Here is a 144,179-nt window from a genome sequence, read left to right as displayed (position 1 = left end):
GGGTTTAAAGGGTACAGCCTCTAACTTGGACCCTATTATTTTTCATCCTTCGTGACAAGTCAGGGTACATTGCCTGCATTGGCAGGTTGAAAGGAGGATTCTGGTCCTTGATAGCAGAACTATGTGGGGTTTTAGGCTTTTTTCTGCCTAAATGCACATAAGATTGTGCCTTGAGGCTGCAGCTGTCCTATGCCACCATTGAACAGAAAGGGTCGTACTTCTGCATAGACATACCTAGGATTGTGCTGTAAAAACATGTTGTCATGTGCAGAAATGAATGGTGGCAAGCAGGGAAGGGCTGCATGCATCACATTTTGGCAAACCTTCCAGAAAATAGTCTTGGCAAAGACGAGAGTGGAAACTGGAGAATGCAAGTACTCTCTTGAGCCACCAGATAACGTCTGTGGAAATGACAGGAGGATTAATTAACAGTGTGAGCACTTTTTTACGTCAGCACCGACACAACAGGGGATTCTCTTCCAGTCACGCAGACATGTTCTGTCAGTAGGCTTGGCCATAGTCAGTAGCACTGCGGTGCACATGAATTGGGCTAGAGACCGCTAAAAGGCCCAGATGGCCGCTAGCTCACTTAAAGCTTCCCAGGTAAGAAAAAGGTCTTGAACCATCTGTCTGCTAAACAGATTTCCAAACATGATATAAGGCCTTTCAGACCTCATCGCACTCACCCTCCTTAAGTCTGGAAACAACTCTGAATTTGTTTGATTGCCCTAAATAAAATATTTAAGGGCTGCTTCTGCCCTTGTGTTGTTTATGCATGCATCTTAAGATTCATATCCAGCTCCAGGCAAGCAGCATTTCCATAGGTTTAACTGGGTAAGAATAGTTAAGAAACCTGCAGGTAACATTTTCCACAAAGGTTCAGTGCTAGAAAAGTGTGCAACCTGTTGGTTTTTGACTGTTAAAAATGAGAAGGAGGAAGATTATGCGAGCTGCCTTGGGTTCTTTGCAGAGAAAAAGACAGGCTATAAAAATAATGCATCAATAAAACAGGGGCTGTTAAAGTTATAGGAGTCCTAAAAGGAAAAAAAATAGGCAGCAGCAATGAAATGTATCTTGTCGGTGATGGGGAGATGAAGGCTATGGTCTTAAAGACGCTTCCCCTGGAGCATACTTCATGGATTTACTGCTGAGTAAACATACACATGCGGTTAGCTTGCAATCCTATACATCAGACTTTCCCAATCTGATGACCTCCAAATCATTTGGACTTCAATTCTCATTGGCCCCAGCTGATCAGAAATATGGGGAATTGTAGTCCAAATACTGGGAGCTGTAGTCCAAAACATCTGGAGCACACCAGGCTGGGGAAGGCGGTTATACACCCCTCCCTAAGAAAAAGTCCTGCTCAACGCGGTGAGGCTCACTTCTGAATAGATGTGCGTATGATTGCACCATCAAGCTGCTACTCGGAATGGTCCACCTGTGACATTACTGACTGATTGAGCTGCACATGCTCACCTTAGCAGTTTAATCCATGTCGGCTTTTCAGGGGCACAAGTGAAGGGAGAAACAAGAGAAATTACCTAACAGCAAAGCTAAGAGCCAATCTGGGGTATTTTGTGAATGTGGGATGAGTGCATTTATCTAGCATTTGGCATCTCATGAAGCAATCAGTGCAAAGCTCATTGTTTTCCCGATCTCCCATTCACCTTGCCTTTGATTCGCATTCCCCTTTATGCAATCGGCTAACCTTTGAACTAGGTTTGCTTCACTCTAGGTCAAAGCAACCCATATCGGTTTTGGTGCCATTGCACCATGCCCTGTGGGCATCGGGTCACCCCAGGAGCTGCTCACCAAACGGAATTGGTGGGACTGGCCTGATGCAGACTGGAATTTGCAGGCAGCCCTGCTCATGAATGGCAGCATTGGATTCTGCCCTCAGCCACGGTTTAAATTCATCTCATAAGCTCCCCTTATGGCCCCACATAAGGCCCTGGATAGCTGACTAGTAACTAAGTTTCCCTTTAATAAATTATGGGGAAGGGGGCAGAATCATACTTGAAATGTCACATGGGAGGACAGGGGGCTTGTCTTCCCTTCCCCAGTGAGAAAGGCAGAAGCCCACCTGGAGTGAGACAAGAGTACCTAAGAGAGAAGCACCGGGATGAAGGAGTTGTTCCAGTTGCACCGAGTGAAGATGTTTGAGCAATTCACACAGATTTAAACCTTCAAAATACATCATCAAAACCATATAAACATACAACACAGGAAGAGTTTTGCAGAACTAAAACCAATGTTGACTAATCCACAAATATCTCAAGACTTGATAAAAATGTCCTCGTCTGCTGCCAAATGCTGGAGAGAAGAGAGCTGTCGTAACCTGGCACCAGAAGCTAACAATGCTGATGCCAGGCGGGTCTTGTCAGACAGACGGTTCCATAACTGGGAGGCCATGACCGAGAAGGCCTTCTCCCTCACTCCTTTGGAGGAGGCACTTGGAGGAGGGCCTTCAGTGATGCACAGGTAGGTTTGTGCTGCAAGAGATGCTCCATCATGAGCCACGCATTGCCAAAAGAAGAGGGAACGCGTACCGAAATAGGACAAATGATGACACCAATATGCATAATAGTTGCATATAGATACACATTTAGAAATAACAACAATAATTTAAATAGAAATCCAGTGTATCTCACCTATGAAGAAGCCCGGCCAGGTGACTTGCGCCTGCTCAGCTTGCTGTCCAGGTGCTTACTATGGGTGGGCAACTTCAAGGTCCAGCACCCCCTTCTCGGGGATCCTTATTTCTAAACTGGTAATGAACTCAACAGTGTTTCCAACAGAGGACACAACCAAGTAGAGGACTGTCCCCTGACAGTCTTCCAAATGGAGGGCTGTCCTCCCTAAATTGATATACCTGGCCACCCAAAGCCACAGCATAAGAAATCTATCCAGACTTGGCTTTGACAAAACCTGGCTTGCATTGGAGTGCAAAATATACACAGCTGCCTGCCCTTCCATCACACGCTCCGAGATAGCCAGATTTTAGCTCGCCTGCCTTTGAGTCCCAAGTCTGCCAGGTGTCCCTGGTGCCGCTTTAGTGCAGCAGCCTTGCTTTTGCCGGCTGTCAATGCAGCATGGCTCTTTGTGACTCTCTTAGTGATGCGCGATGCTGCTGCTCCTGCATTCTCGGCACAAGGCATCGCACAGTTGTCCCTAGCAACTAAGCGGCAGTGGAGTGCTTTGTTTGTAACTACACTTGAATCTGAAAATCAGTGCTATTTATTCCATCTGGAAGAGTGCAGTCCAATTTGCACAGGGCACTGCATGTCTCCATGCAAGTCTTCACAGGCATCTTGTGCAGAGAGGCTCCTTGTTGGCTGCAGAAAGTCTCCCCAGCCACTGCAACAGTGCAGAGCGAGCACTGGTCAAGGTCACTGGTTCTTATGAGATCATGGCAGCCTTTCAGAAAACCAAAGGGGGCAGAGCCCCACTGGTTCCCTGCCACCCTGGTCAAAAAGGAAGCAAGAACAAAGAGACATCAGCAACCAGCACCAGCAGCATTGCCAGATTCACATCCTAGGGGGCCTCCCTTTACAAGTTTTGAAGCAGTGCTAGAAGCAGTGTGGCCATTTGTGGATAACAAGTGCATATACTCATTTTTGTACATATTCTCTGGAACATCCCCTCTGGTTACCAATTATGCTTTCAGGTGCAATTCAAGGTAAGGGTGCTTCACTGAGTGGATTGGGTCCAGGATACCTGAAAGATTGCCTCTTCCCATACTTTCCAGCCCACTCCCTAAGATGAGGACAAGAGATTTTTTTCCAGTGTCCCACCAAGGGTACAAGCATGGTTGTTGGTGAGACAGGGCCTTCTTAGGGGCTGCACCAGTAGTATGGAACCTCTCACCTGTGAAAGGTTCCTCATTTTTGGATTCTTGATGAAGATGGTCCTATTCTGGCTGGGTAGTGCCTGCAGAATCTTTGCTTTGTTTAAAGGTTGTTTTATCTTTAGTTTCTTCCCCTGAATTTTCCAAAGCTCACCAGTGCCTCCTCTTTGCAGCAAGGAAATGCCTGAGAGATTTCCCTCTCTGGATGGGTAGGGCAGTAAGGCATGCTTTGGAGGCCCCCCTCTCTGCCCTTTCTCTTCCCTCTCTCTATGGTAATGCTTTGGAGGCCTTCCTTCCTCCCCCCCCCCCCCCGCTTCCCCCAGTGTTGATAATTTTCTGCAGTAATTTTTTAAAATTAATAGGCTTTATGGCAGTTTGTTCCTAAATACAGGTTGTTCGTAACACAGACATTCATAACCCAGGGACTGCTTGTACACAGAAAAATAATTTGAAATGATCAACAAGAGAAATCCCAGAGCCAGCAAAAGCTTTGTCATATGTCTTCAAATGCCTGAGAGCAGAATGAGGTCTTAACCTCATTGAAGGTCATTGAAAGAATGACCATGTTGGCACCAGGTGAACCTCACTGGAGACCATGCTACATGACTGGGGTGGGAGAGGGGCTGGGAACCTTTAAATGGCTCAGAAGCATCCCCCATGATCTGCAGCTCTGGGCACACCAAATGCCGTTCCCCAAGGGGGTGCCAGTTCTCCAAGGTGCCTCTTTGTCCTCCCCTCCATCAGCTCCAATGTAGAGTTGGGCTCCAGGCAGAAAAATGCTGGAAATCACTTCTGGCAGTGTTGTCAATGTATATGTCTCAGACTTTGTTTTTAATACCTGTCACTTCTCACCCCACATTTGTCCTCGAAAGGGAAGAATCATGTCCAGCATAATTGAATTTATTATTGCAATTGTTCTCACAGGCCTGCAGTTGCCACAACATTACAAGCCACCCAATCAGCAAGTTTGTGTATCCTCATGTCACTTTGGATGGGAAGGAATGCAGACTGCTGGATCCAGCTCATTTGCAAAAAGGCAAACAAGAAAAGAAAAACTCGCTTTCATTTCAGCTCAGCTTGGTCTAGTCTTTGTAAATTTCCAAGCACCTGGAAGGTTTCTGTTTCTTGGAACAGATAGCTCATCGGCACTCAGACTTCCTTGTTCTCTTCAGAAAACGACAGACTGATTACCAGTCCTCCAACTAGAGGTTTCCTTTGCTCAGCGTTCCTAGTTTGTAAAAATGCCTACGGCCAGCAGCAGATGATACTGTGTAAGGTGACTCTGTGTGGCAGAGTTGAAGGTGATAGGACAGAGCAGTGCTTCAGGACCCAGAAGTGGCTCACAAGCCCTGCCACTGGCGAGCTGCCATAGTGCTGGTTTCTGGGGAGAATGGACTCGAGCCCTTTTCTTCCTTTGGTGCATTGGAAGTAGGTTTGGGGTTAAGAAAAGATTGTGAAGAGACAGAAGTGGATCAATTCACCATTAATTCTCTTCTCCCTGAGCCTTCTCCTCCCTGAGTTTGTCCAATCCCCTGAGCACGTTGCTGGCCATCACTACATCATGAAGAAGCAAATTCCACAGTTTAATTATGCTCTATGTGATGAAGTGTTTCCTTTTCCTGACCTGAATCTCCCACCATTTGGCTTTCTGGGATGAGTCCAGGTTCTGGAATTTTGAGACACTACAATGGCTTCCCCTAACCTGGTGCATTCCCTTTTTAAACTTTTATTTGCAGTTTGAAAAAGCAAAACAAAAAGGGATGGAGGGAACGACAAACAATAACAGCAACAATATATCCAGTTGTCACTACTCCAAGTGGCCAGCTAGCTGGGCTAATGGAAGCTGAAGTCCAAATCCATCATCTGGACAATACCATCCATGTTGGGGAAGGTCTCTCCACGCACTGCCTTAGTACATAATAGTATATAGCTGACAAGAAAAGCTGTCAAAAAGCACATGGCAATGGCACTTTTGAGCTATTATGAGACAGAAACCCCAACTGGTACAAATTATAGCAGACTGAACTAACAAACTAAGGAAATTATCAGGGATCTATAAAGAATATAGTATTTGGGACTTTTTAGCTTAGAAAAGGGAGGAGCAAAACAGAGGAGTATAGGGAGGCATTCCCCCACCCAATTTTTGCTATAATACTAGAACCTGAAGATATCCAGTGAAACTAAATGCTGGAAGATTCAGGACAAAAAAAGCATCTTTCAGTGCAGCACATGGTTAAACAATGGAATTTGCTCCCACAAGAAACAGTGATGGCCACCAAAATGGGCAGTTCTATGTCTTGCAGATTGTCAGGTGCCATTCCTTCCACTGGCTGCTTATTGGCAGAAATGGATTTTACGCAAATATATTTGGAGTTGTGCATATTTACACCTCCAAAAATGCACAAATACCCCAAATAGAAAAAGAAACACTGACATGTGTATATTCACACTTTAGCCTGTGAGAGAAAGGCATGTCTTTGGTCAGTTTTTTTTTTTTGGTCAGTAATTTCTTCAATATCGCTACAGGTTCAGTGGAGTTTACCTCCAAGTGTATACACAACAAAATACAGTCTCCAGTATTTAAAAAATTGACTTTGGTCTGCTACCTAAGCAAGTTTCTACACAGAAATAAATACCAGCGTCCATTTGGTTTCATAGCTCTTTAGGTGAAAAAAAGTCCATGCTGGAAGAAAGGGCAGAGACTGACCCCCAGATGTTTTAGCTGTCAATTCCCAGCATTCCTGACTGCTTTCCATGCTGGTAGGAGCTTCTGGGAGCTGAAGTTCCAAGGCAATCTGCCTTCTGCTGCCAGCCAGTTAATATTCTTAACTAAAAAACCACAGAATTGTTCTGCATAGGAAAGGCCAGATTGGCTGCTGTGCCAGGAGGAAACCTGAGCACAAACTATTTGGCCTGCATGAAGGCCATTACTGAACTAAAGGGACAAATTATACAAATCACCCAACTTGGCACCTTGGATCTGGTAGTATAGTTATCTCTGTGAGTAAGACAAGTGTAAACTATATTTATCGTGACTAGTATTTGTCCTAAACTTGTAGCTTAAGGGTTTGGATTGTGGTTGGAGTGCTGAACTGAGATTCTGGAGAATGAGGGTCTCATCCCTGCTTGGCCATGAAGCGAATGGGGTGACTTTGGATCAGTCACAGGCTCTCAGCCAAACCTACTTCATGGGGTTATTGCAAGGATAAAATAGAGAGAAAGGCAGCCTGTAAGTCACCTTGGGTCCTTGCAAGAGGAAAAAAGGTGGAGCATAAATTTAAGAACAATGCTAAATTAGCTAAATTAATGTTATTATTATTTGGGGCAGCAAACAGTATGAAGGAGATATGATGACAGCCAAAAATTTTGTTTTCATTTTGAAACTAGTAGGATGGAAAATGTAACTTCTGCACTTCTGAGAACAAGTGAGGCTGGATTGCTGGAAACCATACTTCCAGCTGAGATACGAAAGTACATTTCACCTTCTTATTCCTTTTCCAAGTAACCAAGTATCAGAAGAAAAGTGTACATCCAGATCCAAATTGCAAATATCAGGCAAAAGTGGCTCAAGAGGGAGGGTTTTGCTACAAGCATAAACAACTCAAGCGGCTGGGGATTGCCCACACGGTTCTATGAAAAGTCAAAGGCGCCAAAGTGCAGGAGCTCACAGAGAAGCAAGCTGCTTTCATCTGTACCCATCTAGCTCACAAGAGACTCAGAACAACCTTTCATGCTTCTTGTGTGGCACCACCTTCACCAGAGGCAGCAACCGGAGTGATTAGCTCCCATTTCTTACTTTGAGAGCAAGTGCACTTGGAGCAGGAAGGCTAACACCCCATGCTGATTTCCTCGTCTCACGCTGCTCCTTTTCCCTGAAACCTTTGTGAGCAGCAGGCAGGGTTAGCCCAACAGGATTTCAGGTTCAGTAAACCTAGCTTAAAGTCCATTGAGGCATGGCGCTGTTGGAAAATAGCACTGTAAAGCGTTGGTTTCTTGCGCGTGTAACTGTCTCCTGCCTTTCGCGCTGCTGTTCCCCGGCAACTGATATTCAGAGAGGGATGCAACCTTTGCTCCTGGATTATGGCCTTCATCACAAACCATATGAGAGCCAGTGGCTCCAATGTCGGCGTGCTGCAGTCTGAACTTTTAAGAATAAATTCTTAATGCTGAGGCTACTTCTGAGAATGGGTTCAAGGCCCATGCATGGCTCCTACAAAGTTCATGCCAAAGGTCAAAGTGGATGCATTGCCCTACTGACATGGGAGCCAGCAGCTTCCACCTCTGACACCCCAGTCTGGCCCTCCTGGGTCCTCCAGATGACTGCAGGCCCCGCCACTGGCCCCACTCCCTTTCCCCCAATGGCCTTGTTGCATGTTCCCCCCACACCCATTCCAAAAAGTTGAAGTGCCCTTCCTACAGCTCACATGGACACTAAGGGCGTTAAACCACTGGCATGGTTTTGCATTGCGGCGTCTCCCCCTTATCCTTGGCCTTGCCCACCACTGGTATGCAGCTCCTAAGAGCTGTTTCAAAACTGAATCTGGTCCACATGCGGAGAGCGGGTGCCCATCCTGAGAGCTGCTCCCAGGTTGAATTTGATCCTTGGATCATAAGAGCACCAGCACTCCTGTCCTGAACTGAAATCCCCAGAGGTCATGCTAATTTCCTTTACAACTGATTTTCCCATGCTGGTGCTGTCTAGGTGTGCTGGACTTCTATCATCCCCAACCAGAATGGACATTTCTGTGTTGTACGCTTCAGTAACAAGTGTTTTATACTTTACTTTTTTATAGAGATTTATTAATTCCAATATAACAGGGAAGAAGCACTCAGCATTGCTGAATTCCTCTGTTGCTTCTGACTGCCATCCTCTCCCAGACTGGTCCATCCTTTAATACTCAATTTATATTCAGCTGTGCGGTTGGTATAGGATGATGGCATCGCTCAACCTTTGCTGCAGCTTCAGAGCCAATTTTCTGCCATTCACCACGACGCTTTAGATCCTGCTTTTGTCACTCAACTCCAATCCACTTCTATTTCAGTGGGTTTGGGGGCCACACAAATACATGCCTCTTAAGCACACTTACTTACAAGGAAGCCCACTGATCTTAATGAGATTTGCTTCTGAAATTGGAGGATAAGGAAAACTGAAAATGTGTAACTGTTTTGTCTCAAGAGGGACTTGAAATGTGCTTAACAAATATTACTCATTGTTCTGACAAGCAAGTTTCCCCCTGAAGTCTGCCACGATCCATCAATAGCATGGATCAGAAAGCTGCAAGCGGGGGCGGTGGGGGGGAGCAACCCTGTACTGCTGTAATGATACCCCTCAAAGCTCAGTGTGGTGTATACAGCAGCACTTTCCTTTGTAATGGCATCTCATAAGGGAAATGATTCCCACTGAACTCTGCCAATAAATGTTTCTAGCGCTCTCAAGAAGGAGAAATGCTGTATAGCTATTTGTAGGCTTAACGAAATATGATAGATATTTCATAGAAATAATTAGATGTCATTGGGAGTGAGAGCATGATTGATTTAAAATAGAAAGGTTGTTTGTTTTTAGAAACAGCAGCAGAGAGCAGATATCTGGTAGAGAAACTCTTATTCAAGTAAGGGTTTCTGGCCAACAGTCTGAGATTATCCTGCAGTCTGCCCTAGCCTTTCCGGTCCATATTTTCTGCTTCTTCTCTGGATTCATTGGTTTGCCTCTTCCATCCGTCTCTCCCTACTGTTTTCATGTCAAATTAGATAGATATATTATTTTGCTTGTTCCCTTAACATCTAGTGGTGCCATTAGGGCAGAACTGTGGGCAAAATTCAAGGCCACCTTCTCATCAGAGGGCCCCCAGGCACCACAGAAAAAATACAGATTACTTGCTAAAGGATGCCATTGGCCTGATTTCAGGTGGATTGATGCAGAGGTCGGGTGACCACTTGCGAATCACCAAACCAAGAGGACTGGCAACACCAAAGCAGAAGTGAAAAGGGGACACTTGTAATCCATGGATTACAGTAACGTTCTGGGATGGCTAGTTAACAGCAACAAGCTCCCCTTGTCTGGGCTCACTCAGCAGGATAAGCCATGATGATCACACAGCATGGCTTGAATAGTCACGGTAGTGGCCGCCATGCACTCCAAACCACTGTGGCTTGTTTAAACTACATGGCCGGCCCATGTGCAAATCTTCTATGCGGGCTTGTCGTCTCCCTGGGGTATAGTTCACTGAATGGTAAAGAACCTGACATAGTCAGAAGAGAGGTTTTATTTGATGGCGTTGTTAGCTCAGGAGAACGAGACTGGGAGAACAAAACACGTACACATGACTTCTGTATCTTTGTGTGTGCTTTTGGAAACCAGGCCCAAGAGAAACTGGAACCCTTTAGAAGGGGAAGTATAGAGTGGCTGTAGAAATTCTATTGCTGTGAGACAGCAGTAGAAATCTTTTCCAGGCCTTTTGTTCTCTTCTTTTTAATCAGCTGCCAACACTGGGAAATAGAAGTGGGCCCAAGCAGGCTTTCAGATTTCCTTAACTAGTTGTCACTCCACTCACTGAGATGACTATACATTTGGAAGGAGTTGTAAGACTCCCTCATGGTTCACTCTATGCAGCATGACTAATGGCAGGTCCATCTTCCCCACTGCCCAATTGGTATGTCACCAAAAGGACTGTGTCTGTAGCCCAGGCATGCAGCAGGGAGCCAACAGGAGCTGACTCTTCCAGGGCCTTGCTGTCACCAAGCTGAAGAAGATGCAAGAAACAGAGAAGGAACAGTGTTTGGGGGCTCCTCTGAGCTCCTCCACAACAGCAGGAAGGCCTCTTATAAATTATGAACAATTACCACTAGAACTGGCCTCTCCCTCCCAAGCTAGTTGAAAATAAATCACAACTCTTTTCTTTTACAGTGGAAAGACCTTCTGCATCTAGTGATGTATAGCAGCAGAGAGCTGATACTGAGGTTCCAGCTGAGCTAGAAAAGAGAGGAAGGCAGCAGCCAACAGGGAATATCTGTCTGCCAGTGCCAAATGAATCACAGCAATAAGTCCATCATCCGATCTCTGCTTTGCTGTGAATGCTCTTCCGAAACCACTTCCCAGACAGTCTCTTTGCTGAAGCACCACCATTACAGACAACTGCTTATCCTGCAGAACTGCTGCTTCACATGGCCTAAAAGCTCCCTTTAGTAAAGCAGAGATTGTGTGTGTGTGTGTGAGAGAGAGAATATCTAGGTAAAAGCTTTCTGATTGTTCCTATAAGTGGTGCTTGCTTAGCAATGGGGCTCTTCCCAGTATTATAATGGCCATGAGACGGTTGCACAGGAGTATGTAGTTCTGAGTTTCACACATTATGCAGGTGTAAAGTTGGGTTTACTGCTAACTGCACACTCAACAGGGAGGTGCAGAGAGCTCACAGATAACCGAAGTGGTCACAGATTGGGCAAGTTTGCATGCCACATTACACCACCCTGTAGAGAAGGTACTACAGGGATTAGTTGCTTCCTAAATAGCCCACATCACCCCAGACATCCAACTGGGTCACTGCAGCTTGCAAAGGGTATTTTTTCCCTTTGTCCCCCACTTGATCTCAGCATGTATCCCAGGCACCTTTGCAGCTCCTTATCTCCCCAAAATCTACCTCAACACACTTTCTGAAGCTGGTCTGTTGCTACCTCTCCCCGCTCCCACACCAGATCGCCAGAAATAATTTTCTGAGCCTTTATGAAATGGTAATGCATTCTCAAACTTTTCCTTTCATCTGCGATCTTTCACAGCTGCATAGCAGTGCAAGACTGCCTGAAGCTATTTAGCCTAGTGTAACAATAACCCGCTCTTGTCAGTGTCCTTGTCAATTTCGGCCTTCACTTTAGGCACTTGCCTGCTTCATGGACTGCTCAAGTTATTACACCACTGGAAAAGTCCCTTCACTGGCAGCCACAAGCCACTTAAGGCTCTCCCTGCACTTCATGAATGCTGTTCCCTCCGCTGGTCGCTGTTCGTTGCTGTCAGGTGCACGTATGGGTTGCAGAGCCGTGGCAGGGATTGGTAAGGATGGGCACACGTCCAGGCAGAGTGGTGATGGAGAATGGTAAAGAGAGGTGCATTCCAAGAATAGCAAGAAAGGTGCAGTGGTAAATATACACACATTTCATGGCAGAGAAGCAAGCTGCATAACAGCAGTCTTTCAGATGTGCACGCGTGCACAAAACCGATACTAATAAAGGTTAAGAGTTAATTTGGGGTGCTCTCTGATGTTCTTTCTTGTAATTTTTGGAGCACATGGTAGAGGCCATGAGAAGGGTGAGAAAGGACAATAAGGGCACTTGTGTGAATAGGAGTGGCAGGGATGTTTGCTGATCTTGTTGGGTGACTCACTAGCCATTCCCAACAGCCCACAGTGAAATCACCCTACTGGGTTCAGATGTCAAAACAACCCACCCTGGAAACAAACAACCATAAAGAATCTAGCCACTAGCTGTGTGTCCTTAGTGAGACAAAAGAACCTCCTGCTTCAGTTATCATGACAAGCTACCCTGAGACCACCCAGCATGATGTATACTGTTGTGTGAACCAGGTTATTGACTGGCTTTGTAGGGCCACTGGGAGGTTCACATGGCAGGACATTGGCAACCAACCCACCCTGTGCATAACCTAGGCAGTGTGGGCTGTTCTTGGACAGTCACTTTTACCATATATGATTCTTGCCTCTTGGTCCTCCAGGCAGTACCCTAGGGGCCTAAAGGGTACAACCCTGCCTGCTCTAACCACAACCCTGGTTTTGTTCAACTGTTTTTTCCTAGAAGCTCTATGCTTCTGCCTTTGACAGCCACTCCCCGAATGACCAAACCGCACTTTGGCATGGTCATCACTATCTTGTTATCCCTTTGAGAAGAGCAGCACAAATGTACACAACTTCTATTATTTTTATTTTGTTTTTTGTTAAAAAATATAGTCAAATTTTCCTTTAAAAATTAAGCAATACCATTGGGAGGGGATGCCTCATAGACTGCAAACTGCTAAATGGCCCACAGACCTCCCAAAATTGTTTACTCCTGTCTCAGAGGCACAGCAATGTGGGAGGGTTCATTTTACTGGGGCCTGGAAATCTAAAGGAACTCAGCAACACCAATACCTTGAAGCGGGGAGGGGAATGAGGCAAACCCATAGATCCTGCTTGATGATATTGAGTAGGATGGCCACTTATTGTTGCCTCCTGCCCAAAAGAAGAAATGCATCAGCAAAAGAGAAGGTCTAGCAGAAGAGTAAGTTGCATAAAAATTGCATTTGCTAATTTATATGTTTTGGTGTATATTTAGAGATAATTATTATAACGTGAGTAGAGATACTGTACATCGTGCCATAATAGGGGAGGTGACCTTGTGGGTCTCCCTGTTCAGTCTGCCATTCAGGTGCTGACTGTTGACTGACAACATTTGGCACACCTCTTTACCTTTAAACAGGGCAGACTGGGGGCTCCAGTGTCTGGAAGCTAGTCCGAACTTGAAAGGCACTGTCCATGGTGCTGAACACAAGGCCCAAAATAGGTTCAGCACCATGGGCAGCCTCCTGCATTGTCAGACTAAAGCTCAGAGAAGATACACCACCGCACTGACATTGGAGCTGGCAGCCACTGTCGGCTTGGACAGGACAGCCAGCACTTGCTCAAAACTGTGGGAGTTCTGCCATGAAGCATTAAAGGCACAATCCTCTGCATCCTTAGCAGTAATGGTTCAAGTCCTTTACTCCAAGTCTTAAGTCCAGTCTCAAGTCCAAGTTGAGTCTCAAGTCATTGCAAGACATTTCAAGTCGAGTCTCAGCCCTCAAGTCTCAAGAGCCAACTTTAACAGAAAAAAGGGAGGCGGTGGGGTGGGGGGTGAGAGAGTTGTAATCCCCTGATGTTCCCATCTGCCCTGCTCTCAGTGATGCACTGAAGTCCTTTACTTCCACCATGATTTATTTAAACAAACAAAATCCCTATCTTGCCCCCACCCCCTTGAATCTCCCTCCCTCCCACTGCCTATGCTGTCTTTGTGCCTCCCCTTCCAGGATATCATGTCCCATGGTAAGCCCTGGAGCGACCTGGTCATAAAATAGGTAGAAATCTTGAGTCGATCACTCACTTGTTGCTCCTGAGTCAAGTTCAAGTCAAGTCACAGGCATGACTCAAGTCGAATCTGGAAGTGAATCGCTCAACCCAAGTCTCCAATAATGATGTTAAGACAGAAAAACTTCTTGCAATTCCTAACATCCCCCAGCTGGATGCTGGGAGTTGTAGGATTTTTTTTCTATCTAAACACATATGGGATCATACCCTTATAATATCATATTCTCCACCCCTGACTCCACTGCAAAATTTCTCATCTTTTCCCTTTAGGAATCTGGAGATAAACATGAAACAGTTTCCGCACCATCCAAATAAATTGCATCTATGTTGTGCTCTCAGGAATGAGCTAAAGTGTTATAAGACATGACTAGGTAGTGGAAAGCTTCTATTTTCCAAGAGAAGGCAGTCCTCATAAAAGAAATCTTATTGGCTCCTCTGAGTCTCTGGTGTTCACAGAGTGACAAAAGCCCCAGGGCCAGCTGCAGGTAAAATACCAGAAAATAGGCCAGTGTACATGGATCTAATTGCTCCAACAAAACTAAAAATACAACCTTGGGGAAATGCCTTAGCAAGCTTTCCAGCTCAAGAGAATGCTGATTCAGGAAAAAGTGGTGGTGGGGAATTGGATAAATGAGAAAGCAAAGTCAATTTGCTTAACTCTTCTTAACAGCCATCTTTAATTTATAGACACTGAGGTTGCTATACAGATTATTAAAAGTAAACCCACAAAAACAGAGATGGAGGATCAGGGAAAGCCCTCCTGACAACACAATCTTCTTATGAACCTGCTGCAGACAGAAGTAGAAGCAATATTGGGTTGGATGAACCTAGGTAACCCTCGTTTTCTTCCTTGTTCCCCACCCCACTACTTACGCCAAACAGCTCAGAGCAACTTTTTTGCTCACAAGAACCCTGTGCATCAATTCAGTAATTTCCCTGAGTAAAGAGATTCAGTAATTTCTCTGAGGTTACCTAGAAAACTTCATAAGGGAACACAGATTTGAACCTTGGTTTTCCACATGTCTACTTACAGAGATTAGCCCTCATGTTGGAAATAGACAAGCTTCTCTATTAGAGAACCTGCGGAGTCTACCTGTTCAGGCTTCCAGCCAGTCATACCTTCTTCATTCTCTACACTCCATTCTAATCCCCACTTTTCATTCCTCCCACACCAAAAATGTTCAGCATTCTATGACCATTGGCCATGTTTAGTCCTCACTGGACAGTCCCCCTTCCTTAAGATTTCCTCAAACCATGCAGACAACTTCTTGATTTTCAGTGTTCCCACATTGGTTCCAGTCCTATCACCAGCATTCACAACCCGAGTTCATAATTAGCTCATTGATGGTGACCTATAACAGCAGGGGGTTGGACCCGATGACCTTCATGGCCCCTTCCAAATCTATTGTTCTATAATTCTATGAAACCTTTAAGATCCCCTGGACCAAATGTATGGCAGTAAACTTTGGCAAAATCAAAAAAGACTCCACTGAGTTCTTGGATATCAGCTCATCTGTTTAGGGACAAAAAGTGGCATCCGGAATGGCTGTCCATAACCCTCCAGACTACTGGACTATCAGCATCCAGTAGGCAATTCAATCCACTATCACACAGCATTTATATCCCACCGTTTTTCCCCTTGAGGGGAACCCAAAGTGGCTTACATTGCTCCATTTTATTCTCACAGCAACAATAGGTAGGTTGGGCTGAGAGTGAGTGACTGCCCAGTCAATGAGAGCTTCACTGGCCAAGTGAGGCCTAGAACCCAGGTCTCCCAGATTCATGGTTCAGCACTGGCTTTTAATCGCCTTTGCACTCCCCTTACTCTGCAAAATATTTAGACAGCCAGTTCTGACCATCTGAATGTTTTTCCCTTCCTTGTGAGGAAGAAAGGCTGAAAAACCCTATAAGTTGGGATACCATAAGACTGCATCCTATATCAATGATACACAGCATGTCTTACCAACTGAAAAACATCAAATTGCAACAATTTGAACAGGAAGAGAAAACACATAAAACAAAAATACTAAACAGAAAGGCTGCAATGCTCTAAACATTATCTGTTTTTAGAACTTGCTTTAGTATGAGTGAGGAGGAAGGGTAAGTCCCAGAATCTCCTTGGGGAAGACATTCCAAAATTGTTGACTGGAAAACCCCTGTGCTTCTTTACATAATCAGGGTTTCCCCCTAATAAATGAAAATAATTTTAATAGATAAAGCACAGTAGCAAATTATTAGCAAGAGTAATTTAACAGTCATTTGAAGCATTTCTCATTCAATCATTGCACTTACCATTCAACTACAAGAAAAATAACTTAATAATTTAACTACAAGAAGTTTAACTACTGCTCATCACATTACAACTCTTCAGAAGTATTATTTTCCCTAACTAAGTAATCTGGATGTTCTTTAGTGGAGAGGCAGTTTCTGGTAAAAATCTCTCTCTCTCTCTCTCTCTCTCTCTCTCTCTCTCACTCACTCACCGGGGGCAGGGGAGTGAAATCAGTGTGCTTAAAAAAATAAATTTATTTTGGAAGTGGTAATAACCAATCCTACAGTTGTCTTTGTTAAATTTGACTTTTCCATGGGATTCTTCTTTAGGTTATCTGATAAAGCACCATGTACATCACTGAGACCCTTTTCATAATATCTTTGAATAACCAATATGTATCTAACAAATTAGCACACTGAGATTTTTTAAAAAGTAAAGGTGTGATAATTATGATTAAATAAAACCATCTGGCAGGATTCCTACAAAATGTTTTCTATTAACTCTAGTTTTGTACGCCCTGCAAAATAAAAACCATCACTGCCTTTGGGAAAAGCATTGGGAATCAGATGCATAGTAGGCCAGGGAGTGGCAGAGTGTGTGTCGTTTATGCTTTTTAGTAACAGTGAAAATGCCAACATTTCTCTGAAATTACAGCAAACTCTTTGCACAAATTGCAGCTGTCCTGTCCAATTATCGTCAATCAGAGGAAAATTAACAGAGAAACAAATAAAGCAAAAACGCCATACCACCCTTCTGGCACTACACTATCCCTGCTTTGAATGGTTTGTATTTCCAGCTGAGCAATGAAAGAAGCACCTTGATCCTTCCACTCTGACTCACCCGGATTGTGTCAAGATCTCCCGTCACTGACAACAGAAGCTTCAAAGTTCTGGGTCACCTTTTGCCAGATTCAGGGCAGCAATAATGACCTACAAGGTAGAATATGTGCACTGAAAATTTCCAAAGAATGAATCCAGCATATTTAGCAGGCTGCAAACATAATCATGCAATTGTTCTATCGAAGCAGGAGACTTGCACAGATGTTCAGTGCTATTAAACAGGAAGACACAAAAAGAAGCATTTGGATACAATGAAAGACTAGCATGTACCCGGCACTGAGAAAAACACCAACAGGACTGAAAGATAAAGAGCATACTTTGCCTTCTCTTTCCAGTCCAGCCTGACAATGCAGGCGCCAAGGGACTAAAACAGCCACACATCCTGCAGGCTTTGATGAGCAATAGTTGCCTCTACATGGCCAGAAAGGATGTTGTTGAACAGAGAAAAAGTGTGGCTTAGAAACATAGAAGTAGAGCGAGTCAGAAGGGGCCTCCCAGGCCATCTGGTCTGACCCCCGGCTCCAGCTGGCTCCGCTCACGACATGCCCACCATGTGGACGACCAGCCTATCCTTGAACACCCACAACGATGGGGTCTCAACCACCTCCCAGGGAAGCCCATTCCACCCCCTCAGGGTCCTGACTGTCAGGAAGTGCTTCCTGGCATCCAAATGGAGCCTTGGCTCCCTGGGCTTTGCTCCCTTGGAGCACGTCCTGCCTTCCTCTGCGGGGGAGAGCAGGTCTCCCCTGGCTTCTTAGACTCCGTTCAAGCCACCAACATGCGCCAAATGGTTAAAGTATGTTGTGGCTTCACACCCATGTCCAGATTAGCCGCATCAGCAAAGCTCCTCCTCTCTTTGAATATCTTGCCATTTGGTCAACCTGAAGACATGAGCAATGGAATGAATTTATCCTGGGCCTTTTTGCAAATCTTTGCTGTTCAGAGAGATGCGGCGGCTAGAGCATAATTTCTCTGCCCTTGGAGACGGGAAGACCAGCAATTTCCACCTTCTCTTATCACCCTCTCAAGAAGGAAGGGGAGGAGAAGGAAGCAAGAGCCTTATTATCCATACCTACCCATCTGCCACACCTGCGTATACCATGGACTGCTCCAGCTCTTGAATTCTCTCCCCAGGGCCTGCTCTTCCCCTAGGCACAGTGTGGCTGCTATCCCAGAGAACTGATTTGGGGATGTAATGGCAAAGCAGCACACAGATCATTTTTAAAAAATATTTTATCACTGTGTTTTTCCTGTCAGAGTTTATTCAGGGTGTAAGGGGTGGTTTTCTGCCTCAATTGCCTTGAGTACTCTGTATCCTGACTTAGGAAGTGGGATGCCCTTTGCTGCTCCAGCTCATACAGTGAAATGTCTTGGACCAGCCCTGTCTCTCCCCAGTACAAACCATTCAGAACTGGAGTTATGGATCTAGCCTTCACTGGGAGTTTCAAACTATAGCTCCAGTGTTTAGGAAGGCCTTGGCTGTCAGCTAATTAATACCCACCAGAAAAAAAATGTTCTAGGTGGGTGCAATGCTCCTTCTTTTTCTTGCTTTCCCTTTACAAAATTTATTTGCCACTTTATATCCCAGTATTGAGATTTTGGAGTAGTACACAATCAAAAGTAGAAAAAAACCACATTAAAACAAAATCAATAAAAGCAAGGCTGGCTAGTTCAAAGAAGGCTTCCTGCAATAAAGGTGCTTCCAGGTTGGCACCTGCTTAACCTCCACAGACAGGGAATTCCAAAGAAATGGGGCCGCCAACCTGAAACTGGATTCCAGCAGGGTCTTTGCCCCATGCTGAATCACCAGGACATTTTACCCAGTGACCTTACTGACTGGGCAGACTGGGAAAAGGAAAGTGTGCCTGAGAAAAGGCTCGTTTGTTTCAGGGGAAACATTTTCATCCATTTTTAATTTTTATATACATATCCTCAAAGAATAACAGCAAATTCTAACAAATCCCATATGATTTCTGGTTCTTTTAAACAGGACCATTACTAAAGAGCCTTAGATTTTAATAGCTTAACAGGAAATAATATTTCCTAAACATTTCTTGTTCTTAGACTTTAAAACCTAATAATTTCATCTAAGGACAAAGTCTGCTATCTATCTTTGAATAACCTGTTTAGCTGACATGGACACAGGCTTGTGAACTTCCAGTGAAAAGCAACTTCATTCTAAAATCAGCACACACTTAAACCTTTTTGTGTTAAGATGATTTCACAGCTGATATTATCAACGGTCTCATAAAATAAGGCTCACAGTTTTAATTATCTCATTATTACTAAGCAGTCCTAAAAATGGAAACTTACAAAACAAAGATGGAATATGCCCCTTTCAGGCTAGATAAGTATGATCAATTCTGAATTATGCCTTTAAGAAAAATCACTCCCTTCTCCAAATTTGCTAATTAAATCAACATTTTAAGATTTTTCTAGAAATCTGTTTATCTGGTTTTTTAATATTTATACCATACACAATAATAAGTGAAAGCCTGAAGTAAGCTTTGACCTGGGTGGGGTTGACACCAGAGCTCCTTCTGTTTGTCAGAGAGCATTTATACTTTTATAGTTATGCAAACAGCTTTTGCCACTGTAGGGGCAACTGTAATGAATATGGAGCAATTCCTACTGTGTTGAAAATGTGATCTTGGGTTACACACAGATGCAATTGAAGGAGGAGGAGCAGGCGGAAAACAGATGTGCTCAGAGTGTTAAAAAGAAAAGTTGCTGCTCCTGCCCCATCAAGTGAAGAATTTGATTTTTTTTACTATTTTTACTAAAAGGGAGGAAAAAATGACAGGTGCTCCTGCCCCCTCACCAAAAAAAAGGAGGGGGGGAAGGGACAAGAGGGGGAGACCCATGGGAGGTGGTGAGATGCCATCTCACCACCTCCCATGGGTTAACCCCATCAGGATCAGTACCCTCATTCCCTTCATCCAGAACCAATTCGCAAAAGTGAATGCAGCCCTCTCCTATGCTGACTTTCCAAAGAGTAAGTGCTAGTAAACATGTCTACGCAGAGTTTTTTTGAGTCGCTGTTCCTTGATATGAAAGGACAACTGAGACAGTTGAACACACTCCAAGACAGGGGGACCGGCGTTTATTCTCCAGTCCACTGGGTAAGTCAGAAAGAGAGAAGTCATGCGGAGCAGTAAGGAAGGTGGGAGCCGACTGGGCTTCTCTCCTTCTCAGAGAAGCTGCTGTGAGTTTGTTTTTGAGGAGCCATGACACTTGGGCCTTCCCTTCAGTACAATTACTACTTCTTATTTTGTAGCTTCAAATTAGTTATCATTAAGCATGCTCAGCTGTTTGTCACTTGGCATACTCTAACAAGGCATCTGGTGCCTCTGAATACCAGTCCTTGGGGAATAACACTGGAGAAGGCCTTTGCTCTCATGGCCTGGTGAAGGGTGATCCATGGCATCTGGTGACCACCATGAAGTGAAGGATCCTGGATAGGCCTTTGGCCTCACCTAGCAAGGCACTTGGTTCCTAGGCTCCGACCTTTTCAGTTGCTGATGCTTATGCATTGTTTAACATACCTTATGATGAACTTTTGAGGTTATATTCTGATTTCTGTCATAATTGCATCACTTGGAGAACTGTTCTGGGAAATTTGCAGTCAAAGAATGGGATATACAACCTTCAAAGAATAAAATAAAATTCAATCTTCCATTTTAGCACTTTGGATAATAGACATAATTACTCTCCTGGAAAATGGGGCAATGGTTTCCCTCTTCAGGGCTGCAAAGATGCTTAATTGCTTGCCTTTGTCAGTCTCCTTACCAATGGCAGGAATGAATACTTAGACCCATAGGGAAGATTTAAATTGCCTTGAACGCAGCATTGGTGAGATCACCCAGTCCCACTGCAGTTTACATACCACAGCATGGTCCTCACTGCCAACTACAAGCTTTTAGAACATATGCAGGGTGTTTTATGGATTCTGAGTCACATGACATAGCAACTGACCAGGTGATGACAAAATAAAGGGAACACAATGAAAAAGAATGTGAGAGATCTGCAGAGGAGAATTAATAGGGCTGATTACAAGAGATTAACATAAAGATCACTGAGGCACAGGGATTATTGTGGGTCTTGGCATGCAAATGAGGGTGACTGCAATACTGCTAGAAAAACCTGTCTGGCTGCCATTTCAGCTTTGTTTGGTGTTAGCCCAAGAATAGCCAGGGGTTAACTTTCCTTGGGAGCCCCATTCTGCAAAGGCTTTTCCAGCCAAAGGTAGTAGCTATCTCTCAAAGGAACAGCTTGAAAATAACACTAAACAGAAGCCTGCCTTGGAATTATGGTACTCTCTGAGAAAGAGGCAGAGAGATGTTGCAGCTTTGATTATATAAAACAAAGGCACATATAAGCAACCTTTTCCCACCAGGATTTATTTGAATTTCCCCAACACCGAAACATGCATCTACATGTGTGATAATCTCCCAGTCACTTTGGCTGAGGCCTTCAGGAAGATGTACCTGAACCCATCTGGAGGGCCCAAGTTGGGAGAGTCTGTTTTCAATGATCCTGAACTCTCTTGGACTCAACTGCAGCTCCAGTTAAACTCCAGATAGTATAATTCATGGTTTGTAAAGTATTATTGTTCAAATAACTGATGGATATTTTATCACTTCTGGGATACAGCCTGCAGGCAAGTTAATGAGTTGTTTCCTATAGAAAGGCCTCTAATTTTGCCAACTCATTTCCTGCTGTTCTTGTATAATTTCTGTATCTTCTCCCCCTGCTCTCTGAAGATGTTACAAAAGGCGTCATTTCTCTTGAATTTGGCAAAAGATACAGGACAGCTGCTAAAACAAAATGAACCCCCTCTTTAAAGACTGGCTGGGGAATGCTGGGAGCGTAGGACTTCATTCTGCCTAAATATGTGTGGAATTGTGCCTTTGGTGAATAACGGTAAGATGTTCTGGTTCCCTGGGTTTGTAAAATCAGCAGGAGAGTTTCAGTCCTGAGTCCATTAGCCCTGGCTTAGCACAACCCCAAGCAAGGGTTTGCTCAGAAGTAAGCTGTGCAAGTGAACTCACTCATTTATTTATTTAAAGCATTGGTATGCCATCCTTTATATAAATATCTCAGGACGGCTTAGAAGTGTGAGTGGCAATTTAGCACAGGGGAAGGAGATTATTAGGGAAACCACCAGGATGCAGGACTTGCATCTCTAAGTCTGATCATTATTCCATGCTCAACAATCGAAAGTAGCAACAAGTGCTAACATTGCAATGCCACCTGCCATCCCCACAGTATGCTTGGCAACCGCTTGCTGCCCATTCACCAGGCAGATGCTCGTTGCTGCATTAGATTCGTATGGAAAGTACCAATCAACACACGGTTGGGGAAGGAACATCATCACAGGTCACAGAAAGCTGCCTCATATTGAGTCAATCCTTGACCTCTCTAGCCGAGTATTGTCAGCACTGACTGGCAGTGGCTCCACATGATTCCAGGCAGGGGGTTTTCCAGACATATCTGCAGACATGGAGGTCAGAACCCAGACCTTTTGTTTGCAAAGCTTGCGCTGGAGTGGAACCCAACACAAACCATGCACACGTGCCCTAGGGTTTGGAAGAGCTGCCGCATATCAGCCTCATGTGGATGCCCGCTTGTGTAAAGCTATTAGCAACAAACTAAACAGGGAAAGGATTTAATTCCCACTGTGATGCCAAAGCGGCACAAAGATGACGCTTAGAAGACTGTGCTTGAGAGAGATGCATGGATACCTCTGGACTTAGAACAATAAGAGTTTTTCAAAGGTGCCCCAGAGCTTTTGTTTATTTAATTATTTCTACACAGCCCAATAGCCAAAGTTCTGTGGACAGTTTATAAAAGATTAAAACCTTGAAAATATAATATACAGCAAAACATAAGACAGATATAATTTACATGGAAAAGCAATTATGAACAATAATAGAAATCCAACTACAAACTGCCCAGAAAGCTTCAGCTGTGCAGTGGTATAGAAATGAAATAACAGTAAAGAGTGCCTTATCACACGCTGTAAAATACCTTGGAGAAGAGGAACGACTTAACTTGGCACTGAAAGTATGTCAATGTTGGTGCCAGAAGGATTTCATTGGGGGGGGGGGGTGTTCAATGATTGAGGGTCAAGGAAAAGGTCCTCCCCTCCCTTGACGTTATCCTCTGAGCTTCACTCAGAGGAGGCACCTGGAGGAGAGCCTGAGACGAGGAACATAGCGCACAGGTAGGGCCAGACTGGGAGAGGTGTTCCATCAGGCACCTCATTCTGGAAATGCTTCAGCATTTGATAGAACAAATCCTTGGATCAGCTGGTTAACAATTAACTGGGAAATGAGACTATTTTTGCAAAGACCCAACCCTTCTATCCAAAGAAAACAATCCTGCTGCTACTGTTATTACCCTTAGATGTCCTTGGCCCAAACAGAAACAATCATTTTTCAGAGTTTCTACAAAAGAGCTCTATGAGGAATTGGGGTGGGAGATGAGGAAACTGTTTTTGGTATGGTTCATGGGTCTTAACTGCCTACTCAAGACTAAGCCAGCTCAAAAATTTTGCATTACACAGAATAGAGCATGTAGTGGTTGGGCAAATTGTAGCTAAGCTCAGGGCAAGCGGGAAATACTATGCAAAGAATCTGGTGGCAGAAAGGTTCCTTGCAAGCCCTGGCTCCATTACATAAGAATATAAGAGCACAAGAAAGGGCATGCTGGATTAGGCCAGTGGTCCAGCATGCCGCTCACACAGTTGCCAGTCAGTGTACACAAGATCCCCTAGGAAGGATGGGCAAAGAAGTTCCACCAACCCCAGCTCCTCAGCAAAGGGCCTATGCAGGCATACCGCCTTTGATAACAGAGGCAATGCATAATCTGTAAGGCTACTGATTGACAGCCTTCTCCTCCATGAATTGCCCAATCCCCTTTCAAAGGGGTGGTCATCCCACCTCCTGCAAATGCCATAGTTTAACTATACATTGTGTGAAGAAGTCCTGAACCCCACACCAATCAGCTTCATGAGATGACCCTGGGTTCTGGCACCATGGGAGAAAGGAAAAAATGCCTCCCTTTCCACTTTCTCCACACCATGCATCATTTTAAACCCTTCCATCATTCTCTCTACATCACCATTCAGGAGCCACCAAAAAGCCATGCCAGAATTGTGAAAGTTGCTAAGGTAATAGACTCCGGACCCAATGCCCAAGAAGCACAGTGCAGCTTCAAAATGACAAGGGGCAGAGAAGAAATTCACAGGTGGGTTTCTTCTGGGATGGCATTGGAGGCCCACTGGCAATCCCATCTTGCTATCCACCAGTTAGTTACAGCAGGTAGAGCAGGGATGAATGTTTCCCCCAAGGCAATGAACCTGAGCAGAGCATCCTTCCTTTCCCAACCTGATTGCCAATATTCTTGTTACACACTGACAGAGAGATCGTGCCATCTTCTGCCTTGAAGAATGGGACATTCTACAGCAGGTGCCCAACTGCTCTTGGAGGGATAGATTCTGGCTACTTTCCAACATTCTGAGTTCAGAGGGCTCCATCCCCTTTCTGCACACACAGTTCTGGAGAAGTTTGTCATATACTTCAGTGCAAGCATGAGCAGACTTCGGCTGTGCTGGATCTACTCTGTTGCTTTTACCAGAGCCCAGAAATCCGCTCACCATAGCCTGGTGAAAAGACAAACCCTTAGAATTAAAGTATTCTGAGTCTGGACTTTGTTCTGAGCACCAGAACAAATGGGGTCCACAGTTGTCTTGAGGTGGGATCTTTTTCTTGTTTCTATGGTTAAACAGCTGGGAGTTAGGAATCCTTGCTGAATCACTACAGATCACCCAGATCCAAATCAGATCCAGATCTAAATTCTTCCTAAACTTGCTTTAGCAGAAGGGTTATAAAACAATAAGAAATGAATGTTTAGTATACAAGAGGTTCTCTGATTGTTCCTTGGCATCTCTCTATTTGAAAGATCTCAGATACCAGGTACAGGAAATAGGGCTGTGTGTTATTCTGCTTTTTGGCAAGGTAGTCCATAATACATTAAGCAGGCTATTGATCTGAATCAGCATCAGATAATTCTTGCAGTTTTTAAAAGAAAAGACCACACTCCATCTGGTCCATCTTTCTGCCCATACACTGTCCACCCCGCTGCCTCAAGGGGAAATCAACAAATAGAACATGAGCGCAAGAGCACCTTCCCAACCATGTTCCCCAGCAACTGGTGTACATAAGCAAAGTGCCTCTGATATTGGAGGTAACATAGCCATCAAGACTAGGAGCCATTGATAGGCTCCTCCTCCATGACTTTGTCCAAACCCATTTAAATCTGTCCAAATTAGTCAGCATCACTACATCTCATGGAAGTGAGAATTATGCAGGCTGTTTCCTAAACAATAAACAATTGCATTCTTACAGACACAGAACAGTAGAGGGCAGCTCCACCATGCTGAAACCGAAAGAAGCGGTGCTGATGGAACTGCAGCTGTTTGCAGCAGATCCAGGTACCTGTTAATCTGTCCACTTTGTAGCTCTTTGTTATTCTCATTAAAATCAACCAGACTAAATGAATCTTATTGCTGGTACTGAGCAGATCAAGCACTATTAGCAATCAACATCTGACACCCACCTTTTACATAGATAAAAAATAGCATGGGCATGCAATCAGAAGAGCTATAAAAAACAACAAACCCCTTATGATTTGTACCATCAGTCCAATCTATTTTGCCACCTGAGACAGAGTACCAAATCTCCCCATGCCCCTCTGGTAGGACCGGCACCTTTAAAAAGTGCTGCTGAACCATTCAGATGCAGAACGCCACCTTCATGTTCCAGAACTCACTGGATTCTGCATATAATCCCATTGTATGTAAACCTGGCCAGCCTTGCTGCCATGCAGTGGAGTTAGAGTAGCCATGTGTCCACTTTTAGAGAGGTCAGTCCTCCATCGGAAGAGATACCAGAGGACTGTCCTCTAACTGGAAGACATTTGAAAGGCTGTTCAGTCCAAGTCCAGGATAAAGATCAAGATAAATAAAGAGCTACCTAAAGGAACAGCTGGGCCTTGAAGTTGCCTCTCAGCAATGAGCATGTGAACAGCAGACGGGACAAGCACATAAGTCACCTGGTCACAGTTGTCATGCTGAGGTGGGGTATAATGCATTTCTGTTGAAATTATAATACTTATTTCTAAAAGTGCTTCTCTACTCAAACATTAGGATATGCAGATTTTATTTTTGGAAAGCTCCACTTCTCTCAAGGCATTCCCCCACTGGATGAGTCTGTATAGTGCAGCCCAACTGAAAGGAAAATTTCATTTTCCATAAATGAAAAGGCTGAGCAAAACTTACCATGCATAAACACTTGAATGCATTATGTTTGAACTGTCCCCTTCATGCATTTTGTATTATATTCAAATCGCTTTTCTAGAAAGGTTTAAGATATTTAAAAAGAGAACAGTTTTGAATAAAAAACAGATTAAAAAAATTTAATCAACCATCAGAATTTTTGAATGGTGTGTATTTAGATGCTTTCATCACCCTCATCTTAGCTAGTTTCTAAAATAACAAGACAACTCTTTATGAACTACTACCCAGTTAAAGCAGTTGGCCCAAAGTGGTACACAATCCTTCATAATACTGCAGACAAGCAGCAGCAGCCCAGGAGCATCAGTGAAGGCATTTCTTGCAGACAGATGTAAATTCTGATGCATGCCTCTCTCCAAGCTCCAGACCATGCATAAAGTACCTTGTTAACGGATGCCTGAGGCTGTGTGTTCAAGCAAGGAGGACCTTGCCTGCCCTTTTGCTCTGTCAATGCTATAAAGTAGTCTGACTTGTGTTTTGCCACCACAGAGGTCTTTCATGGCACGGTGAACACTTGAGGTGAACACTCTCTTCCCCCACATGTCCCCCTTACAGCCCTAAAAGCATTTCAGCCTGTTAGACAGGGGGTAGCATTCATGGCTGTACCATTCAGCCACACTGGTGTACCGGGGTGGTCATGCTTTTGAATGCTTTCCCATATACAACTCCCTGCATGCAATAGACTGAAATATCAGGGGGAAATGTTTAACACAGAGCTCTCTCTGATGCACTCTCTCCTATGCAACGAGGCCTCTCAAAAACATGGCCCTTTCTCATCTCTGGCCAGAAGTAGCAAATGCTACAATTCTGCCATGTAAGGGTCGGGGGACCTGTGGCTCAGCAGAGATGGAGGCAGGTAGTAGCACAGCAAGAGAAGGGAGCTTTGTAACTCCCTGAAATTGCAACTTTTGGCACTTGACAGTTTACCTGAAAGGACTGTAGCCCTCAATGGAAAAAAGTCTCCTCAGCCCCATGGTAATTGAAGGCACGATCCTATGCCAGTTTAGACAGAAAAAAGACCTATAAGTCCCAGCATGCCCCAGCCAACATGGTAGGAATTGTAGGCCTTTTTATGTCTATAGTACACAGGATTGTGCCAGGTACTAGAATTAGGGATGAAAGTTATAAATTGCAAGCATTCGCAGATTATTTGGTCTTCATAACGGAGGAACCCTTTGTAACAATGCCTAAACTTTTACAACAGATTGAAGAATATGGTGAGGTTACGGGAATGAAAATAAATAGAGAAAAAACGAAACTGTTAGTTAAAAACTTTACATCAGACCAAAAAGAAAGACTCCAGGAACAAGTAGATTTGCAGATTGTTAAAAAGATTAAATATTTGAGAATCTATCTTACAGCCAAATGTACTACTATGAAAGAAGATAATTATGATAAACTATTGAAGGATGTTAAAGATGATTTGGAAAAATGGGCCAATTTACAATTATCGTTGATGGGAAGAATAGCACTGGTTAAAATGAATATATTACCTAAACTTTTGTTTTTGTTCCAAATGATTCCCGTAAAAATTGATAAAAAATTCTTTGATGACCTAAATTTTCAAAATTCGAGATTTATCTGGAGAAAAAAGAAACCAAGGATTAAATTAAAAATGCTTCAGGAAGCTAAAAAGAATGGAGGTTTTGGCCTTCCTGATTGGATGTTGTATTATCAAGCATCTGTTTTAACCTGGCTAAAAGAATGGATAACTTTGCGAAATAAGAGAATCTTGTATCTTGAAGGTCATGACTTGCAGATGGGTTGGCACGCTTATATGTGGTACGAGAAAGCTAAGTCACATGGGTCTTTTCTGAGTCATTTTATCAGAAGATCATTAATGTCGGTGTGGGAAAAGCTAAAGTTAAAAATGTATAATAAACTACCAAGATGGCTTTCACCTATGGAAGCTTTTGTATATCCAAATGTATTGAATTTTGAAGGGATTATAAGATATGACGATATTTTGGATAAGGACGGTGGCCTGAAACTAGATCAAGAAATACAAGAACAGGGGCTTAATATCTCCTGGTGGTGTAAGGTGCAGATGCAATCGAGATATGGTAAAGATCACAGAGCACGGGGGTTTTACAGAGACTTAACAGCGTTTGATCAAGTGATGCTTAAAACAGATGAGAAAATGATTAAAAGATTATATGATTTTTTACTTGATAGGAAAATGGAAGGGGAACAGGTTAAGGAAACTATGATAACATGGGCACAAAACTTTGGATATAATGTTGAACTAGAAAAGTGGCAAAAACTATGGGAGAGAAATATTAAGGTAACATTAGCAACTTTATATAAAGAAAATTTATATAAAATGTTCTATAAATGGTATTTGTTGCCAAGTCGATTAGCTAAGATGTTTCCAAATCTGTCAAATAGATGTTGGAAATGTAAACATAAAGTGGGTACTTTTTATCATATGTGGTGGACTTGTGATAATGCAAAAAAAGTATTGGCTTAAAATACATAAATGGCTGGAGGAAATACTACAAAAACCCTTTGCTTTTAAACCTGAAGTTTTCTTGTTAGGCATCATACCAGAAGACATTAATAGACAGGAAATGTATTTGATGTTACACTTAATCACAGCGGTGAGGATTGCATTTGCTCAATGTTGGAAAAGTGAGGAGCTACCCACTGCTGAATTGATTTTAAGAAAGATCTTGGACTGCACAGAAATGGATAGATTGACTTTATCATTGAAGGAGAAAGAAGACACTGACTTCTATCAAACTTGGGATTTCTTTTATAATTGGCTGGAGAAACGGGACTTGGCGTAAATTTAGATATGTTTTCAAGTTATTATATACTGATTTAAATATGACTATAGAATGTTAAAAAAAATATGTAGTAGGGAGTTGACCCAGTAAATCCGATGTATGTAATGATTAATGTTTTTAGTATTAGTTTAAAAATTTTAATATTTTTTTTAAAAAAAGGATTGTGCCTCAGGTTATTTATTCGAGAAGGACTGTAGCTGAGTAGCAGGACTCATGCATGCTTTGTATGCAGAAGGGCCCCGGTTTAGTCCTGCATCTCCAAGGAAACTGTGAAAAGCCATCGCTGTTTTGACTACACTGGGCTGGATGACCCCGTGGGCTGACCTGGTACAAGGGGGCTCATCCCTGGCATGATGCTTATGCCACTGCTGCTTTTGCTAATCCGCTTATTCAGTTGCTTTGTTATTGGATACCTTTAAAAAAGAAAAGAAAAGAAAAAACCAGGAGTTTTCATGTAATACAGCAGGGACACTGAAAAATACTTCACTTCTGGCAACCAATAAGTCCTATTATTTCCCTATACTATGGTACTAAGCCTGTCTAAAAGCCCAGAACACACATTTACTTGTTCTGTCTCCCCTTCCAGCACAGAATCGGCCATATCAAGTCTATATGGGTAAAGTGATGTATTTGTTTGATTAGAAATCAAGGACCATTAAGCCAATCCTACCCTACATTTCAGGTAAGTTCAGCTCATAGCAATGGAGCTTTCTGTCCGAAAATTAAATTTGGAACAGGGCATTTTGCACTGGATGCACCCACTTGGAAAATCACTGGCAAACCAGCTAGTATATCATTAAACCAGCTCTTGCAATTAAATATGTAGATGAGGAATGTTCCAGCAGTTAAGTCTGATAATCCCAAACCATCTTGCTCAGCAAATATGTTTGTTGAATTCAAAATGAATATCAGTTTTCTAAATAATGTGTGTCCAGATTCCTGCTTTTTCTGAATCTGTGCAATGTTCCCTGTGGCTAATGCAGACATAAGTTTGGATCCAAATTTAAGCCTGTGCAACATACTGGCTCAAGTATCTGTCTCCAGCATGCCTAGGGAAGCCCTTCCAGCCTCCTGACAATGCCATGCACAACTGGGGAACCCTCTGTGAGCTGAGCCCTTCCTTCCATTGAGCAGTGTTCTGTCCTGCCTCTGAGCCTCTCTCATTCTCTTGAGTCCAAAGACCCACCATGAGGGCAACAGGGAGCTAGCACTTTGCAAAACAACCCAGGAAATGAGCCAAAAACTCGTATTCAGACAGGACTGCTCAGTGGAGTTTTCTTCTGCAAGCTATGTCGACTTGCCCCATTCAGCTTGCTTCCATTTGTGCTTGGCTTCCCATTGAGTTCACAGTGGTTCCTGTGAACAGGTGCACTGGGTATTTCTCATGGAAGGCAGATCTTGGAGCCAACCATAGTATTCCAAGTGTTTCTGTATGTATACAAGTATTTTATTTCAACCTCGAATCTCCAAGAGATATACCAAATTACAACATTTCTTCAGTCAACTCAGGATATTCAAAATCAGCTGAACCCCCAAGTACTAAAGATACTGCATCTCATCTCAAAATTAAGGTTTAAGATAAAGAAAACTGAACAGGGAGTTGTGTAAGAAGTTGCCTGCATTACAATTTAAATAAACTTGGAGTTGATTGCTTCAGGTTCTGGACCACTCTTGTGTAAATAATGCAACACAGTTTAGGTGGTCTGGACAGCTTATAGGTAAATCACAGCTGGAGTGAAGGTGCTGCTGATAAGTGTGATGAGCAGGCCTTCTGGGCAAGCCAAATCTGCATGTTCCTGCCACTGTCTGCTTTACATAGTAAAAACCTGAATCATCATGACAACCCAGGAGAGTGTGTGAAGAGCACCAACTACAATACCAGCAGGAAAAGGAAAACCGTAGGAGAGAAGAAAGACATCCTGAATATCTGTGGCACCAGTTGTGTTCTTTTGTTTTATAACATGGCTCTTGAATGTTTGGCACCTGGGTGACATGCAGAAGTTCAGCATCATTCCTTCCATCAGCAAAAAAATACGGGAAGAAGGGCAAGGTTGGCATGTCCCTGTTACAGGATCCAAGCACATTGTTGCCCCTACTGCAGGAGAGGGTAGCCTCTGGCCATACGCTGGGGCCCAATCCAGCCTGCAGGGGACTGAGCAGCCTCTGCTGGGCCGTTCCATGTTCTTCCCAAGCCTATTCTCCTCCCAAAAGGGGTCCAAAGAAGAATCTTTTCTCTCTTATCAGAGATCATGCATAAGTGGAGGATTCCCTTGCTGCCGTTCTAAATCAAAAGCAAACCCTTGTTTCCTCTCATTTTCACCATCACTTTTCAGACTACACAAACACATGCTGTGTCCAAATTGGTTCCCTTTAAGCACCGGAGTTTCCCTCTGTGCTGGTCTGTGGGCTAAAATCTGGGGTGGGGGGAAAAGTAGGGGGCAACTTACCTCGACTCCTCAAGAAAAAATAGCAAAATGTTTTTGCTTAACTTTTTTTTAATCATACTGCAATTTATGTGCATTCAAGACAATTTGCTGGGCAACTTCAGCAATTGTTATGGTCCTTGCCCAAATACCAAAAAAAAAAAAAAAAAAAGTGAAAAAAATCAAGATGACTAATAGAAAATCAAGAAAGAGCTATAACAGGAAAATTTCTATCATAGACTTGGAAAGGGTCATTTAGGCCATCAAGCATAACCTCCTGCTGAGTGCAGGAATTGAGTTTTAAAGCATTCCTGACAGATGGCTGTCCAGTCTTTGCTTGAATACCTCTAGCAGCAGGGAGCCCATGGTCTCTCTAGGCAGTTGGAGCCATTTTTTTAAACTGATCTGATCATTAGGAAGTTTTTCCTAATGCTCAACTAAAATCTGTTTCCTGTAACTTAAACCTGTTATTTCATGTCCTACAGTCTTCGATGACAAAGAACGAAGGCCCTCTTCTGTTTGACAGCCCTTCAGGTTCTTGAAAAATGCCATCATATCCTCCCTAAGTCTTCTCTTCTCCAATTTACACATACTCAGTTCCTCAAGTCTTTCCCTGGAGGACCTGGTTTCTAGTCCTCTGATCATCTTCATCGTCTGTGACATTGGAACTATGCTTCTACAGCTACAACCTCAAACTGCAGTTGCCTTTTTTTTTTTTTTTTTTGTACCTCACACTGCCATTGTAAAATATATGTTCAGTTTGTGATTAACTGCAAGTCCAAGATACATTTCACACACCCTATGGCCAAGACAGGTATCCTTTTTATATATGTGCATTGTACTGCATTTCCCTAAATGAATAATGTAACATCTGTCTCTGCTAAATTTTATTCCATCATTTTCTGTCCAGCTTTCTTGTTTCTGACTTCTAAGGTTTTAGCTGTTCCACCCAATGTTGTGACCCCTGCAAATAAGCATTCATCCACCCCTACCTCTTCAACACCTCTTCTTTTTCTGATTTCCTGTTACAGAATCCTACTTATCAGGACTCTAAAAGCTTCTCTGCACAAGGCATTTATTGTGCTTTCGAGATCCTTCTCTCAGAAATCCTCATCCTCCAGAACCTCTCCTGTGCTTTATAGCCTTTTTCATGGGCTTTTTAGAGCAAGGAAAGTCTGGTGTTAAATTTAAATTGCAACAAACTGAAATAAAAGCCTTGTGAAAAATTACAAATGTGCTACAGTGTAGTAATACCACAGCAGCCCCTTGTGCTTGGTCAGTCATATATATATATAAAAGCACAGACATACAAACCCCAGGTAAAGCCCCATGTGAAGGACTCATTTTTCTTCCCTCAATGAAAACAGAAAAGAAGCCTTGTAAAGGAGTGGGTTAAATCCCTGCTGTAGAGAAGCCTGAGTGTATTAAAATCAGCTTTCCTTCAGTCCAGGGAATTTCCAAAAGCTTTTGGGTGGTGCTTCATCAACAGATTCACTTGCTGTTCAAAATGCTGTTGAAAACAGTATCATTTTGCATTTCTTGCAGTTCATTCCAACAAAGTCAACAGGTGTCAATGCTGCTTTGATAGCCAGATCCTTCTGCCCCAGCAGTAATGTTTCAGCTTTGAGAATCCCTGTTTTCAATAAGAAAGGAAAATCAAAGACCCCTGAGCCAACCGAGCAATCCAATATCTAGATTTTAGATGACAAATTTTTTCACAAGGGGAAGGGCAGATTAATTTGAATGTGGAAACAATGGGTTATTCCTCTGGATATATAACTAACTGAATTCAAGCGTGCAATCCAAGTATCTTATCCTCACAACAACAGCCCTGTGAGGTAGGCTGGACTGGGAGTCTGTGGCTGACCCAAAGTCACCCATTTGGTTCCATGGCTGAGTGGGGACGAGAACCCAGGTTTCCTGATTCCCAGCCTCATGCCCTTCATCACTACTGGTTCTACCATACTAGCTCTATATCTGAGAGACATGCCTGCTATTTAAAAAAAATAGATACAAATATTCACATAAGTCAACTGCCCAGGTACAGCCTCAATGGAAAGTACAGTTAGCAAAAATGGCAGATGCCACTGTGTTTCCACAGAATAAAGAAATGGTAAAGAAAGCCTTTCTTGTTGGTCTTCTAAGTTTTCTGTAACAGATGGAATTATTTCTTTATTATTTATGGGGACCAGATAAAATTTAGGAGGCAGCTGCCTGGCTACAGGGCCCCCTCTGCAATCTTCCAATTAGTGCAAAACCAGATTTTAGCTTACCTCTCAGAAAATGATTAACGAAAAAATGAATCAAGTCAGCCCACAAGAGTTAGAGGAAGGAAGGGAAGACCATATAGAATGTTTCAACTCCTAATCTCCAGCTCAGTCATCTTTGGGTTTGTCAAGTAGCCAAGAAAAAATAAATGGCCCTACCCATGCCTGCAACTTTAACAGCAATTTCTTATGTCAAAACCAGCAGGTAATACTTATCTCCATGCTGTGAAATCCTCCATCACCCACAAAATGTTTGAACGGCAACCTGCTGCTAAAGGCACAGGAAAAGCCAGGAAAAAGAATATAAATTGGCAACCTCTGTCATTACCTGAGCAGCATTAGCGGCACAAATAGTGGAAGCCTCAGTCCCAAAGGGTGAGAGAACAGCCACTGCACACAAACATTTATGAGATCATCAGAACTGCACAGAAACCTGCCTGTTGCCTCACTCATTAATAACTAGGACAGTGCACTTAAATTCAGGTACTTTCCCAGCATTCAGACACCTTTCCTGTGATTAAAGACTTAGAGTGCTTTTCTATCACCCCCACCCAGAATACATGCAAGTCTCTGCACTATACAGGCAGATGTATAGCCTTTGCAGGATTCACTGCCACCATGCTTCATACCCTGTTTTTTTATTAAGTGACTGTCTTCAAGACGTGCCAAGGAGACTGGGACATTGGTAGGAACTGGCATAAGTCCTTGGCCCCAGCCTCCTGCCCCCCAGCTTGCTTCCTTTTCTTCCAAGGAGCATTCGTAGCCCTGGGGAGGCTGCTGGCAAGGTCCTTTCCATGCCAACTCAAAGGGAACAAGGCCTTTGGAATCCCAGATCCAAGACTGCAAGATGTCAGAGCTAGGATTTCAAATCATCCTATGCCCTCCCTCAGACAACATCAGAAGGCCATAGGATTGTGCCCTTAATATAGGTTTCTGAAGAAATTTGCAGTGGGTTCAAATGAATTCAGATGTCCATGAATCTGACCTGTGGATTTCACACAGAGCCCACTTTTTCAAAATCATGAGGATTCTGCAGACTTTCTGACCAGTTTTTGGCTTTGTTTTAGTTTTGCAGAGGGGTTGCACTAATTCACATTAGTGCCGATTTGCATTAACTAATGCACATTAGCAGATTGCTCAAGTTTTGCAGAGGGGTTGCACTAATTCACATTAGTGCCGATTTGCATTAACTAATGCACATTAGCAGATTGTTCAAGTACACAGTAGTGCAAATTATCAGTATTAATTATTAGTAACGTAACATTCTGGTTAAAAAATATCCAATTATGTCAATGGAACAAATGACCCTGACAATCTGTGAAACATGAATGGAACAGATTTTTTTAAAACTGTGTACATTCCTAGACAATGGAAGAAATTCAGAATTTCAAGACCTGACCACTTTCCTATTACAGCATCGCGGTCTCTGCTTGTGACATAAAACAGAACTGAGTTGCTGTACATCTTGGCTACTCTCAGAGGCTGCTGCAGCACCTGGCAAGTCTGGCCTTGGGATAAATGCCTCCAGTTCTCTCAGCATCTGGAATTGGACTATTTTCCAAGCCTTCCTCCTCCAAGTCCAGATTAGCACGTCAAGAGTAGCTGTCCCCTTACTCCCAACACCACCTGGGTCCCATGGCCTATTGTGGGGCTGTGCCTTGTTTGTTAACCAGCCCAACAGGCCACCCTCACCAGTTCTGAACAACACAAGAAGCCACAAGGGGCAAGTGGGAGTGAATGGACAGTCTGGCCCCTGCCTGTGCCACAATCCACTGTGGCTTAGTGATGACATGACTTGGATTATTTCCCTCCTCACAGAAATACCAAAATAGGAATGAATGTTCAAGACACTGAACAAGAGACAAATCCCAGTGTCAATACATGGAGAAGCTTTGCATGATCACAGAGTGGGGGGAAGCAAAGGTGGCTCACTTTCCCTCTGAGATCAGGCAAACCCACCCACATTGTGCAGGTCAAAACACTGAAATGTTCCCCAAAGACGCAGCCACCCAGGAGCCCTCCTTCAGCGAGCAGACTTGGTTGCTCTCTCGTGACCAAGCCACTGTGCCCACGTCCTGAAGGGATCATTGCTGTCCCATTACAAAGAACCCTAGCACATTCAGTGCAGCACAAATTATACTGGTTTATTCAAGAGTGTCCATGGCAGACCAGTGTATGCTCCAATGGCTCCCCTGCTCAAGCATGAGCTGCCTCCCCCACCCCAGCTGCAAGGCTCACCCCAGCACGTCCATCTTCAGACTGAGCTGGCGAGAGTTAAAAGAGACACACGTCCTGCAGGGCTGGCCCAAGACATTCTGCCACCTGAGGCAAAGACAAAATAGCACCTCCTCCCATGAATGGAATTGTTCTGGACAGGCAGATGAATCTGCCTTTGACTCTCATGACAAGACAATGTTGTCCACTGAACCTCGAGGCCCAAACATCCAAAAGACACAAAGTTGGGGAACAGCTGCAGTATATGACAGTTAGAAGGCAGCTGGGAAAGTTTTTCCCATTGCATTTCTATTTCAGGAAAATATTGCAAGAATAGAAATTGTTCCTGTCCAGGGGCTGCACAAAATAATGGGCAAACCGAGCAGTGCTGCTTAAAGAAGCTATCAGGTAAACAGGGTGTGGCACACCATAACAAGGGGCCCATGAAGATCTGCCTTTAAATCAAATACTTCCATGTTTCCAAGGATTTTATATCAATACCAGTTAGCATGCATATTAACTTACATGTTTGACCTGCAGTAGTACATTTCTTTTGCTACCAATGTGTGTGCAGGTTGCTATGAAAAGGACTGTTGCTACTGTCGCTCATTTTCCCTGTGCATCCTGCTGTTTTTCATAGTCTCTCCTGCCATATTTGGAACACAGCTTAATTTGCTTCAGCTTTGTCAGCTCCAGACAGTTTGACTATTATTTTGATGGAAAAGAAGCTTATAAATGTTTTAAGAAATGGTGACAGCAGGGAACCTAATGGAATTAATGCCTGCAATTGGACACACTGCCAGCAATGGATAATAAGACTGGCAGTCAAATTAATATGCCTATCCCCTCCCCATGCCTTGAAGTCCTTAGAGTCCTAAAGAAACAACTGCCATTTTCCTTCTGTTTCTGATGCTCGAGCTGGGAATGTCGTCACCTCAGTGCAGCCAAAAGATCTCCTCTCACATACCTGTGGCAGGCTTGGGAGAAACCAAATTTGCAAAAGTACAAAACATCTTTAGGTAAAATAACCCTAAGGGAGGGAGCTGCCAGTAACAGTCCAGTGAGTGTGCCTGGTGCCCACAGAAAGAGAAGTGCTGTATCAGACTAGAGAGGGAAGTGGGCACTGGAATCCTCATGCTCTGGCTGCAAACACCCAAAGTCTTGGTTTGAAGATAAAGATGAAATGGAGTTCTACTTGGAAGGGCCTCAAGCCAGCAAGGGTAGTCTAGCAGAGCACTAACCTCAGCAGCAACCTCAGCTGGGTCTCATCAAGAGGAGGCTATGAAGTTCTGGGAAGCAGCAGGAGGAAGGCAGGCAGGGAAGAGGGACTGGATGGAGGAGAGAGAGGTGCTAGATGCCAAGGCAGAAGGGAAAGGACTGTCTCACTTCAGCCTCCCACCAGAGTTTCCTTTGGTGAAGAGCCCAGAACTTCCCTGCAGGAAGTGACAGAAGGACCTGTGCTTAGCATTTTTCATGGTAGTGGATGATAAGCTTCAGGTGTAGCTAGACCTAGGGAGCCACATGTGTAGGAGCAGGTAATTCTTGTTGCAGGGAGTTAATGAAGAAGTGCCACTGGAAGGGCAGGTACTTGAAGAGCGAGTGTTGGTCATTCTGGCTATTTAAAAGGCAGAATAGGAGGAAGGTACAAATCCTTGCCCTTATCAGGGCTCTTCAACCTGATTAGATTGTAACCAGAGGCGAAGATTTACACATAGAGACACCTTTCACCTACCTTCAGAGTCTTGTGGGTATGGAGGGTATGGAAGTGGGGGTTCAATGTATCTATTCCTGAGGATGGGCATTTAGCCTCAAAAGTGCAATCCAATCAGGGCTCAGTCAAGACATCCTTTGAACACAACTCATGTGCACAATTGAATCATCATCCTGCATTCTTCGTCCTCGGGATCCCAAGATGATGCACACAATTTCAAAACCAGACAAATCCAACGTAAAAACCACACAAATACACACTGAAACACTGTTGGGGAGCATAGGTGGAAGAGTGCTGTTGAAAATATCCTTACTTGTGGGATTCCCCCAAGCAACAGGTTGGCCACATGTAAACAGAATGCCGTTCTAGATGGACCTTTGCTCTGATCCAGTGGGGTTCTTCTTGTAATCTTAAATTAGAGAACAACACTGCTCCTAACACTACTGTTAGCTGCTGACACTTGCATAAGGAAGCTACCTTACCTTGAATTGGACCACTGGTCCTTCTAGCCCAATACTGTCAACATTGCCTGGTAGAGGATCTCCTGGGTCTCAGGCAAGATTCCTTCCTGGACTATGTGGAATTTCCAGGACTGAAGCAGGGATATTCTTCATGTAAATCAGGTGTTCTATGGACTTAGCTGTGGCCCTTCCACTGATGGCCAAATGCTGAGCTGGTAGAGCAAAGAAGACTGTTTGGGCATAGAAGTGTAGGATATGACTCTTCAGTCCTTCCCTACATTAAAAACAAGCATTTCCTGAGAATCAAGAGCTACTACAGCAGGGCAAATGGTTCTAGATAGTCCATTCTCTTATCTTTGCTTTTTGTTTCACAGGGAATTAGCCCTTATTTATTCTGCTGCGTGCACATAGAGGTGAGAGAGAAAATGCATTTCCCATTCTGTTGGGAAATTGCTTGCAAAAATGTGCAGCCTAGGTGAAATTGTGTAGAAAAATGCAAGTACAGCGGTACCTTGGCTCATGAACTTAATCTGTTCCTTGACTCTGTTCAAGTCAAATTTCCCCATAAGGTTCAATGTAAATGAGGTTAATTTGTTCTGTAACTATTTTTAAAATCAGAAAAATGTGAAGCAAAGTGACAACAACAAAGATCGCCGCCATCTCCCCCCCACCACCCCAAGGATAAGCGTGGCCATCTCCCCACTCCCCCCACAGCATGACCGAAATCGTGCCTGTCATCCCTGCAGGCACCCGTCATCCCGGCGCGCTGGGGGGTGGGGGGGGGAGAGACGGGCGTGATCGCAGGTGCACTGGGGGAGGCAGAGATGAGCGCAGATGGTGCACTGGGGGCAGGGAGATGGCCACGATCGCAGTTCTGTTCATGCAGGGAAGGTGTGCCTGATCAGAGGCGCGCTCCTGCAGGAAAGGCAGGCAGAATCTCAGCCATCTCCCCCGCGGCTCTGCTTTGCTGCTCCCGTCTTTCCTGCAGCCATGCGCCTCTGATCACAGACGCCTTCCCTGCACGAATGGAACTGCGATCGTGGCCATCTCCCCACTTGGGGGGTGGGGATGGCTGCGATCTTGGTCGCCACCCAAAGCGGTGTTCACAACCCAAGTAAAAATTTTTCAGTAATTTTTGTTCGTGACCCGATTTGTTCGTGAGCTAAGGCGTTTGTGAGCCGAGATACCACTGCATTAGGAAAAGCATGGGTTTTCCCACTTTATTTTTAAAATCCCAAAGTTTGGAATGAATCAAACATGCTATTGGAAAAATAAGACACAGAAAATGTTTTAATAATTTATTTAATAAATAAATAAATAAATAAATAAATAAATAATAAAAATGCAACACTGACACTCATCAATCCCAGTAAGTACATAGTAGCAACTACGTATAAAAAAAATGTTTCATTTTCTAGTTATACTAAAGAAGCCATTGCTAAACAGGCCATCCTGCAATCTGCAGCCCAGTACGTCTTAGTCAGCTCTAGAAAATGAAGAGCATAAAACTGCAAGGCCCGAGCCTCATTTCAGAAGGAGCCGAGATAATTAGAGTAAATAGATATTCACATATGGCTTTCAGCAGCACACACATAACATCAGAAAGAGCCAAGTGGTGGGGCCATATGCTGTTAATGTGCTAATCTCCATAGCACTGAATTAGCACATAATGCAAATAGATTCTTCAAAGACCCCTCTAGAGGGCTGCATGTGGCAACATGGATTTAACAAATGACTCAAAATGTGAATTTAAAGGGACAGGACTGTAGGCTTTCATTGTTACTTAGGAACATAGGCTGATCTGAAACACCAGAGCGGATCCAGAGATGGCCGCCAATTATAGACCATGGTCAACATCCCATTTCTGGGCAAGGTGTTGGAGCAGGTGATGGCAAGACAACTCCAGGCACTCTTGGAGGAAACTGATTATCCAGACCCATTTCAGTCTGGTTTCAGACCCGGTTACGGTACTGAGTCTGCCTTGGTCACCCTGTATGACCTGTGCAGGGAGAGGGATGGGGGGTGCATTCCTGTTGATTCTCCTGGACCTCTCAGTAGCTTTCGATACCATCGACCATGGTATCCTTCTGGATAGGCTAAGGGGGCTGGGAGCAGAAGGCACTGCTTGGCAGTGGTTCCGCTGCTACCTTGCCGGCCGATTCCAGAAGGTGGTGCTGGGGGACTTTGGCTCTGCACCATGGCAACTTTCCAGGGATCTATTGGAGCAGGGCTCCATTTTGTCCCCCTTGCTATTTAACATCTACATGAAATCACTGGGAGAGGTCATCAGGAGGTTTGGATACTGTATTTGGGGTTTTAATGTCTGTAAACTACGCAGAGAGCCCTCTGGGCTGTTGGGGTGATATATAAATGCAATAAATAAGTAAGTAAATAAGTAAGTTTACCAAGGGACCTTTAAGACTAAGGACAGTATCCCACATTGCCTATGTGCTAGCAAGATGCATTGCTAACATGGTAGAAAGAGAGCAGATCCTGCAGCAGTTGAAAATGTGCCAAAATGCTCCTTTCCAGAATGGCCAAGTCAGTGGAACTTGCAGAAGGGAAATACACTGACCCGCCCCATTTAAAATATGGGTGCTTTCATTTATTTCCAGGGTTTCATTTGAAAGCACTAGTTATATTCATGACAGTCCCATGAACAACATCAGAAACAAGAGGAAAGCAGTGCCAACACTGAATACTGTCCTGACTCATTTATTAAGTTTTACTTTTGTAGTGTAGAGCCTACATGTTTTCTTGGAAGCTATCTCCTACTTAAGAAGCAGTAATGGAGACATTTCTGTGTTGATGCAGCTTTGTATGCTCAAAATATGTAAGCAGTAGCAGAGGAGAAAGTCTTATTTATTGGGAAATAAGCGTTTAACAACAAAATATGGTTCAGAGAGGCACCAGGTCCTTCAGCTCAGTTCTGCTAAGCTCTAAAAGTAAATGTTCAAGTATTCACCATCAGAGCAACATTAATAAGCGACTGAATGTTCAGAGAAACCCTTTGGATCATGGCCTAAAGAGCAATATGACATATGGCCAAGAACTGCATGGGTGCAGCCAAAGATCAGTTGGTGACTTCTGCCTCAGAATCCCCACTGCCAAAGAGGCAAGCTGTTGTCCAGGATGAAAAATGGATCTTCCTTGGAAGCAGAAGCTACTGCACCTGCCCATTCTTTAAGAGCATTAAATGAAGTCCTCTCTGAGTACCATCAGTAAGAGAAGTACATTTTATGTGTACCAAGGAGAAGGCCTTTCTTTCATGATGCTCTGTCTCTCAAATATCCTTCCCAAGGAAGTTCAAATGGTTCCAACATTACAATTTTTTCAGCCCCTGCTGAAGACATTTTGATTGTATTTGTCAATGCAGCTTCCAATTCTCAATCGTTACTGTAGCTGTGATCATTACTTCTATTGGTTTTATTTACAATTTTGGATTGTGTCACACAAATGCAGATGACTCTGTGGCAGAGCAGTAACAATATCCTTGCTAGTTGTATAGAGGTAGAGAGATGGGGAAAAGAACAAAACTGTCCATCCATGGGCCCTTATGGGGCAGAACTTGGAAACTGAAGGATCTTGCGGTAACAGGAAGGAAATTTCCCCAAACTCCTACTTCTCAACTGAAGAATCCTTCAGTTGATCAGTTTCTCTTACCTGTTAAGAGAAGTCCTAGGGGTTAAGGGAAAGGTTTTCAGAGCTCTGTTGGGACTTTCACAGGAAAGGTACCTGCTGCTCCCGAGTGGCAGTAACCCCCCACCAAAAAAGGGGACCCCTCAGAGATTTAAAATGCTTCCACTTCTGCAAGGAAGTATCTTTGTGCTAATGGGACATAAATAAAATTATAAACTCAATTTTTGTGCACACATTTCTGGACACACAAAGAATAAAAATACTAGGCAGACCCTCCAAGGTGCCACCATGGCACTTTGAAGAGGGAGCTGCCTGAACTGGGGTATCTGATTGTCAAACCAGGTATCCCAATTTCCCCCAAACCCCCAAAATGTAAAAAACAGCCATGCCAAGCTGAAAATGACTTGACTTTGCTACTGCTCATTTCTCCTGCAGTATTCCCATGGATACCACCTAGAGGGCCAAGGGGGAAGTAGCAGGGGAAGGAGCCTGTTCATCTGCAGAGTTCATTCTGGGTGCTTCATGAGACAACCAATGCATCGTGGCAGATCAGCCCAGGTTGCTGGGGCACATGGACCCACCCATATTGTTAGTGTCCTGTATTTGAAGCAGACAAATCACAATAAATAAAGGTCTGCAAGAATACATCTTCTCCCCTTTACTCTCTAAATCAAAGACCACATACTGCTGACTGGCACCCATGTGTACATTATTGCATTGTTGTTCTCAGCCTGGATTTTGCAGCATTGCTTGGATGGCCTTCGTGTCACTTAGCTTGCATGCGTTATATTTACAAACCTTTCCTGGAGTTGCTATAGTTTCCATTTCATTCAACCCATTTGGAGTACAGCTCATTTCCTCTCATCTCCATTGTTGCAGTGACCCCTTCTTCACCAAGATCTAATGAGGAATCTCTTCAGCTACATTCAGAGCATAGACTATTACCTGCACACCCAGGTTTAGGCAAAATGCTAGCTCTCCCATGGGCCAATAGATCTGTGGTCTCATCCACAATTAGAAAATAAAAGACAGCAATTTCAGACAAGCTGAGTTCACAAAGACAACACTTCAGTCTATTCTGTTACACAGAAAACAGATCTGTTTTTATGAGGCATATTTCTTTGTGGCTTGAAATAAGACATGATGTGGGAGATTGGTCATCCCATTTTCTATATTTTTAAGCAGTCGAGAGGAAGGGAGTGCTAATAACTAATTAGCTTGGAGCAGTAGCACCAGCGGGGAGTTAACCCCTTCCCCATTTTTTCCTAACTAGAATAATTTTTTCAATTGAAATCACTCCCAAAGTTGCTATTAACACTGTAAAACTGTTTCATCCCTGCTGTAGGACAAATATTAGTTTAGGGAGTGGGATTTAGAACTCCTTTCCCAAAATTATCACGGGCCCAATCAAATTGGAGCTCCTTGCAACAACTTTGGGTTTATAAACAGAATTAAAAACTTGGGAGTTCTGATAAGGGATCTCCATTTCACAAGATTACGAGCTCAGTTTTCTTACTTTCTGCAAGCATGCTGTGGGTGAGTTTGCACCACACAACCAACATTTCTTGCAATAAGCCATATTAGGTTGGTTCTTGTGTAAAGAATCCACAATGTGGCAGATGATCTGGCTAGCCATGGGTAGTTCACTTTCTCCCTCCATCCGAGTTACCCCACAGATATACCAAGATAGGGATATAGCAGAACTAATCTGTCTCCTCCCTGCCATTTTTGTGAGCCTTTTTCATCTTCTTGTGGCTTTTTTGTTCCCTTTATGCTCCCCCTCCCTTTAAAAAAAAAAAAAAAGAATGTGATCCTTAGCTGAACATCGTTTTTGTGCTTTGTTTTGACAGCTCCTGACAGACTCTTCAAAGTGGCAAAGCAGCAACTTGGAGGGACTGTCCATGGCTGGTTTAATTCTTTGGGAGCCATTATGTGCGCTAATATTTGTGAACATTTAAAATATTTTTAAATTATTTAATATTTTCCCATGTTATTTCTAGAGACATATGTAGGCATGAATACATATGGCCTTGTGATAAAGGCACACAGAGACCTGTCAAAAAGCCTTAATCAGGGAAGATCCTCCCACCCCGTTTTTGTGAGCAGAGAAGACAAATGCGGCTGCTGATTCTTCAGAATGAGGAAATGTGGCAAAGAGCAAGAGGCACAGAACAGCATTCCTTGCAAAACATCTTTGCGCTGTGCTGACTGGGGTGACGGCAAATGTAGTTCAACACATGTGGGTAGTGCCAGGTTCAGGGAGACTGCACTGTATTATTATATTTGCAAGCTAAAATGTTGATTTGGATGCAACTTTTTAACCAGAGAAACTAGAGAAAGAAGGGAGGCTGGTGATGCCTATGTCAGTGGGGCTCCTCATCTACTGCAGCCGTTTTGAACTTTACAGGAACTATCCATGATGGTGAATTCTACACCCCAAATAGGTTCACCAACATGGAGAACTTCTATAAAGTTGGATCAAAAAGCTGCAATGGATGAGGAGCCCCACTGACCTAAGAGTCAACAGCCTCCCCTGGATAAAAGACTGCCAAGTCCAAGGTGAAGATGTACTGTTATGAGAAGACTATTGTCTACTAATATATAAAATATATCGCATTACACCCACACACAGATACTGATATGTTGGAAATGCACGGCATATCTGATAATATTTGTGGGCACAAATTCTCAGCAGAATGATCAATAAGGTTAAACACACTGTGTTTCTATTTGCATGTTTCTCCAATTTCTCAAGTATGAAAATGGATACTGCCACGACTCACACAACTGTGTGTGAAAACAGCAGTGGGTCCTAAGGTAGTTTCCCATGAGGGTCTTTACATTCTTTGAACTCTGATGCCTCAAACAAAGGGAGACAGTGAAAGGAACCAGCTGAGATGCTGCTGGCAGAACTGAAAAGCTCTGTGGAGGTGCCATGTTTCCAGAACATCACAGTCAGCCCAGCCACTGCAGGGGCTCCACAGAATCCCATGACCTGTACAGAGGACAAAAACCACCAGATAAATGAAAAGTGAGTCATGATGGGGATATTTATTGTGGCTTTCTTTTATTCAAGGTAAAGCTGCCTTTTGTTGGAAAAGAACACAATGTACGATTCACAGTCTTGACACAAAATGCCTTTTTCTACATAAAAACACCAGTTAACACACCAATAAAGAAAACCAAAGACAAACCGCTACAAACATAACCCACGTGGTTGGCCATGTATGGTACAACACGACCCTGTTGCGAAAATGCCAGTAGCGCTCTTCCTCTATTGAACCAGGTCACATTGGCAGCACTGGACATGCTCTGCTGGGAAGCTGGTTACCATAACAAATAGACAGACACATGAAACTCTCGCAAAGCCAATGCCTGGCTGAGCTATTTGCCTGATCTGCAAGATCAGGGAGCGGGAAATGAGACATGGTGGATTATTTCTTCCTCCACACATGCCAGTCATATGTCAGGGGAATTAGCATAATTACTTGTTGCTGTAGTTAAACAAGCCACCCAAAATTCTGCAACAGCCCATGGGTTGGAAGTGGCTTCTTTCCAATAACAACAAGCCAACCTTGGCCAGATTTGCACAAAATGACAAACTGCGCTGCTGAGACTAAATAACTTAATCTCCTGGCATGAGTAGAGGAAAAATAAATCACTGCCTCTTATTTCCTACTCTGTGATTGTGCAAACCCACTATGTGTCAGTTGCTTGGCAATTAAGATAAAAAATTTCTATTCCTAGAAAGTTTTCCCTAGAACCAAGGCTTCTCCAGCCCGGAACCCAAGATGGCCATCTGAGTTAGGAATGTTCAAACATGCAGTCCAGTCTATCAGGAATGCACCAAGCTGGGGAAAGCTGCAAGAACTGATTTAGTTTGAGGGGGAGGATACTTCTAGGAAGAGGTACCAGTTAATTTGATATGAAACTTTTGGGACTGTACCATCCACACAGACCATGGTAGTCCTTAGTCTAGGAAGACTGAGAAAGCTTTGTACATGGATCAGCACTGCCTCCATGCAGCTTGCCAGCATGAAGAGTAATAAGCTGGCCTGCACAACATTTAAAAGCATCCCCTAACACCATAAAGAATAGCCTTTCTGAGGCACAAATTATTTTAGGTGACTAGCTCCCAAATGAAAGGGTGACTTGGAAATGCTTCCTGGTCATTTAAGGAGTTCCTTGACAAAAAACCCTTGAGGTATGATTTATCTCTGACATGCATGGGATGAGATTCTTTTTCAAGAGGAATCCTTCCTTAGAATACCAACTATGTAACTTTTCTAGAGCCAGAAGAAGAATCTGGCCAGAATTCTGATCATTCAAATCTTCCCCAAATAAATAAATAAAGTAACTTGGATAACTATTTCCCACATGTGTACACAAACAGGATCACTTCAGGAAGTGAACTATACATTAAGTCTGAACAGGCCCAAAGAACAAGTCACTGTTTGCAACACTTGTAATGTATGCTGACTATCAGACTCAAAATAGATGAGTCCTAATTTTACAAACTGGAGGAAACTGCAAATATGTGAAATAAGCACCAAGAATATTTAAAAAGAGGGTGGGGAATGCCTGGATTTTGAGGACAACCAATCTGTGCCTTCAGGTTTGGGCTCCACTGTATTCACTGTGTCCACTTTCATATCCTACACTGCAACAAAGTATAATTAGCATTATAAAACCACAAATTAGAAAGGGGTTAATCTAAGCATAAGCAGTTGGATGAAATGTTGCAAGATGTGCACTATTTAGCACTGCACCAGCATGTTAAACCACTGAAACCTCTGGAGTTTACATGGCCTTAGTGCAGCTGGAGTATTGCAGGAACAGAGATAAATCAGTTGATTTTACACCAGTGTTAAACAGAAAAGAGCAAAACTGGACCTGAGTTTTCGAACATCAAAGATCTTTGCTACTGTCTGCTCTACATTTCATGCAGCGACTAAGTGTGCTGCATTGGCACTGGTGCTGGCTCTAATAAACACATCAAGTGTCGAAAGGGAAATGCCCATTTCTACACAATTGGAAACAAAAAGATCTCAAAATCTGCAATGGGCCACAGGCACACATTGCATCTGAAGAAACAAGTGTCTCTTTTCCACACTTTTTGTGATCATCATCATTCCAGCAAATACCATGGTAGCCATGGCAACATGACTGCAGTGTAACGCAATCCTCAGTATTTTCACCCTGGATCATATGGATGAGCTCTTTAAATTAGGGAGGGGCAGAAACAACAACTGACAACTTCACTCCTACATTCAAGGAGGTCGGGATCTAGCAAAACATACAATATGGCTGGACATCTATGCACAACTGTATCTGACAGGCAAATAAAAGCCATGAAACACTAGGATTAGCTGTCACTGTTAAAGTGCAGACAACCAAAACTGCATGGGGTTTCCCTTGCTATGTTTAGTTCTTAGTATTTTTCCATGAAATATCATATCATTGTGTTTTGTCCCCATTAAAGTGCAAATAAAATTAAAAGGGTCTTGTCCATAGGAAAAATTCAAGCCTTAAAATATTCCTAAGTCCTTGTAATATTGTATAATTGATACTAAAATCACTTGAATAGATGTCTCTGAGGTTAAGCAGATCCAAATTCTGACATCCATTTCTCATATTTCTCCAGATCTGCAGCTGAAACAGACTTGGAAATTTTTTTCAGGGCCAGGTCAAAGTCTCCCTTGGTAACAGGCATCTGCAGCTCTTCCTTAGATAGTGCTCGGATCTCATCTGGTGATAAGCCATTAATGCGCCGCCTCATTGCCATCAAAGAGGCATCCCTAAAAAACAAGAAAATGCACAAGAACCTTTTATTAATGAGTGAGTGGATCAGTCTATTTAAGGTCTACGTCATTTTCTCAAGTGTTTAATCCCATTCCATCCTGTTTTCTGAGCATGTTTCTTTTTAAAACCACATAAAATTTGAATTTATTTCACCTAAAATACATCTTAATGTATGCATTTCCTGCCAACATAGGTATTTTGTTTGTGTTTTTGAGCCAAGAATCAGAGAATCCACAATCTACAATGGACAACTGAATTCCAAGCCACTTATTAATCTAAGAAGTATGAATTAGACTGGTGACAGATCTAATGAAATTTTCTAGCACCTCTAATTACAAATACCATGGGCTAGAAACTATGGATTCTGACTAGCTCTGTATGTTGCAAGTTTTGGGTAGTTATACAAACAACATGTTCCTCTCTTCTATCTCAGTGTTCTACTTACCAAAGTTAGCTTCCATATCTCTAATAATGGACCCTTGCCCGTCTTAGTTAATAAATAATTCCAAGCACGGGATTGGGATCTGGATCTTGGAAGTGGTTAACGCTTCTCTGAGGGAGGGTCGGGTGCCTGCCCCTTTAAAGGAGGCGGTAATACGACCGGTCCTGAAGAAAGCGTCACTGGATCCAGAGATGGCCACTAATTATAGACCAGTGGCCAACATCATGTTTCTGGGCAAGGTGTTAGAGCAGGTGGTGGCGGGACAACTCCAAGCTCTCTTGGATGAAACTGATTATCTGGACCCATTTCAGCCCGGCTTCAGACCCGGGTACGGTATTGAATCTGCCTTGGTCACCCTGTACGATGACCTGTGCAGGGAGAAGGACAGGGGGAGTGCGTTCCTGTTGGTTCTTCTGGACCTCTCAGTGGCTTTCGATACCATCGACCATGGTATCCTTCTGGATAGGCTAGCGGGATTGGGGGTCGGAGGCACTGCTTTGCAGTGGATCCACTCCTATCTCAATGGCCGACTCCAGAAGGTGGTGCAGGGGGACTATGGCTCTGCACCATGGCAGCTATGCCGTGGAGTACCACAGGCGTCCATTTTGTCCCCTTTACTGTTTAACATCTACATGAAACTGCTGGGAGAGGTCATCAGGCGGTGTGGGCTGCGGAATCATCAGTACGCTGATGATACCCAGCTCTACCTCTCGTTTTCCACCAATCCAGGTGAGGCAGTGGCTGTACTGAACCGGTGCCTGGCCGAGGTAATGGGCTAGATGAGGGCCAATAAACTGAAGCTCAAGCCAGACAAGACGGAGGTCCTGTTGGTTGGCCGATCAGGCTTCGGAGAGGGTGAATTGAACATAGTCCTGAATGGGGTTGCACTCCCTCTTAGGGACAAGTTCCGCAGCCTGGGAGTGCTCCTCGACCCGGAGCTTTCATTGGAAGCTCAGGTGACAGCAGTGGCGAGGAGCGCTTTCCTTCAGCTTCGGCTGATCCATCAGCTGCACCCCTACCTGGAGTACGACTGCCTGGCGACAGTGACACACGCGCTGGTGACTTCCTGCCTTGACTTCTGTAACACGCTCTACGTGGGGCTACCCTTGAAGACGGTCCGGATACTTCAGTTGGTTCAAATTAGAGCTGCCAGGCTGCTGACGGGGACTGGGCGTTATGTTCACATGACTCCAGTCCTCCATCAGCTTCACTGGCTTCCCATTGAAGTCCGTGCCCAATTCAAGGTGTTGGTGATGACCTATAAAGCCCTAAACGGTTTGGGTCCTGGTAACCTGAAGGAGCGCTTACATCCATATACACCCACCCGCCCCTTGAGATCTGCGGGAGAGGCCCTTCTCCGGGAACCCTTCGTGAAAGAAATTAGGAGGGTAGGTACTCGGAGGAGGGCTTTCTCTGTGGTGGCGCCCAATCTATGGAATGCGCTCCCCAGAGAGGTCTGCCTGGCGCCATCGTTATTTGTTTTTCGGCGCCAGGCGAAGACCTTTTTATTTAAACATCATTTTAATTGTTAATATTATTTGCTTATTTTATCTGGCCAGGGCAACTTATTTTATATTGTTAATTTGTTGTATATTTGAATGTTTTATATTTTATATTTAATTTTTAATGTTTTATATTTAATTTTATGTTGTGAGCCGCCTCGAGGCTTCGGCGAATGGGGCGGCATAGAAATGTTTTAAATAAATAAATAAATAAATAAATAACCCCAGTAATGTAGTAAGAAAAGGGCACTTTGCCTCTGAAATCAACTAAAGCACCTGGTCAATGTGGATAATTAAACCTCTAAACCTCTAAAAATTGCATTACAATGTTGAATGGAGATGAGCCAGTCCTTCCACTCATGAACTAAAATGCTGCTGAACTATGACAGTCTCTTCAGTCTTTGGACCCTCCCTCCTCTATGCTATGCAAAAAGACCACAACCAGATTTGAAAGTCTAATTCAATATACATGCCTGGATTACAGAGTGAAGAAGCAGACTTCTGCACTTTCCCCAAGGTTCCATATCTTCTCCTGCAGCTATTTTAAGTTACTGAAGACATGTAATAAAATTGGTCAAGGGGGATGCAGGGTGGAAGGACCTTTGCTAAGCCCATTAACTGCAACAAAATAACTGAAGTGTCAGATTTCTCTGTAAGTTAGTACTGCAGTTTGCCTCTCCCAGAATGGTTCTAGGACTGAGATACTGCCACTACCAATTGCCACTTGCAGATATGAACTTTCCTTTCTCCAAAAGGAAGCAGTTGCCACAGCCTGACTGCAATTCCACAAGACAGATTTGCCAAAATGGAAGGTGCTGTGCTTGATTAGCAACCTCCTGACCTGCTCTTTAAACATATCCTGGCCAAACAGGATGAGCAGCTCAGGTCATCATCAAAAACCAGGTTCCATGTACTTATTCTGTCAGAGGTACAGGAAGTAGCCAAGGAATGATGAGGCCCTTTCATGAATTGCACACAGGCCTCAAAGGTGGCTCCCTAGGGAGTCATGACTGGCTTTGTTTATATTTCAGAAGGCATGACAAGACTATTCTGTTCCACCAAACAGCTATTTTAATCCTTCCTGTATATTGTTTGCTAGTTCTGCTCTTTTTACATATTTATTCCCATTGAAATAAGCACTTCTCCAATGTGTTTTATCTGCCAATTTGTTGATCTTGGCAATTTTGAAGACTTCTGCAATTCATAGTGTCAAAACAAACTTGAAGTACCAACCTAAACAATTCCAGCCTCAGTCAAACAACTGTTTATTAATTTTGCCACCACCTTATTTGCAATTTTCAGAAGTAGGTTGTCAAAATGCTAGTTTTCCATCTGTTGTTCTAAAGACAGCCTGTGTAAATTGAAAACAATTACTTATCCAATAATCCACAAACAATTAAAGGTTATTTTAATTAACCTTTAAGTTGAATTTGAAATTAATTTGAAATTAAGCCGAAAGGTTAAAATTAAGTTTTAATTTCAAATGTAATTACCTAACGGGGGGAGGGGTTGCATTTCCAATTGTTTGAATTCAGCATGTTTGCCACTACCAAACTTCCCCTGAAATTACCAGCAAACAAGAATGCTGAATATGCTTTAGGTCTCACTGTCAATTCACACAGAGCAATGCTAGCACTCAAGAGGTGTGACCAGCATCCTGTGTAAACAGCATATGCCCTAGCACAGTTCCCAATCTCTTTTGCAACATTCAGGGATTCTACTACAAACTGGTTGGTTCCGTGGCAGTTAATTTTATATGGACAGGATTTCTTGAAAAAGGAGTTTAAAAAACATTGATATAAAGCAAAAGATTCAAAGTTCAGCAATGTTCTGGAATAAGCATTAAGCGCAGGTTGTCAAATAAATCACTTTTCCTTGGCTTGCAAATATAAGAAATAGGATACCTGCAAACATTAGTGATATCAGCACCAGAGTAGCCTTCTATCTTCTCAGCGATTTCTTCCAGGCTGATGTCAGGATCCAGTTCTACTTCTCGAAGATTAATCTTAAGCAGCTCTGCTCTGCCTTTTGCTGCAAAAACAGTCATTTTATTACAGCAGGCTTGAAAACATTTAAGCATTCTGTACAACATTTAACTTTGTTTTTTTTTTACAGGAAAAAAATTGCCCAGAAAAAAATACTGGGCAAAAAGGCCTGCAAGCAATTTTGATGTTAAGTGCTGAAGAAAATTGTGTACATGTTTTAACAAAAAGATTAAATCTCTGGTTTGGATCTAATTGTATCATGCATACATGTGGAAGGGAGGGAGGGAATGACTGATCCCTGACCTCAACCCTCTGCCCAAACCATAAACACTTTCACCATTTGGATCAAATGGCATTGATTCTTCAAAATCTACTTTTCCTGCGGTCTTTGACTTCCCTTTTTAATCTTGATACCCAGCTGCACTTAGACTTTATCTACATGTAATGACATTTGTCCTCTGCTATTTTAACCCATTGTCTATGTTTGATTGCATGCATAAACTGACAGTATTGTATAAACAGCAACAACAGAAATTGCATGGGCTTTTTCTGTTATTACAGTGTGCCTTTGGCAAATCAAAGCATACTGGTCTAGCAACATTCCATGCATATGTTATAGTTTGTGTTCTGTGGTGTGTTAGCATTTATGACATATTAGTCTCCAGAAACACAGGCTAGTCACTCTGAATACTCTGAAGATTCGGTGTGCATGTCCCGCTTTCGATGTTGCCCAAAGCAGCATAAGTACAAGTGTGTATGGGTTTTTCCAACAGTGCTTCCAAGGGTCCTATGGGGGACGGTGGGGAAAGAGGGATGCACAGACACGTTGGCAAGATGTACATTTTGCATTGCACAGGCAAAGTCAGAAACAGCCAAAGGTGATGGAGAGAACAATCCTATGATTCATGGAAAGCATCCTCGGATGGGGGACTCTGGAATCTAATCCACTCCCTCACTGTTGCTGTGAAAAGAAATGCAGCACCTGTATTACAAGGCTGCAAAAGCAGACTCAAATGAACTTGAGAAGCCCTGAGAGAAAACAGGGCAGCATGCAAAAAGAGAAGGAAGTGGAGAGGCCAGATTATCAAGAATCCCATGGCATCTCCACTCCCACCAGAAAGCTTCTGCTAAGCAGGCTCAGACACCCATCCAGAGGGTGGAAGGGGTCTAGAGGACAGGAAGGAGAAAATCCTGTGCTCCCACCCTGCCAGCACCAGCCTGACAGGGCATCAGATACTCAGAAGCCTCTGAAATCAAAGGCTTCCACTCAATCGAGGCTCAAGTCCGTAGGATTGTGCCCTAAACATCAGAGATATTTTTCACTCCAGTTATTAATTCAAGCAATATGTAGCACAAACACAAACCTAAATCAGTCAGAATAGACAATCATATTACATATCCTTGTCTTCCATGTTCTCTTTTGCATTTTTCAGCAAGTCAAAGTTCAGATAAGTAGCACAATATTTTCAAGCCATTTAAGTCCCACAAAAAGGAAAAAAAATACAACTCAGGTTCCCCATTATAAGCTGAAATTATGTATTACATATTATATGGAGTTGCCACTCAGAATGAAATCTCTGCCTCAGCCTCTTAATATTTAGGATCACTGATCATGTATCTTGATGACAAATCTTGGGATTCCTCCACAAGAAAAAGGCAAACAATGTTGTGGAAGTAGAGAAACTCACATAATGTAATTATGTGGTAAATGATCCAAAAAATAATGGGGGAAGAAAGAAGAACTTGAAACTGAGATAGCATTATCACCAGCAGCACACTCTGTGAGGAAATGTCTCTGAGTTTGCAAGCTGCAAGGCCCAGGCTATATGGTTATGAAGGTCCTGCCCTCACAATGCAGCCACACTGCAGTTTTGTTCTGTTATCTTAAGGGAAGATAAAGGGAAGGAGGCACTGCACTGTCAAGAGACAGCACAGCTATACAAACCTATAAAACAATAAAGACACTTGAGATTCATAGCATATCTGACTGACAGCCAGGAAAGACAATCTATGAAGATGCATCCTCATGCAGGGGAACAATCAGCAAACTACCATTTCAAGGGCTGAAAATGTAGCTGTAAAGGTCAGGCAGGAGTTGATTTACAACATGGAAACGCCTGGAAGTGAACATTCATGGATCTGCTTTTCCGCATTCATTGACAAGAGCAGGCAAGTGCCTGACAATATTTCTTTCAAAATGTCTAAAGCCTGCCTTTGGGTGCTGATTCAAGGATTGCCTGTTAAACATTCAAAATAAATTCCAAGCTCATTAAGTGAACTTGGATTCAAAAACCACAATCTCCTTCTTTGGGACTGCAAAGATATTCTGGAGCTTTTTCATTCTGCAATATCAAGCATTTACAAAAAATGAAAAAACAGGCAAGTTATTAACCCCTGAAAATGCAATGTTCGTAACAGACATAGCAATGGATTCTTTAATGGTCCCCTAGGGATGCTTCAGTTAATGAGTGTGAGGAAAGCACACTTAGTGGAAAATGGTTATAGCACTCCCACCTGTTGGCAATGGGATATAAATCCTTTTCTCCAGCCTCCTCCGCAAAGCCTCATCGATGTCCCAGGGAAAATTTGTAGCAGCCAGCACCATCACCATTCGTGAAGGGTCATCATTTTCAAGAGCTCCACCTACTCCTACATGGAAAGAGGACAAAGGTGCATGCCTGGGTATATCAGTTTTGTCCATTTTTAACTGTATACTTTACATGCAATTTAAAAAGGCTTACTTACTGCCTCTTATGAGCAGAAAGGAAGGTAATGTGATGTAGTGTTTAGGGGACTGGACTGGGACTCAGATGATCCTAATTATAGTCTCCATGTGGCCATGAAGCTCAGGCAGCACATATATGTAATACTAACAATACAAATTAAAATAAAATAAAGGACAGGTTGCTAAAATAAAGGACTGTGATTCTCCTAAAGGTCATCTCAAACTTGTACGTGTGGGCTAAATGCCTGTGCCAACAAAGGTCCAGTTGTTGGAACATTCAAGAACCAAAATTATAGACAGGAGTTACACCCTACTCTGCACGTGTTCCAGGTGTGGCTCCCACTTGCCTCTCTCTTCTGAGTCTAACAAAGTAGAGGAACAAAGAAGGCAAGGCATTTACGCAGAGAAGAGCATGGGTTGTGAATTCACACGTGACCAACCAAGGAACCAGTTGCAGTTAAGCAACCTGAATTTTTCTTAAAAAGTCTGTGACTCACACATATGGATAACCAAAAAGTAGCACACTTACTGGAAGAGAAAAATGTCCCTCCTTGAGGGACACTGACCAGTGCTACCCCTAGCTTAAGCCAGGTGACTACATCTGTACCCCTTCCCCATGCTCAGAACTCATTAAAATATGTGCTGACACAAACCTGGACCGTTCAAAACGTGAGCATCTATGATGTTTTACAACTGCCTGCACACATTCTCTGATCCTATTCTATAAATAATTTACAAAGTAGAAAAAGACACTCCAATGTAGATATGAAAAACCAATTACCATCCATCTGCACAAGCAGCTCAGACTTGACTCGGCGGCTTGCCTCATGTTCATCAGAGGTACCTCTGCGGCTACAGATAGAGTCTATTTCGTCAATAAAAATGGTTGTAGGTGCATAAAATCTGGCCTTGAAACAAAGACAACACCAACTTGTACTAATATAACCATTTAAGAGATTCCATGGCAAGCAAGATCTCACAGTGTTACAGCCACATTTGACAGAGATGATGAGCTGTCAAATTTACCTTATGATAACCCCTTAGAAGCATTATCTGTATACCTCCTGCTAAATCAAAGTCGATTTGGGATGATCTTTTGGGGAACTTACTGCATTGCGAAAAATGATATGTCAAATTAAAGCACAAAGTACATTCATAGCAGAAAAACAGTGATTTGTCCATTTATCCCCAAATCATGTATTAATTGAAAAAATGAGGGAGGCTGAAATAAACACAGGCAAGCAGTTTTTGTAGTTATAGGCTGAGAACACTCTGGCTTTAGTGGGTTGAACTGAGTGTTCCCTAGACATTGACTCAGCCACTAAGATGTTATGGTGTTAACACTGAGAGTGCCCAACAGTTTTAAAAGGCTGTCAGGCACACAAAATACAGAGATTGATAGCACAGAGGCTTTCAGTAGCACTGCTGCAGCACAGGTCAGCTGTTAGATTACGTATGCATATGCTGCGTATGGCAGTGACCTGCAAGTGGTGTGAAAGAGAGGGATAGATACAGGGAGCATAGACACAGAACAACATGTGCAAAAAACAGTCCATATGCATGAACGTTTACAGATCACCACCAGTTAACATTATTTTGATTTATAAAACATCATTGCAGTTCTATGCTTGTGTTTGTAACACAAAATTTATCCATTGTCAGAGGCATGCATAAATGTTGCAAACCATGTATCAAAAAGATGGGGTAAGACTTCTGACCCATTTGCACCCTTGTCCTTAAGGAACAGTAGATAAAAGCCAACAGTGTTGTCCTCACTCTAGGGTGAGAAGCAGGAAGGAAGGGAGCTGCCAGTGCATCAAAACCTACTGAAATATAATCATTCTCTCTTAAATCAGCTCCCCCTGTAAAATGAGTGCTAAAGCATCCCACCTCATAGGGCTTATGTGAAAATAAGTCTATAAAACACTTGGTAAAACACTTTGATTGTAAGCACCACAGAAAATGAAGGAGGAAATTTTAAAAAGTGAAACTGAAAGGAGACTTCCAAAAATTTCAAAGGAACAGACGAATGAAAGGTTAAGAAATATCAGGTCTTGACTCAAAAGAGTACGCATTTAAGACAGCAATGAGAGTAAGTAGGGTGTCCAAGAAAGCCACACCTTAAATTCCCCAAAAGATTAGTTAATCATGCCAGAAAGCAGTCTTTCTCAACATAAATCTGTAGTTATTACAGGCACTGTGGAGAACAATGATCTTGCTGGTAAAACATGACTGGCCATCAGTGGTGCAGGGAGGTGATTTGAGACTCTGGATTTTCTCTCTAAGGACTCTCCATCCTTTGCTTTGAGATCAGAGGAATGGAGACGTGCAGCAGGTCAAGCACTAGAAGCTGGGACTTCAAGAGAACCAACTGAAGGCCAAACTGGGCAAAGTCTCCTGGGATAGGTTACTGGAAGGCAAGTGAGTTGAGGAGGGGTGGATGGCACTCAAAAGGGAGGTTTTGGAGGCCCAAGCCTTGACAATACCTCTAGTTAGTAAGGTGGGGAGGCGAAGGAGAGCGCTGCCATGGATGCGAAAGGAGGTGGTTAGAGGGATTAGACGAAAGAGTACTTAGAGAGTTGGCAGGGGTTCTCTCATGCCCGCAGGCCTCCATTTTTGAGACCTCATGGAGAACAGGTGAAGTTCCAGTGGACTGGAGGGCGGCATCAGTGGTCCCAATTTTCAAAAAGGGTAGTAGAAAGGACATGGGGAATTATAGACTGGTTAGCCTTACATCCATTGTAGGAAAAACAATGGAAAGGCTCATAATAGAGAGAGATCTAGTGATGCTAGATAGGGAAGGGAGGCTGACAGCTACACAACACGGCTTCCGCAAAAACAGGTCCTGCCAGACAAACCTTGTGGAATTCTATGACAAGGTTTTGAGATGGCTAGATGGAGGGGATGCAGTGGATGTGGTATACCTGGATTTCAGCAAGGCCTTTGACAAAGTGCCCCATGATATCCTGGTGGAGAAACTGAGGAGTTTTGGGATACACCAAAGCACTGTCCGGTGGATTAGGGCATGGTTGACTGACTGAAAGCAGAAGGTAACCATTAAAGGGGAATCATCGGGATGGCGGCCAGTGACAAGCGGGGTCCCTCAGGGCTCTGTCCTGGGGCTGATTCTGTTTAAACTTTTCATCAATGACATCGAAGAATGGGTGAACAGTCTGCTGATCAAATTCGCAGACGATATTAAAACTGGGGCAGTGGCCACAACTGAGCAGCAGGTACTCCAGATCCAAAAGGATCTGGACAGACTATGGAAGTGGGCAGGAGACAAAAGGACGGCACTCAATGTGGATAAGTGCAAGGTCTTGCACTTGGGGCATAGGAATAGGTGTCATAAGTACAGGTTAGGGGACAAGTGGCTGGAGAGCAGCACTTGTGAAAGGGACCTTCAGGTGCTGGTTGACTACAGGCTAAACATGAGTCAGCTGTGTGATGCGGTGTTTAAGAGGGCAAATGCCACCCTTTGCTGCATAGCCAGAAGTGTGGCTTCTAGATTGAGAGAGGTATACTACCACTCTATATAACTCTGGTGCGCCCACAACTGGAGTATTGTGTTCAGTTTTGGGCCCCTCATTACAGGAAGGATATAGTCAGGTTAGAATCAGTGCAGCATAGGGCCACAAGGTTGGTGGCCGGTTTGCAGGGGATGCCATATGAGGTGAGACTGAGGGAACTGGGTTTCTTCAGCCTGGTGAAGAGGAGACTCAGAGGGGATCTGTTGATGACATATAGGTATGTGAGGGGATGTCACATGGAGGTGGGTAGAGACCTGCTCTCCCCTGCAGAGGAAGGCAGGACATGCTCCAACGGAGCAAAGCTCAGGGAACCAAGGTTCCATTTAGATGCCAGGAAGCATTTCCTGACAGTTAGGACCATGAGGGTATGGAACGGGCTTCCACGGGAGGTGGTTGAGGCCCCATCAGTGAGGGTGTTCAAAGATAGGCTGGACATGCACATGGTGGGCATGTCATGAGCGGAGCCGGCTGGAGCTGGAGGTCAGAGTAGATGGCCCAGGAGGTCCCTTCTGACTTGCTCTGTTTCTCTGTTTCTATTTCATTTATTTCATTTTTATACTACTCAGAAGCATGAAGGCTCTTGGAAGGAGCCTTCCAAGGGGAGGTAATGGCCCAGGGGAACTCTTTAGATGGTGATGTGCATCACTCCACTTGTTTCAAAATGTGGGAGGGCAGCCTTGCTGTCCTTGGGGACACACCTGTTCATTCTGCAGAGCAGGGTCCAGAAGGTGTGCTGCTACGTCCTGCCCTGATGGCATCACTTCTGACAGTTGTTGCTGGGAATCCGCAGCCCGGCAACTGACACAAGAAAGCTGATAATAATAACTCTAGAACTATTTATGCTTTTACTAGGAGAATGTTGACTAATGAGTAAGTTGGTTCATGGACAATGTGCCAGAAGGGCTCAGATGCTTGCTGCATAACAAGACAGGAAGAATTGAACATCAACAATACATACCATTTCAAACAACAAGCGGACTAACTTTTCAGATTCACCACGGTATTTTGAGGTCAGAGTGGAGGAAGACACATTAAAGAAGGTTGTTCCGCATTCTGTGGCTACAGCCTTTGCTAACATGGTTTTACCAGTCCCAGGAGGGCCAACCATTAGAACTCCCTGAAATTAAATGCAGACAATTAAATAAAAAAAGAACAGGTCTGGTGCAAGCATGTAACAGTAATAAAATCAAATTAAATGAATTGGTTTAAGCATAGCCTAGGCCAATTATACAATATGTGTAGGAGTATATGTCACTTTTGATTCATAAAGGCCTTTCTTGATTTCACTAAGGCAAAGTGCGCTGATAGTAAACATCAGAAAGGTAAGGTAAGATAAAATAAAGAGGAGACTTCTACTGACTATTACAGAAACAGGGTGAGTATCAGTACAGCATTTTTGCATTCCACCACCATCATAACAAGTTAATTTGCCATTCTGTGAAGAAAAAAAAAAAACCTTCTTGCATGAGTGTGTGCCATGAGTGACTTGCCCAAGCAATTCCAAGATAGGTGACCCCTTCTGAAGTGCAAAAGCCCTTCCCGCTTTAAGAATTAAGAGCTCAAATAGCCATCTAGTATGAATTAGCTCACTGATCAATCAGGATGTTCTAACTCCTTGAACCATGTGTAGCTGATACACATACCATTATCTGCAGAATTTAATTACTGGCAAATGCTGGGGAAAACAGTGTTCCTTCTTTGAATCCTATGCATGGAAACAAAAGGCCCACACAATATTTTCAGTTACTTTTCCTACAGCTACTACCTAATCACAGTTGAGATATAAAGAAAGTGCAAAAGGATATTTTTGACATGTTACAGAAAATCCAAGTTGTTCCAAGTGATTCTTTTGGCAGGATAGCAAGACACTGAGTTTCACAAGTATTTCTTGATGGATAGAGTGGCTTGCAACATACATGCTACAATAATAACAACATCAACTGAAGCTAAGATGAGATGTCAAGTATTGTTCACGTTCTGAAGGTTAAGGTTAGGGTTAGGATGGCCAAAACTGAAAGCATTTTTAATAATATTCCCAAGAGCTACTAAAAAATGGCCTCCTACATGTCACTACATTCTTCTATTCCAAGGATGCAGAATATACTCGGCCGAAGACCAAATTCCATTTCAAAAAAACCTCTCGGGGTAGACATGGCCAAAACAAAAAGGGTGGGTCCAAAATACGAGACATACCAATGTATTTTAACTTAACATTCTTACTGCCTTAGGAGAGCCATTCCAAACTTTTAGAAAAGGAAAAAGTGGCACAAAGGCTGGGAAGTCACCAAATGATTGGCAGATGAAAAGAAAGGCTTGAGGCCCGGAAAAGTCCTTCTAGGGAATCCTGAAGTGTTAGACTGGAACCCCCAGAGAGACAGATCTTGCCCCTGGGCCTGAGGCTCTGCACCCCTCTGACTTTCTAAGAATCAAACCCAGCTTCACTTCTCTACTTAGTAAGAGCCTCTTAAAGCCATTAACCCTGCCCCTAGCCAAGTCTGCTCCATGAACCTTGGCCTCACAAGCAACTGCTTCTACTTTCATCTGCTAACATGGCTGGCCATCTTACAAGTATGTCCCACAACCTGCCTATTGGACCCTTGTCCATCTTGACTACTTAACAACGCCAAGCATGGGATAGGGACCTCGATCCCGGAGGTTGTCAATGCCTCTCTGAGGGATGGCAGGGTATCTGCCCCTTTAAAGGAGGCGGTAGTCCGATCAGTCCTAAAGAAGGCATCCCTGGATCCAGAGACGGCCACCAATTATAGACCAGTGGCCAACATCCCGTTCTTGGGCAAGGTGTTGGAGCGGGTGGTGGCGGGACAACTCCAAGCACTCTTGGATGAAACTGATTATCTGGACCCATTTCAGTCCGGCTTCAGACCCGGGTATGGTACTGAATCTGCCTTGGTCGCCCTGTATGATGACCTGTGCAGGGAGAGAGACAGGGGGAGTGCGTCCCTGTTGGTCCTCCTTGACCTCTCAGCGTCTTTCAATACCATCGACCATGGTATCCTTCTGGATAGGCTAGTGGGACTGGGGGTGGAGGCACTGCTTTGCAGTGGTTCCGCTCCTATCTCAATGGCCGACTCCAGAAGGTGGTGCTGGGGGATTATGGCTCTGCACCCATGACAGATATACCATGGAGTTCCGCAGGGTTCCATCTTGTTCCCCTTGCTATTTAACATCTACATGAAATCGCTGGGAGACGTCATTAGGAGGTGTGGGCTGCGGAATCATCAGTACGCTGATGATACCCAGCTCTACCTCTCGTTTTCAACCAATCCAGGTGAGGCAGTGGCTGTCCTGAACCGGTGCCTGGCTGAGGTAATGGGCTGGATGAGGGCCAATAAACTGAAGCTCAATCCAGACAAGGCAGAGGTCTTGTTGGTAGGCGGCTCAGGCTTCGGGGAAGGGGACTTTGATCTTGTCCTGAATGGGGTTGCACTCCCTCTTAAGGACAAGGTCTGCAGCTTGGGAGTGCTCCTTGATCCAGAGCTGTCGCTGGAAGCTCAAGTAACGGCAGTGGCGAGGAGCACTTTCTTTCAGCTTCGGCTGATTCATCAGCTGCATCCCTATCTGGAAAATGACTGCCTGGCTACTGTGACACACACATTGGTAACTTCCTGACTAGACTTCTGTAACACGCTCTATGTGGGGCTGCCCTTGAAGACAGTCCGGATACTTCAATTGGTGCAAAACAGAGCTGCCAGGTTGCTGACGGGGACTGGGCGTTGTGCTCACATAACTCCAGTCCTCCATCAGCTACACTGGCTCCCCATTGAAGTCCGGGCCCAATTCAAGGTGTTGGTTATCACCTATAAAGCCCTTAATGGCTTGGGTCCTGGTTACCTGAAGGAGCGCTTACGTCCATACTTGCCCTCCCACCCCTTGCGACAGGCAGCAGAGGCCCTTCTCCGGGAGCCCTCTGTGAAAGACATTAGGAGGGTGAGCACCCGGAGGAGGGCTTTCTCTACAGTGGCACCCAACCTACGGAATGCGCTCCCCAGAGAGGTTATTTGCTTCCCCAGAGAGCATTGTTATTTGCTTTTCGGTGCCAGGCCAAGACCTTTTTATCGAAATGTCATTTTAATTGTTGATTTTATTTATTGATTTTAACAACTTCGGCCAGGATGTTTCCAACTGTATTTTATTGTACTAGTGATATTTATTTATTTGTAAGCCGCCCCGAGGCTTAGGTGAATGGGGCGGCATATAAGTCTGCTAAATAAATAAATAAATAAATATTCGCCCCAACAGCTGGCTGGGACACTGGGAAGGGGTTTGGAAGTTGGGAAGAAGGTCAACCTTCGTCCCAAGATGCAGAGGCATGTGTGACGGGATATAAAAGTTTTAAATAAATAAATAAACCTTATTTACATGAGTTTCTATTCTTCCCTCATTTGTACTTCTTCTCTCATCTGGATAAACTTCTGATGACACTCAGACCTGTTCAAGTGCCACACACAACTCATGGTGAAGCACAGTTTGGCCATCTGTGGTATGGAGTGGACTCTTTCTATGAAATATGAGATTTCTTCAACACACACAGTATTATTTTAAGGACATGCTTGCTACCATTCTATCTCAAGCATTCTGCTGTCATGGCATAGCCTTCATCTCCCTACAAACATAAGATCAGATTACAGGCAAATCGGAACTTTCTAAAGAAACACTGTACATTCAGGGTAATCCAATTAGTACTGCACATTACAATGGACCTTATACAATTAATATATTACATAAAATGCCTTCACAATGAAAGAACCAGTTAAAAGCTATCCACATTGGAAATTAAATGCTGTCTGTTCCTGGGGGGGGAAATTACTTAGAAAGAATGACATGGAGAAGACTTATAAAAACAAATCAACCGAGAATGCAATTATTCAAAAATGGTTCTCTCCCAATTCTTTGGGCATAATGGACTCACTGTGTCTAGATTTTCCATTAACTCATACTACTTCTGTAACTATTTATGGACTTTTTCAACACAGGCTCCAATGTACATTTATGGGTAATGAAATCAGATGTGTTCATATTGTTTCTACACAGTTTGCATTTAAATGGTACTTCCAAGGTTGCAGAAGTTTTCCTAAAATCTAAGGTAAAATTTATATAAGATAAATGTGCTTGGCTTCTGTAAGACTGTTCAATAGTTTGCCCCAGATAAGTGAGCACAGGCCCACAAATACAGATTTTTAACAGTTTCTATACTACACTCATCAATGCTTACACAAAAGCAATGTAAGCATCCCCCAAATTCAAGAAATACACCATAGCAACAAATACAATGAATGCATTTCAAAGCCAGGAGCACTGGTAACAAATTTAGTGTCAAGAGGGCTTCTTCTAAAAGAAATCGACAACTGAGAAGGCTCTCTCTGGTCATGTCAATTCATTTCTGATGGTTGAGGCATGTAGAGAAGTTCCTCTGATTATCAAAATATACACACATGCAATCAAGCATTCCTTCAGGAATCTGAGGCCAAAGCCATGCACAGTTTTAAATGTCAGTGCCTCATATTAACAATTGTACTCACAAATGAACATATCCACTGACCAACCTATAGAATGTAGCATCTAAATGAGAACAGATGCAAGTAATTTTATTCTCCAAATGTCTATTTAATGTTTTACAACTTGTTAAGAATGCCGGTAGTTTCTTGTGGGTCAAGCTGGAGAAAGCCTAGAACCACTTACACAGCAGGGTGGGACAATGCCTCAAGGATGCAATGGCGATGAGAATGTATGATTTCATCACCACTATTATCAACATAGAGTTGGTTAAACAATATGCTCTTAACTTTGGAACAACCTCCCTGCTGTGGCCTGCTTGGTGCCAAATTTGTCATCTTTTTGGCACCAGGTAAAAACAGCCCTCTTTGCAGAGACCTTTAAAGACCTCCCTGCTCATTCAGGGCCTGACACGGTTAGCCAGGTGCCTTTCTTTCACTCTTGGCTGCATTTTTATTATCTTTCATGGTCTGTTAATGTTCTTCTATGTTGTTTTAAATTAATTTTAATTCTTAATATTTTTATCTAATGTATTTTATTGTTTTTATACTTTGTTGTAAACTGCCCAGAGAGCTTCGGGTATGGGAGGTATAGGAATGTAACAAATAACAACAACTGTGCCCTTCTAATCCCATCAGCCCACAAGGCTGAACTATTTTCATAGGTTTATCACCTTTCCAGAGGAAAGAGGCCAACATAAGTTTGAACCTTATATCATGATGTGATATGACTATGACAAGAGAGTTAAAGAAAACTTTCCCACAATCAGCTTGTTAGTTTGCTGCTCTGGACTAAATGTCAAGCTGGGGTAATGATGAAATTAAGCAGCTCATGGTTGCTGTGCAGCCATAAATTCTAAACCTGCCCTAGATAAGGTAGCTTTAGCATGGACATTGAGGTCCTCCAGAATATCCAGTCTGGAAATTCCCAGTACCAAATCCAAGATCCTGTGTTATGTCTGGTAGAGAGACAATACAGTGGTTAACACACCAACTGAATCCCCCATTTATTCCTAGTCAGGCCTGACTTCAGGTATTGGGATTCTGTGGATAAACTGTTCTCAATGGGCAATCCACAACAGTCCCAAGAGATCTTCTTCCTCCTACCTTTCCCACCGCTACTTATCAAATGGGAAACTGCCTGCCTCCTGCCTGCCTGCCTGCCTATGGTGTTGCCAAGCTGCACTCCAAGCCCATAAGACACATTTCCTCACTAGCACCTTCACCAGAATACTAGACCAGCCTGACATATACCAGGGCTGGGGCAAGCATCAGTCATGGCAAAAGAAGCAACTTAGTATGCCATCTGGGCCCAGCCAAAGCCCCAACTCCCACCACCATGCAACTGTGCCACTACACCAATGTGCAGGTACCCCAACGAACTATCATTTGCAAAAGCTTATTTCAAGATGTCTTCACACCTGTTCCCAGCATCCAACAACAGGGACAAACACTCAGAACAGTGCTCAACTAGGCAGAATTCTCAAGAGGGAAACTAAATTCTTACAGACCTCACTGTTGCCCTTCCTGAACCCACTCCATAAACAGAAGTTTGAGAACCCAGGGTGCTCAAGACTACTTGTTACTTTTGCTGCAACAGGTTAACACAACTACTCTTCTGAAATTTAAAACATTTCTGCACCTTACTTCATCCAATCAGGCTCCAGTACAGTATACAATATACCTATACAGATTACAGTGTAACAAAAAAGAAACATTACTAAGATAGCTTTATGTTTAGATAAACTTGCATAATCATACAAAAACATTATATACATCTTTAAGTGTTTTAAGTAAATAAATTGTTTCAACTTGGTGTCTAATGTGCTAATTTATTATTTATCACATTTCTCTACTGCCTAATAACAAAAACTATCCAGATGGTAAAGCAGTCATCAGGTGGTCTGACTTCAGGAAGGTATTCCAAAACATTGGTCCCTGCATAAGGCTGCACAAAATACCCATGAAGTTAAATCAGATTATTTGAGAATGAACTGGGACAAGACACATGACAGCCATGATTTTGTCTACCAGTATTTTAATTTTAATATAAAATCTATAGGGTCAATGTCCAATCTTTAAATCCCTGCTTCCAAAATAAATACAAACACTGGGAGATCCAATGCTGGAATGCTCATATCTCATTTGTCTTGGCCCTTAGGAATCATACTGATATGGGAATCCAGGTACCACTCTGCAATGTATTCCACACAGTTCAAGCAGGTCTATTTTTCAGAGCTGAGCAGTTTCATAAAGTGAATTTGTGCAACACCTGCCTACTTCTCTAAAAATGTCAACTCCAGGATCAATGGCTAGTTAAAATTCTTCACACGCAATATGTCCTTTCCACTTGGTTCTGTCAACCTAGCTTTGTCAAATCTAGGAATTTTCCACTCACACGCTCAAGTGCACTGCAGGAGGGCCGGCATTTTGATAGAATCACAGCAGGGTTATTTCTTGCTGTTGTAACGATCACTACTAAAACAGTGGGAAGTGTAACTGGAGTCTGGCCCTCCTTGGCTCACAGAACACATCAAAGGAAGTGAAACTGGAAACTCTCTGATGTCCACACAGACACAGCTAGCCATGGCTTCGCTCTCCTGGGAGGAGGCCTGTCTTCCATACCAAGTGCCTACTTTGTAAATAAAAACAGTTGCCTTGAGCAGAGTTCTCAGGAGAGCCCTGAGGATTCAAAAATGGAGCTGGCTCATTCAGCTAGTACTCTCAGCGTCTGATACACAAAGCGTATTTCTGCTGTTACAATAATGAAAGATGATAGTGACATGTCAAGAGGAGGGAAAACGTATTGTTACATTCTCTTTTCTGTTCTAAGGTTTATTGTTTATTAGATGGCCTACATTTACTTTTATAGTCCCTTGAAACTTGCCATATCCCATCACCAATAACTCCATTAACAACATAGAAGGCAGAAAAAATGTCTCATCGGGGTCTATTCACACAATTCCACACCAGTGTATAGGCTGGAATAGGTGGTTGAAGCCACAAACAGTGTATCAGTATCGTAGTTCTGGCTAAAAATTGGATCAGCTACAAACCAAGAAGTTGATAGTACATAGATGAGCTTGGAGCGGGGGACCATCACTTGCTCAACAACTTTTGCCAAAAATTAGAAGTTACAAGTCAACAGCTGCCCTTGAAATCCATGGCCAATGTACAATTCTTGAGTGAGTCTATCAAGATTTGTGGCTTTCTGGCAACATATTTCCCTGATTAAGTCATTAAGAATACTATGGCCCAGACTTTCACCAACTAAAATAGGTACAGTTTGGACTCACAGGTAGCTAATATCATATCCTCAACAATGCCCCTACTGAAAGAGCAAAGCTGATCCCAATAAAACCAACAGAGACTCAAATATCCCAACATTTTGATGTGTCCTAAATAGGGACTTCATGATAAAAACATATGTGAGCAATTTTCACTGCAAAGATGTTGCAAATGTATCCTCAGTGGACTATCTATGTTATCTTGTCATCTGAGAGATGGCATATGAGGGTTTACAAGGCCATTCACTGCCTTGAACAGTTCCATTAGATGATACTTTGCTAGACAAATAGCAATGAAGAAGAATTTCTCTGCAAGGAAATACTGCCATGATATGAAACCTATCCTATGGACACCTTATCAGCTGATAATTACAGTAATATTGGCATGGAAAATGATAGCTCCTGCCACATGACTTTGGGGTCCTTATATTACTGGAGTGGTATAAGAAAGCAAACTGGCCAAAACAGAAATCAAATTGACTATGTAACTGGAAGAAAGAGAAAGGAAAAGCTGTACGCTCACTGCCAAAACTAGATTAGGAACAGATTGTGGTAATGACTATAACTCTTAATATCAAAAACCATAGTCAAGCTAAAAAAAGTTCACCTACCGAAGCATAATGCCAAAATACAACTTAAATGACATTCCAGAGGAATTTTAAAGTCCACATAAAGAATAGATTTGCATTACTGAACTCAATTGACCATGAGCCAGAAAAACTGTGAACTGAAACCAGACATATTATTAAGGAAGAATGCCAAAAGACAATTCCTGTAGCAACAAGAAAGAAAAAGACAGGCAGAAAGCAGAGCAACAAACGACAGATATAAGCTTGGAATTCTGAATGCAACTTTTCAGCCACTATAACATAGAGACAAAAAGAACTATTACAATAACCAATGCCAAGAAATAGAAGAACAAGGGAGAAAACAAGAGAACTCTTCCAGAAGATCCAAGAAATCAAAGGGAAATTGAAACCTAGATTAAGAATGCTAAAAGACAAACAGGAGGACATGCTATCTCACCAGGAAAAAAAATAAAAGGAAGGTAGAAACAATATATGAAAGAACTATACAGAAGAGAAAAAAAAAGATGACATATTCCTTCAAAGAGAAATCCTATGAAGGGCCTGCAATATTAGAAAGTGAAGTGAAAGCTGCTTTGAAAGTGCTTCAAATGAATAAAACTTTCAGAGTAGATGGGATAACAATAGAACTACTCCAAGCTGTAGAGAAGAAATAAATCCAAATCCTAAAAAGAATATACTAAGGAATAAAGAAAACAAAACAATGATACACAGACTGGAAATGTTCAATAGACATTCCAGGCCCGAAGAAAGGAGATGCTGACAAACGCAGCAATTACAAATTCATTAGTGCAATGAACTTGTAATTGCAAAGTGTTGCATGGTGTTGTAACAAAGAATTTTATTCTAAGAAATGCCTAACATTCAAACCAGATTTCAAACCGGAAGAGGCACTCAAAGTCGTATCACAAATATACCATGGAGCACCAAAGAATTTCAGAAGATCAGTGCATGCTTCACAGACCAAAGCACATCCTTTGACTGTGTAGATATTCATTTATTTATTTATTTATTTATTCATTTATAGACTGCCTATAATTGCCAAGGCCTTCCTAGGTGCCTTACAATACATAGAACATATTAACAAAATAAAACACATTAAAACCTATTAAAACACAATGAAACATCTATGAAAATGAGATTATAAGGGCCACAGCATTCCGGCTAAGTGTTAAAAAAAATTCCTAAAAAGGCATGTCTTTGCCTGGCACTGAAAGGAACATAAAGATGGTGTCAGGCGAATTTCCCTAGGGAGGGAGTTCCAAAGATGAGGAGCAGCAGGGGAAAAGGCCCTTCACCTAGTTGCCACCCCTCTCATGTCCCTGAGGGGTACTTCTCATAGAAGGGCCTCCTGAGCTGAACTGAGGGGGTGGGTAGGAATATATTGGTACAGACAGTCCTTTAGCTATCAAGAAGCAATGGAATGTCCTGAAAGAAATGGATATGCCTCAGCACTTGATTGTCCTGTTTTCTGGACACAAAGCTACTTTTAGGGAAGAATAAGGAGAAACAAAATGGTTTCCTCAGTGCTAGCATGTTAGATAACAGTGCATTTTATCTTCCTATCTGTTCTATTTGTACACAGAATTTATCATCAGAAAAACTGGATTAGGATCAGAGGAATGGGTGAAAATTGGCAGCAGACACATCAGTAATTTAAGATATGCAGATGTTACCATAATACTGGTAAAAGCAGCAAGAATTGAAATGAATCCTGATGACAGTGAAAGAGGAGAGCACAAAAGCAGGACTGCAGATGAGCAATAAGAAAACCAAAATCATGACGACAGAAAAACTTGACAACTTTACCATCAACAATGAAAACACTGACACTGTGAAAGGTTTTACTTATCTTGGCTCAGTCATTAATTCAAATAGAGACTGCAGTCAAGAAATTAGAAGAAAACTAATAGGAGTCTTCACCAGAAACTAAGGCCAAGATCATCCACACAATTCCAGATAACTATGTATGGGTATGAATGCTGCACAGTGAAAAAACTACTAGAAGAAACTTGATGCATTCAAAACAAAGTGCTAAACGAGAGCTTTGTGAATACCTTGGACTGATATCAAAATGAACAAATGGGTCCTTAATCAAAAAAAAAAAAAGCCAGAACTTTTGCTAGAAGTGAACATAAGAAAACTGAAACTTTGTACTTGGGCTTATCATGAGAAGACAACTTGACAGCAGTTAACAACTAGAGAGAACATTTGCATACCCTGCTTTTGCCATTCTTGGAGGTTTGCTTTAATCTTTAAAACTCCGAACTGTTTGCTCTTCAGCAACTCCTTCTGCTGAAAGGCACTCAGGACTGAACAGTTTGAGAATTTGGAACAAAACACTGAGGAAATGTATGAGTATCTGATTAAATTTGTAAAAGATAATAGTATTTGTACAGACTGATGGTTTAAATAGTATATAACCACATTAAGCACTGGAACCATTTCTCTACTATTTTAATCCCTTGAGAGAGTTGTTTTTAATTTTTATTTTGTTATGTATTTTCAATGTTGATTAATAATAGACTAGTTACTGAGTTAATGATTAGGAAATTGACTCTGTCCTAATTCTGTTTCAAGCTTTTTATTTAGTAGTAATTAAAAAGATTCTTACTAGATAGACAAGGATACAGCACTGGGGATATTATCCTCCCAACAAAGCAAGTAATACATATTAATGCACAGAATTCCTTCTCAGGCTCTGTTCTTGACTTGTCTTTGGATCATAAATGACTTTGTCTCGAGTTGAAACAGAGAGAACTATCAATACCATCAGAAATTGCCTCCACTGAAAGTGTTAATTGGCTGGTGCAATGGGGAAAAAATAAAAGAATATTAGATGCATTTATGAATAAAAAGATTGATAAATGTATGCAGCACCCAAAAAATGCTAGCCCTTCTAGGAGGAAGATAAATTAATAGATAATGCTAATACTATAATTAAAGAACTGGATTTTGTTAAAGCTTTTCTTTTGGAATGTAATGGACTACTAACTGTAATTGCAAAATTCAGGGAGGGGGAATGATAAAACCCACATCTGACAATAAAGCAACTGCTCAAAATTGACCTCCATCTCATTTTACAAGAATACACAAAGGATCTAAGAAAGCTCAAAAACCTTTAAAAAAAAGTTAATGACTCAAACAAAAGTAAAAGCATCAAGAGTATAAAAAAATTGGAACTTATTACAAAAACACAAAGGAATTTTAAGAAAATTCTGAAGTTATTAGATGAGAAAACAAAGAAAGTAAAGGAAGTACCAAAACTGGATGAAGAGTTGTTGTACCCTGAAAAGCAGAATGTCAGGATCTGAAATCTGGCATTGGTAAACCTCTCTTTGCCAAAGTTGTTGTGAAACCAATGGTGAGAGCATTTATCAATATAATTTATTGATGGGTTATATAAGTTATTCTATTTAGCCTTTAAATCTGTCAAATAATTATAGTATGGCTGTTTTTGCATTTGGACTCTGCCTTATCAATTATGTGCATTTCAAACAGTCCTACATAATAAATAAGATGATAACTCTATGAGGTTATGAAAGCAGATGATCATCCTAAGCACATACTCCTATCTTGACAAGGAAAGAAAACACATCAAGAATCAGATAATTTCAGTTTATCCAATAACAAGATTCTTTATTTTAAAACCAACTTACAGCATCAAATTTAACATGCTTCCCTATATTTGTAAACAGCCATTGCAGGATGATATATCTAAATACACATTATAGTATGTATAAGTACATCTTTGTGTCTATAATAATGCACGCTGATGACTAGTTAACGAGAGTACTCACCTTCCAGGGTCGCCTGATCCCTTTGAAAAAATCCGGCATCCACATTGGAAGAACAACTGCTTCCCTTAACAATTTTTTAGCTTCTTCCAAATCAGCTATGTCATCCCTATCAAAGATCAACTCAGATTTAGAAGGTTCATATACACAAAATATCTTGCATTTTTAAAATATGAAAGTAACATCTTTCATTTTACTTATAAAATACAGTGACGGTATCCCCCTATGTAGCATACTAGTATAAACCATTGTTCTGAAAAATGACCTCCCATGTGAAAGGTATGGTGCAAAAATGACTGTCTCCTGAAGATGATTATTCAGACAATTCTTTTAAATGCTCTTGAGCACAGCAGCACACGCAAACAGCAGAACTGTTTGCACATACTATTTAAAAGTCAGAATCTTGCTTTGTGATCTCAAAACACCAAAAACTCTGATAATGACAGAATAGGAACGAGGCAACTCTAGCTCCCTGAAATACATGCGCATCATCTTCGTCATGGAAACCAGCAAAATGGAGAAGATAGCGGTTCTGAAGATTGGATAGAATTAGACTGGTGGTATTGTTTACAGGGACAAGAGGGGCGAACTGTAAAGCTGGAGCACATCCAGACCACCTTAAAGGCTAGTGGCATCACTGATCACATTTCTGGAGATAAGATCCTAAAAGAACCTGTATGGCCAATCCATTCTTCTTAGCATGATCCCATTATAATGCATGCCACAGAGCAGGGTAAAATGGCATTATAGAATATATTGATTTATGTTAGGAAAGAGCTTTTTGTGCCTTGGCCATCTGCTACTGGCCCTAGATAAGCCATAATGGCATTGGGGTCTGCAGAACGTATCTTTACAGGCCTCAGATTTACTCTGGCAGGAAGAACAATTTGAGAACTAAAGATACTTCAGAAACATTTATCTGAGATATTCCCAACTCCTTCCTTATCCCAAACTTCCTATGGGATACCTAAGCAACTTCCAGAATTTGATGGCAATTCTTACACTGTGATGGTTACCAGATGCAAATTGCTGAAAAGGCTTAGATGCTGTAGTAGCTCCACATGGTGGCTGTAACATGCCATTGCATGGGCAGTTCCACATCAGTGCTGCTTATTCTCCATTTAATGGAAGCATGTCACTGTGGGGTGGTTCTCATGGGCGCCCCACAGAACCGCTACCATGCTGACCTATCGCCAAAGAGACACCTTCATGAAACAGCTTTAACCCAGAACTCAATTTTCAATCTCTTGTGGAAGTGGTTGATTTTACAAGACAACATTTAATAATTCATTAAATATTTCATAGAGCTTCACAGCATCACAATCTTATCTACCAACAAAGAAAAGTTATCCTGTTGGATCATTAGGATGCAAATATAAAATTCATCTGTACGTGCATTTCTTGTTGCCTTTTTAAGAGAGTAACCACACAAACTTCTCTAATTCTTCTTGCTGATAAAGACCATTCTAATCTGAGCTTAGCTCGGGCCAGAGTTCACTAAGGTTCAGCCTTGGAACTTACCCTGAACATCAAGGATCATATCTATTAAGTGTCAATCCTTGTACTTTTCTGGTAGGAATGTGACTTTCAGCATATCCTGAGTGCTGAAAGTAATCCTAGATGTGAAAGAAATGGTGGGGATATTGCGTAATGAAGAAAATGCATTCTCAGTAGGAGCTCCAGAAAGGTAGCAGTGTTCATTGTTTTGTGTACTAGGGCTCTACTCCACAAAAGCTCAAAAGAAAAGGCTTTAAGCTACCAGAGGCCCCTCTGTTGGTTTTCCTTAATACAACTCTCCTTACTACTAAACAACCACAACTAATCTCAACATGTCAAAGTTTATGAGAGGTGTCTCCCAAACAGCAATAAACTCCTAATATCTCTCATTTTACAAAATAAGCACTGTACCAATGAATACTTAGATTCCTTGACACGATGTCTCTTTCCAGAGCCTCAACCAAATCTTTGTCATAACCTGCTCCATCAAATTTCTGAATTTCACCATCACCAGCACCATCTTGGTGGATCTTCTTTCCCTAGATCAAAGTGTTGGAATAAATATTTTTTGAAAAAAATGGCACAGAAATTAGATGAAAGTTAAAACAGTTCTGGAACTACAATTCTTTTCATTCTATTGAAAATTTTACTGAGCTTTGCTGTCTTTGTTAACATTGGACAGCTTAAGACATGAGAACAATGGGCTCATAAAGGCAGAGGAGATATATGGAAAATAAGTATATTTAAAGGCCACTAGTATGAACAAATTAAAGAGAAAAAAACTGATTCCATTCAATATATTTATTTAAACCCTGAGAACTGTAGTTCTGGGATGGGGGAACTGTGATCAAATTGCAATTAGCAGGATTTCCCTTCCTCAGCACATTTTATTTTACAGAAAAATATGAACACTTGAGCAGGAGAACATATAATGCAAACAAAAATTAAATAAACATGTTTGAAAACAGAGCATTTTCAAGAAATTCTACAACTGGCAACATTGCTGCAGATTGGAAAGGTTTATGTAGAAGTTGTTTTCCAACAAGGGAAGGATGAGATAAGAGCGAAGATCCACCTGAGACTTCTTTTGTTTGTTTTAAAAAGGGCTAAATACAATAAAACAGGCAAGTGACTATTCCTTTAATGAACAATCTATCTGTATTTTTAAAGCATTTCAACATGACATAACCACTTCAGGAGATGGGGCAATGCTTCATATTGAGGCTCAGGGGAGGAAAGGTTTTTGATTTTGGCAAATACTTTGAAAATACCTTAAAATTGGTTTGCTCATGCCAGGTATGCCAGAACATGATACAAGAGGAAAGCTTCCAGAACACTGAAAGTCTGACATCTGCACAGGCCCTACCCATATCAACAAGGATTCCAGCAGTGTGATGAAACACACAACAGATGCAGAAACTGGGAAACAATTGCCTCCTACTTCCCACTGGCAATCAGTCATTATCAGCCCCTAATGAATGCTCTAAGAGCAATTACTCTGAAATTATGAAGTTTAGGAGGTACAAACATGTTCAGTGCAACTGCCTAAGGATCCCCATGTAATCTGTCCTCAGTTTCCCAAACGCACAGGGAGTTACGAGTTTAAATAATACTTACAATTCAGTGGGCATTTAAGCAAAAGCTGCTTACTTGAAGCACTCCAGTATCCACTCATAATACTCAGTTGAGCCATGCAGCCTTTGATCCAAACTAAAGGGAATGGACAGTCTGCTTGCCCTGCTAGCCTGAGGGACCTCGCCCTGCAGACCATCAAGGCACAACCCCAGGTCAGTCAGTGGCAGAGACTGACCTGGCGGAGTGCCAGCAGAGCAAGGGAGGAGCAGCAGAGCAGTGGCAAGCCAGCAGTGTCCATCTGTGGGCGGCTACTCCAAGGCAGCCCCTCCCATCATGCTGGCCTATTTCCCTGGAGATCTTCCACCCTGGGCAGCTGCCAGTCTTCCTGTCCAGCTAGCCAGAGGACTCTCGGCACGTGGACCATCGAGACACAGCATCAGATCAGTTGGTGGCAGAGACTTGGGGTGTTGGCCAATTGGGTGGGTGGTTTGTAGTTGTAGGCTGCATGATGATAATGAATTGTCTAGCTTTAATTTTTGTATTGCTGTTTTAGAAATTTTATAAATTATGTAAATTGTTGTTTATTACCTCATGTAGCATTTTGAACGCTTGTACTTTGTTTTATGTTGTATTTTATTAGTGTATACTGCACTTAGGTATTCTCCAAACTACCCTGAAAGCCTTTTATGGCTAACTGACAGTATAGAAATTTAATTTAATAATAATACTAATAATAATTTTATAGAGGTTATCACTATGATAATGATCTCTTCATTTTGTTTATAAACCAACACTGGTCACAGTGTGCCTCCTATTACTTTTAGGGAACTAGCTATATTAAAGTGCATGACACAGAGGCAGTAATATTAGATGCTGTAACAAATGCTTCAGGGAAGACTTTTACAGATAGTTTTCCATGACACTGGAAAACAGTTGCAGGTGTTCCTTTTGGCCAAGCTAGACAAAATTAAGAAGAAGCGGTTTGCTCTCTAATGTACTTCTATGAACCTGAGTAGTTCAACAGAAGCAGCAAATGAAAAAGAGAATAGACATAGCTTGGAGACCAGGAAGTCTACAAAACTAAGAGCCAAAGGACAGGTAAACAGGAGGATATTTAAGTTAGAAAGTATGGTGCCATTTATTCCTAAGCTTCTTTAGAAGCACCATGTGTCCTTTTTGTGCCCTTCCAACCCCCCTTCTTAAAATATGACTGATGAAGCTAATAATCTCCATTCAATCTTTCTTTTGCATTAGTTGCCCACCCCTGCCACTGAAAACTCATTTAAACCAGGAAGTTGCTGTCAAAGGGATTTTGAACCTCAGAGGACAAGAAAAAAGGAGAGGCACTTCAGGCTGTATGAGGGCTGCAGGAACCCTTCAATTCTGGACTCCTGCTTCTTGCAAAGCTCACCTCTCCACTGTGCCCAGCAGCATTCCAAAGGGATGGAGGTAATGACTGGACTCAGCTGCAAGGTTTGTTAACCACTCTGGCTAGGTTCAGACAACACAAGCCACCCATCACTTATAAGCAAACCCAAAGGAGGTCTGGGGTGGCTTGTGGCCCACACACAACATAGTCGCTGTACCCACAATTGCTTGTCATGGTGTCTGAACTCTGACAACCAAGCCTAAATTAGCTGAGATGAGTTGACTAGCAAATCCCTTCTTGCCACTCTTGCCATGAGGCTACTGGTCAAGGGTCAGTGCCAGGCACCCCAAACAACAAGATCTCATCTCCTCACAACCAACATTAGTTCCCATTGTGGAGCACATTTTGTGCTTTGTCCCAAACCTTTAGGTGCTCTAGAGTTTACAAAAGTATACTCCATCTCCTTTTTCAAGAGAAATATGAGCTCTGAAAACTAACGGTCAAAAAACTGGGTCCCTTCTAAAAGCAGGTTTTGAACAACCCAGGGTTTTAAATGCTAGTTGTCAGAACTCATTTTCCCCTTAGAAAAAGTACCTAGAGACTGGTAAGAAAATGAATAATATACAGCCTAATGGGAACTAAAGGAGTGCAGGGAAAATGAGGACTTTGTTCTGAAGTGGTTTAAATACCCCCCCACCCCAATCCTCTTTTTTATAACTAAGATCACTTTGTTCTTGAAATCTCACCTTCTGACAGCTGTCAGCACAAGGTCCACACTTTCCTGAGGTTAATGGGAGGACACAGCATGTCCAAAAATGTTTGTAGGTACCTAGGATACCAGGGAATGACAAGCTCTACCACTGAGGAAAAATACTGTTTGTAGAGCATGCAGCAATGTAAAAATTGGACGCTACATTCTCTCCAGCAAACTACAAAGAAGTAAATGAGAGAAACAGCAGGGTGATTCTGCTAGCCTCCCTCATGAAAGGTCCTCCTCCCTGTCACCAGCAGCAGCCATTCAAGCAAGGCTGAACAGAGAGAGATGCAAGGCGAAGTGAGCCCATTCCACCAGCCCGCTTGAAATACTTACTTTTTCCTCTTCCACTCCCATTCCCTTTTCCTTGTATGTCATGCCATTTTGGAGTATAAGCCTCCAGTAGGGACTGTCTTATTTCACTGACTGTATGTAAGGAGCCTTTGGGGGATACGAATATTTTAAATGAATGAATGATACGTATTTTACATATGAGGAGCTTGGTCACCAGACTAACTAATCTTTCCCTTGGTAATTCTCTGGGTCCACATGTGGATTACAAGAGTTACTAACCGGGGTGGTGGGAAAAACAACCCACAGGGTAGGAAAGTGCCATCTGTTGTAGAAAAAACTTGGGAGGTTGCAATGGCCCTTGCCCTCTTATAGAACTATTGTAACATTATTTTCTTTTTTTAAACTATCAAATATTTTAAAACATTTTAGTAACAATAATAAACTTCACAAAGAGCTTGGATTTGAACTTAGATTGCCTTAGCACAACTGCAACACAACCCACTGTTACACACCACCAGAAATAGACATGTACAATCCTTTTCTTCCTCTTTTTAAACTATTTATCAAATCTTTAAACAAATAAGCAGGTTGCTTACCTGTAACTGATGTTCTTCGAGTGGCCATCTGTGCAGTCACACATATGGGTGCTGCGCCTGCGCAGTGCCTTTGGCCGGAAGATTGCAAGCTAATGGTTTTTGGCGGGAAAGCTCCGCTCCCCCTCCCCCATAGCCTATAAAGAGCGGAGCGTCCGCCATTTTGTTCAGTCTTTGACAACCAAACATACGCCCCCATGTGGAAAAAACTGTCACTACTAGATGAGAAAAAAATCGGTACTGTGAAAAAAGGGAAAGCATCGGTACCGACGAATATGTCCACTCACCGACACCAACACCGAGAGGGCCCGGCGGGTGGGTTGTGTGACTGCACAGAGGGCCACTCGAAGAACATCAGTTACAGGTAAGCAACCTGCTTTTCTTCGTCGTGGCCTCTGTGCATCACACATATGGGTAGATTAACAAGCTTGCCATAATGGAAGAGGGGAGGTGTCCTCAACGAAGAACAGATGAAAGAACGGCTCTGCCAAAGGAGCAATCTTGCCGAGCCTGAACGTCTAGAAGATAATGTCTGGCAAAAGTGCAAGGGTTCGCCCAAGTAGCAGCTTGACATACATCATCAATCGGGACTCCCGATGCGAAGGCAGATGAGGCAGCAACAGCCCTAGTCGAATGGCTTCGAGGAGCTGTGGGTAATTCAATCTTAGCCAGTTGATAGGATAAAGTGATAGTATGGACTATCCACTTGGAAAGTCTCTGCGGAGTGACTGGAGCGCCTTGATCTCTGGTAGAATATTTAACAAATAGTCTATTTGAGCGCCAAACAGTTTCAGTCCTAGATCTGTAGAAGGCTAAGCAGCGCCGAACGTCAAGTGAGTGCAATGACCTTTCTAACGGAGTCCATGGAGATGGAAAAAAGGCAGGAAAGATAATATCCTGTCCCATATGAAAAGATGTGGCCACCTTAGGAAGAAAAGATGGATCGAGCCACAAGACGACCTTTTCTCTGTGAAAATTCAAGTAAGGAGGGTCTATGTGGAGAGCGCAGAGCTCACTGGCCCTTCGGGCCGAGGTAACCGCCACGACAAATGCTGTCTTTCATGAAACCAGATGTAAACTGACTGTTGCCAATGGTTCGAAAGGAGCTCTTGTAAGCCCCTGCAAAACAACAGAGAGACTCCATGTAGGCATTACTGGCCTGATTGATGGATTAAGATTATGAAGACCCTTAGGAAACCTCATAATAGTAGGTTGAGAGAAGATGGGTGATCCGTCCACCATGCCACGATGATAGGCGATTGCCACCATATACACTTTAATTGAAGATGATTTCAGTCCGGAGTGGTGCAGTTCTAATAGGAACTGAAGGATTTGATGTATCGATGATGTAAATGGAGAGAACGAATGAGACTCGGCAAAGGTGGAAAATCGTCTCCATTTAGTTGCGTAGGCCTTCCGTGTAGATGGCTTTAAAGAAGAATCAAGGATGTGTTGAATATCCGGATGAAAGGTTGTCGGATTCGACGGATCAATCCTCGGATCCGATGGTGCTGGAGGAACAAAAGAGGAAGTAGCGCTGAACGCAGCGGATTCGAAGGCAGGATTCGAACTGCTTGAAGTTGCCGTCGATACAGATGGCGCAAGGTTAGCTATCAGATTCGCCATGCTGTTAGGTTCAACGATAGTCAATCTGGATGGCGAAGCGTACCATCTTGTTGGGTTATGAGGTACGGAAGCAGTGGAAGATGAAGGTATTCCCCGTGAGAGATGTCGAGCAGTGTAGCAAACCAAGGTTGTTGTGGCCACCAAGGGGTAATTAGTATCCCCGTGGTCCGATCGTGTACTATCTTCGCTATCACTCTCATCATAAGAGGAATCAGCGGGAAGGCGTAAAAGTTCAGGTTGTTCCATGGGATCATGAAGGCATCCCCTAGGGATCCATACCCGATTCCTGCTCTCGAACAGAAAGCATCACACACCTTGTTCTGTTGGGTGGCGAACAAGTCCATGTCGGGGAACCCCCAGTGATGAAAAAGAAAGTTGCGTGTCTGAGGATCTAGCTCCCATTCGTAAGAGATGAACATGCGCCTGCTGAGGAGGTCCACTTCCACATTGTCCGTACCAGCCAAATGGACTGCCATTAGTGTAATGTCTCTTGGAATGCACCAGACCCAAATCTGCATAGAAAGTCTGGCCAGAGTCGGGGACTTCGTTCCGCCTTGTTTGTTCAGATAAAAGACGGTGGCTATGTTGTCTGAAGTTATCTGAACGACTCGATGATGGAGAACATCTTCGAAAGAACGCAGGGCTTTGAATACCGCCAACAGCTCCAGGAAGTTGATATGATTCGTGGATTCTTGATGAGTCCACGTGCCCTGGGTATATAGACCGGAGCATACTGCTCCCCATCCCAGAAGAGACGCGTTGGTACCGAGGGTTATCGATGGGCATCGGGGCCTGAAGGGAACCCCAACAGTCAGATTGGCTGATACCGACCACCAGAGCAGAGAATGGAGCACCGAGGATGGGATTCGAATCAACTTCAACAGTGAGTCTCTCTGTGGGTGGAACACCTTGTTGAAAAGCAGTTGTAAAGGACGAAGTCAAAGTCTGGCGTGTGGCACCACAGCAACCAAGGAAGCCATATGTCCCAGAAGCCTCTGGATGGACTTTGCCGGAACCGTCCCATCTCGTCGCATTCGATGGATGTGGCGAGCGAGAGTCTGTTGTCTGTCCTGAGGAAGGAAGGCTTTTCCCAGTGTTGAATCCAAATGGGCTCTGATGAAGGTAAGCGTCTGCGTCGGAAGAAGAGAAGATTTCTCGGTATTAATGCATAGGCCTAGATCGTCTAATAAGGCACAGGTTGTATGGATGGATGTGAGGAGTCCTTTGCTAGACTGGGACACCAGAAGCCAGTCATCAAGGTAAGGGTAAACTTGTATGTCTTGGAGGCGTAGGAAAGCGCAGACAGGGGCCATACATTTGGTGAACACCCTCGGAGCGGTGGCCAGACCAAAAGGTAGAACCGTAAATTCGTATAAATGGGGTGCAACAGCAAAACGAAGGAAACGCCTATAACTCGGGTGAATCGAAATGTGGAAATAGGCGTCCTTCAAATCCAATGAGGTGAACCAATCCTCCTTCCTTAACAGCAGCAAAATATTTTGAAGGGTGGTCATTTGAAACTTTTTTGTCACGATAAATCGATTTAGATTTCATAAGTCCAAAATCGGATGCAGACCACCATCCCGCTTCAGGACTGTAAAATACCTGGAGTAGAATCCATGGAGTCCGTCAGGTGGAGTTACTTGACGAATCACTCCTTTATGAAGAAGTTGTTGTATTTCATCGAGCAATCCCGGCAAGCATGATATAAACCAGATCGGACTCGATGGAAGAATGATGTCGAATTCTATCCAATAGCTGTGCTGTATGATGGATAATAGCCACCGGTCAGATGCGATGGACTCCCAAATTGGGAGTCGGCTTTTCAGCCGGTCCCCAGATGAGAGGGGGGTGGGTATGGAAGGGATCTGAGGAATGGTTCGCCAGTCCCATCAACGCTGCCTCCTATCTTCGTCATAATGGCGACGGCCCATTGCTGGGGCTTTTGACGGCGGCGTTGCTGTTGCTGCAGCCAGTGTTAGGGCTGTTGTCTAGGCTGATACAATTGTCTATAGGATGGACAGGTCCATGCCCACTTACGCCTAGTTTGAGTCTGAAGTTCCATCCGCCTGGCCGTCATGCAGGACTCGTGGAGTTTCTTCAGCTTGTGGTCAGTTCTGGAGTGGAAAAGCCCGGACCCGTCAAAGGGAATTTCCTCAATCCTCCATTTAGTCTCCTCCGGGAAGTTGGAATTCCTTAACCAGGCATGTCTGCGGAGAGAGACAGCACCGACCAAGGCTCTCGAGTCTGTGTCCACATGATGCCTGGCTGTGGACAACTGCTGGACGGCGACCTGCATCGCCTCCTTGATAAGCACCTTCGCCAAGTCGCCCTGGTGGTCCGGGAGGGTTGAGACGACGTTGTGGAGCAATTGCATTATGAAGTATTGATACCTCGCCAACGTCGCCTCGTAGTTGGAAATGCGCAGCCCCAGGCCTGAGGCTGTGTAGACTCGCCTGGCCAGGGAGTTGATCTTTCGTCCCTCCTTGTCCCTTGGTGCGGTGTGGCCTCTCGCCTCTCTGCCCTGGGAGGACTCCACCACGACCGAGTTCGGCTTGGGGTGGCGAAGGAGGAAGAGAATGTCCTCCTCCCGAACCCGGTACATGGATTCGTACCTCCGAGACATGGATTGAGGGTGAGAAGGCAAGTCCCAGGGTTGCGTTATCGCCTGTCGTAAGGTGGTGATCAATGGGAGGACGATGGAGGTGGACTGCTCCCCGCGGACGTCGTAAAACTTGTCCGTAGTGGGTCCCGGACGCTGGATAGCATCGATGTCAAGGGACTGGACAAGCTGGGACATCAGCTCTGCGAAGGAGACCATAATACGGAGGAGCCGATGACGAGGACTCCACCGGAGAGATGGACCGGCTACTCTTATCCCGAGGACAGTGGACGGTCACGGGAAGGCGGTGAAGACCGACCCCCTAGGTGCGGGATAGTACCCGACAGAATGTGGATCGCCCCAGGCTTGATAGTTGGAGCGATGCCATCCCTCGGAGCACTGTTCCATGGAGTGACTCCTTCGGCTTCTAGGCGGGGACATCTACACATCCGCCTCCATTGTGGCTGCGGGCATAGGTGTGAGCGACCTAGCCCTGGGGGGAGAATCTTGAATTTCCCCATCAGAAATTGACCCCTGCAGTAGAGTTGGAAGTGGCTCAGCAGGATGGTCAGCCACACGGCGAGGGGACCCTTGAGGGGTAACCCTCATAGCCGCCTGAAGCACCGGATCGGGTGGAGTTGGTACAGTGACTGCCGCTGGTACCGAGGGGGCCATCGAACCCAAGTCACGGTGTCAAGGGCACTCTGGGTCCTTCAACTTTTTCGCCGGTTTTGGAGCCTTCTCCTTCCTGGTTTTCTTTGCTGATTTGTCAGTTTCAGCATGCTTACGCTTCTCGTGCTTTTTCTTTGGAGAAGCAGGAGGAGCCCCCATGGTAGACGTGCCTTCATCCAAAGGGCGTGAGGGCAGAGCCACCGTAGCAGAGCCAGGCTTTGGAGCGACAACGAGTGGGTCAGACTGCATGAGAGCCCGATCCCACAAGAGCCTCCGCAGACGATTCTCACGGTTTTTCCTGGCCTGCTTAGAGAAGGCCAGGCAGTGAGAGCATTTGTCAGTCCTATGCCCCTCCCCGAAGCAGAGGAGGCATAGGTCATGCGGGTCGGTCGGAGACATCTTAGACTCGCATTCCGCGCATCTGCGGAAAGCCGCTCGCTGCGCCATCGCAAGAAAGGAAAAAATAGGAGATAGTACAGAGGGTAAGAATATATTTTTGGTTTTGTTTTGTTTTGTTTTTTATAGAAGATCAAAAGAGAAGGTAGAACAATAGAAAACTATGAAAACTAACAAGAACTATAAGAACTAGCAAGAACTATAAGAACTAATAGGGCTATAACAACTGGGAGAGAACAATCGAGAGCAAGAACAAGCTAGACGAGCAACGGTCAAAGCGAGAGCGAAAGTGGCACGAGGCACAGCAAACGGCGGTTGCAAAGACTGAACAAAATGTCAGACGCTCCGCTCTTTATAGGCTATGGGGGAGGGGGAGCGGAGATTTCCCGCCAAAAATGGTTAGCTTGCAATCTTCCGGCCAAAGGCACTGCGCAGGCACAGCACCCATATATGTGATGCACAGAGGCCATGACAAAGAATAATAGTTACAAAAATTATTTAAGAACACAACCATAAAAATAACATAAAACAGGAAAATAGGAGCATAGTTTTAGGGCTTGGTTCTGACAATAACCCATACCCCAAGGGCTGAATATGAGTTGCTGTTCAACCATGGGTTGTTTTTGAAATGTGGGTTAGTGTGTTGTCTGCACCTAGCTATGCTAACAAACCATATTTGTTAACCATAAATAATCCACCATTCACAACAACAAACTATAGGTTCCCTTCATGGGGTTTTGAGGTTAATAAACCATGGGTTGTTAACAGTAACTCATATTTCAATAGCAAACACACAATTCAGTCAGAACATGCATTCAGCTCTTTTCAGTGGTTTTTCATTCTTCTATCAACTTACTACAAAGATGTCTGTCATATCTAAAATCCCTAAATATAGAAAAATTGCATTTTTACACATACCCTATAAGCTAAAATGTGTCTCCATGTTCCCAATATCAACTACATTATCAAAAAGAACTATCATAAAAGTAAAGCAACTTACCAGACAATAAAGTAAAACCTAAGACTCAGCCAAAGAGATAGTAATACTATCAAGAACACCTTCACATTATATACCTCCCCAGTGTATAAAGCAGGTCTCAGTTTGTCACTACAAATCATGATTTGCTATTTAGAAGCTGTAACTTCTGTAACTGTAAGTTCCATAACTGTAGTTATAGAAGCTGTAAGTTCCATAACTGTAGTTATCTTTCATTAGATACATTTCAAAGAACATCACTTTTCTTTTCCCTTCCTTGTGCCAATTTTATCTAATCTTTCACAAGTTTATTCCCATGTTATAACTAAATACAGTGTTCTGTTTGCCACTGTTAAGTGCAATTCAGCATCTTTTAAGCAAGTGTTCGTTAGATATGTTGGACTGCAAACTCCATCAAGGATTATATTGAATGGTACTCCATCTCATTCGAAGGGCACCACAATGAATTGCACTTTTAGATTCTGACAATGATCAGTATGATTTTTTTTTTCAGAGACTTCATGCTTCATCAATATATATTGTCCAACTAACCACTGGATTAACTTGATCATTTCCAGAAATCCTGAATGCAAGGACAAGAAAATATGTTTTCACTAAAGGCAGTTAACTGCACAAGCCACATTTTTATTGTGCAATTTAGTATCATAGGAACATATTTTAAAATTCAACTGTTGCATGTTACTCATAGTACACAGCAAAACAAAAAAAATCCTGTTCTCATTTCTTCTGGTTGTCTTTTTCAGTTTCTTTTGATGTCAATCACTCAAGTGCAGTTTGGCTTAGCAGTAAGAGAGTATTGTAGGACCTTTTAAAATATAATACACAGAGCCACTGATTTCAACCACTTGTGCATTCATTACACCCAATAGCGTACAGTGATTCTTTCCTGACCAAAAATGTAAGAAGAGACATATACAGGCAGTTCCTGGGTTACGAACAAGTTCTGTTCCTGAAAAAAAATAGAAATTCATCTTTAAGTAGAATTTGTATGTCACCCATCCACATTCTCAGGAGTAAGGGACACTGAATCCCCATGAATATCCCCAGGCCCCCTTCATGCTCAAATTCACTGGAGCCTCCTCTTTGCAGCAAGGAAATTCTGAAAAGATATCCTAGAATGGGCAGGACAGAAAGACCTGCTCTGGAGGCCTCCCTTTCACTTCCTCTCACTTGACCGTGATGACAATTGCCTGCAGTATTTTTTTAAATTAATAGGTTTTATGGCACATTGTTTCTAAGTACAAATTGTTCGTAACTCAGATGTTCGCAACTGGGGGACTGCCTATACACATCAGCTCTCCAAAATGTAAATTTCATGAACCACATCCAACATAGATATATAAATGGCAATATTTAAGATCATTAAATACTTAAAGTTTATTTCTAAGATTTATTAGTTGTTTTACAGCTAAGGTCTCTTAATGTAGAAAACCCATATAAATAAATCAAAATTAGAATAAAAATCAATTGAAATGGAGACTAAAACAAACTGTCTTGACATTTGCACAAGACAATGCTATCTTCCTGCTCTCCCTGGTTTAAGGCCTAAATCCAGCACAGAGGTAGACATACTTGGGTCCTTTGAAATCAGCAAGACTAAGCTTACCTAAAATTCTGTGTTAGCCAAGTCAAAGATTTTTACCTTTTCATCTTTTCCTTTTGCTCTAGATTCCCTCTCTCGGCTGCTGGCAGATTTTTCATTTTTTGAAATTGGCTGAGCTCTACCTATAGGTCCCCGTTGTAATCCTGGAGATTCTCTCCTCAGAGGTTTCACTTCTCTATTGGGTCGCTTTATCTGAGGAGGGGCTCTGCCAAGTAAAGAAAGCACACAAGAAGCAGTTAAGAGAAACCAAACACTTTGCAATCTTCTTTCCCGATTTGATAGAAAAAGTTTACATTCAGATTGTACAAGTTGGTCTGTGATGAGTCAGTGAATGGACAGCTATGATATGGAACAACAACCCTGTAACTCCCTCTTCTAATGCTATGCAGACGTTGATCAGGTTATTTCTGTACACTATACAGAAGCTATTACTTGGTTATTTTTAATGGTAGTTAAATTGTTGACTATAATTTTATTGCTGTATACCACCTAGGTAGCCCATTTGAGGTGTTTGGTGGCTTATAAATGTAATAAATAAATAAATAAATAAGCAAGCAAGCAAGCAAGCAAGCAAGCAAGCAAGCAAGCTTTTTTTTTTTTTTTTTGGTTAAAGAACACTAAGCAAAAAACGGTAATGGCTGCAAACTAACAGAAACTAGAAATATCACGCATCTTTGCTTATCTGGCACAAGTCCTTGGAAGTCCCCGTTTGGGGCAATATTCTATACAGCTGCTGAACCTCCATTAGCTTGGCTGTACCCACACAAGTCACTGGTAGCACAACAGGAACTAGTATTTCTGTAAGCAACCAACAAAACTTCCTTCTCTGAGTTCCACTGACCTGGATTATTCTGAGTATTTCTGCTCTTTCTGAATGCTTCAAGAACTGATAGCTCCCCACTACATCCCTGGTGTGTCCCACTAACATGCCCTATGCTATTAAGGAATACAAGGCAGAGGTTCAAGTAAACCATGGAAACAGCCAGATGCTAGGCAAAAGGTTAGTCACTAGAAAGCCAGGACAGGGAACCAGGGAGATGTTGTATTCACAACAGTTTAGTTCAGACATCACACCAAGCCATAATTAAGAAATCTTAGCTATGGTCTGGTGGGATGTCTGAATTAACAAACTTGAGTTTGTAAACAGTCAGCAAACTAAAAGAATCAACTATGATTTGAAATGGAACCGAATATCATAATTTGTACAAAGGATGGGTTGGTAAAATGTCTTAATTTTTAATCATAGCAATAACAGTAACTATGCGCCATATAAATAGCAGGGATGAGTAGATGAAAAATAAAAACAGACAAACAGATTTAGATTTCTAAGTGCAAGCAATAGTTTGGGTTCTGGGAATGGTTTGTGTAAACCAGTGAGTAGCGTCTGAATTATTATTCTCTTTTATTAATTTCTTAAGGTGTAGTCCTATGCCCTCTAGACACTGTTTAGATGACCACAGGAAAGATCAGCGTTCCAGCTCTGAACTCTGAAATTATTTTTTCCACATTAGCTGCAGTTTCAAGGATGGAAGACCAACCTCAGAGTGAGCACTGAGGGTATTCCAGGAACAGAGACTGAAGGGGTGAACTTCCACCAAGAAAATGCTGTATCCTGGTGGGACCTAAGTCCGTCCTCCTTACAAGCCAGTGCAAAACACTTAGTCAAAATTGGCCATCTTAAGTTTTTTGTGAAGCAAGAGAAGTGCAGAGATGCCCTTGACCTCTGTGTTCCTTCCATCCTCAATAGGATGCTCATACTCCTCTGAGTTTAGAGGGTTATGGGCAGCCACATAGGATAGTGTGGCCTGCCACCTGCCTCCGAAAAAGGCTCAACATGTCTTACAACAGAGTTTAAAACATACAAGCATTTAAAAACAGCTATAAAAAGTAATAAAATACTGATAAGACAACTAAGAGGCCCATCACATGCTGCCCAATGCCTAAGAGGAAAGAAAAAAACTAACATGGCACTGAAACAATTTGTTTATTAGATTGATATCCTGCCTTTTCTCTTACAAAGAACTCAACAAAGATGACAATGTTAGTAGCTAGCAAAGTTCAATAGAGAGACCATTCCATAATCAGAAGGGGCAATACCAAAAAAGCCCAGTCTTTTGTTGGTATCCTCCACATATCCCTCAAAGGGCAGAGAAGGGACTTAGAGGTTGTCCAATACATACAGGTAGGCTCATACTGGGAGAGGTACTTGGTCAGTCAATGCAGTCCTGAGCCATATAATGCTTTCTGGGTTAAAATCAGCACCTGGGATTGGTTTCAGAAAGGCACCCAACACAAATGGGCCAAAATTATGCCATATGCTCAGATCTTCTAGTTCCTGCAGTAAAACTGTGCGTCACATTAAGTACAAGTTGCAGTTTTTTAATCTATGTAGCCCTACATAGGTGCCAAACACAAATCAAGGTGAAAACATAGCATTATGATTCACTCTCTCAAGTTTTAGTTGATTCATCTCCCAATTAAACTTACAAACCTATTTTCAACCCAATTACCTGTGCTCAGCTGGAACAGGAGGTGGCCAAACAGTCGGATCCTTAAAATGTTCATCCTGATAAGATACAGGAATATCCGTAGGTTTGTCTATTTTAAAACTCTCTAAAGTGTTGACAATGCTCTTTACTTGCTCATATTCTTCCAAGAGTTCTTGCCGAACCTTAAAAATAAACAGATTATTTTATCCTAAAGGCTTCTACCGTATTTTACATAGCTAGTACATTAAAAGATTATGAAAGATTATGCCACTACAGAGTAATGTAGGATGAAAAGAAGGCAGACTGCAATTCATTTATGTACCACTGGGTATTTACTGGTACATCACCTAATGGTTCCTGAGATTTTTCCATAAAACAAGCTGAACAGGGTAGATCTCAGTCTGACTCAGCTGGGCACATTTAAGGCAAGTCACGAGATATGTTTATATGCGCAGTTTGTATCAGACAGTTTATGTGGCAGCAGTGGGTCAAATTCACTTCACCTCCTGCTGCATCACTTATCCAAAGCTGCCACCCAGAAACCTATAGCTTGGGAACACTCATCACACAACTTTCACATCATGTCTACTTTGGCCCCTAGACAGTTAATGTATCGATCTACAGTTCCCCTATAAATTCAATGTCAGTAGTTAGTTGGGATGCATACCCTTCAACTGCTTGTGCTGGGTGATACAGTAGGCATTATTCACCAGGGCTTTTTTTTCCTATTTAGGGCATTTGTTCCTCAACACATTTTTTCTTTAAAATTCATTATTAGATTTCCAAAAGGCTCAAGTTATGCATGACTGTGGAGTGAAAAAAGGAGAAAATGAGAAACTGAGGATATGATTTCCCATTAGATCATTCAAATTCCATTTATTAATTACTTTTATAAATGTAGATGGAAACAGCTCAGGGTCAAATACAAATGCCCTGCTGCTCACATCAGCACTTTATGTTCAGAAGAGGCTTCTGGGATTAAGGTGAATTTTCCATATTAAATATTTTCCTTCACCTATGGACTTTGCTCATCCAGCCCACAAATGATTAAGTCCCTCCTCAAGCTCTGGTCCTGACCTGGAGGCTTCTGGAGCTTTGTGAGGAGACTGGGAAAGGAAATCCCTTCTCCTCCATCTGTGATTAGAAATAACAATGAGATTGGACACTTGCAGGAAGAAGCACAAACAAAGCCAGGCTTTGCAATGTCACTTCCCCTGTTTTGTCTCCCCAGGGAAAGAAGGCATGAAGCAGGAAAGTGGCTTCACTGCATGCAAGCCTTCTCTGTTCAGGAAAGAGCAGAGCAGCAAAGCTCTTTTCTGGAGAATGTGCTGGGACAAACATCCTGTCAATGTGCCTAACAGAGACCTAATGATCAAGGACTGCGGCCCCACCCCAACATCATTTTGATCCACAAAGTTCAGGATAGGGCTCATCTAAGCCCATTCTGGTTGACCAACCTCACTTTAACTCTTTAATCCTCATCCCTGTGAACTGAAGATCAATCACAGATAACTTCATTTGCTCATTTTCCTCTCTTGCCGCCCTGCTTCTCCATGCCCTTCTTTCCCTTTCATATGACCTCACTAATGAAACTGAGGGTGTATGCTCCTTGTATTTTTGCTTACAGTTCTCTGTAAAGATCACAGTCTATGAATACATTTTTAAAGTATTTATAATTTTCTAATCTCACAGAAAAGTGAGATTTTGAAAAAAGAGAAAATTGAACAAGTGGTGCTGGAGAAGGTGTGAAGGTGTCTGCTAATCCTGGATCTTCTGTCTATCATATAACTGGTATAAACTGCTTTATTATGTGTTGCTAAAATATATAAATAAGCTGTGACTCTCACCAAGACCTGAGCTGCTACTGCTAATAAACCAGGTATCGTCATCAAAAAACATTAAGGTCTTTTGCAATGTGTTTGTTCATCAATTTGTGCCCTCCAGCTGTGTTGGCCTGTATCTCTCATCATTTCTCACAATTCATTATCCCTACTAGGAAAAGTGTGTGTTCTAGGCCAAAACAGCAAGGTCTGCATGTTTCTCACTCTAAATTTTCTTATTAGATTTATACCCCACTTTTTTTCTTCTTTTTAAAGAACTCAGATTGGCTTACATCATTCTCTTTTTCCCTGTTTTATCCCCAGGACATCAGTTCAGTCAGGTAGATTGGGCTGAGAGTCTGTGACTGGCCCAAAGTCTTCATGGCTGAGTGGGGACTAGAACCCAGATCACCCGAGTCCCAGTCCCACATGCTTAACTACTGCACTACACTAGCTCTAATCCATTATCTGCATACATTAACTCCTTATCTATTACCTTTTCCAACTCCTGGTGTTATCAAAGGCTCCACTGGCTCTACTGGAAGACTGACAAGGAAGTTTTTAAAAATCAACAGGTAGCGTAATGACGTTTCCCCATGTCCAGAAACCAGAACTGTTTCTTGAAGCCATGCCTAGGCCTTATGGCTTTCAGCTTTCTAGGAAGTACCAGAGATAATTGCCTTGAAGCTGCCTTCCCCAATCATTCCATAGACAAAGGTTGTTTTTGCTGTAATAATAAAACTGTTTGCCTGAATGAAGCACCTCTCCCACACCCATCTTTCAGGAAATGGAGGTTAGTGCTTAAGCATACTGACAGAATCTGCAATAATGGAAAAGAAGACCTTTTTATTTAACCAATATTTTAATTAATTTTAATTATATATTTATTCATTTAATTCATTTTAACCATGTTCTTTTATACTCAGTCGTGGTGTAGCCAATTTATGTGTTTAGGACTGGATACTGTATTTGGGGTTTTAATGTTTGTAAACCACCCAGAGAGCCCTCTGGGCTATTGGGGTGGTATATAAATGCAATAAATAAATAAGAAATAAGAACTTTATAAAAATCCATGACAAAGAGACATTATTTGTTCTCAGCCTGGAGAGAGCAAGTTTGGAGGGCTACAGAGAAGCTGCAGAGAATCAGGGAAGGACAATATAACCTTTTTCAGTTATTTATATTCTACATCCATATTTCTTCATTGGATTCAGTAAACTGTATATCATCCATGACACAAACAGTTTTGCTTCATCCTAAGTATCCTTGAATCTGAAGTGAAGTACCCTGTCAGTTCCAGATGCCTGGGGTTAAAAACACTTTAAAATGCTAGATTTTTTTCCAGTAAAATCAAAGCCTCACAAAAAAGTCAATAGGTTGGGGTTTCATATGCTTGACGAATCAGAAAGGCTTGAAAGTAATACATAACACTTTAAAAAATAGGTATGGATGCTGATTTCTGGATGTTTCAGCAGTGGCAGTTAATCTGCTAAGCCAGTAAGAAGCTGTTTTTCAGCAAGCAATTTCAACTGAGACAGTTCAGATAAAATGTTACATTGAGTATTCAGTTTTAGGAGCAAAAGTATTATGTGAACTGGGCACTCCTGAACTCAGCTGACAGCAACTCACATGATTAGAACCTCTGGAAAATGTGCCATCACAGTCATGCATACAACTGCTTACTGTATCCATGTTCACTCACTTTACACGTTACATTTCTCTGTGCAACTGCATATAACAAGGATGAAACAGGATTGCTCCAAAGCAGAGCAAGAGGGCTTCAATGAATAAACTGAAAGGCCCAAATTAAGATCACATGGTCACAGAGGATCATGACAAATTGGGAAAATTAATGCATTAATAACGCTGCTAGAAGCAAATCAGGGGGTAGTAGAAATGAATCCAACAAATATGAAAGAGATTTAATGCATAATATGTCAAAATACATTTTGCAATATAGAGAGGGAATCAAATGTTACAAAAGTAATTAATTATAGAGATGCTTCGTGTAATTTGGAGCATGTGAACTGGAGGGACACACTCCAGATTTCCTAGAATGCACAGAGCACACTTGCCTGCCAGTGCAGGCAGCACTGACAGACCGATGTGGAGGATCCAATGGACTAGTCTGCCTTCTTTCAGTTTCACTGAAACCTCCACTACAGGACACTCAAGGAGTCAACATGAATCAAATTTATTCATTAATACATGTATGATTCTCCCAGTTAAAAGGAAACCTCTGCTAATATCACCCTCTCTGCCACATGCCAGATGCTCCAAGGGAGACCTGATCAGATTAACTAGAGAAAGCCCCTAAAGGGAAGCCATCCAAGCACTAACTGCCTCTTCTTCCTTTGCTAAGCTACAGTCTTTAACATTCCTTCTTATCTGTCCCATTCTAAGTAAATTGGCTTGGAAATCCAAAGTACTGCTCTTATTAACTACAGTTTTGTTTTTTAAATAATATTTTTCTTTACAGACTCCGCAGAAGTAATTCTCAGAGAAACCTCATTCAAGCCGAGTCAGACTGCAGTCTGTACATTCAAGCTGTGCCTTGGCTTAATTTCTGCCACAGCAACTACCAGGAAAACGGTCGAGCCTTGGTGGACCCAAACCTCAGCTGACTTTATTTCTTGTTCCTACCATTCTCTCCCTTATGCACATTTTTTTTTTTTTTTAGTTCGAGCCGTTGGTATCATAAGGGCAGGGCATATTATTAAAAGATCCCTGGCCAAACCTGAACTCCAGCTTAGGGCAGTTGAAGCAGAAGGCATTCTCATTCAAGCAACCTTCTCCATAAAGAATAGTCTTGCCTCTGTTGTGTGTACCGAAACATGGCAATAGCTGTTTCAAGTTGTTCATTTTCTATCCTTTCATCTTCATTTTTCACTACTCTCCACTTCAGCCATAGCCATGCCTCCAAAGCAACACACTTGGAGTTAGTGCTTGTGTGCACAGGACTCCCAGTGTCCCCTGCATGTCACCAGGGGTAATTCCTCAGTGACAGTGCATTTCTTTTATACTATTCAGCCTTGACAGAGGTCCAAGGTAATTGTTCTTTGAGTATTTGACTAGTCAAATAAGAACTTTATAATGATCTATTTGCATCCAATTTAAATGTGTTTCTTTTTTTCTCTGCAAGCTAAGTGCAGGCAAAATTTGATTTAAATATGTTAATCCTACCAAGAGCCAGATAAACTCTGTTTGGAAGGCAGGTTAATTCAGGATAAAAGACTACTATGTTGAATTGATTTACTCACATGTCAGGATGCATAAGTTTGTAGACTTAAGTTCTTGCTCAAATCACAGCTGGGGATTTCCCTTGCTGATTTTTACAACTGCTTATACCACAGTAACTTATCTCAAGGTTCTTAAAGCCCACATTCAACTTTTTCTACATTTCATCTGAACTGCAGAATGAGGATGGGAGGGGGAACAAATTGCCCTAGCATGCCACAAGGCTGAAGGTTCCCGACCATGTTATTTCATATTACTAAACTCAGGGGAGAAACAAGTTGTGTCTATTGTATTCTGTAGGAGAATGAATTTCTTAAAAACTGCTTTACCTTAGAGCAGAATGAATGAGTAGTTGGAACTGTATAAACTTCCCAGTTAAAACAGTCCTGGGCCTCAGAGAATCAAGAGACAATTCATAGGTTAGTTGTACTTGTTTCTTTGCCTCCAATCGAAATTGTTCTAATGAATTGTAATCATAAATATATATCATTTATTTATAAATAAGTAATCCTCAGGGCAACAACTTAACAGCATCAAATAGGAAACCTATTCCCTGTAGGCTAGCTGGAATGCTGCACTGATTCCTTAGCTGGCAGCTGGATATTGGGATAAGCAACAACCCTGAGTAAGAAGACTAGGTTCCAATGTTGATTTCAGCTCTTAGAATAGAAAGGCAGAATATGATTGGAATAAACCTTATCATACCTGTTGCCACTTGCCCTTCAGTGCTGGGTCTCTGATTGACTGACAATGACGTTGAATTTGCTGGATGACACCCTGGTAATAAACCATTGAAGAGTCATAGTTCCCAAGAAGTGCATATTCCCTTCCTTTTTTAGCATTATCACAAATCTCAGCCAAATTCATCTTCTTTGAGAATCCTACAAAACAACAAGAAATCATAAAAAGAAAATTATTGCATGTGGATAATACCTTAGGTCTGTAACTGCATGTTTTATAGTTTACAGTGTTTATTACTTATTATTACTTAGCTGGCTATGAAGTTTATAATCCTCACTGGAAATCTTGCCCAGTCACTCCCTGGCTTCTAGAACTTCAGAAGGACCTGCCCACATACCTTCAAAGATATATTGTCAGCTCTACAGATTAAAAGTTTGATCCTAAGAGAAAAATGAAAGCTGAGACTCTCAAGGAGTTGAATCCTGCATCCAGTACTACATAATACAACTGTTCTTCACTCTTGAAAAATCGCAACAGTGCATACATATGCCATGGGTGGTACTGCCCATCACATGGCACATGTTCAAGTTTATGGCCAAGAATATACTTTACAAGGAGCTGCAGCCAATTCTGGCTCTCCAATTAGTGTATCATATGATGTATGCTTCCATCTCATTTACTTATTACCTGTTTTAGGTATTCATATAAAACTCATAATGTGTGAATAAGCTCTAAATATATAGAAAGTAATGTTGGATAACAACAGGAGACCTTATTACGGTATGTATGCATGCATGCGAAAATCCCCAGTGACAAGGACACAACTACCACCAAGTATCTTCTCAGTAGCAACCACCTAAAGTCCTTTTTTCATTTTGTCATCTATACAGGTTCTGGCTTTTCAGAACCAACCAACATACCATTTCAACAAGCTGTCTTTATTTTGGTTTTGCATATTCCAAATATCACTGAAGATGACCTGCTGAATGATAACTATAAAGGATTAAAACATGGGCTATATAACATTCCATCCTTTGGCCTAGCAATGTTATTTCATTTTATTGGGCAACACTGTTAGTTACTTGTACCTAATGTCTTTCCAAGACAATCTTTCGAACAAATTAATGCACTGGAGACACAGCAAAGTCCTCCAGATTGCTTTTGAGAACATTGCAGGAGAGAGGCTGAAGTCATCCTGATATTTTTAGCACAAAAAAGACACAATTCATTAACACACACGACACTTTAGTAATAACAAAGACAGAAGGAAACCTGTCTTAAAAAACCATTCAAGAACTAATGTATTCTCAGGTCAAGAAAACAAATCTCAAAGGATCTGCTGTGCTTTTTTTTTTAAGTCTACAAACCTTCCTCAGTTCAAAATGAAAGCAAAACATCATCTGCTATGTGAAGCAAGTTGTTGTTTCAACAGAATCCCCTCTTACCTATCCACTTTGGCATGACTGCTTACTAATACTGCCTCCCCTATCCTTGTTTCACATCAAATATGAGTGCAAAGTTACTGTCTCTTTTGGAAATGAAACAGCATAGCACAAGAGAAACCTGTGCTTGAGCTGCTCCCATTAATAAATTGCAAAGATCTGCCATGCTGATCCCACAAGTGCAAACTGCAGTGACCATCTTAGACTGCAGACTTGACAAAATTTAAAAAGACAACACTAACACTCATTGCTGCATGTCCTGAAAAAGGATCGATGCCAAAGCATTACTGAAGTAATGGTATGTAATAGCTTGTTCCATGTTCTAGTTCCTGTTCCTGTCTATTTAACATTTTATTAAAAATCCATTAGCACCCACTTTTTCATTCAGATCTACATAGCAGGCACTTGTGAGGGAATCTGGACAAACCAGAAGCTTGGGGCTGGAACCTAGCCCTAGTAAGCTATTATGGACTCCATGCACCCCAGCATCAGAGCCATCTCTGTAGAGAATAACAACAGAAGAATATAAGAATAAGTCCATGTAGTCCAGCACCCCATACACATGATGGCAAACCAGCTGCCCAGAGGATCATTTAAGCAGGATGGGTGCAAAGCCTTCTCCTATCCAAGCTCCCCAGCAACTGGTATATGCAGGCATGCCATCACTGATAAAAGAGGCAGGGCATAGCTAGCAAGGCTAGTAGCCACTGATAGCCTCCTCCCTCATGAATCTGTCACCACTTCCCATGGCAGCAAATTCCATAGCTGAACTATACTCTGTATGAAGAGTACATCCTTTTATTTCCTCTCATCTTCATGGGATGAAGGGAAAATACTACACATTATACCTTATTTTAAACAGTTCTCTCATGTCTCCCCTAACTCATGTTTCTTCTAACCTAAATGGTCCCAGTTGTTGTAGCTGCTTCTCACAGGGGAATTGCTCTGGCCTGTAATATTCTCATTGCCCTTCTCTGAACTTCCAACTCAATAATGTCCTTTTTCAGGTAAGGCAACCAGAAAGCATGGTCATACCAAAGTTTTGCATAAGGGTAGTAAGATTTGGCAGTTCTATTTTTTATTCTGTCCCTACTTATGTCTTCCATGGAGTTTCCCTTTTTCACAGCAGCTCTGTAATGAGCTGACATTTTCATCAAGCTGTCCATTACTACCTCAAGATCATTTTCTTGCTCAGTCATTGCTAGCTCAGATCCTATCAGCATTTACTTGAGACTGTGATTTTTTGCCTCAACTTGCATTGCTTTACACTTGCTTACACTGAACTGCATTTGCCATTTTGATGCCCATTCTTCTACCTTGGAAATCCCTTTAGAGCTCCTTTTGGCTTTTTGGTTTAATCACCCTGAATAGTTTGATGTCACCAGCAAACTTGGCCACTTCATTACTTACTCCTAATTCCAAATCATTTAGGAATAGGTTGAAAAGCATAGGTCATTATACAGAACCCCATGGGACTACACTGGTTACAACCTCCATTGGAAGAAATTACTATTTATTCCCATTCTCTGCTTCATGTTCTTGATTCATAAGAGGACACCAACTCCCATTATTCAACAACCACTAAGTTTTTTCAGGAGCCTTTGTTAAAAACTTTTTAGAAGTCCAAATAAACAATGTCTACTCTCAATGAACTCCAATAGGTGAGAAAGGACTTCACCTTGTGGATTCCAAATTAATACTTTTTCAGCAGGGCTTATCCCTCTATGTGCCTACTTACTCTACCTTTAATAATGCTTTCAAGCAGATTACCCAGAACAGATGTTAAGCTAACTAGCCTGTAATTTTCCAGATCCCACCTGAATCCCTTTTTAAAAAATTATATTAGCCATTCCCCAGTCCTCTGGTACAAGGGCTGACTTTAGGGTCATATTAAATATTTTGATAAGAAGATCAGCAATTTCATGTTTGAATTGAGAACTCCAGGATGGATACCATCTAGACCTGGTGATTTGCTAACTTTCAGTTAGTCAATAAGGTTAAGATTTTCATCTTTTGTCACTAGTATCTGCCCTTTCCTCAGGCTCTCTTCCACAATACAAAAGCTCAGAAACAGTTGATGAAAAAGTTCATTTTGTTTCTCTTCAATACCCTTAGTGCTCCTTTAATTCCATTATCCTCCAATGGTCCAACTGTTTTCTTTAGTTGCTTGCTTCCTCTTCTTTTCTTTTTTCTTTATTGTTGGCCTTGATGTTGTTAGCAATATGTTCCTCAAACTGTTTCCTTGCTTCTGATTGTCCACTTGCATCTCCCTTGTGCAAGCTTGTGGTTCTTCCTATTTTGCATAATAAGGACATGCTACATCATCCCTTGTGATTGGCTTGCAATATGAAACCTCTGAATTGGCCTGGCTAAGTATAAACGCTGGGAGACCAGCCAACACCAACACCAACACCAACACCAACACCAGCAGCAGCAGCAGCAGCAGCAGCAGCAGCAGCAGCAGCAGCAGCAGCAGCATTCTTTTGCTGCAATTTGGGCTCCAGCTTAGGGCAATGAAGTAAGGAATCCTGAAGAACAAAAGTGTAGTCCTTAATTTTAGAGTCCAATGTCTCCAGCTGAAACCTGGCATCTCTACTCTCAGCTTACTAGCAGTTAGTGTCTTTAGAGGAGAACTATGAAAAATATTTACATCCTACCACTCTGTCTCAACATCAAGATGCCCATTCTAGCTGTCTCCATCAAATTTAAACACACACTAATAACAGCAAAAAGCAAGAAACAAATGCAGCAGAAAACATTATAATAAAACCAAGAGGGTTGAACCCAAGAATAACTAAAAGAAATATCCAGCTACTTTATTTTCATAACACAGGATGACAGAAACCTTGCATAATCTTTTCCTCCTCATACAAGCAGTTTCAGATCCACACTATGTGAAAGAAACCATATCCACAAATAAAACCTTTTCTCAGCAAATTTTGTCAGACATGAAGTACGTTGCCCAAAGCCTGAGCAACATAGCCATTCACAAAAGAGAAAAGATGTGCCGCAATAACATTTCACAATTAAAGCAGGCTTACTGGATTGAGGAAGTTACCTATACATACTTACAAAAAGGTAAGCAGCTGAAAGAGGTTAGCCCAGGGACAAGGTCATGATATTTGATCATGGACTCTCAACAGAAGTAGACTCCAGGTGGGATGACAAGTCCAGTTTACCTAACCACTGGATTATTCAGATATTCTTTATTGTTTCTTTTTGGGGTCAAAGGAAATCTAAACATAGCATTTTACAATGTATTTACCTCTTCTTTTGTGACTGTATCATAACCAAACAATCTTTAAATTAATTCACAGTTCCTAAGTTAAAACATCATCTCTTCTCTTTCACCTTTGAACATCTAGGACAATCTTTTTTCCACAAATTGCAAAATTGTTTCATAAGATACAATCTCCTGCTTTGATTAAGCAATAGCCAGTATTTTCCACTCCAGAGTTTTCCCAGCCATGCTGGACTCTGTTATGGAACAAATCTTATATGTTTCACAGAACGTAAGCAAAACCTGAAACATCTGCATTGGGACAGTAAAACCACAGGGACATAAGAGGTGTCAAAAGTCTTTTATATTTCAGATATAATCAAGTTCTGTATTTCTGTAGCTCCAAGAGTAAGATAAGTACTATATCAGGTATATCCTAGATGGCTTAACTCAAGCCTTACAAGGCAAAGATAAGGCTACAATGTATGACAGCAACTTTTATGTCATTTATGCACACTACGAAGAAAAGCTGTCTAGATAGCAATATCATCAATCTGTCCCTTTCTTAGTTATATGGATCAGAAGGTTTTGTCACTTTCATGTCATATTTCAGATTAAAGTTCACTGTGACCATTACTATTTCAAATCAAGCCTAATGGGAAACATGCAGCAATAATAGGCCTGCTGTTCTCAATTTATCAAGTATACTCACTGAATTCTATGTGAACCACTGCTGGACCAAGTTCTTATTCACACAAGTGTCCAGTATTTCTTTCTTCAAACATTCTCTGAAAATTTGTTCTGCATGCAAAACCTGACTCTTCAAGTTGAAGAATTATGGCAATTTATAGAATTATAGAATCATAGGAGAGTTGGAAGGGGCCACTAAGGCCATCTGATCTAACTCCCTGCTGTTGCAGGACACCAATATACACCATCCCATTCACTTACAGTAAGATAGCATTTCTTGTATAGCATGCCTTTTGAACACTTTTCACACAGCTTGCCATTAGTATACTATTATTTGGCTCCTTCATCAGTCCATGACAGCTCTCCAGAAATCTTTTGAGACCCCTTTATTCAATATCATAGATAAGAAAGTTTCCAGATACATGCAAAAGAGCTGATTTTCCAAACCATTGTCTGAAAATCAGAAAGCTAATGAGCCCTGCAAACATATTAACCTTCAGTGCATAAACTGAGCTGACCCCTCAGTTTATAGAGTGAAGATCAGAAAGTAAAGATGAGAATGAAAATGTTTGAAAGGACACTCTCTTCATTTGGTTATAAGCAAGGCACTGTTGATCTAATATGCATTGATAAACTTTTCCCTGCTTGATTCAGCTAAATCAAATAAATTTTCTTCTTCAACACATATTTTTCAGAAAGAGAGGATCTCAAAATCTTTGCAGACCCCATACTCTACAACAGCAGGCTCTACTCATCCAGTTTTCCATTATCTTTCCTCCACAACACATAGATGTACATGCTAATGAGAACATCAGGAAGTCAGCTTTCCCAAATGTTGCTTGCAATCTTTTAAGGCCTTTTTCCTCAACCACAAGCACCATCTCTCTCTCTCTCTCTCTCTCTCTCTCTATTCTCCCTCTCCCGCAGTGATTTTTTATATTCTGAGTCTGAATCTAATATTTCCCCGTCATTGGCTGGTCTTGATATTTATCCTAAAAGCAGTGCTACACCAATATCCTGATCCTGCCCCAGTCCATATACCACCTAATTTCCTGTTTTCACAGTACTTATGAACTCACCTTCCATGGTCAGCCTGGGTCTCTGACCACTAACTCTCCTGAGCATCACTATTATCAAGTGCCAGCATGGGAGACTATCAATCAAATATGCTACAGAGGGTGCAGGAAGCAAGTCAGTGCTGAAGTTGTAACACAGGAGAACTGAATATTGATCAAAATGTTGCAAAGTGACAGGGATATAAAACACAAAGAAGTGTGATAAACAAGAATAAACAACTTTCAGATATGGAAATACAAAAGTCCTATTTGTGTAATTCACACAGTTCTGAATCTATATAAAAAATTCACGGAAAGTAGTCCAACAGGTGCTGCAGAATCTTACTCCTAAGGCAAACCCAAACAGATTTCCTTTAAAATGCCACAAGGTTTTGATAGTAAAAACTTATTGTCACAGAAAATGCATCTGAATATAAAAAAGCAGAACTATTACTACACACTAACCATGTAATACCAACATTTTAACTAGATGCTTGGAACAATACAATTTTTAAAACCTAAAATTAATCTATGTGTTTAACATGGAAAACTGAGGAGACAGCCATCTCCATCATTAGAGTTACATCTGATCATAGAATCCTTTATTCCATAACATGCTTGTACTATAGACATAGTTTTTAAGTGCAACTTCCTCTTTTATCCCCATTCTGATTTGCAGCCAATATTCCAGATGGATTTTCCAGCTCTTTTCTTTATTCTTGCATTGCTAATCCTCCCAACAACTAATGTTCTATGGGCAGATTATAAACAGCTAGAAGATTAAAATACCATAGAACAGTTGAAAATATAAAATACAATACAAATATTTCTAAGAATAAAATACAATTCGGTGCAGTTTCATGTTCAACTCGTAACAGTATTAACTATCCGCCGGACACACCCCGCCTTGGCTAGCAGCCCCAAATGATAAGGCCTCGTGATCGACAGGGACTCAGCGGAGGGGAGGGGCTTCTGCGCACCGTTAGCTCGGTGCGGCCCCCGGCTGCGGCCACGCCACTGCCCCGCCCAGCTTCACTCGCATTCCAGCTACCTGCCTTTGCCCTTCGGCCCCTTCCTCAGAGTAAGGGGCCCAGGGATCTGGGGAGCAAAAGGGCTATACGAAAGGATACCCCCGCGAGCGCATAAAATTCGCTGGGATTTGTAGTTCGCAAAGGCTCGCATTTCCTCAAGCGCCCAAAGGAGGAGGTGGCCGGCAAGACTACAGCCCCCATCACACTCCGCGAATAGCGGGCGGGGGAGAACGGACGGGGCCCCTTTCTCCATGGCCCCTTCAGAACTTGCTTACCGGCGGAGAAAGGGCTTTCACGAAATCCGGGCACTCGCGATTCCTGGCGGGACTGATGTCTTCGGCATCTTCCTCAGTCGAGGCTGATCCGCTGGAGGGGCGACGGAATGGCTCCCGGGCCTGTCACCTGGCGGGGTCGCGTCCTTCGAGGGTTCGTGTGTGCGTGTGTGTGCGCGCGCGCGCGCGCGCACGAGAGGAGGGGGCGCAGCCCTTCGGCTTCCACCCAGACCGTTGGCGCGTCCGCGCATCGGCGACCGGTTACCATGGAGGCCGCGGGGGAAGGACTCCTCCTGTGCTGCTGCCGCTCCTCCCCCTGCTGGTGGGAGGAAGACCCAAATCCTCACAGACAGAAATTCCTGGCGCCTTTGCGGGGCGCGAAGCATCCGTCTTCTTAGCACACGCTTTTCCTGAATGGAGCAGAAAGTCTCCGTTTATGTCAGCCCCTTTCTACTGGTAAAAAAGCTCGAGGTTTTGTAGCGGGGCGGGGACCTGTGTGTACAGCTCCCATCATCCATCACCACTGGAATGTCAGGGATAAGGGAAGTTAAATACAATATACATCAATAAAGCTAGCTAACTCTAATTTTTAAAACAGAAAAGGGATTCAGGGGGCAATCCAATGTAAGTACAGAAAAAAAAGCCAAAACTCATACCCCAGTCATCTGTACCATAGAACTGTGCTGTTAATAGAATCTATAATATTAGCAGCAGAGGAGATGCGCTTGTCTGAGTCGTAGCACAAAGAACATGAAACCTAGTCACCAGAAACTTGGCTTGCATACTAAAGGACCCCTAGGAGTTTGCAGCTTAGGCTTATTTGGTTTTTATAACATGTTCAGGTTGCAATCCTATGCATATTTTTTAAAAAATCAGAAGAAGGCTATAGAACTCAAAGCATGCTCCAACTAGCATGGCTGGCTGAGGCATGCTGGGAGCTGTTTGACTCTTTGCTGTCTAAACAGGCTTAAAATTGTGCCTTGATTTATCTGAATTAATTTAAATATGCCCATATTTGAAATCTGCAGTACCATCTTCAGTCATTAGGTGGAAGACTTCTCTAAGCAGTCCACAGTTTTTCATTCAGTACAGTTTGAATCCAATGAGTAATAATTCAAGGACTAGAGTTCCTTCCACTATGGAGCAGCTGATTCCAGATGGTGATGCTTGGAAACTACTGCTCCTTCAAGAAGGAGGAGGGCAATTTGAACAGTTCCAAGCTCCTCCCACAGGCCTCCATTTTGTTTCCAATGCTGTTTAGAATCTGCATGAAGCCACTGTGACAGATTGGTGTTATCAATATGCAGGTGACACTCAGATCTGGTTCTGGTTACCACTACCTTCTGCTTCTTGGAGAGACAGCACATCTGCTATGAATGAATGCCTAAAGGTGCTAATGGGCTGAATGAGGAAAAACAAATTGAAGGTGCTTCCAGACAAATAAGAATTGCTTCCTGTTAAGGGGTCAATCCAGGATTAGAAGTGTATCAACCAGTTCTAGATGCAGTCACATTCCCCCTGAAAGACCATGTTTCAGGTTGGAGGCATGGTCCTTCAGATATCAGCACAGATAGAAACCATAATTAAGAGTATCCAGTAAACTGGTTGTTTTTCCAACTCCATTCCTTTCTGGAAGAGAATGATCTGCAAACAGTAAAGAATGGTAATGTCTAGGCTTGATTTCTGCACAGCACTCTAGACCGAGCTACCCTTGTGTCTACTCTGGGAACTGCAACTTGTACAAAATACGGCAGTTCAACTGTTCTCTGAAACATCATGGAGACATTGTATATCACCGATATTAAAGTCTTGGTGCTGGCTGCCAATACATTTCCAGACACAATATGAGGTGTTAGTAATTACCTTTAAAGCCCTTCATGGCTTGGGTCCAAAATACATTCACTAAGGCCCTCTGGGGACAATCTCCTGAAGTTTGCTTCCACAAGATTAATGTCAACTACCTAAAGGACCTTCTCATTGGCTGCCCCTAACTATGGAATGAATGGCCTGCTGAGAGAGATGTGTCAGTTATCCCAGACTATTGCCTTCAGGAGGGAGTTCAGGATGTATTGCTTCCAACAGACCTTTCTAGATTAGTTGCCAGATTAGCATAATTTAATATCTGTGTTTTTAGTCTAAATTCACATTGTTGCTGGCTGGTCTTGTAAACTGCCCAGAGTCTATGGGAATGGGATGGTATATAAAAATCTCAATAATAAGGAGTTATTGTCCCGCTTTATTTGTCATTAGAGCCATCTCATGGATGGAAAGATGGAATTCTGGAATAAGTATGTGTTGTGAAGTGCTCATAAAGTATTACTGGACATCCAGTCAAAAATCAAAGGCTAACTTGTGACTGCCAAGGCTTGCTTCCAATACATGCTTAAGGGTGCAATCCTATGCATATATAGACAAAAAAAGCCTTACAACTCCCAGCCAGTTGTTTGGGAAATGAGGAGGTGTCAGTCTATTTCCAATCTAAACATGTTCCCCAGAATGAAGTTCAAGTTATTGACTTACAGATAACAGGATCTTTGCATGGCATGTAAAACAGAGATTTCAATGACCAACAGCACAGCACAATTTTGGTGCAGCATCTAAGAGAGAGCAATTACAACAGTAAGTTGCAGCTAAAAGATTCAATTTGTGATTTCGCTGCTCCAGGCTTAACATGACAACTTCTCAGCTAAGTATCAGATGAGCCTTATTTTGGGGTGGAAATGTGGCCGTCATCCTCATCATCACAATAGTTATTACTCACTGCTCTGAGAGCTTTGACTGAGGTTCTTTTAGGCATGTCACCTTTCAGTTAAAGGCTGTAACTTAAGGCCAAATCAAACACAATGGGATATTCCATGACTGAATCTCAATGTTTTATAAAAACACTTAAAATAAACTGCAAGGGTGACCAGGGGTAGGGGACTGCATTAGCTCCATACCACCCCATCTGCTACATACTCCACTTGGAAAAAGAGATATAACTGTATTGGCTGTGTGTGTGTGTGTGTGTGTGAGAGAGAGAGAGAGAGACAGACAGACAGACAGACAGACAGACAGACAGACAGACACAGAGAGAGATTCTCCTATTAGCAATTCCAAATGATAATCCCAGGAAAACATTGCAAAGGGCCAGAAGTTAAAATCCACCCTCCACCTACAACACTACTTTTAAAAAGATCCTAGGAGATCTGATCCTACTGTTCATCCAAAAAAAGCTTCCAGAACAGTTAACAGGTAAAAAACAACAAGATAGGCCCTATCCTCAAGTTTATACTCTAAAAAGACATCAGAAAAGGAAAATGGGTTGGGGAGAGAAAGGAAATTAAGAAAATTAAAGCACTGATTCGTTTTTTTCTGCAACCAGCTGTTATGCCAGTGATACAGCTGGATGTTGCTGATCTTCTCATGTCAGGATTACCTGGAACAGAAACAGTTCCAAGCAAAAAGCCAGCAATGGATGGATTCTCAGCTGAGCTGCTTCCCCTGTATTCCTTTTTCTAGAGTCTGCCTGCCTGAAAGGCATAGGGTTCTTCTATTCGGTCCTAGACCTTAGTATCAAACTCCTGAGAATGCAGTACAAGACTGGAATGTTTCTTAGAGCCTTGTATTTTCTATGTATTTGTTTCACACAGAGGAAGAGAAATGGAACAGTATGCTGTTCCGTGTTCCAGAATTCATCACACAAGTGAAATCCATAGTCAGGCCCAGTCCTAGTTCCTTACAAATAGATCCATTCATGTTAAAATTTATTTTTCTGGTCTTTTTAATTCCAATATCACAAATTTTCTTGCACATTCACATCCATGCTATATCATTCACCAGGCATAGGAATATAGTGTGTGCATGGGAGGACGTAAGTGTTGTTTGTGTGTGAACATGCATTTATGTGCCCGTTTGAGATCCTGCAAATCCTACCATAACCACCGGTTCCTGCCATTTCTGGGACCAACAGCCCTGATGCACAAACATCCTCGCCTCTCAAACTACAGTGGCTAATTTTACTGTGCAAACATGTTCTCAGGCTGGGTTAACGTGACACAGCAAACAACCCTGTGCTGTTTCCATGGCACGTGGATTTTTGCCATGTGAACTTACCAGTCAGACAGTCCCATTGTTACCTAGGCAGTGTGGTTTCCACTTCCCCATTCCATCCTGCTCACAATGCATGTCAGCAGCCCCACAGGTGAAATCCCCATCCTTCTCTATAGACTGCAGCAGCCTCCTCCTGATTGGTCCACTGTAGTCCTGAGTCAGGTTCCCTTTCCTGAATGTATACAATGCTTTCCAACTGCTCCAATCCGGAAAAGGATTTTTTTATTAAATGATAATAAACTGTGTTCCATGATTCCCCATTCTCCCTCTGTATATGTAAACAGGAGAGATTGTGGTGAGGTGTGGAAACCTTAAAACAGACCATTAATTTTCCTTGTAGTTTCAGAAAAACTAATCCTACCACACAGAAGCCTCCAGTACAGGGTCCAGATGACACAAGAGACACACAGTGGTAAGATTTCACCATGGCTTCTCATGTTGTACAAACCCACCTTTTCTCTGATAGAGAAGATAAGCAAATCACTGCTCAGAAACTTGCTTGTTCTGCTTTAACGCTGCTTTTGACAAGGCCAAGCATTAAAGCAAGGTAGGCATACTTGGGCTTCTGTCAAAGACCTACCTCCCAGCAGCGGCTTCTCCTTTTCACTATTGGAACCTGCAATTCATCTGCCTCTTGTTAAGGCCCAGTCAACTGTGGTTCTAGTGGCAAGTAAGAGGATCAGGCGATTGTATTGCTTACTTACTAACTGGTCTACTGTCTGTCAAACAAGTAAGTGGTATCAATGCTGAGAAGAGGATGAGTATCAATAGCGGACGATTTCAGTGGCCCTGAGAAGGAGAATATTGAGGAATATTGCTGAGGAGAATATTGAGGGTCTTGCCCAAGGCCCCTCAAAAACCTGGAGCCTAAACCTAATTATTTGGAAATTAGTTCTAAACAAATGGACCAAAGGGGCAAATTAGATACAATTAGTTGATTGATTTAGTTTTTTCTTATGTAAATAGAAGTCTTGGGGAGGCCAGAGCTGAGGGGAAGGGCCTTTTAACTCTCTTTTTATTCCCAGTTCAACAGTGTTTCACCAGTTAGTAACCCTTGATGGCTTCCCTTGAAATGTAAAAAGGCTATTTGTGCCAGGATCATGGCAAAGGGAGGAAAAGTTAAACTTTGTCCCCTTCTTCTTAAGGATCTGCTATTTACATAATTAAACTGTTCAGGTTAAAATCTGCATTCATGGAATGCATGCTGCATCTCTTTTGGCCCATGTAAAAGGGTATAGGATTTAGGATATAAGGTCCTTGTCTGGTATTCCAACTGACTTGTCATGGTCAAATGCCACCTAGTGTCTTCAAAGAGAAATACAACAAGCGAAGAATGCTGCAGCATGCTGAGAGTTGTAGGCCTTTTTTCTGTCCAAACTTGCATGGAATTGCACCCTAAATAACATAAAACAGATTGGAGGAATTCAAGTTGCAACAGCACAATCATGTTTGCATAACTATGTTTCTGTGGTCCCTTGGTGTAATTCATTTCACTTTGATGTTTCATCTTCCTCCCTTCTCCATCACTCATCACATCTTTGCCATACACAAACACACAGAACTGAGTAGTAAGAAATAAGAGACAGGATGTGGTACAAATGTGCCACATCAAGCACCAAACTGTGGCAACATTTTGCAAGTGACAAACCAATCCTATTTGGGGCGGGGGGGTCTGTAGCACAGCAACTGCTGCACCAAGAGCTCTGATAGGTCATTGCAATCAGGACAAGATGGATGAGCTGCTTCCATTTTGTTTTTCTTCTGCCATTTCGTTTTCTCTCATGCATTCTCCTCCCACCCCTACCTCTTCTCATTTCCACTAACTACAGTAAAGGGGATAAAATATGCCAGCTCCAAGCTCAGCTTGGTTTCACGGCCCATCTGGGAGCATGATGGGGAACAGCAAGCTTAGGCACTGGCCTATTCATGACATGCCCCTGACACTGCCCACCCAGCACTCCCCCTTTTGGCTTCCAACAGTGATGGAGCAATGCTAGAGAGTTCTCATCAGTGGCATCAGTTCACAGTGAGGTGCCTCTAGCAGCAGGCTGTCATCCCACTGGCAACCCTGCCGCTCCACCAGTTCTACTGCATCCTGTTCCCCTCAATCTGTTCATAGCAAAGCATGGTGCCTGCTGGAAAGAGCAGGTTGCCGGTATGGCTATTTGGAAATGCTACAGAGTAAACAGTAAGCCTCCGTCCTAAAGGAAATGAACCCTGACTGCCCACTGGAAGGACAGATGCTGAAGCAAAAGCTCAAATACTTTGGCCACCTGATGAGGACTCATTGGAGAAGACCCTGATGCTGAGAAGGATTGAAAGCAAAAGGAGAAGGGGACAGCAGAAGATGAGATCGTTGGATAGTGTCGAAGCAACACACATGAATTTGAGCAGGCTCCGGGAGGCATAAGGGGAGGTCACGAAGAGTCAGACGAGACTTAACAACTGAACAACAGCAAACAATAAGCCAGTATTTTAAACTCTGTCACACTGATTACATTGTCAGAAAGGTTATCAATCTGGGTGGGCAATCTATAGCCCTAGGCCCACAGGTGGCCCTCAGCCTAATTTCATGCAGCCCTTCACATAGTTTCAGAAGCTTTGATCATGAGATCTGGCAAGACAACTGGCTCATAACATCTGGCAAGAATGATCTTATGCCTCCCTGGCAGCCTGGAAAAGAAAAGAGAAACAGAGAGAGAGAAAAGTGACCCACCTACTTTTGCCTCATCTTGCCCGTGGCCACAGCCTCACCACTGCCAATAGAAAGTCCCAGTCGATTCCCTGTGAGGGATTGTAGCCATTAAAGGAAAAATGTTGCCCACTCCTACTGTAGATAAATGTAGCAGGGAAAAAACCTGAAGAAACCATAGAAAGGTCTGACAGGATCAATAACATACAATTACTCCCATCAATCTCTTCGTATTCCTTTCCAGTTTGTTTTACATAGGGCATGTTTGGCTACTTTGCTTTTGAGTTTTAATTAGGTCCTACTTCACCTAGACATCAAGACACCAAAAGCCCTGGGTAGGAAGATTATCCTTAGAAATAACATCTTCTGAACAACCAAAAGGACACTATTTCAACGGGCAATGTTACTACATTAAACAACATTGCACCTGTATGCTTTATAGTAAAATCCTCTACCAAGGCTGCATGCCGGGGGTGTTGGGGGGATTGCCTTCCATTTTGTAGCTGAATAAATATGCACTTCTGAAAGCCTCTCTTATTTAGCACAGAACCAGCTGTCCTACACAGTTACTGGTCTAACCGGAAGGACTCCTCACCCTTCTGTACAAATAATGACGGGGCAAAGTCTGAACAGCAAGCTTGAGTGAATTGGCAGCTTGAGTGTTTTCTCGCCTTCAGGAACCTTGGTGTGTGTAAAACAGTAAAAAAAGCAAAGGGGAGTGGGGGAGAGGCGGGCATTCTCTGTCCCTGCATTGGCCCAGAGCAGCCACTGAAACAGATGTTTGCCTGAACAGGCTTTGCACCTGCCAAGCCACCAGCCTCAAGCTTCCTTCCTTCCTTGTTTTGTTTTTCTTCTTTTTTCTCCTTTTTAAGGCCTCAAAAGTGGGAGAGAAGAGCATTTGAGCAACGTGCAAAGCGCTCTGCGGTTGTCGTTTTATTTCCCTCAAGACACTCTATCTAATCTCCTTGGAGCAAGAAATAAAACAGCAACCCTTCTGGGACAGGAAAGAAATGAACTGTGAAGCAACAGGACTTTGCTCAGAAGCTTTTGTTTCGTAACAGAAAATAACTTGGGGGAAAGAGAAAAGTGTCAGTCAGTAAGTACATAAGCCTTTCAATGAGAGGATTCCTACAACCCTTCAGTAATTCTCAGATGGGTCATAATGATCCCCGTGACTGGACCAAAATTTCTGTTTATGCAAGCTTTGGAAAGACACAGAACACTTCCTCAGGCAGAGTAGGAGATAATTGATACTTTGTTCTACACAGCAAGGAGAATTGCCAAAAAAATGGGTGGTGGTGTTTTTTTTTAAGTAGCATCAGACAGAGAATATCTTTATTACAAGGATGCATAATGCAATAAACTAGTAGGTGGATAAAGACAGCTGCAATGGTACAGATGGAAGCGCATTATTTAATCCAGGGGTGCTGAATCCCTTTCAGCCCGAGCTGAATTCACTTTTGGAGAAACTGCCAGGGCTGCATTCCAGGGATAGGGAGACCAAAGACAAAAGGTATGGGTCCAAAAATACCACCAAATTGTAGTTTAAAACTCTTGTTATCAGTAGCTAAGCCTTAGGAGAGCCATTTCAACCTTTCAGAATGGGTCAAAAGGTGCACAAAAGCTGGGAAACTAGCAAGCCATCTATGGACATCTGGGGAACTCCAGAGAGCAGGATTGAGCCCCTGGGGCTAAGGCTCCCCTCTCCTGATTTAAGCCAATTAGTGGAAGTGGAGGGACTTCTGCATGTTCAGGAGGGGCTCTGAAGCTCGGCTTTCTATCATACCGTAGGCTTGATATCATGCAGAACTGCATAGTCCCTCGTGCAGAAGTACCAATTTAACACTAGCAGCTTGGAAGAGGAAGCTGCAGAAGAACCAACGTGTCCACAAAAGTGGCAAAGCTGTAGATTTTCATTCCTCAACTAATTTTATAAGAAAGGGCATTGAAAAGGCTTTCTCTCATGAGAAAGGCAGAAATTGAAAAAGGAGGGGTAACTGATGGTGATGGAAAAAATGCCTACCAACTTGTAAAAGGCTCTTCTTCTCTGTCACCATTTCCTTCCATGCAAGAATTTCTGAAGTCTCCTTCAGTGGTTTTGCACAGCAGTAACTTGAAACTGGTTATGAACAGGCAAGATTTATTTGATTCTGGTTTTCATCAGTAGAGAGACTTCCAGCCAATGACCCCTTTGCTTTTATTTCCTCGTCTTCGCTGAGCCTGAGATCCAAGGCTTAGCAAACATTAAGAAATGTGTAGCACACCTAAGTCTTCATACTAAGACAGCGGTACTGCAAGCACAGCCTCCCTTAACTGGAAAAAAACAAAAAAGTAGAAGAAATGTAATTAAAAAGCTAATTCATAGTAGGATTGAGATCTAGACAGATGTTAAATGAAGAAAAATAAAACAAATAAGATTACATGGCTTAATGAGTAAAATTAAATCAATAATTAATTACAGATTAAATATATAGATTTTCAATCTGGGCAGTTCTCAATGAAGAGCATTTAGTAGATGATGACACAGTCATAAATAAAATATACTGTTCCAAGAGAAAACCTGTTCATGTAGAGTTAATCTTCGTCATTCTTTATGGATATGCTGTTTGCAGGCGAAAGGAGAAAACCCATTTGGATCCTTTGACTAACAATTTTGAGATACTGTATAATAGTAAAAACAAAAACTGGATGTTTAGAAATGATAATCATTTACTGATGCTGTGCTGATTAGGCTAATTTTGCTAATGAAGTACAGGAACAGTTCAACTGGAAAAGCCTTAAGAGATTTTTGCAGAAATTTGCACACACAAAACCAATAGTAAAAATATGTTACATACAACTACGTCTGCTCCCTTAGACTAATTAAAACACTTAGTCACCTTCTCCAACAGCAAACTCCAGTCTCTGTGTACAACCAGATAATTGTGCATAGAAGTTTCTGCTGTTAGTCATGTTAAATACCCCAGAGTACCTTAGAAAATACCATTCCAAAACAACAAATGGAGAATCTTTCCCTATATTCCATACAGACATAATACATTGCGGCAGCCTGGTTCTAACAACATCAAAGAAGAAATGCATCTGAATTACCTTGAAGCAAAATAGTCATTCTACTCACCATGTAATTTCGGTGAAGCACCAGAGGCTGCATTAGGAAGTTACGATAAACCAAGATTTATCCTCATAAGAATGGGCCACAATGAGCCTTGGGCTCATGAGTTCCCCCTCCCCTTTCCTTTTCTGTGCATCCATAAGAAGTTCGGAAGCTCCTGGTTTTGATTACCACAGCTTTTTGTTTTGTCCAAACCAAACAAACTGTGGTTAATGTTAACTATAGTTTGTTTGAAAGAAGCCTACTTCAATCCAAGGCTTATAAAACTAGGTTTTTCCAAAAAACTATATTTCAATGTACTTAGATCCATCCCCATGCCTTCCTTGTGTCTCATCTCAATGCCAGTCATTAATACCTCAGTTCATCTGACTGAAGCTCCTCCTATATGCCAAACCCACATATAAGTGTGCTGTATAAGTAAAATAAAGATTTCCTTTTTTCATGTTGCTGGCAAAACAGTCAATATAAACAAACCAAACCAACCTGATTAGGCTCAGATGAAGTGATATTTATATCCAGGTGGCATGCATCCACACAGGAGTAAGTGTACAATCTTTCAGACCTGTTCTCCCCAAAGCAAAATGTTAATGGGTGCTGTGATGCCCATCGACATGTTCCTTTGGTGCCTCCAAGTCTTCCAAGAAGATTTTGTTACAAAATGGGAAATACTTGGCTCAACAATGCTGTAAGTGAGAAAGGACTTGGAATTGTTGTAGAACACAACCTGAATATGAGTCAACAATGGGATGTGGCTTCAAAAAGGGCAAATGCTATTTTAGGCTGCATTTATACAAGTATCACTTCCGGATGACATGAAGTACTAGTTTCCCTTTACTTGACACTAGCTAGGCCTTATTTGGAGTACTGCATCTAGTTCTGGGCACTACAGTTTAAGGTAGATGCAGATAAGCTGGAAATGGTTCAGAGGAGGTCAACAAGGATGATCCAGGAACAGGTAACAAAACCCTATGAGGAAAGATTGAAAGAACCGGCCATGTTTAGCCTCGAGAAGACTGAGAGGAGGTGTGATAGTGCTCTTCAAGTACTATGAAGGCTGTCACAAAGAGGAAGGCCAGGATCTCTTCTCAACCATCCCAGAGTGCAGGACATGAAATAATGGGCTCCAGTTGCAGAAAGCTGGACTCCAGCTAAATAGCAGGAAGGAATTCCTGACTGTTAGAGCAGTACAAAATGGAAAAAATGACCTGCAGAGGTCGTGGGCTCTCCCACACTAGAGACATTCAAGGCGCAGCTAGACAGCCATCTGAGAGGGATGATTGAACTTGGTGTCGTTGGAGTTGTCCTCATAAAAGTTATAGTTCTATATTTTGGAATATAGAAAACTTTGCCTCCCCTCCTTCACCCCCCACCCCAATATGCAGGATTTTTCCATTCAGGTTCCTACTAAGGGAAAAGGAGACTAGCCATAGGATACGCAAATAGAGACTATTGCGAATGTAATCTTGCCCAAGACTCAAATGACCCCAGATGCTTCTGCCAGCTTCCTCATTGCCTTTGTGGAATTTCCTATAACAGACTGGTAAAGGCAAACACTGAAACCTGTTAAATTCTGTAACTTATAATTGTTTTATTTTTATCTGATGCTTCTGTATTGTAATTGTACAATTCTATATTGTTCTTGCATATCACCCATTCGAAGTCTCCTTCGCCCTCCCTGCAAGGCATACTGACGCCAACTCCATAAAACACTCTGTGCATGTTCTGTTCTTCACAGTCAGTCTTAGACTGGCTGCCTCTCAGTACTGTCATAATTTAGGAACTTCTGTTTGCTGTAAATAAATGGTTGGATGCTTGACTGTACATTCCCTTTTGTATCCAGACATTCATTCATTCATTTAAAACATTCTTTGCAGGTCTGAAATCCTGACAGTGTTCTGCACTGAGAAGGGCTGTACCTGATGGCCCCCTGGCTCTTTCCAACTCACTGTTCCATGATTTAGAATTGTTAGCCATTTTTTTAACCTGGCAGCAAGACATGCTGCCTTGTAAAATCTCACCCTCATTCTGGATTCCCTTAGGCTCAGGCATTCTTAATGCTGGGACGCAGTAGTGGACAAAATAAGAGCAAAGGAACTGAGGTTCAGACCAGGCCTAACAGTAGTAAAAACAGATGGAAAAATGACTGGGAGAACAGGAGGAGTACAAATGGATGACAACACCGTGTGGAGCCCTGTAAAGCATGACTGAGCAATCCTGCATGAAACGCCTAGTGCAGTAGTCTTTATTTAATTTAAACTGTTAACATCTTCTTCATGCTTGTGCTGCATGGCTTGGGCCCATACAGGAGCTGTCACGACTTGTTTCTAGGCAGAATGATGAAAGCTGTTGTGTCTGGAAGGTGTCCATGCAGCATGTACGCACAGCTCTGCCCTGGCACATTGCGCACCAAGCTCTGGAGCCTAATGTTGCCTGTAGCGTGCCTTACTTTTTCGACATCTTAAAATACACTCTCAGAGAGCCTTGTTTTACAGAACTTCCCACATTGAACAAGCTGTTGCAGCTGTTAGGAAATCTATCTTTTGTTTCGATTTTAAAACTTCTTGTTTCTAAATTTGATCTTGGGTTGAAACATTTTCAGTTATCCTGTTGGCCAGAAATAAGAATCAAGCAGCTGAAAAATATTATCAAATCCCCTTCATCCTCTAACAAAAGCAGATTGATAGTGATTAATTGCAATACTAATTAAGATAATCCTTCTACCAGCAGTTTTTAAATAGTATTTTATTTGTAACATTTCAATACTGCCCTTAAGACAAAATGGTCACCAGGGCAGTTTATGATAAAGTAAATACAATAAAGTAGTACATATTTTAGAACTGTGACTCATTGATGAAATGAATCTGCAATTTTCACATTGAGAATCGTCTTTATTCAGTTTAGGGACTGAGATGTGAGCCCCATAAAAGGTTCAGAGAAGCATGCCCACCTTCTTTACCTATTGATCAACATTTGAGGTTTAAAAGACTTGGATTTTCTGAAAGATGTTTAATCCTTCTGCAAAAAGATTTTCCAGGAAATCCATACTGTAAGCCAACATTATTGACATTATACTAGTGGTCCCTTATGCTAGTGAAACATAATTTCTTTAGAAATAAGGCATGTATGATACTGCCCAAAGTGCTTCAACAGATTGGAGAGATCAACTCCTGCTTATATATCTTAGATCAAGGAGAAACAACAGGGTGCTCAATAGATCTTTTGAGTTACAGCTCTGCCAGCCCCCAAGCATTGACCTTGCTGACTGGGCCTGATTGGAGCTGTAGTCCAAAGGTTGCCTAACTCTGCCTTAGATATATTCATTTTGATACCTTTAGTTCAGTACATTTCAGCTGGATCAAGATTATCTCTAGTCCACAACTGGGTCTAAAACTTTTTCTCACTCTCTATCAATTATTCAATTGTTACTTGATATTAACTGTATAATCTGTGAGAAAATTCTGCAAGGAATTGGGATGTTTTTGTATTTGGACCAAATATGCTGGCAATCATTCTTCTTCTATTTGTAGCTCCATTACTTTTCACATCAGTTACAACTTTGAAGGCCTACTTGTTCATTTGTATGAAACAGAATTGCCTCAAAGGTATATAACTATTAATCAAAAACAGAAAATAAATATATGAGATGGTAAGTTCTGTTCTCCTTGCTAAGTAAAGCCCAAAGGTAGGCTGGTTGGTTGTGGATACCCTGGGACCACAACCACCAGTGTTACCCCAGTAAATTTAAACATCTCAAAGAAAAGACCTTACCTTATGAAACAAAAACAACACATCACTATTATATGTGAGCAGTACATTCCTGCCTAAAAGTAATCCAAGGAATAGCAATGAAAGCCATCCAGTGTCACTGCATGCCTAAATTCTGATTCAGCTGTGGCATTTACATTAACTAGCCCAGAGAAAAGCAGTTTCATTTGCAAAGGGTCTAGCAAACATATCACAGTGAGCTGCAGATAGTTTCCTTCTGCATAGTCAGTGTCAGAATGACGCACGGTTGGGCACTTGGCATTGGCACAGGTGCTCTGATAAGAGCTTCCTAGAGCAGGGGTTAGCAGAAGATAGATCTCCAGACCTTTGGGACTTCAACTTCCAGAAGACCCTGTCAGCTTCTCACCAACGGTGAGGAATGTTTAGGGATGAAGTCCAAAATATTTGGAGAGCTACTTTCTACCCATTTCAGTCCTAACCTTGCTCCTATTCTTCACATTTGCAGTTTGCTTGTTCATCTGTGTCTCATTCCAGAAAATGATGGTGATAAAGAGGAGCAGTAGGTGCCTCTGCCACTTGTTTGCTGGCTCTCAGCTGACAAACAAGCAAATGCTAGCAATGCTGAAAAGAAGAATGAGAAGAAATAGCAACTGGTGACAGTGGTGCTGACAAGGCAGATTCATTGAAGGACTGCTTGCTAAGGCCTTCAAAAGGCCTTTAATTGTTATTGTCTTAATTTATTGTTGTGAGCCGCCCTGAGGCTTCGGTGAATGGGGCGGCATAAAAATGTTTTAATAAATAATAAAAATAAAATAAATAAAAAGCCTGGAGGTGAATCATCCCTGTATAATAAAATGATGTAGAGAAAAGTTTCCTTCACTCTCATCACCATCTCACGACACAGGGAAACTTTCCCAACCTGGTGTCCTCCAGATGTTTTGGACCTCTCTTCCTATCAGCCCCAGGCAGCATGGCCAGTAATCATGGAAATTGTAGCCCCAAACATCTGGAAAGCTGGTGTAGACTTCAAAGTTCACTCTACAATAGGCTGAGCCAGCTCTGGTATGAATTTTCTGCTACCTGCACACGTACCACCTACTTACTCTTTTAGAGAATCCAGTTCCCAATACAACAACGATGAATTGTCTCCCTAGGACAGCAGAGAATATACTTAGGGGCCATCTCGATAGAGTCAACTAGACCATTAGTGGAGAGGCTCTTAAAATCAATGTTTTAATTGTTATGTGCCATCAAGTTGTCTTTGACTTAGGGTGATCCCATGCATGAAGACCTTCCAAAGTGCCCTGTCCTTGAGAGCACTGCTCAGCTCTTCTAAATTCAAGGCGGTGGTTTCTTTTATGGAATCAATCCATTTCATGGGCAGTCTTTCTCTTCTTTTCCTGCCTTCAACTTTCCCTAACATAATCCTGTAAACTTCTATCCTGTAAACTCTATGATGAAACAATCCAAACTGAAATCATTGTCTAAATCTTCCCAATACTATTTTGGGCCAATTACGCTACAAAAAAGATACCCCCTTACTGTCGCCTGTGAAGACCATCTACTTTCCTCATTCTACACCTATTATTACCCTGAGCAGGGGTACTCCATATAATCACTCTGATGTACACTAAACAGATTTGCATTAGAGCTGAAACAGACTGATACCTGCAGCAAAGGACAAGATAAATCCATGCACTGTTTTACATACAGAAGCTGACTGGACACAGAGTTGAATCTTGCTTCAACTCTGATTGTAGGATATCATGAGCACATTTGAGAGCAGTGGGCTAGTTTAAGGGACTCAGGCATACACACAGCTCTGTCCTCCAAGAGAGGGAAATGGCTGGGGGGCTCAGGCGGAAGAGCTGGGGGCTGCCCCCCTGCAGCATCTGCCACCAGAGGTAGCTCACTCAAATGGAAGGTCCAGTTTGGGGATAGCTCTTCTACGGGTCAACATAGCTATTAGCAACCTGATCTGGTTTTCCACAGTGATCATGAGGTATCCCATTCCCAAGGAAAGAGGTAGCTGCATTGGCCCAGAGCATTTCCTGCTCTCACGGTTGGACACTGTATGTTGTTGGTGTATGCCGGTCAGATAAATGTGCTTTGTTACCTACAAATAAATTTGAGAGGAAGAAATCTGGACTCCTCCTGAAATAGTATGTGGTGGCCAATGTAAAAATTACAAACTTACATTCCAAAATAAACATAACCTTCCTCCCTAGCGCTTGATCACATTCAGAAACAGAAGGCTGCAAGGAATAAGTGTGCCAAGATAATTAAAGTTCTAGAAACATGTTTGGTCAAATTTCTGGGCAAGACATGACAATTTCTTCTGTTGCTTCACTCATTTTGTAGACTTTTATTTTCTTAATATGTTACTTTTTGTTGGCTAGTATATGTCTTTGAAAATTAAGATTTCAGTTTTGATATCTAAGGCAAATGCTGGTACTCTTTTTAGAGGAGGGCTACTGAGTGCTAATCCTTCCAATTTTTGTAATATCAGTCTTTTAGCTATGAGAAGGTCACAGAGAATCCACTGCCCATTTGATTTGCTGATTTCCATAAAGTAGATACATAATTTTAAAGAGTGTGTACATCAGTGCATATTAAAGATAGTTCCAGTATAACATTTATCTATCTAATTACCTCCTCCCAAAAAAGAAGTGCTGTCAAAACAGATGCTTAAAATGATATTAGTTATATTGCACTGCCAGCAGGTAGCCAAATTAGACAATCATTTGTTAAAGAGATGCTTCAGTGTCCATTAGACAAAGCACAAGTCTTTTTCTGAATAAGACACAGCCTAGAGTCCACAGATGTGACAGGTTGATGCCAAAGTGGTGATCCAGCAATTAGGCATTTTGTGGGAAGGCACATTTGGGAATTTCTAATTTTCCCAAATCTGACCACATGTCCAAAACTGTTAGAGATCCTTTCCCCAGCCATCTTCCTGCCTTCAGACAGAGAGCCAGAATTTATCTTAGCATTCCTAGCATGAGCTGGGGGCAGGGGTGGAGCAGGAATTTAAAAATACAGATTCAGTCACAAAATTTCCTAGATGCATACCATGGTTTGGAGACTGAGAATGTTTCATGGGCTTACATGCTGCCTTCTTCCCTTCCCACTCTTTTGTGCACAAATTCTATCTGCCTTCCATGGTTTGCTGTAGCCCTAGTTTAATGCCACATATTTATTGGGACTAAATATGGCTAGAACTAACCAAAATTATTTCACAGCCATAGTTTGTTTGAAGTCTATATACAAACCATGGTTTCAGGCAATCTTGCCTAGCTCTAATCATATATAGATATGATGCATGTGCAGCACTAAATGATGGTCACAGCAAGCCATAAAGAGCTGGGAAAGTGCACATGAAAGGGAATGGAGGTGGAAGCCTGAAAGATGGTGATACGGTCCCAATCGCTGGCCCATGGCTTGGAAATCAGCTCTAGGGGATTATAGTTGAATCTGATCTGTGAATGTCTAGAAGAGCTTCAAGCCCAGGAATGAGGTGATTGGTCATGTTTCCTTCCGGCTTCGCCTACTTACTAGGTCATGTCAGCCAGCAAGGGGGCACAATAAGGGGTGACTGCAGCTTAAATTCAGCACAGCTTTCTGATAAACTAGGCAAAGAACTCCCTTGCTCCTTGCCAGATGATCAAACAGCTGGGACTTTTTCTTGTCACTGTCTCAAACATTCCTCTCCCTAGAGGGAGTGAAGGCTGAAATTGCACTTCATACCAGGAAAGCTGTTTAAACTAGCACAGCCCCTTGTGACACAACATTCCCACAATATCTGGTGTCCTCCTGATGTTCTGAACATCAATTCCCATCAGCCTGAGCCAGCATGGCCAATAGGTAGGTTTGATAGGAGTTGTAGTCTGAAACACCCAGAGGGCACCCTTGAAACAAGCCCTTGACCTTCGTGTTGCCACAATATCATGTCTATATCAGTGGTACAAATATATACTGCTAAAGCAGCTTTCCCCAGCCTGGTGCCTTCCTGATGTGATAGGCTACAACTCCCATCATCCCCAGACTGCTGGTGGCAGATAATGGGAGTTATAGTCCACCACATCTGGAGGGCACCAAATCGAAGTAGATTGTGGGCAAGCATCTGATTCAAGTATAATTTTCTACATTGCAAAGAACACTTGACTAACTTTGAGGCAGTGTTTACTTGTGCCTTACTGCCTAAGGGGGCAGGAAGTGAAGCTACTGTCTTTACTACTACCAAAGAGAACAAGTAATGCTTGCAAAATGCTTCAGAATGTTGTTGTTCTTATCTTCTTCCTCCTTTTTAATTCACTGTGCTGCTTAATGGCTTTTTTAAAAATCACTTTTGCCTTGAAGCGATAGGCAAGGATCTGCTGCTCTGCACTAAATACTTGTGCAATACGTGCAAGCAGAAATTTGATGCTCTGCTTTGAAACAAAACTTTGCCCTGTAGATTGTTTTCCAGCAAACTGGAGGGGGCAGTGTGGAAACCACCCATCCATTACATACAAACACAGCAAATGCATTACTCATCCTAGAACTGGAGTTAGGGAGAGGCAGAGTGCACTACGCACTAGTACTGAGCCAGAAATCCAGAGTGCAGATTTTTCAAGGTAGCTGTGTAAAGGACATGCAGTGCTCAAGCATTTTACAGCCACATTTCTGCCTAAATAATTCACCTACTGGACTGCAGCTCAAAGGTTGTGTTTTCAGCCCAGCAGGAATGTTGTGGGTTGGAATCTTCCCCCTTCTAGGCAGAAACAACTCCTGGAACTGTCAGCCTTCCACCACAGAGAAAGAGCCGGTTGCCTCAGGCAACAGATTTTGGGCACTGTTCATGGAAAGGAAATCAAGGCAGTCCTGAGACATTTTGCTGCCTGAGGTGAAGGGCGCGTTGACACAAGCAGAAGCCAACTTCTGACAGCTGACTCTTACATCAACACTGCATAGCATGACCACTTCTGAATCACCAAAAAGGAGGAAATGCATCATCAAAAAGAGGACACAATTTGCAAATACTATTTATATACAAATCTAGAAATAACACCTATGAGTGAAACAGAAATGCAGTCTGTAACGAAAAGGCTGAGTAACGGCCTGCATGGCTACTCGGTCCATTGTCCAAATGCTAATAATTGATGGGCGACTTCAAGGTCTCTGCTGCTGTTCCTGTTGTTTTCTCCTTTAAACCAGAACTGGGCAGGGCAGCCCCTCAAATACAAGATGCCCTCAGACCAGAAGATGGTCCTTTGACAGCCCATCAAATTGAGACCTGTGCTCTGTAACAGAGAACTTACAGTCCATCTAACACTGGATGACCAGACAACATCCTCCATTACACCTAAGGAGGTAGGATCCAAGCTTAGGGGGCACATATGGCGCATGCCTCCCCACACCACTTAGCTAGGGTGGACAAATTAGGAAATGCATCACCAGAGAAGAGGACAAAAGAAAATGCACATTTCCATAAGTGATTATGTGTGTTCCAGAGCAAATTGAGAGACAATTATTGTAATTTAAATGCACATACGATTTCATCATCAGTTGCATCAAGGTGCTGACTGTTGACAGGTAAGTTCAAGGCCATTCATGGGGTTCTGGGATGTAAAACGACAGTTGAATTAGATAACCTGAGACACCTTCAAAGAGATTACCCAACAGTCCTTCAGAGGACTATCCTCTGTAAAAGAGGGCACATGACAGTCCTCTCATGTGGAATAATGCCAGAAATGTGTCAATTATTTTACATATTATTGAAGAATTATTAAAAAGCTGGGGTGAGGGATATACACTAGGAATTTTTACTGCCATCATAATGTCTGACACACACACCAAACTGTCCCCTTGTGCTAATTCTGCCATTCTGTCTCGGATTTCTTCAGACTAGTTTATCACTCTTTATATGTTGCCTTTCCTCTGCAGGGCATGTTGCACTGTATGCTACAGTTGTGGTATTGCTCTGGAGGGACAGAGGGAGGAGCAGCTTCAGCAGGATGGCAGGCTTGAGGGGACGGGTGCTGAAATGAGGAAGGGCTCTATTGGGCTCTTCTTTTTTTTGTACAGCACAGCTAAGCCGCTGCAGCAGTGTGAATCCATGAACATCAGAACCCCCACACATTGCTTCAAGGGCTGGGTGATGAACAAGCAGTTGATATGGGCCTGAGAGCCATGTCTACACAAAATTGCATTGCCTTCAATGGCATTTACTCCTGCAAAAGTCAGCCTGTGTAGTTGTTTTGGCTTTCAGAAAGGAACTGTGAATTACTTTCTTTTCAATCTCTGCCCCTTTGCTCCTTCCCACCAGCACACCTGCCCATAACGGATCTGCAAACAAGCAAATGAAACTTTTAAAAGCCATTTCCTGCACACATCAAGTTTCCAGCTCCTCCTAGTTTCCCACAATTGCATCTGTGCATGACACAAAATCATGATTTCAACGCAGTGGAAACTGCACTGCATTCATTAGCATGTGCCCCAACAAGCTCAGCAGTACTCCTTCACAAACAGAAGGGTTCTAGTGTAGACCCCCACAGGATTTGGATTTTTTACTATAGGCAGCGAAATGTCTTAAGCTACTGGCACTGAATCATGTGGTCTAGATGATGTAGTGAAGGCTGTACATGCCAGGCCAGGAACATACAAATATACAAGCTATGATCTAACAGAGCACAATTAAAGAGAGCCTCTAGCGAGGCAAGCATGGAATCAGTGGTCCCCACCCCATGGCCTTCCAGATAGAATGGACTCCATCCACTGGCCATGCTAGCTGGGGAAAATGGGAGTTGCTGTCCAATCTGTCTGTAGAGCTCCACATTGAAGAAGGCTAGTGCAGCCCTTCAAAAATAAAATAGACATCCTGCCAATCAGCTGCTTGGTGAGAAGGGGAAACTGATTGTTTTCAGTTTCACTGGTTACTGTTTCATGTACAGAAAGGACAACATTGCAAGCTGTTAGTCTGAGGAGTCATGAAGCACTGTGTTATTGCATCCGGGTCAAAGGTAAAGGACAGGAACAGGAAGTATAAGAGCAATGCGATATTGCCACTGGTAGTTATAGTAACTCCATAACATCTCCCCTCTTTTACATATGATTCAACAGTGTGTAAACAAGTAGACTCAAAACAGATCCCAAACAATCTTAAACATAACATACTGTACTATTAGGCTACATAACATACTGTACTATTAGCCTACAGTAAATAGGCTACAGATTAACTCTATCTGGAGGTCTTGAAACTCGGCCGCTTCGCAAGGCCACAGGGATTTGCCTGGTGAAGGCTGTTTAGTTCCAGAAGGTGTTGATAAGAGACTGTCCTGTTTCCTGACTGGTGTGTTTGGTACAGAAGAACTTACTGGTATGTGCAGTTGCATTATTTTGTTCTCATTGTTTCCTTCAGATACGGCAGTAGCCTTGTCTCTATATTGCTTCTTGGTCCAGCGGGACTAGGGGCATTGAACCCCTCCGGAGAATCATGTGCAGGACTCTCATAAGTTTGTGAGGTGGGTTGTTCTGCCACTCGCAGATCCACTCGATTGCGACGGTAGAGACTGCCATCCACATCCACAACATAAGAGCGAGGGGCAACCCTCTGAACACAGGTACCCAGTCTCCAGCGACCAGTCCTGTCGCCAGGAAGTGGCTTCATACGGATTGGCTTTTCAATGCTTAGTTCTGGTAAATCTTTGGCAGACATGTCGTATGTCAGTTTGGAGATTTGTTTCCTCCGTCGCAATTTCTCCATAACATCTGTAACCACACAAGGTTCGAGCAGTTTGTTGGCCACAGACAATGAAGTCTTCAGTCTCCTTGACATCAAACGCTGTGCAGGACTACTGTCCATGCCTTCAGTCGGGGTGTTCCTCCAATGTAGAACAGCCTTCCATGGGTCACTACCATCATACTTGGACTTCTTGAAAAGGTTCTTCACTATCTTTACAGCTGATTCTGCTTTGCCATTAGCTTGTGGGTGCCGCGGGGATGAGGTAACATGCACAAATCCCCAATCTGTAGAAAACCTTCTGAATTGCTCACATGCAAATTGGGGTCCATTATCCGAGATTACCCAATCTGGTAGGCCATGATGTGCGAATTGTACTTTACAGCGCCTGATTGTAGTTTCAGCAGACAGGTCAGGAAGGAGCTCAATTTCCCAAAAGTCAGAATAGTGATCAACAATTAATAAAAAATCTTGCCCTGCATAACTCAGTAAATCCATACTTACAATTTGCCAAGGCCGGGTGGGCAGCACATATGACATCATGGGTTCTTTCTGTTGTGCTTGTGCATACTCATTGCATGCTGAGCAACGACTAACAAAGTCTCTAATCTCATTCTGCATGTTGGGCCAGTAAAGGGTATCTTGTGCCTGCCTATAGCATGCTTCTCCACCAATGTGACTGGCATGAATGCGTTTCAACACCTCCGACCTCAAAGATTTAAGAATGATGACTCTTGGCCCCTTATATAGTATGCCATCCTGAATGCCAATTTCATCTCTGAAAGTCCAGTATTCTCTCACAATTAATGGGACCTCTTCCTTTGAATCTGGCCAGCCATTCAGAACAACAGATTTAAGTGCCTGCAAACTTTTGTCAATTTCTGTGTGCTGTTTTATCTGATGCAGTTGCTGGTCTGTGACGTTTAAATAGTCCGAATGATTAATCTGTGACAGGGCATCCAGGTCCTGTTGGACATTGCAAACTGTGTGTTGTGTACATTCAAATGTACCACCTGCTGCAGTAGCTCTGGTAAGAGTGTCACTGATGTACATTTCAGGTCCAGGTTTATAAACCACACTGAGACAATAGTTTTGTAATGTGAGCAACATGCTCTGTAAGCACTTAGGTGCACACAAAAGTGGTTTCTTGAAAATAGATATCAGAGGCTTATGGTCAGTTTCTGCCGTGATCTTGTCACGACCATAAAGATAGTGGTGAAAGTGCTGGCAGGCAAACACAATATTCAGACATTCTTTCTCTATTTGTGCATAGGTTTGCTCTGTACGGGTCAGTGCCCTTGAAGCAAAAGCGATAGGCTGTCCATCTTGCAGCAGGCAACACCCAAGTCCATTTTTGCTTGCATCACTTTGAATAGTTACCGGTTTTGTAACGTCATAGTATTTAAGGACAGGTGTATCCGTGACCAAACATTTGATTTCCTGCACTGCCTTATCATGCTTAGGAAGCCAATGCCAAACTGCATCCTTGTCCAGAAGTCTTCTCAAAGGCTCACAAACCTCTGAGAGACGCGGTAGGAATTTTGCCAAATAGGTAGCAAATCCTATGAAGTGCTGCAGAGATTTCACATTTTCTGGATGCGGCATATCCAGTATGGCCCTGATTTTTTCTGGGTCAGCCTTCAAACCCTCCACTGAAAGGATATGACCATGAAAGCGGACCTCTTTGACCTTGAACTGCAGTTTTTTCATGCCAAGTCTCAGTTTCACTTGCCTACAACAATTCATCAAGTCCAGCAGTTTGCGATCATGATCTTGCTCTGCTTCTCCATCTGTATCACCACAGCCAACTACAAGTATGTCATCAGCTATTGGTTCAATACCTTTAAGTCCGCCCAATAGTTCATGTTGTTTACGTTGATACACCTCTGGTGCAACTGAGACTCCAAAAGGCAGTTTGAGTCACCTTTTCCTGCCCCAGGGAGTCCAGAAGGTTGTCATGTAGCTACTTGCAGTATCCAACTTACACTGTAAAAATGCGTCCTGGGCATCAACAAGTGTGAACAGACGTGCTTTAGGCAGCTTGTACAAAACATCCTCAAGAGTTGGCATAATGTAATGAGATCGTTTCAGGGCCTGGTTCAAAAATCTGGGATCTATACATATCCTTAGCTTATCAGGTTTCTTTACAATCACCATGTTGCTAATCCAATCAGTTGGTTCAGTAACTGGTGCGATATGACCATCAGCCTCATACTGGTCAAACTGTGCCTTAACTGCCTCCTTCAAGGCCACTGGCACATTGCGTGGTTCACATTGGACTGGAAGGACACACACATCAAGGTCAAAATGAACTTCCCCCGGAACAGATTCAACAGGCCCTGTAAAAACATCACCAAATTCCTGTAATAACAGGTGTTTTGTCAAGGGCCGTTTAAATTGATTGTCCATCGCATTGAGCTCTGCAGGGATGGAGAAATGCATCAGCCCCAGATGCTCGGAGTTGAGCCAGATAACAGTGGCTTTTGGGAAGCTTCCACAATTTCAAACTCTAGCTTGTGTGTCAGTCCACGTATGACACATTCTGTCCTGAACAGTCCAAGAGATTTCAGAATTTCGCCTGAGTACAACTTTAGTTTGGTGTCACTTGGCAGTAGAGATACTTCCGGTGCTAACGTCATTTTGTCTCTTAAGCACATCACATCACATGTTGCTCCCGAATCGAGCTGGCAGGATTGAGGCTTATTATTTAATATTAAAGTGACAAACCATTTCTTTCCTCTGGATTGCAGAGCACCGATTAATTCACTGCTGTATATCATTTCAGCGGTGCGTGGCTCCTCCTCATATGCAGGCGCATCCTCCATAGCATGTAATTTCCCAGATGACACTTGTTTTTTACTTGACAAGCAAACTTTAGCAAAATGATTTGCTCTTCCACAAGACCTACAAGACTTCCCATATGCTGGACACTGCTCTTTAATTCTTTGATGCACAATCCCACAATATTTGCATGCTGTAGAGTTGGCAGTATTTGCTCTAAGCGTGTGTTGCTGTCCTTGCGGTTTGCTTATGTGCCGTCGCTGCATTGCAACATTTATGCTGTCACTCTGTCTGTCCTGTTCCATCACTTTCAGATGTCTGTCAGTAAGCTCTGCTGTACAACACGTTTCAATAGCTGTGTTTAGCGTTAAGTCACGGTCTCTTAGAAGACGCCTGCATGTGCTCTCACTAGATATACCAAGAACAATTTTGTCCCTTATTAGTTCATCTTTCAGGGTGCCATATTCACAAGTAGCTGCTTTTTCTCGTAAGCGAGTAACAAAGTTGTCAAGAGATTCTCCCTCCTCTTGTTTGCAGCATCCAAACACATATCTTTCATAAATGACATTTTTAGCAGGTTTGAATTAAGCTTCTAGTGCATCCAGAATGGCTGTAACATTCTCCTGCTGCTCTGCTGAGAGGTTCAGATTGTGCTTATACACATGCCTGCATTCACTGCCCATGACTCTTCTCAGAGTGGCTGCCTGCACTGCCGCAGATTTCGCATTCAGCCAGGAAATAATCCTCAAATTCAGCTCTGAAAGTTTCCCAGTTGCTAGTACAGTCCCCACCAATTTTCATCCCCTCTGAGGGAGGTATGCAATTCATGGCAGCCATCCGGTCAGTAGGCCTCACAGCCCTCCAGTAGCAGAAAACGCAATGAACAGTCTCAAACTGTAACTCACAAATCAGTGCTGTGTCCCAGGACTGCTGCACTCCAAACAAGAGGCTCTATCCAGATTCAAGTCACTTCTGACACCATGTTTCATGTACAGAAAGGACGACACTGCAAGCTGTTACTCCGAGGAGTCATGAAGCACTGCGCTATTGCATCCAGGTCAAAGGTAAAGGACAGGAACAGGAAGTATAAGAGCAATGTGATATTGCCATTGGTAGTTATAGTAACTCCATAACAGTTACCAGTGTGTTGTCAGGCTCAGCTGCCAATATAGTACTGCCCTTGTATAAATCTATGGCACAATCACACTTTGAAGACTGCACACTTCTGCACCTCAGAGGGGATAGAGCAGTATTGGAAGGTGTGTAGGGGGAGTCAAGTAGAATGACTGGAGGGCTGGAACCACTCCCCTGTGCAGAGGGGTTGCATGTCTGGGACTGCTTCACTTGGAAAAAAGACAAGGAAATAGAAAATAAAGGTGTACTACGTGGACAGGGAGGCCCTTTTCTCCATTTCTCATATGGGATAACTTGGGGTCATCCCGTGAGGTTGATTGGTAGAATATTCGGGACAAGTAAAGGGGGGAGACCCTGCTCTGTGTTCCCCCCAACCTTGCCAGATCCCATTTCCAAGCACAGCACTGGAGATCTAAAGAATCCACAGCAAAGGATTAAAATGTGAACCAAGCCAGTGTCTCCCCCTCTTAAATTTAATATCCTTGTTTGGGAGTTAACCTCACAGTATATGAAATGCTACAGTACAGACTTGCCTTGTGACTGCAGTGTTTTGCCTCCAGGTGTTGGGGCTTTGTTCACAGGAATGTGTTCAGCAAATCATTCTCGTGATTCAGTTCAAAATGTTTATTGTACTAGCCAAAGGCCATGATAAATACATCAAATGAATGTGCATAAACAACAAAATGAAGAATTTCAGCAATATAAATATAAACAAATTAAAATATACTATGATCAGAAATTCATCTTTAATTTAACTCTGAATCTCCAGTGCAATTTATAGCAATTTTGTCTGATTCTCTTCCTGATCTTTTTTGCTGACAAAGCAAACAAAGCAACTTTATCTGTCACATAACTATTTATTTCACCTAAAAGAAAAAACCATTTCTGCCAAGGCATTCCTGTATCCATATGATATTGAGGGTTTCAAGAATCTCTCTCTGGGGTCAGTATATAGGGTGACGATTAACATGTAATAAATGATGTCTTCAGCTTAATAGAAACCACAAATACATAATCTGCATTCAAGAGGCGCCTTGTTATATCACCCATTCAAAACTATGGTTGGCATAACTTGAAATCTCCACTCAACAAAACAATTTCTTAAACAGTATGGTCTCAATCTGGATATATATCTAGCTCTATAATGCTCTGTTTTTAAAAGAGGAAAACACTGAGAGAAATTAGAGTTTTAATTAATTTTTGGTCTTTTTTAGAGTCTATCCAAAATAACCACTCCCTTAATTGTCTCTTATCCAGGATAAAGAGGGTATTTAGATCAGAAATATAACAGCTACATGCCAAATTATGAAGCCTTGCTTTCCAGGTATGGTTTTCATTCATTTCCAAATGGCACAAAGCTGAAAAACATTCATTAGGGAAAAGAGTATTTTGTTCAAGGTACTGCAATAGCACAGTCTATTCTTGTCCTGATTGCTGGCCATCCTGATTCTGTGCACAAGGAGGCTGCAGGGTTTAAGGGAGGAAGACAATACAGTTTGCAAAAGAAATTGTTCTAAACTATTTCCTAATCATTTATGGTAGCACTGTCAGTCCCCCAAATTTCAGTCCCATAAATCAGTTGTCCAATCACTTTCCTATAATAAACTTTCAAGGTAGGTCCAATCAACCCAACCCTAATCCTCATTTCTGTGTTGGTATATAACTACTTAATTGATATCAGGAGTCTACAATCGCTTAGAACTGTGTAACCTTTGCCATAATCTGTTTCTGTTAATAGAGTCAAAAGCAGATGAAAGATCAATAAATACTGCATAAGGATAATTCTTGAAGTCCTTAGTATATTTCCTAATTAAGTGATTTAATGTAAAACATTGATCTATGGTGCTGTAACTACTCCTAAAACCAACTTGTTCTTCATGTATAATTTAATTTGAATGTAGGCAGTCTAATAATTTTTGAAGAAGATATTGTTAACGTTGAGGAAATAACTAGCAAACTAATGGGCCAGTGATTTTGTGGATTTTTCCTGTCATCTTTATTATAAATTGAAAGGATAACACTTAATTTTCATCCAGGAGGCATTAATCCAATAGGGTTTATTTTGGTGAATAAACTAGCTAAAATTGGTGTCCACCATTCTGAATATTCTTTAAACAGCTCTGAAGGAGGCATGTCTTACTCCAGGGGCTTTCTTTGGTTGTAAATAAGTGATGAGTGATTGTATGTCACTGCAAGTAACTGGTTGCCACTCGAGTAAACTAGAAAAATCTTGATTTTCTCCTGTGACACATGGGTGCCATAAATGGGCCCCAAAGATATTGGAAAAATAATTCACCCAGGTTGAACCTGGAATTATAGCATCTTTGTCGAAGTTACCTTGTGTAGATCTCAAGAAACAGTTTCCCAGAATTTAGCTTCCTTATGTTCTGGCACTGTCAGGTTCACTTCCTGCCACTGCAATATCATAGATTTTTCTTTCTTGATATTAAGCATCTTCTTATACTCTGACCCACAATTAATAAGTGTTCCTAAGGGTTCCAGGAGAAATCTGAGAGAATTCCCTTAATTTTCTAGACAGATTATTGTTTGCTGCTCTACATTTAGCATCAAATCAGCCAGAATGCTATGTTGACGTGCTTTTATTAGCCGATGTCATCACACAGGGTCTAAGTTCTGTAATAATTTCAAGTCAAGTTCTGTAATGACTTGTTCTGAAATAATTGATGCAAATTCAGCATATTCTGGCTATAAAATCTTTCTTCAATAGCCTGTGTGACCATTTCAGTCTTCTCTCACTAAGCATTTCTCCAGTCAAATTTGCTGTTTCTGTAAATATTGCACTTTCAGTTAGTGATCAGAAAGCCACTAAAGTGGGAAAATGGTCACTTTTGGCATGGGCAAAGTACTTGAAAGGTGCTTACTAGGGGAAACAGTGAAGGAGAGACGATGGCATGGTCAATAACACTACCCCCGCCTTTTCACATGTAAGTACAATAACCTCCAGATTGGTCCATAGGGCTTCCATGAAGAATATATAGATTGTAATAATATACAAATGCTAAAACTCTCAGTCTTTGCTGATTGTATTTACTTTCCATAGAAGTATGAGGTGGTAGAAAGACATCTTCTAAATCTAAACCCAGAGGTAACAAAAGTCCCTCTGCGGCTGCACCTATTCCCAAAAACAAAGAGTGTGTTTGGCATTTTCTAGGTTATCTGATCCAGAAGAGATTCAAAATCCTTCCAAATCTTATTAGCCATTAGTCTTCCCTTTGTGGGAGAAAAATAAGTATTCATACAAAAAAGCATATTTCCATCCATAGTTTTAATTTGTACTTTTGTAATACCCCATCTACTAACTGTGGGTTTCCTGCTAATTCTAATGAGATAAAGGATACTAATCCCCCACTTCCTCTCCCTTTCTTGCATTGCTTTATAGCTGGCTGATTAAATGATATATAACCCAGAAGGAATTTTGGACTGCAGGTAAATAGTACCATATTGCTGCAGTGTTCTGACAAATTTTTTGTCCACCATTTTATTTCTCCAGCCTGCCAGGTTCCAGAAGAGTATTCCCAACCTTTTCTGAGAAAGGCCTAGTCAGTTCTGTGATCTTAACTGTGACTTAAGAGGCTCTAAACTCTGGGAGAATTCTGGGGTAATGTTCTTCATTCCCCCCAAACTTCAAATTACCTTAAAACACCAATCTGTGAGAATCTAACTGATGACTATAAATTACTTTATTTATAAAGTGATGGTTGTACCCACTAAACTTCTCAGGCGTATGACCCATCTCCTACCTTAGGTCTGAGGTATATTTTCTTCCTTTCATCTCTATGATGATATATTTTAATACTATTTGGATAGGTACCAAAATGGGGGATCTCATATCTCTGCTTCTTCCTTCCCCTATCATCCAATTATCAACTTTAGCCTTTCTATTTCATCCTTTCTTAAAGGGAGAATAGAGTCAGTATACAGTTGATATGACTTGTTTTGATATTGTTTAGTCTCATGTGATGGCTGCTCCATCAGGGAGAGTAGGGTGGTTCCTTGAGAAGTCCAGGGGTTCTTTTGTCATTGGAGAATCAGAGCCTAATTGTGTGGAGCCTGACTGATGACTATCTTGTGCTTGGGCGAAAGAAGCAGCAGCATCCAAATACTCATCAATTATCAACAGTCTTGGGTCAGATGGAATAAGGTTAAGAATAGAAAAAGAGCTGCTGATGCTGGTTTCACATACATTTTAATTAAACTGATAGTATAACTCTTAGTTTTCCCGTCTAAAACAATATTATTTAATTCTTTAATGAGCCAGTGGAGAGCTTATCAACCTTAGTTGTATCCTTTTGCTGATGATCTACCAGGTTCTCTTCTCATCCCTACCCTGTGTAGGTGGGCTTGTATGGGGAGTCAAAATCCCAAGCTCAGCTCGCCCAGAGTCCTGACAGTAGATTTCAGACTCAAAACTGTCTGTTGTAATGCATCCATTTTATGGAAAATAATATTTGTTGTTTGTTTGGATAAAAACATTGATCTCTTAATAAGGAGTACAAAGTAGAGGTTTCTGTCCAAATATTCACTAACTCTACTTCACCTGAATTATTACTGAGTTGTTTAACATTGTGTTATGACAGGAGATGAGCAATCTGCCATCCTTCCATTACTGGGTCAATTGACCATTTAAGTGGATAATTATCATGGGAGTATAAGATAGAATCTTCTTTGCAAAAGATAACAACTATGACTTCAGATCATGCCTCTTTACCATTTAATAGCCTAGAGTTGTTTAGGGAAAAAGCACTACTGCTTCTCTTCTGAGGATAGATTTTTGAACTAAATTGGATAAAGATTTTTTTTATAAGGCTTGCTGATACTGAGACCCATGTAACCACCATTTTATACAAACAAGATACAGAAAATATCCACAGTAGCAAATGAATCAGATAAGTCCAAGGTAATAAAATATATAGAAAATATAAAAACTATTTTAAAAAAATTAAAATGAAGTAACTTCAACCTCCTGCCAGAAAATGTGTGTGTGTTAAGTATTTAAAATAAAACACTGGATATTGTGAATAATTTCATATAATAAGCCCAACTAAGAAACTAGCTTGTTATGACCAAAACCAAGGAAGGGTTTTTAGGGTGTTGTCTAGGGTGCTTCCTGCACTAATTTGATTCCAATATGAGGCAATGACCACTTTAGAGACAAAAGCTGTTGAGCATAGTGAACCTCCACACCCTCTTAAAAATGACACCTCTAGCAGCTCCCCATTGTGTGTCTATTTAGGTACCAAACACAGTCCCAAGTAGCTGTCCTTTCCTCGTCTTTCAGCTGCTCCCCATTCTGTGATTAAAAATCCTAACCCTGGAAAGACCACTGTATCTGCTCCAGCAGTGAGGAGTCTCCTGCCTTCATGCCTAGTCTGGCCCTCTGAGTTTCCAAAATGGAGAACTGTTCTCTGTAAAGTCAGGCACCTGGCCACCGTCAACCACAGTTTCTGTAGAACAAGATTGCTGGCATAAGAGACCTTGCTCCTAAATAGCCTAACATATGGTAAAAGTAGCTGACATTGTTCAAAAGGGGCTCCATTATTCTGAAGGCATCTTTTAAAAACCACAGGAGCAAAACAAGATTGAGCCACCCGGAGTAGCAACAGCTTGTGGAAGCTGCATTTCCATGCTCACTACAGCTCTGCAACTGCTTTCATAAAAAGAGCTCCCCTCTGACACGGGGAGTGAGAGCCAAGGCTGTATTTTTTTTTTCTTCCTGATTTTAACAGAGCAATGCTGGACTGTAACCTAACATAACCTTTCTCTTTCAAGCAGCCAACACTGGGTGGCATTAAGTTGCTCTTTGCAGTTTCTGCATATCAACTCTGAATGCATGATGCAAGAAAAGTTTGGCTCAGGCGTGCCCCAAGGAGAGCAAAGGCTTTTTGTTTGTGACTGCTTCCTCTTATAGCTGTTGCAGGAGAAACATCCAGCTATAATGACATATTTTGTAACATCCTTCTTTGCAGACGGCTGACCTGCTGCTAAATGAACTCTTGTTTTTCCAGCACTGCTACTGCAATCGGGACGGTGGAGAAATTCATTCTGTTTGCATTTTAATGCACTTACCTAACTTTGTACCTTTGAACCAAAGTGTGAATAGACAAGTTAAGCTTCAAAATTTGCCCTGCTCTAAATTTTGCAGTATATAAAATGGGCACAGAATGTGTACATTAGGGGAAAGTGTGCTTAAAAATGTCTATATTTGTGAAAATTATGTTCAAAAAGACATAATGATAGGGAAATTGCTTACAAAACGTGCATATGTTGTCAAAATTGCGTATGCAAATGCATGCAGTAGGAAGAATCCATGTAAACAGTATACATTTTCATGTAAACTCTTTAAAAGTTCTTAAAAGTGTGTGACAACCAAATTAAACATCTGGGGAATCAAAGTTCAGGACAATATAGAAACAGAGCGAGTCAGAAGAGGCCTCCTGGACCATCTAGTCTGACCCCCAGCTCCAGCCAGCTCCACTCATAGAACTGAAATTGAAAGTTTGAGCAATTGCTATGTTACCACAGTCTTGCTCAGGAGTGTATAATCTGTTGCCCACTGAAACTGTTGGACTACCAAAATCCTTGCTGAGGCCCATAATCCTTGATCATTCACCACGCTGGCTTAGACTGATGGGAGCTGGAGTTCAGAAGGGGCACCAGCATTGTCTACCCCTTATTTTCTTCTTCTACTGTGGTTCATAGTTTAAAACATAAAGTCCAGTTCTGGGATTTAAGGTGAGCACCTATGCACATTATGACAGAAGAAAGGCCTTCATGGCTGACGGGCATGCTGGGAACTGTAGGCCTTTTTTTCTGTCTATACACATAGATTGCATTCTTAAGGTGTATAATTACTGTTTTAAAACAACAACAATGAAAATTGCCCCAGCACAGGACAGAAGACCAGCCAACTCACCCAGCAATTCTCTATTTGCGAAACATTTGTTTAAGATTTGTCCGTTTAATGTGTTTTAATAGTCAGTTCTCTGGAGACCCCTTTATTCCTTTCATAGCTAATGTTGCACATACAGCAACACAACTATCCTCACACAGACTTGGCCTTATACTCCATCTCATCTCCAGCCACCATTATGTTCAATGCATATGTGTCTGAGGTAGGCCTTATCCTAGAGAATGGCCCCTGCATCAGATTCTAAGATTAATGCCTAGTTAAGGAAGACTGCACCCAATATGAAAACTCCATTCTAATTTATTTACTTAAAACATTTATACCCTGCCTTCTATGACCATTGTTGCTGCTATTAATTGGCATTGTTACTGCATGATGTACACAAGATATTCAACACTGTGAAAGTACAAAAGACTTTAATTGTGACACAAAAGTGAAATAAATAAAATCAAACTGCTGCTTTTTTGAAATGCAGCACATAGTGCATGGGAGATGGAAGGGAATGGCATATCTAGGGAGAGGGCATGGCTGGCTTTCTAGAACAAAAATGTCTCTCTGAGGTAGGGTTGGGTTCCAGCTTCCCTAAGGAAGGCAGTGATCAGACCCATCCTGAAGAGGGAGAACTTGGACCCAGAGATCACCACCAATCATAGACCCGTGACTAATATCCCATTCTTGGACAAGGCGTTTGAGCAGGTGGTGGCCAGATAATTCCAGGCTCTCTTGGAGGAAACTGACCATCTGGACCCATTCCAGTCTGGCTTCAGGCCTGATTTTGGGGCTGAAACTGCCCTGGTCACACTGTATGATGACCTGTGCTGGGAGAGGGACAGTGGGAGTGCATCCCTGTTGGTTCTCCTGGACCTCACAGCAGCTTTCAATACCATTGACCATGGTATCCTTCTGGATAGGCTGGCTGCACTGAGGATTGATGGCACTGCTCTGCAGTGGTTCTGCTCCTCTTTGGATTCCAGAAGGTGGTGCTGGGGGATTATGGCTCTGCACCATAAGTGCCTGGGAGTTCTGCAGGGTTCCATTTTATTCCCCATGCTGTTTAATATCTGCATGAAACTGCTGGGGGAGGTCATTTGGAGGTTTGGGCTGAGGAGCCACCTGTACGCTGATAACACGCAGCTCTACCTCTCTTTTATATCTAATCCAGGTGAGGCAGTGGCTGTCCTCAACTGATGTCTGACCAGTGTGATGAGCTGGATGGCGGTCAATAAATTGAAACATAATCCAGATAAGATGGAGGTCCTGTTGGTGGGTGGCTCAGCTTTCCAGGTGAGTGATATTTACCCTGTTCTGGATAGGGTTGCACTCTCCCTAAGGGACAGGGTGCATAGTTTGGGAATGCTCCTCCACCCAGAGTTATCCTTGGAGTTCCAGGTGACTGCTGTGGTGAGGAGCGCTTTCCACAAGCTTTGTCTGGTCCATCAACTACATCCTTATTTGGATGAGCAGAGCCTAGCAACAGTGACCCATGTGCTGGTAACCTCCCAATTGGACTATTGTGGTCCAAATACTTCAACTGGTCCAGAACAAAGCAGCCAGGTGTTAATGATGACCTAAAAAGCCCTAACCAGTTTAGGGTCTAGGCATCTGAAAGAGCGCCTCCTTCCTTATACACCTGCCTGTGCCCTAAGATCCAGGTCAGAAGGATCCTTCTTCAGGAGCCCTCTTTGAAGGAGATCAGGAGAGTGGCTACCCGAAGAAGGGCCTTTTCTGCAGTGGTGACCCAAAGGTGACCCTTTTCTGCAGTGGTGACCCTTCCCAGAGAGGTGTGCCTGGCACCAGCACTTTATTCATTTTGGCACCGGGCAAACCCCTTTTTATTTTCCCAGTATTAAAATAATTATTTTATACTGGGAAATTATTTGATTGAGATTTTAATATTGGGTTTTACTGTATGCTACCTTTTTGTTTGTTTGTATCCCCAACCTGAGACCCTTTTCTTTACAGGGGTAAAAATGCTTAAAATAAATAAACAAATATTGAACAAGAGCACTTGCATTAAAAGGAGAAAACACTGCAACATTCTGGATTTAAATCTGTTAGATGGTAAATCTACTTTATTTAATTGGTTAACAGCTCTAATAAACACCTGTGTAAATTAAAAAACTGCCTTCTTCAGAGTCTGCCGATTTGGTTTACTACTTTAGTTCACTCCATCTATTGTGGCAAAACCAAATGAAATCTATTTTTCAGCCTTCCTAACGGCCTGGTTAAGTTTGCAGCTGTTTTCTTTCACGAATAATTAGAACAAACAACTGAAGCATACCCAGAAATTATTAACGATTTCCTTTTACAGAGCGCACAGGAAGACCAGTTTAATAATATCCCTCTCTCACACTGAGCTCAGAAGAATACATTTGGCAGAAGATGAATTCAGCAAAATAGCCTATTTTATTTCTGTTGCTTATGCTGATAATTACTATGAATTTTATCTCCTGCACATAAGACCCCAAACATTTAACCTACTGTTTTGATATGCAGATATCTTTATCAAAGTCTTTCTCAGCACAAAATCAGCAGGTAACATTTTCTCATTCCAAATACTAAAAAGTAAAGTATGTTATATCTAACCACAGGCAAAGAAGAACTATTCGAATAAGCACTGCCACCTTACATGTGGGAAGACTACACTATGGGAGGTTTCACACATTACAACACAACACACTTTGCTACTGTGCATATATTCAAGAGAGAGCCACAGCTTAATGACAAGGGTATACATTCATGACGCACAGGGGCATACATCTAACATAATCATATCTAAAGTTCAGAAGCATGCACTTAAGCTCTTCAGTGTGCATTACAGGTTTAATATGGGAAGATGTTGCTTCAGTATTTTCTATTTTATATTTTTGGCAGAAAGGAGATCATTGCACTGTTATTCTTACGGTGACCCTATGAAAGAAAGCCTTCCAAAATGTCTTATTCATGGCAGCCCTCTTTAGCTGTTCTAAATTCGAGGATCTGGCTTCCTTTATGGAGCTCATTCATCTCATATTTGGTCTTCCCTTTTGTCTTCTGCCTTCAACTTTTCCTAACATGATTGTGTTCTCCAGGGAGTTTTGCCTTCCCGTAATGTGTCCAAAGTGTGACAGCCTCATTTTCATCATTTTTGCTTCTAAGATTACTGAATACAACTCTTTGTATAATAAACAAATTGCACTTTGCCAGCATCTGCCTGCCTCCTCCTCTATATTGCTTTGCCATTCCTTGCCCTCCTGCACATCTTTGCACCTTCTGCCATTCTGCTTCTTGTATGTCATGCAGCATCAGGATAGAGTTGTGAAGACTTGGAGGAAATGAGAAATATGTTGAAAATTAATGGGCAGGAATTAATTTTTCCACAAATTTTCCAAAAGTCCCTGGTGGAGAAGAATGGACAGAGAGTTCTGTTTTATTTTCCATGTTGCCTTCCACCCACTTTCATTTCCTTTCCCCCAGGACTTCAGATCTCTGCTTGGAGCCAGCATCAGAGGATGGGATTTTGGGCACTTGCTTGGGCCCACACACCCAGCTCTGACTTTTACCAGCCCCTGAGATCCTGTTCCAAATCTGTCCATGTATATTCCATTGTAAGCCTATTGGACAGAGATTGTGTCAGCTCTATTTAATTTATTCACAATTCTAGTGTTCGATTAAATATTCTCGAAAAAGTTTGAAATTGACATAGTAAAATTTCAAACAAGAGTAGTTTAAAACCTTATAACCCTTTAAAAATGAGCTGCAACAAACAAAAATCCAGTATATCAGCTCTGAAGAGCAAAGTGTGGAATGTGGGAAATAAGGGAAGGTTCTGAGAGGGCAATGCAAAAGTTGAAAAAGTTATTCCTAGCTGCAACCGCTTTCACATCATCCAGAAGCTCCCCAGGGACAGGAGGAAGTCAAGCTGCAAACCAGCCCTGGAAGGAGATGTATGAGCCTTTCTAAAAGAAGCTTTTTTCATCTTTCTGGCTCACTGAGTATCCTTTCCCTCATCTGGACTATGTTTCTGCATATTTATTTTGATTCCATTATTGGTCTCATTTACTGGAAGCTAGGTCTGGTACACCTGTTGGCATCAAACTGTAAGTAGCAATAGTCGCCATGTAAATTCTAGCATGCACAAGCCAAGACAAAAGGTGTAATGTTTATTTATTTATTTATTTGTTTATTGTTTCTTGCCTGATTCAACCTGCTTCTCACTAAGAAAGTACCAGATTTTGGCTGTATCACTTCAGAGCTCAGATGGTGTTTGGGGCTTGAGACTGAGTGCTTCGCCAAACAAAAGATAAAATTATATCCCCTCACATAGAAAATTAGCATGTCAGAAAGAAACCTTCTTCTTGGTATGACTCTTCTATATGCAAGGATTGCAACCCCCCATCTTCTGGGTATGGAGGAGAGCATTCAATCATGAGTAGACACACAGCACACATTAAAGCATTACCGCCTAGGTTTGCCATCTCAATGACAAATAAATCTCAGAAATGCTGAAAACATGAAAAAGAATATCTGGTTCATTACTGCTTCCATGCTGGTTCTTTGAAAATATAAAGGGAATATTTATGATAACAGGGCAGATGTGTGACAAGATTTCTTTTTATGGTGTGTGAATAAACTTTTCATGAATGAACATCAAGATATTGTATATGCAGAAATAACTGGCATGCTTTGCTTTAGATGGGACTGGAATAACATATAAACAATAGCTCTCTTCATCCATTATGAAAGTGAAAGAACCCCAGGAACATACAGGATTAGTTCTACCCATTTGATGAAACCCCATGCACAGACAGCCATCCTGAGTCATTGGCTGAGTCTCATTGAGGCTGCCTTCATTTAATGGCCAGGCTTTCTGCCCCTCTGTTGAAAACCCTACTCACAATGAACCCTACATAGCCTTCAGACTCAGTTGATCTCATGACAACTTAGAAGTGTGCATGCAGCATCACTAAGGTGACAGGGCCTGCCATGTGTTCAGAAGTGAATGCCTGAAGAGAACAAATGCTGTGAAGATATATGCCAGTGGTGGTGAATTTATGGCACGCATGCCACAGTGGGCACTCTGAGCCCTCTCTGTTGGAATACGACCCAAGTCGTCCCACCATCGCCCCAGCAGCCAAGCATTGGATAACAGCGCACAAAGGGGCCATTTGCATGCTCGGAAAGAAGTAGCAGCGCCAGGTAATAATGTCATGAGCCGCGACTCATTATAGCTGGTCAGTGCGCTGCCAAGGATATATATACCGTATTTTTCGCTCTATAAGACGCACTTTTTCCCCCTCAAAAGGGGAAATGTCTGTGCATCTTATAGAGCGAATGTGTGTGTGCCCGATGCCCGGGACGCTGCCGGCCCGCCTGCACCACATGGCACCACCTGGCCGGCATGTGCTCGGTGCGCACTACTCCACCTCCCCCCCCGCACAGGTGAGAGTTGTGCCGCTCAGGGGGAGCGGTGCGGAGGAGCCGCGGGCTTTAACCCGCCGGCCGCACAGAGAGACCAACTGCTCACCCCCACTGCCCGGGAAGACCTGCCGCCGCACCGCCCGGAAGACCACCACTGGCACGCTGCTGGCCTGGCTGCACCACACCTGGCCGGCACGTGCTCGGCGCGCCCTGCTCCGCCCCCCTCCTCCGGCGCAGGCGAGATCTGTTAATCACAGGTCAGTGTGTGTTTTCAAATGGTAACCCATCTTTTAATGAAGCCCATGGGGAAGTGATGGGGAATGTGCCTGTGATTATCAGGAAGCTTTCCATGGATCCCTCCTCTAAAAACTAGGTGCATCTTATGGTCAGGTGTGTCTTATAGAGCAAAAAATACGGTATATTTGCTTGGACTGGCTGTGAGTTGTTTTTTCTAAACTAAAACCTCAGTATTCAGGTTTTATTGCAGTGTTAGCACTTTGCGATAAATAAGTAGGTTTGGGGTTGCAGTTTGGGCACTTGGTCTTTCAAAGGTTCGCCATCACTGATCTATGCCTTTAGCTTAACCGATTGGAACTATCTGTTATTTGGAGACTAGCTTAGGGGTGCTTCAAATCCAGACTTCTATTGTACAATCACTCTGTTCCATTCATAGAACTTTACTTAAGGAAGAGAGTCATTGATTGTCTTCTACTTGTAATGTGTTTTCCCGTAACTCCTTCTAACTTTCCACTTACTACATTAAGAAAAAATGGAACAGCTGCACAATGCCTTCTGAGTCTTACAGTTAAGAACCCTCCATGGTGAGCACTCCGAGTTTTTCATTGTGCTCAGAAAAGGAAGTGGGTAGCCAATGGTCATGGACTTTCTAAATCAGCCATTCATTCCAAAATAACACACCCATAATTGATTTTAAACTTGGGCTTCAGATAGTACCTTTTAAAACTTAACTGTTCTCTACATTGGATTATATAAAGAATGTAAGCTATCTAAGCTAAGGAAAGTTTTTAAGGTAGGTCAGAGGTCACAGAAAATAGATCTTCAGGCGGTTTGGATTTTCAGCTCCCAACATGGCCCATGCTGGCAAGGGTGTATGGGAGTTGAATCCAAAACATCTGGAGAACTGCCTTCTGTCCACTTCTGGCACAGATAATCATGTGAATCCTCTGAAAGCACATGGTAGGTAGAGGATGCTCTTCTGTTTATAGGGCTGTTCTATCCAATTCCTTAAAGATAAAAAACTTTAAGAACTGTTGCCCATCCAGGTAGTGCTGGATCAGCAGACTGAACAGGCAGGCTCACAGGTCACCTGATCGCAGCTTTCTGCACTATGCAGAGATATATTTCTATTTAAATTATTCACATCTCTATGTATACATTAGCACAGGACATTTTATGCAAATATTTGCAGCTTCATCTTTTCTTGGAGATTCATAAGTGGCCACTCTAATTGTTATAGCTAAGCAAGTTTGGCTCTATAAGCTGTCTATAGAGCATAAGCCACCTATCTGAATGTTTCAGATAACGGGGCAGTGTTATGGGACATGCAGTGAGCTTGCAGCACAGAACCCATAGAGCTAATTCAGAAATTGGTACAGGTATCAGATGGAGAACCTCTCATGCCTTTCTCAAATTCCCAAATATGTGCCATTTCCAACATATTGATCTTATTTGTGGCCCAATATGCTGATGTTTATTTCAGCACTCAGACATAGCTGTAAATGAACTTTGCCTTTGTAAAGTGCTTTGTAATGTCTGTTAGTGGGCAAGCTAGGGTGGGAATGTTGGTCCTTCTAAGAAATGTAGTGCCCAAATTCAGTGTGTGTCTCCCAGCTTACAAGTATTTCTACCTCGTGCTGAAAAAAATCTCAAAATTCACAAAGCAGTATGTTTTTTATAAAATCCATATTTTATCCATTTCCTTCTCATTTAAATCTCTGTGCATTTTTTGTCAAATTGGTGAGGTTTTTGTTTGTTTTTTGTTTTGATAAAGGAAGTTCAGACCTGACTAGAACTTTCTTCCCTGTACTTTGCTTGCACTCAAGATGTACTAAGTCATTAAGATTTGCTCCTGCTTCCTTCTGCCCTTTTCCTGAACAGCTTCCTACAATTTATGTATGCATCCTTTATGAAATTTATGCTTAGTGTTTTCCAACATGGAACCCTCCTTTTTCACATGTGGCTTGGTGATGAAACACAGAAGCCAAGGGCTCCCATTTGGAAAATGGATCCACTCTCCAGAATCTCAGCAAAGAACTGTCACTACTGCTTAGCTCTGGGTTTCAATCACTACGGATAATTGTTAAAAGAACTTCTACATACCTCTGAAATTGTGCTCAACATGATAAACCGATCACAGGAATGAAAAACATGTTCTAGAAATATTTCATTCTGTTAAAAAAGATTTTTCAGTACAGTGTAAAATTAAGAACACATCTAAATGACTCATCCACTGGATTTCTGACAGCCTGCATACACATTTTCAAGTCTGGCCAAGATTTTCCTTGATATACCTTCAAATAAAATATTTGCCCAGAATAGATGAAGAAGGCAAATAAAATATTAGTCTAGAAAGTGAAGCGAAAGCTGCTCTAAAAGCACTTCCAAAGAATAAAGAACCTGAAGTAGGTAGGATACTAATGGAACTATTCCAAGCTACAGAAAATGAATCAGTAGAAATCCTTACAAAAATATGACAACAAATATGGAAAACAAAACAATGGCCCACAGACTAGAAACATTCACTATGCATACCAGTACTGAAGAAAGGAGATATAAAAGAGTGCAACCATAGGACCATTGCATTTATCTTGCATGCAAGCAGTGATGCTGAGCATGTTTCAACAAAGAATACTATCCTATATACAGCGAGAAATGCCAGTCATCCCAGATAGATTTCAAAAAGGAATGTACATTGGCTACCGAAGCTCACCAAAGAATTTCAGAAAAAGATTGGTCTGTACTGTATAGCAGTCTTTGTGTGTATCATGAGACACTATGAATGTTCCTGAAAGAAATGGGCGTGCCTCAGCACTTGATTGTCCTGAAGTGGAATCTGTATCACAGAGAAGAAGCTAGAGTTAAGACAGGATATGGAGAAATAGAATGCTTTCCCATAGGGAAAGGTGACAGACAAGCTGTTCAATCCGTACACAGAACACATCATAAGGAAAGCTGCATTAGAATCAGAGGAAGGAAAGAAAAATGACGGACAGGCATCAATAATTTAAGATATGCAGATGACACCATACTACTGGTAGAAAGCAGCAATGACTTGAAAAGACTCCTGTTACGAGTGAAGGAAGAAAGTACAAAAGTAGGACTGTAGCTGAATGTTCAGAAAACAAAAATCATGGCCACAGAACAATTTGACCATTAATAATGAAGAAATTAAAATTGTAAATTTCACATACTTCAGCTGAGTCATCAATTCAAAGGGAAACTGCAGCCAAGAAGGCTGAGATTTTGGAAGGGCAGCAATGAAGAAACTAGTGTAAGGATGTTTCACTGGAGACCAAGCCCAAGATTATCCCTGTGATTATATTCCCAATCAAAATGCATGGGTGTGAAAGCTGGGCAGTGAAGAAAGCTGACGGAAAGAAAATTGATGCATTCAAAACATGGAACCTTTGCAAATACACTGGATGGATAGAAAAACAAGCAAGTGGGTCCTAAATCAAATCAAGCCAGAGTTTTCCCTAAAAGCAAAAATAACCAAACTGAGGCTATTTTGGACACAACATGAAAAGGCAAGACTCAATGGAGAAGTCAATCGTGTTAGGGAAAGTTGAAGAAAGAAGACAAAAGGGAAGACCTAACATGTGATGGATTTAATCCATAAAAGAAGCCCATGGCCTTGAACTTGGAAGAGCTGAACAGAACTGTATGAATAGGGCATTTTGGAGAGCTTTCATTTCTAGGGTCGCCTTAGGTCAAAGACAACTTGACAGCACATAGCAGCATAGAATAGGCCCAGAAAACCTCTGTTGGATGCCTGCAAATACAGTACAGTTATTAATATTCAATTATTTTAAAAACTTGTTTTAAGACCCCAATTAAAATAATATCATGAAGGCTCAAGCTCCACAAAGCCAGGAAACTAGATCTTTTGTACAATGTCACAACTTGTGCTTACTTACAACTTACCCTCTATGTACCCACACATTTCCTTGGTTTTTCTAGCCAAACCCTAGATGGGATGGATGAACCTTGGACCAGCAGAGAAGGCTCTCAGTCCTGTGTTGCCTTATAAAACAACTGAGCCTTAATATATTGCTAGAGAATTCCTGAGGTAACCTATGGTTATTGCCTGAAATACATCAACCCTGGTCTATATAGAGAGCAAATGAAATGGGAATGTGCTACTAAAACTCTTGTGCTAGAGTATAACTTGAGCCAAGCTACAAACTGTTTTAAACTCCAGTATAATGCAGATCAAGGGCCAACTTTCAGGGAAAGGAGGCTTAAACCTTTCATCTGAAGTCCCCCCGATACCCCCAATCCACCCATCCCCCACCAAGTTCTTTTCTCCCTGGACACTAATTGGGGAGGTTTATCTGGGTTTCAGTGGAGGGAAGCACAGTGGTGAAGTTTAACTCCCCATTCCTGGATTGTACTAGATCTACTTCAAATCGGGGCTGCACTTGCTTGCACAAAAGTAAACAAAAGGAGAAATCTCCCATATGTAACATCATGCTACATTTCTCTCATTTCATACTGGTATCTTTGAGTACATTTCCACAAGTCCCTGAAAGTATAAAATTAGCACACTGGAGCTGTTGGCTACAATTTTTCATGTGCTGGCTGTTTACTTATAGGTTAGTACAATCCTCTTCACAATTCCGCTATGTCTACACCAGGACAAATATTCCTCTGATCAGGAAATCTTGGTAAATAATGTGCACAATAGCAAAACAGACCATATTACTTAAGTCAGTTTTAAGCACTGCCTTGGCTAAAAATCAAGTTCTTTATAGAAAGAATAGAACTGTGGCAAAAGGCTTGCCTCTGTGCACCAGCCGTTGGGGAACATGGTCAGGAAGGCAATGGTGCACCCGTGTCCTGCTTGAGATCCCATGGGCCAGCTGGTTGGCTACTGGTGAACAAAAGGCAGGGTTAGACGAATCCTGTGTCTGATCCAGATTTTATGTTCTTTTACTAACAGAAGAAATTGTAAGCAAACTGGGGTTTGGGCACTGAAGGCATTATTTATCAACCTTATGTTAGAGGATCATAGAAGGCAGGCTCCCCATTCCTCCCTACAGCCCCCCTCAACCCGCAAGCCCCTCTACAGTGATGGCTGATCCTTTTGGATAGTATACGAAGGAGCATAAAGGGCTGTTAAGGGGAAGAGAAATGAAATATAAACTAACCCAGAATACAGCCTGCTACCCATTTACTCCACTGCACACAGCTGGACTAAATAGATATGGAACAGAGTCAGAGTAGTTTATAATTTCATGCCTTCCCCTCTCTTCTACCTAGCAGTCACCTGTGCCCTATACCATTGTTTAGGAGGGGCCCACAGCTCATTAGAGTGGTTTGGGGGATGGCTACAGTAGGGAAGGT

The 144,179-nt window shown here is 42.3% G+C and overlaps 1 protein-coding gene across 2 annotated transcripts; it reads right to left on the bottom strand.

Moving 5' to 3' along the window:
* Nucleotides 1-44,967: 44,967 nt before the first annotated feature.
* Nucleotides 44,968-101,239, bottom strand: KATNAL1 (katanin catalytic subunit A1 like 1). Of its 2 annotated transcripts, XM_044442308.1 has the most exons (12): nt 101,012-101,239; nt 93,323-93,498; nt 87,582-87,742; nt 85,111-85,276; nt 73,002-73,129; nt 71,097-71,202; nt 58,868-59,026; nt 55,161-55,287; nt 54,169-54,303; nt 52,346-52,441; nt 51,574-51,700; nt 44,968-47,721 (listed from the first exon to the last, which is right to left on the bottom strand). In XM_044442308.1, exons 2-12 carry the CDS (start codon nt 93,482-93,484, stop codon nt 47,523-47,525), a joined length of 1,566 nt encoding a protein of 521 aa, XP_044298243.1. In that variant the 5' UTR covers nt 93,485-93,498; nt 101,012-101,239; the 3' UTR covers nt 44,968-47,522. The 2 variants fall into 2 exon arrangements, with proteins under 2 accessions (XP_044298243.1, XP_044298244.1); XM_044442309.1 differs by lacking the exon at nt 52,346-52,441.
* Nucleotides 101,240-144,179: the final 42,940 nt, after the last annotated feature.

This window comes from Varanus komodoensis, unplaced genomic scaffold, assembly GCF_004798865.1.
Source record: "Varanus komodoensis strain SLA01 unplaced genomic scaffold, ASM479886v1 scaffold4, whole genome shotgun sequence".
In the NCBI taxonomy this organism is placed as follows: Eukaryota; Metazoa; Chordata; class Lepidosauria; order Squamata; family Varanidae; genus Varanus; species Varanus komodoensis.
Note: the sequence above shows the minus strand (reverse complement) of the source record. Positions and strands in the feature narration are given on the sequence as shown.

Coding starts and splice junctions, on each gene's coding strand:
- KATNAL1 (XM_044442308.1), bottom strand. CDS start 93,484: ATGAATTTGGCTGAGATTTGTGATAATGCTAAAAAAGGAAGGGAATAT. Junction 85,277..87,581: donor CCTGTTCCAGCTGAGCACAG/GTAATTGGGTTG, acceptor TTTACTTGGCAG/AGCCCCTCCTCAGATAAAGC. Junction 71,203..73,001: donor AGGAATCTAAGTATTCATTG/GTACAGTGCTTA, acceptor GATCTTTGATAG/GGATGACATAGCTGATTTGG.